The sequence below is a fragment of the Periplaneta americana genome, chromosome 5 (genome assembly GCF_040183065.1).
Source record: "Periplaneta americana isolate PAMFEO1 chromosome 5, P.americana_PAMFEO1_priV1, whole genome shotgun sequence".
NCBI classification, from domain to species: Eukaryota; Metazoa; Arthropoda; class Insecta; order Blattodea; family Blattidae; genus Periplaneta; species Periplaneta americana.
The window spans coordinates 107124570-107268748 of NC_091121.1; the positions used below are offsets into that span (position 1 = coordinate 107124570).

At 35.2% G+C, this 144179-nt stretch overlaps 1 protein-coding gene across 4 annotated transcripts; it reads right to left on the bottom strand.

Moving 5' to 3' along the window:
- Positions 1–5376: 5376 nt before the first annotated feature.
- Positions 5377–103283, bottom strand: Nedd4 (E3 ubiquitin-protein ligase Nedd4). 4 transcript variants are annotated; one of them, XM_069826379.1, is made up of 19 exons: positions 102997–103283; positions 94040–94119; positions 77984–78065; positions 73966–74004; positions 70599–70759; positions 67965–68145; positions 63818–63936; positions 61367–61502; positions 54893–54958; positions 52378–52428; positions 47116–47395; positions 39970–40028; positions 39170–39235; positions 38308–38537; positions 33998–34119; positions 30977–31217; positions 24568–24796; positions 19046–19215; positions 5377–14904 (listed from the first exon to the last, which is right to left on the bottom strand). In XM_069826379.1, the coding sequence occupies exons 1-19, from the start codon at positions 103144–103146 to the stop codon at positions 14802–14804; spliced, it is 2565 nt and encodes an 854-aa protein (XP_069682480.1). In that variant the 5' UTR covers positions 103147–103283; the 3' UTR covers positions 5377–14801. The 4 variants fall into 4 exon arrangements, with proteins under 4 accessions (XP_069682480.1, XP_069682479.1, XP_069682483.1 ...); XM_069826378.1 differs by having other exon boundaries at positions 63818–63951; positions 102997–103282; XM_069826382.1 differs by lacking the exon at positions 102997–103283 and adding an exon at positions 102306–102532 and having other exon boundaries at positions 63818–63951.
- Between the last annotated feature and the right edge of the window lie 40896 nt (positions 103284–144179).

A 144179-nucleotide genomic window follows, 5' to 3' on the forward strand; every position in this document is an offset into this window, starting at 1 on the left:
TGAGTACAGTTATTGCCAGTTATTAATGGAGAAAGCATTTCCAACGAAGTGATAATTTAAGAATAATTCGGCACGTTTTATGGTACCTCTGTGTGTGCTTGTTTAAAGAAATAGGACTCAGAAAACTTTCTGCAAAACTTTTAAGAAAACCGATTGGCAACCTCCAACACATCAAAGGAGGGAGGTGTCCGTTGTCAGACATTCCCAGCTAGCAAGAAATGGCCAGTGATTTTGGTGTCGACTGTATGTGGTTGGGGTAGGCAGGATGCGAATTAAGATTTCTAATGAGGGGGGAATAGAATTCTAGACAGAGAATACCATACATAAAATTATTATTATCCACATTTGATATGGCTCAATGCTTGGTCGCACTGAGTTGCTTGTCTTGCATCTTGATAATAATAATTATTATTATGTCCATGAGGAATCTTAAGATAGAATGTGTAATTCCTAAGTTATTGATTGTTGTCAGCTTGCCGGTGATGTTAATGCATTAATATTATTTTCTTTGCTTACTTTATACTGTACTTTGTAAAGTATACTCGTATTAAAACAATTATATTTTGTAAAGGGGGATAGAAATTCAGAGGCGGAGTTATGGGGGAGCACTGCTCCCCTAAACTTGTCTGAACTCTTTTTTTTTTTATCAATGTTAGAAAATATTGAATTCAAAAGATTTTTTTTGCTTTTGTTTATGATTAAGTTTCCGTGCTTAAATTGACGAATTAATGTCTTCAAATCATGTGTCTGGATTATAATATTTATTTTAAATTTTTGAATGTATAAGAATTTCTATACCTCATTTGAGGAATGGAAGCCTGTAATGTTTCTTTTGTAACAGCCTGTACTCATGAGTTAGAAGTCTGCAGGTGTTCAGGCTGCCACTTGGAGAAATATGAATCACATACTGCACAACAATGCAGAAAAAAGAAAAGTGATCCGAGTATAATGTGTAAACTTAAAGAAGAGATTAAATAAAATAATTGGAGTTTAAATTTCATATGATATCTTCAGGAAAGCTTAATATAAAAAAGTTTTTGTTAGAACTGTTACGTAGTTTTATTTATGTAGGCTATATGTGTTTCTGTAAGAGAGAGAGAAAAAGAGAGGGATTGTTTTAAATTATGCTCTATTATAATTTGTAGTAGATCTACAGTTCAAGCCCTATACAATTCGATCCAAAACATCACGGATATGGATGTAACACTGTAAGAAACATGCCCCCCGAAAATACCTTTATTAAATTATTATATTCCGATATACTGTACTGTACCACAGTCAAGCTGTAAGGGGTGGAGGAGAAAATGATGTCCCCCATAACCCCGTTATATGGGGATTCTATGGTTTTGCTTTGCCCCCCCCCCCTCCCAAGGAAATGGTTCTCTCTCCGCTTATGATAGAAGTTATTCCTGGTAGTGATGTTAATATGAATTTATGAGAGGGGGATAACGTTCCAACGAGGGGGGGGGGGAATTCTCCCCCGTTAATTCGTACTCTGGGTGTAGGTATGTAGAAGGTCTTGCCTGCAGCATGTAATGCATTAAAGAAGGCTTCTATTCATATTGCATTTCAATAAAGGTTTTGTTGGAAATAATCTGCAAAAGAATAAATAACAGGAGATTTGTCTAATTTTTCGATTTTCAGAAGCAGATCTACTGCAAAATCAGTAGGCATAGCAATACTGTTAAATCCCGATTGCTGAACTAAAATGCTAAAATACAAATCACCAGAGAAAAAACTTCTGGAAATTCTTATAAAAGATGATTGCCAGGCCTAACACATGCTTGGACGATGATGATGATGATGATGATGATGAACCATTAACATACTTTTTATTTACTGTATAATGCAGGGCGAGACATCCTCTCTTGTTATGTGGAGTTAGTCAAATATGTTTTAATTATCTTGAGAGCCGAAAAAACTACGTTCTGCATATTAGAACTTGTAACTATGCTATAACTGTGTTTTTTTAATGCAGTTCAACAGGTCACTGACACTACTTTTATCCACATCTTCTGTTGTACTATATATATCAGACAGCAAAGAACGAAAAGCCGCCACATGAAAATGGTTTCCATAAACCATAATTCTGAAGTAGTGAATCGAAAGCACAATGATGCATTGTTGTTTCATGAAAAGTACATAGCCATCTTCAGAAGTTTCATATACTGGTACTCAGAATTATTAAATCTTGACTTAAATTGCTCTAGCAACAAGTATCAAATAATAGAAACTAGTTTAGATGCCATTAAAAACTCTCTCGTTACACATAATTTATGTAATATTGATTATTTTTATTTAGGTTATCAAATAATCATATAAAATGATTCGATATTGACAGGTTTCATTTTCTCATAGTCATCTGGGTAGCTGAGGTCTATGAAATGAATGAGGTACTTTCTCTATTAGTTCTCCTACAATAGGAGTTTCTAATATCGTCTAATTTCGTGACACACTGAATGAATTTGGCTCCCTTGTGCGCAGTGTGAACAAAAATATATCTACATCAAAAACACATTTCTGTTTCGGTGGTGGCATGGCTTTTATGTTACAACACTATTTTTAATTTTACATAACACCATGGAAATATGCACTGTCCACTGTCTTCAATCCTTACTTTAAATAAGTATGCTACTTAACATCACCTAATACAAAGTTCAAGCAATGTAATTCCTGCAAGTTTGAAAACATGAACGATAAAGATAATAAGTAACCGACAATAATGAAGTATATTAAAGATTCTTGCCAGGTGCGACAATGAGTAACAGTGATACTGTACACACAAGAACAGAGAGAACAATAACAAAAACTATTAAAATAATAGGTTGTGAGAAAGGCAAGTGATTTCTTTTGAAGATGAGACTTGGCTACATCATATTGACCCTGCGAGCAAGCAACAAAGTTTGGTGTGGAAACCTCCATCACAAACACCAAAGAAAGCCAAAGAGATGACATCTGCAGGAAAGATCATAGTCTTCTCATTTTTTAACATTGAAGGAATGGTTTATCAGCATGTTGTACCACCACATACACAACTGTGACAGGAGACAATACTACAAAAATGTACCAAAGACCTTGAATGATCACATTAGGTAAAAACGAACACACCTCAATACAACACGGGTGGATGCTGCACAGCACACATTGCAAATGCAGTCATGGAGTATCTGACCAAAGTGGAGGTGAACTGTGACTCTGATCTCCCTACAGTTCAGACTTGGAACCATGTGATATTTTTTCAGTTTCCAAAGTTGAAGAAATACGTTCATTATTGAACTGTCCTTGTAGGTCCAGTCTTGCTTTGACACATATTGACTCTAAGAATTCCTTGTAGTATTTTAATTATGGAATCATCTGTGTGCCATTTGTGATGTCTTCCACTGCATTTTTCTAGATACATTGTCATATGTTCCTCCTAAATCTCTGAATATATCAATCCATTTTATGTTGGTATTTCTCCAGGATTTGCCCTTAGTGTAAACATATGGTCTATACATGATCTTCACGCAGTAAATCCACATTGTTCTTCAATGCCATTGAAACCAGTTTGTAATCTGTTCTTTATTAATTTTCCAAATGTTTTTATTGAATTCAAGACACAAATTCCATGGTAAATGAAGTACTACAGTCTACTTTCTTGAATATCGTAATAATGTAACCTAATTTTATTTAAACTCTTAAATCAAAGGCTAATCTTCAGTAAGCCACATTAGTACTATAAAGCAGTGAATAAAAGGAATAATATTTCCGTAAAGGATGAGTATTTTCCCTGGACCAAAAATTCAATACAAATGGAGTAAAACATTAGTATTTTACTGTAGACAAAATTTGTGCTAAAATGGTTCAAATACACATTTTCATGACTCACTGAAGCTGCTCCAAGTCATATACCTTGGGCTTGAAGTTTGGTGATCATGCTAATGGGCCAGATTCTCACTCAAAGTTGGAAATGTTAAAAATAAAAAAAAAAATAAAATAAAAAAACTGTGCCTCAGAAAAACTGGATTTGTGGAGCAAACATGCATGTACAGTCTTAGACACAAAATTACCGATCTTCTGTAGTTTGAATTTGTGGAAGTCCACTTCGGGTAGCACCTGCTTCATATGTCTAAGGAAAGGATGTTTATTTTGCATCTAACTTACCTCTTGTATATAGCTTTGGTATATATTATTATTTATAACAGTTGATCTATGAACAAACAGAAAAGCAACAAACAAACAAATAAGATGTTTGTTCACATGTAAACCTAAGCTCTCACTGAATCAACCGAACTCTTCAGAAGCAGACTTATTTTTTTTTTTTTGGTCTAAGATTATACATTTAAGATAAACCAATGCTAGACTGTAGAGGAGCATAATAAAATTATGGATCAAGCAAGTATTTATTCAAAATGAAATGTTTTTGGCGACAGAAAATGCACGTTATCCAAAATAATGAATAAGGAAATAGGCAATTCACATGGAGGAAATAAAGAAGAAACATAAAAGTACATAAAATCAAATGTGAAAAATATATCCAAGAAGATGTTAGGTATGAAAAATAATTAGCCACCAGCGTGGCTCAGTCGGTTAAGGCGCTTGCCTGCCGGTCTGAGGTTTTGCTTGGGTGCGGGTATGATACCTGCTTGGGCTGATTACCTGGTTGGGTTTTTTCCAAGGTTTCCCCAACCGTAAGGTGAATTCCAGGTAATCTATGGTGAATCCTCGGCCTCATCTCGCTATCACCAATCTCATCGATGCTAAATAATCTAGTAGTTGATACTGCATCATTAAATACTGTACCAACTAAAAAAAAAAAATTTTTTAAGTAATTATAAAACAAAAACAAAAGAATGGTGGACTAATGAAATAAAACAAGTAGTTCAAGAAAAAGCTGTATTCCAAATATGACTGAATAACTGATTTACAAGATAGAAGAAGGGAGGAGAATATAAAAAAGGAAAGAAGAAACAAGTAACAAGGAAAATAATCACACGAAATAATGGGACATGGGTAAGGATATGTATAAATGTCAGTTTCAGACGATCGACAGAAATATGGCTTGTGTTACAAGATTTTCGGCAAGAAATTTAACATGAAACTAACCTCCTGTTGATAAAATGAATAAAAATAAACGAATGGGTGAAATATTTAAAAATAATTCTAAATGATGATAGAAATAAATATATCAAAGAAGAATTGGAATAGGTATATTCATGAAAGTAAAAAATGGCAAAGAACCAAAAATAGATGGATCAATATGTAGGTTATGAAAATTAAAATTTACGACCTTCAATTAAAGGTGACAACAAAGATGGCAGTGCATGCATAATAACTATTTCTAATTTTATTGTAAGTAAAAAGGACAATAGCCAAGGTTAATAAAATAATGCTCAATTCTTATTCAAGATAAAATGTATATTTCCAATAGATATAATGGGATGTAATTATAATTACAATCCCACCAATCTGTGACAGATCGGTAAAGAATTGCACATATTTTAAATTATAAACTTTCCAACCAATATAATTGTGAGAAAATAAGTATACATAGTTTTTTCAGTATCTATTTATGACATATGCTTTATTTTAGTGGTACTTTACATTTCATGCATCCTTCTCTTGATGCAAAGCTGCAGCACACCTGTGTAATTCTGAAAAGAACTTCAATATATTTATAGGCATAAGATGGCTTCATTGGTATATAGACAAGTTCCATTTGGAAGAAAACTATGAAGTAGTTTCAAAACTGATTATTTTTCTTTAGTTGTACAAGATGAAAATACTGTAAATGCCTCTTCATGTACAAATTATTTTGGTTGTACCAAAGGAATTTTCTTAAATAAGATGCAATGAACGTTTTCAGCCTTTCATCACTTTCAAAGGATGAGATTGTAAAAAAACTGGACAAGAAACAACAATATGCTCATGACATAGATTGATATGGTTGCAACTGCACAATTAATATTCAAAACATTTTCATCAACATAATTCATTTCATTTCAAGAAACCAGTGCAATGTTAACAGTTCTCAGAAAATTATAATCATGAAATAAATAATTTTCTAGTACAATGGTATTTATCTTCTGATTGATAAACTGCTATGTTTCCAAACAATGTTTACCTTTTATCAAAGTCTATTTTCCGTTAATTTTGTGTGCAATTATTTTATATACAAATGCAAATTCTTTTGTATTATTTAGTTAATATGGGGAAATTAATAAGTTATTATCCGCAAAATTATCTTTTCTGTTACAGGTTTCAAAATGGACCGGAACAAACTAGTATGGTGTCCTGGTTCATAAATTCTTGGGATCCTTCCATTCAGTCATGTAAAAATTAATCTGAATTGTTGTTGTTGTTTTCTAATGCCAGGCGTTTGACAATAAAGTCATTTGACCTCTTGCACTCCAATATTTTTCAAAGATATTATCATGACTAGCCACTGAAGCACAGATTTTGAGGTGTTCCGAATCCATTTCTTGGTTTGAGTTGCACAATGGGCAGTTAGGGGACTGATATATTCCAATTCTATGCAGGTGTTTTGTAATTGAATAAATAAATCATGGCCTGTTGCCAATCTAAATGCAGCTACAGACGATTTTCGTGGTAAATCGGGAATTAACTGTGGATTTTGATGCAGAGAGTTCCATTTTTTCCCTTGGGATTGAGTTATCAAATTTTGTTTGTTGAAGTCTAAGTATGTAGATTTAATAAATCTCTTCACAGAGTAATACGTAGATTTAGTAACAGGTCTGTAAGTAGCAGTGCTGCCCTTCTTTGCTAAAGCATCCGCATTCTCGTTTCCCAGGATTCCACAATGGGATGGTATCCATTGGAATAAAATTCTTTTATTGAGTGATAATAATTGAGAGAGCAAAGTTAAATTGTATCTGAGTATCTGAATTGTAGATTTATTTTATTATTATATCTAAGACAGTGGCACTTACAGCTACCTATTATTTTATTACAAAAACTGCCCCCCCACTGAGGGTAAAACAAAAGTAGGGATGACATTTTGTTTCTACAAGTGTGGCAGTATTGTAAAATTTTCTCTCCAAACAAATTAGTGCTAATGTGTCCATGTTTTCAGTTGGATTATTGTATTACAGCTTTCTTAATTGTCATGTAATAAAATCAGGAAACTGTTAGCCTTTTCTTAAGCAGAATTTTAGAATGTAAATTGACGATTTAACTATTTCGACACTTTTTTTAAGTTATTTTTCAATTATTTAGGGATAGTAATGAAGTGTGAGGAACACTCTTCTTTGATCGCCTGCCTTGTGAAGACCTAAATCAATTTAGGAAGGGTGTCAGACTAAAGTATCAGTATTTTTAGTGATATCCATGAATGACATGGGTAACCTGAGATGGGAATCTCAACCTATCACCATTTTTTTTCCACTCAAACCTAAAGAAACAATAACACATACAACAGAAAACGAGAAAAAATACTAGCAGTGGTAACGTAATCTCAAATGAGAAAGTATCTTCACAATAAAAAAAAAATAAAAAAAAAAGCTTGAAAGAAGAAACAAGAAAAAGGAGAAAGGAAAATAGCATGAGAAATAAAGAAAAGAAATATGGAAAAACAAATGAATCTGCTGTGAAAAAAATTGAAGATACACGAAGACATATCAGAATCTGAGAATTCAGATGATAGTGAAGTATCTTACAAGGAAACAGATGATTCTGATGAAATGGACGTACATCATGCTAATGAAAAGGAAATCAAAGAAGGGTCTCTTGTAATTGCTGAATTTACAGGTGGAAAAAGGAATTCGACAAAATACTCTTATTTCTGTACTGTCCAACAAATTGAAGGCTCTTTGATTAAAGTAGTGGAATTAAAATGTGCTAAAGTTTAAAAGAAAGAATTTATAGCATTTATGACATCTCATACATATTTATATGAAGAGATTTTGGGGAACTTGTCACATTAAAATTACAATCAAAAGGAGAAAGAATGAGAAATGTATTTTAAAGAAAAGTAAAATACAATGCATGATTTAGTTTTTTTTTTAGCAATAGCATTTTAAATTAGTTTTTTGTGATACCAATGGCTTTTAGTTGTTGTGACTTGAAATATGTGAAAAAATATTGAAATATTGGTCTAAATAATGCTTCTTAATTTGTGTCATTAATTGTAGAATAAAACTGTATGTAGTTATTTCTAAACACTAAAGGCCAGTTCCCACAGTGCGTATTTCAGTGATGGATTGCATGCTGGGAGCACTGATAGGAGTTCTGCATGCTTCCTTAGTTTGTAAGTACACAGCAATAAAATATGGGACTTCAGCTGTTTTACACTACTGGTTTAATTACTTTATTACAACATTTACTATTGTTAATGTAGGACTTCAGTTGTTTTCCACTTATGGTTCAGTTTTTTCTTCATCATGAGTATTCGGAATAGATGAAGCAGCAGACTCTTTGAATTAAAGAGTCTGTTGTGTATGAATGGTAACCAACCTCGAAACAAACACGAGAAACAGCAGCATAGTCAGTATAGCACAAAGCTTGCTGGCCAGCAAGGAAATAAGCATCATGGGAAACGCGCTTAAAAGTGTTTTAGGTATAGATGCCAAAAAGTGTCAGCCTTAGGAATCTATAGGCGCATGTAAAGATGTTAAGATTCTGACAGATTTAGACTACTTTACGTAATCAAATTTAAATTCTAAACTGTATATGAAAAAGAAATGCAAATGTTCATATTATATGCCAGTAACTTTCAATGGACTAAGGAAAACAGATGAGATCACCATTGCAACTTCAGAAAGGAGTATTCTTAGGAGAATTTTTGGCCCAAAGAAAGACAATAATACTTGGCAAATATGAACAAACAATGAAGTCGAATAGATGTATGGAAATCCAACTATTATAGTAGAAATTAAAAGCAAAAGAATCTCATGGCTAGGACATGTGACAAGAATGGAAGATGATAGAGTTGTTACAAAATTGTTTGATGGCAAACCTGGTGGTAAAAAAAGGACAAGGAAGACCAAGACTTAGATGGGTGGACGATGTAGAAGACTACTTACGAAGAATGAATATCAGAAGATGGAGACTGAAAGGTAAGGACAGACGAGAGTGAAACAGAATTATAGGAGAGGCTAAGATCCTAAATTGGATTCATAACGCCAGAGTAGTAGCTGTAACTTTCAATGAACAATGAAGAATATTAAAAAGAATTTACATTTTTCCTTAACATGTTAGCTATAGGTGCCACTATCTTACACAGAAAGATAAAAATCAATTTTCTCAAATATTACAAATAAAAATTAAACTGAAAACTAAAAATATTTGCTAAAAGACTGCATTTAAAGTTCAACAGAATAATAAGCAGAAACCACTTCAAAGTGTGGCATAAACACGGTAACATGGTCAGTATATAAGCTGTTAACATTAAAAACAATAGTATTACATTCTATGGTATTCAGAGGATGATGAAAATCACATCAAAACTAATCAATCAGGTAAAATAACACCATAATTTAAATATTAACACAGTGAAGTTATTTAAATAACTTAATAGTTCATCACTATTACGTTATTTTGTATTTTACTACACGAAAGTGTGGATATACTAATAATTGTAAAATAAACTTTTAATAATTTTTTGATTAGATTATTAGTTACAGAACTCGCAGTGATTATTTGTAAGGTAATAAATGTGTGTTCTGGTTCGTAAAATGTTCCTTTTGGTGCCCTGCTGGTGCATAGCAGATGATTTATGATAGCTATTGAAGCAGATACACAAAGATGTGTGCGTTTGCATGTGTGCATGAGCATAGTTTCCCAAAGCATTATAAGCAGCATTACACTGTTACTGCTCAACTACAAATGAATTAAAATCATAAGTGAAATGGACATAGGAATGAAGCTGAAGTTAAAATACACACTTCTTAGTTCCCCAGTGTTGTCCCCGCACTTAGAATAAAGTAGTTAAACAGCAGTTGGTACTCATTCATGTATTACATGGGACAGATATCTTTGCCGGTATCCAATTTATGAACTGTAATCTCCACAGCGACATCATCAGTACACACTGAAGGAAATATCAGTTGCCTTTTAACCAAATCACATGTCAGTGTTTCACAGTGGGGGACAGTATTGCATATCAAATGTTGGCACAGATAGTACCCACTGTTTCTTTCCTTCTGTCACTCCCTGCTAGTACCCCTATGTGGACATAAATACAATAGCAGCACCACATTTCTCATTATTATTAATCATGATAATGATGATGATGATGATGGTGACGATTTAATTTTATGGGCTTATTTCATTGAAGGTTTCCCACCCAACAGACTATAATGTTTATACTATGGATAGAAAAATAGCATTATTATTCCTGTTATTAACTGGATCCCTATTCCAGAGATTCTGATTCAAATCCTATTGAAATTTGTGATGGATGACAGTGTTTAGGGAAATTTACTTAGAGTATATCCATTTTACAGATTTCCAGATATCACCATGATCTGGATTTTGATGAACTGTTAGATTTTAATTACACTCATTGCACTGTATTTATAGATTGTTTAGTGTTCCTATATTTTTAAAATATTTCATTTGTGTGATTTTCAAAGATGAACTTTGTGCCTCATGGTTCTCCACATAGTCCATCCTGCTTCATTCTCTATTTAATGTGTCTCGAGGTTTTTCGTATGGTCCATCTTGCCCCATTCTCTATTTAATGTGCTTAGAGGTTTTTCATATGGTTCTTTCCTTCATGTAGAAGCTATTACAGTATGTTACGTCCATTTTCGGATTTTCGTTTCAAAATTCTATTAAGTTCCTTCACTGGAATGGTGAAAAGTGGAGTGAGACAAGTGACCAACAGGGTTGGAGCTCTCATAGATTCTTCCTCACAGGCTCAAATTCCCTTCCAAGAACGTGCAATTGCGTACCTTATAATCATTTCTCCTCTCATTTCCCCCTTCATTGTATCATTACACATAGTCCGTCTCACTTCTTTATCTAATTATTATTGGATAAGGGGTACTCATCTTGCCTGCGATAGTATTTACTTAAGCCTTAAATCCATCCTTACCTAACCTAAAATTATATACGGTACCAAGAATACAGACTTTCACGCAATCCAAGGGATTTCATAAATCTCATGTCACATTTTTATTTTATGTTAACATTTTGGTCATATTCTGTATTTTATTGACATTAGCAAAGCACACAACACTATGCACTGTAGAGACAAACAGTTCATAACAGAAAAATTTTCATGTTACCAACCATAATAAAATTATTTTAAGATTTAAATTTCTCCTCTCAACACATATTCCATTGTTGGAATCCAATTTTGTATACAAAGTTGTCATCACAAACACTAAATGTTGCCAATTTAGCTTATTTTAAATTAGATTTAGCTTATTTGAATGGCTTATTGTTTAAATTTAGCTCATTTGGTCATTTCATGTTTTGTATTTATTGCTTAATTTAAGAACTCAATCCGGTATGGTCTAGTGGTTAGGATATCTAAGAACTCAGTGAGTATTTTTTAAGTTATGGGAAAATCTGCAAGTTTCTTCTATCTTCCTCTGCAGGACACTATCATTATTTAGAACTGCAGTAATGGAACAAATAGATTTGCTTCTCCTTTGAACCTTGCCGTTGCCAGGTCAGTACTAGAATCATGTCTGGAGGATTGCCAATTAATCCACTTTAAGATAGGAAATACCAAAACATGTTTTCGCCAAACAAATGTGCTCTGTTTGGCTAGTTTCTATAGAGTAATTTTTATATATATTCAGTAGTTTATATTATATTCAATTTTTAAACTTCAAGTAGTGCAGTAATATGTAATGAAAGAAATACAGCATTTTCATAATGAAAATGTGTGTGTATATCCAATGCCTACCCACTTCACTTGCGTGATTCGGGTTCTGCATATTGCGGATAGATGGCAGGGCTGTGACCCATTTTCAAGTTACACACCACTTCGGCAGGCCATGCTGTTCAATCATAATGAAAATAGATGCAGAAAAAGTGCAATAAAAATGTTGGAGGAGAGGACTGAACCTGAATTACAGCAAGAAAGTTTATTCAAGGCATCCATCTAGTCTAGCGAAATATCTGATATCAAGCTGGCAAGCCTATAAATATTTTCAGTAGAGGAAACTGCGTTTTGTACTGAATTAAATGAACAACCTTTTAATCTCATTTAATTAATTGCTCCTAAACCGACCATGTTTAAAACGAAATATTTCCTACAAATGGAGAGATTTTATTTTGCAAAATGTGTGAAACTGAAGTGGTTTAACATTGTTAAAAGGGGTAACTTTATGAACAAATTTTATGTAAACTTAAGTATCATTTTAACAGTCATTTTTAAGCACTTGTGGGTCAACAAAATCCAAGTCCTGATCATCACACATTATCAATGAACTATAAAGAAGTGTCCCACCATGCCAGCCACTACCAAGCTCAAACAGGATTTATATCTGGCCAGCCATATGAGCTGAAACAGATAAAAAGAACATGCGAAAGATACCAATTATTGTTTTAATATAGTAGCTCGGTACTAGAGTGCTGGGCTTATAGGCCAGGGGCCTGGGTTCAATCCCACTCTACCCTGAATTTATAACTTGTGTTGGACAAGCCTGTAGTCCAGGTAACACAGGGGTTTTCTCCCCGTACTCCACCTCCCCTGTGATATCACAATTCTCCATAACTGTCCATTCATTACGAGTGTAATGTGAGCCCACTGCTTGTGATGTATTCTGGATAGTCTCTGACGAACTGAGTGGTTTACACTTCTCGGCACTAGCAACATCATAAGTTGGGCAAATAATGAAAAGTTAAGGGCCCTGCCATTAAAAAAAAAAAGTTATCAGTTAATTAAAATGAGAAGTTTGTGATACAGAAGCAATCTTTAGAAAGATGCAATAAGCCAAGCATTCATAAATTTTCAGCACACTTAAGAATATGATTAATGACAATGAAATTAAATTCAGCTTCTTCTCTAACAGTCAACATCATTGTCGAGAAATGTATTCTTGTTTAGCATTTTGTTAACAAATTTCTTTTATCACTTTTGTGACAGACTTTGGGCTTGTAAAATTACGATATTACTATTGCACGATATTAGGGAACACCCATTTTTTAGCATCCCTTGTTAACTGCAATAAATGATCATGAAGATTATATTTATAAAAAAAAAACTGGCATTCAGAGTGTAAGTTCTTGTTTTATAATCCTGGGATGTCCAGAGAGATTAGCATACTTTTCAAATAAAAGGCAAAAATCGTTCAATCAGTCTTATGTAAGAAATATTCTTTAGAAATGAGATACGATGCTGCTCATAACCAGTATCAATTGAATACTATTTATTTTACAATTTCACTGCGAAAACAATAGTTTACTTTGAGTTCATGGTAAATAATATGCAGATATAATCAAACATCAGTCATTTGAGCCATGAAACAGTGCCAAACAGCACACACACCCACACTCATGCACACACACATACACACACAAACAAACAAACAAACGAACAGGAATACAAGATGCATGGCAGGTGCACTAATATTCCTGTTCTGTTCTCAAGGTAATGGAATGATTTTAGCCATACTGACTAACAACCCGACCAATATAAAATAAAACAATGATACTTAGAATAGAACCTGTTATAAATAAAGATACAGTATATAAATGCTCTTCAAAGCAGGAAAGCTTCCTGATATAAACAATTTATCACTACCCATATTATAATTCAAATATTTCGAAATTATAATAAGAATAATTTAAATATTACATGAAGAGTAAAAATTTCATTTAATTTATAGGTAATATTATAAGTTATTCACTGCATTGCTAGTCTTTATATAAATAATGAGCATCAGAGAAATCCATCTGAAATATCCCCATAGAGCATTATGTACTATACTTTTATGACTAATTACAAAGAGACTCCCCAAATATTGCATTTAAGAAATCACAAGATCTTGGAAGAAGTTAAGGAGTGATTTGTACCAATACTTTATATGTTTATGAGATAGGAGATAGCAGCTATTAAAAGTAAGAGCAAATAATTTCAATGCGAGATCACGTCATAATTCATTAAACGAATACATGAAGTATCAGAATCCTTCGAATAAGTTACGTTTTGCTTATCTGTACAATCCCTCATGTACAATAACATTTTCAACTAGTTATTTAATAAATCTTTACACTTCAATGATAACAAAAGTCACCTTTAACTTTTTTCTCATATTACGTACAAATCTACATCACTGCCCCAAATTATACATGATTATGGTACATTATCAAAATTATTTGTATCAAAATGTACAAAGGGGGAGCAAACTGCTCTGTTATCTTCACAAGTGACAAGTGTTCTATGACTATCTCTACAAATTGGAGCTACCTTATCTAGAGAAAAGAATTTTGTATCTAATGCTTATATTGGAACTATTACCTGTTTCCACAATTCGGTACATGCACTTGAAGTAAGTAGAGTTAAGTTTGTAACAGTTCTGGGAAATGACCACAGGAAGAAAACACACAAATATTTTCACATTACACATTATATACATAAAATAAAACACTCACATCCAACTTAAAAATCAGCATATTTACAACCAAAATAAGCATTAATCAAACTCATTGTTCCATATAATGGCAATTGTAAATAACAGTGAAAATTTTGTACAAATCTTTATGTATATTCTGATACACCTTAAAACAGTAAGGCATAAAAAGTGGTAAGCATATCTTTAATGAGGAATTTAAAAAAGTCTCAATATATACAATATAATACAATTAATGAAAGCGTCTGATTGTCACACAACCACACATGACAGTTAATCAACGCCGGCGAATCCCTGTGACCCTTCAATAGCTTTGATGAGTTTGTCCCGCAGCTGTTGGTAACTTTCATATGGGGGTAAATCCAACCTATTGAAACTAAAAAACAACAATAATATTAATACTTGGATTATTCTTGAAATTAATTTTATATGCTATTTTTGGAACCCTTACCAAAATTTATTTTGTACTAAGGACCTGTGAAACAAAAGACTGATACACTTATATTCTCCCAACTTTAAAAGCAACAAAAGTGAAAGCAACATGACATATTCAACTGAACAATGTTTCTTATGTTATAACAACAACAATGATTATGCATGATGAAGAACATGTCAGTTTGTACAAAATATTACATCTAGTCAAATATTTGTTTCATTTTCAGTCACATTAAATTTTATTACATATCACGGATAAGTATCAGTTGTTTTAAATTAAATGTTCAATTACTCGTAAAACAGACTTCACCCAGCTACTACATGCTCCAAATCTGAAGATGTTAGGCTTTCAGAAGCATCCTCTCTGAAATTTGCCTGTTTCTAAAAATATTGCTTCACTCAGGCATGCACTTGGTATGTTTTCCCATTACACTCAATTTACTCCAAAAATTGCTCAGAACATACAGTGTATAATGTAAGTGCATTTCCTTTGAGCTCTGAAGCAACAAGAATATTCAAAATGCTGTCGTCTCATCAATTGACAATGAAGCTACTTTTACTGTAGAGATTGATGCTTCAGATTAAGCAATTGGAGCTACTCTGTCTCAAAATAATAGACTTACTGCCTTCTTTTCGAGATCAATTTCTATATCAAAACAGCTTCATTCATTCGCTGAAGAGACATGCTGTAGTAGAGACTTTGAGAAAATGGAGACACTAGCTCCTTGGTAGACACTTTCGTCTCGTAACAGATCTGTCTCATTTATGTTCAACTTTAGTCACCCAGGAAATATAAAAAATGAGAAAGTCATACGTTGGAGATTAGAACTCCTTACTTACAAGTACGATATGATACATCAATCAGGAGGGGGAAAAAATACGGCAACAGATGCTTTATCACGAATATGCTTGGCAGTTGGAAGAAGTTCACCTGAGCTGCACGAAAATCTTTGCCACACAGGAGAGACAAGAATGTACCACTGGATATGCAGCAAGAATCTCCCCTTTTCACTTGAAGAAATTTGTAAAGTACGAGGACTATTCATAAAGTAACTTCCGTTTTCATATAGTGTGCGTAACAACAGAGACAGTGGTGCTGGTCTTGTGGTGGAGTGTGCCTTGTAGCAGTATGCGTCAAGCAGCGGTAGAGTCAAGGTCGTGTCTTTGTTCCTCTCTGAGCCATGTACTGTCAAAATGTGTGCTGCAATCGCAAGTCCCGCCAGGTGTGAGGTACGTTCTGTAATAAGATTTCTTGTGGCCAAAAACTGTAAAGCTAGTGAAATCCATCGCCAACTTTGTGAAGTTTATGGGCCAGACGTAATGAGTGAAGGTAGTGTAAGACAATGGTGCCATATGTTCAAAAATGGGCGAACCAATGTCCATGATGAAGAGAGAAGTGGTAGGCTGAGTATCATGAATGCAGATCTGATTCATTTGGTTGACGAAAGGGTTAGAGCAAACCGCAGGTTTACCAGTCGGAGCTTAGTGAGGATTTTCCACAGATTAGTCGTACTCTTCTGTACAAAATGATTATCGAAGATTTGGGCTACCGGAAACTTTCTGCCTGATGGTTGCCTAAACTCCTTTCTGAGGAACAAAAGACTCAGCGGATGGGAGCAGCACTGTCCTTTCTTGAGCGTTACGAAAGAGAAGGGATGCTTTTCTCGATCAGATTGTGACAGATGAGACGAGACTTGGGTGGAGTATGTGAATGCAGAAACAAAGCTTCAATCAATCCAGTGGGACCATACTCACTCCCCGAAAAAACCCACAAAGTGTCGTCAAACACTTTCCACGAGGAAACTCATGGTAACTTAACTGTCTTCTGCGACAGAAAAGGAATTTTGCTAGTGGAGTTCTTAGAGAGGAATGCCACAATTAACGCTGAGCATTACTGTAACACACTAACAAACTTGAAAAGGGCCATTCAAAACAAACACCATGGCATGTTGAGCTCTGGGGTGATTTTCCTGCATGACAACGCCCGGCCACATACAGCGCGTCGTACTGCGACCAAACTATATAAGAGTTCAACTGGAAAGTATTGGATCACCCTCCCTATAGCCCAGATTTGGTGCCTAGCGATTACCATCTCTTCATGCACATGAAGACGTGGCTTGGTTCAAAGCGCTTTGACGATGACAAATAGTTGAAAACCAGCGTCTTAGGTTGGCTTCGGTCGCAGGCAGCTGAATTCTACGATTCGGAATTTCAAAGCTCGTCAAACGCTACAACAAGTGTCTCAATGTGACTGGAAACTATGTGGAAAAATAAACTAGAGTGTATACTTTCAAACATAACCCAATTCTGTAATGTCATTCACAGATTTGTAAGAAATAAATGGAAGTTACTTTATGAATAGCCCTCGTACATCTTGATGCTGTGTTTGTGCTGAAGTTAAACCACATTTCCACAAACATGAAAGTCATCTTGTTAAAGGCACTCAGCCTTTCGAGAGAATCAACATGGACTTCTAAGGCCCTCTACCTTCAATTTATAAAAATCGTTACCTTCCTATTCTTGTTCATGAATTCTCTTGGTTTCCTTTCGATTTGCCCTGCCAGAACTGTTACCTTGAAGCTCAAGAAACTTTTCCCTTTAGTTGGCACTCATGCATATGTTCATTCTGATAGAGGTTCGAACTTCATGTCGCAAGAACTCAAGTCCTTTTCTATGCTATAGGTATTGCCATGAGTAGAACTAAATTTTTGTGCATTTTATGACAAATTGAGAAACAATACGCATTCCTGTTAAGTTATGAAAATTGAACTGGATATCACACAAAATTATGATAAAGATCTACGAAGTAGCTTCAAAAAGTCTCTGGAATATGGGTAGTTTATTAGAACAAAATACAATAACAAATTTTACACATTTCCTTCCAAGTAATGAACTCTTGCAACTACACACTTTTGCCAACATTTGTAAAGTTGTTGGAAACATTTCTGGAACCCATTCTTTGCAACCTCCCTCAGCTGCTTCATTACATTAGCTATGTTGTCTTCAGGACCCGTGAACCATGTTTCTTTCAATGCCATTTTCATGTGAGGAAACAGGTTAAAGTCAGCAAGTACCAACCAAGTCTAGGAAATAGGCTTATGGGGTATGTTGCAGAGTTCTCACATTGCATTAAACAAGATATCACTGATCAATACATTGTTGTATAAGAGGACTCAATTGTTTGGTGCCCACTTTTCTGGATGCTTCTGACTGCATCCCTAGACGACCAAGGATTTCAACTACAGTTTCTTATTAACTGTTTGACCATCAGGGATGCATTCATGGTCAATTATACTTTGGGAATTGAAAAACACTTCCAATGTGACTTTTCCTTTGCTCTTGTCCAAACGAAATTTCTGTTTCCTAGGAGGGGTTTTTTTGATTTCCATTCTCAAGACTGGCATTTCGTCTGTGGGTCGTATCATTAGCATCATGTTTCATTTCCTATGACAATCCTACTCAGAAAATTGCCATCTTCATCACCCACAGTGATAAGGTATCCTGCCAGTATCAATCAAATTTCTTTTTGTTCTCCAGTTAATATTTTTTAACCATGTGTTGACAAACATGATACATCCTCAATACTCTTTCTTCTGTCTCTTTGAACAATATTTCGAATGTACTCAATGTTCTCATCATTATGTGATGTGGATGGGTGTCTGCCACAAGGATCATCATTCAAACTTGTGCGACCTTCACAAAATGTTGTTCCACATGCAAAGACGAAACTAGGGGGTGGGATGCCTATTCTGGGGGGAGAGGGGGGGGAAGGCGCCAAAAACTGTCTTGCTCTGGGCACAGTGTAGTCTAGTTTCATCACTGGCCACATGTACATTTGCAATTTCATCATCGCGTCATGAGTGTTACCAACATAAAAAAAACATAATTTTCTCTTTGTAACTACTATTATAAATAATAGATGCCAAATCTGAAACATTTTTGAAAATACCTTGTATACAAGATACACTTCATCACTTATATATTTAATTGTAATTAAAATGAATTATTCCAGTGGCTTGAAACTGGGGGAAAAAAAACTACTTCAATAACACATTTATGGAGCACAAAGTAACATTACATACCATGTATGAGCACGTGGATAATTTTCCGGTAAACCCCACTTCTCTATAGTAAACAGCTGCGGACCATTGCTGCCATATAATTCTTTAAAACCATTCATGGGAACACGAGATGTTCCTGTTACAAACTGTAGTAGTCTTGCTCGCATCTCATTGTTAAATGAAAGAACAACCTATAAAAAAAATTATATATATTAATAAATGAAATTAATTAATATATTTAAGCAACATTGTAGATACTTTCTATAATGTATTAACAATAAATACATAGGTCTATATATAACAACTATGAACATTAAAAGATGGCAGGGGATTCATAGAATCCTCATAATTTCATGGGATGTGTAAATGGTTGGTGGTTGTGCGAGTTTAAATAATCGTAGGTCACCACTTGATGAGAATCATCTTAGCAAAAACATAAAACAAAGAACTTGAATTCTTAACAATATAAATTCAGCATTCCCTGCTCACGCCACAAGTAATATCTTGAATGTAATACATAAATCACAACAGCAATCAGATCTCCATAAAAATGACCATATTCCAGGAATGTGGCCTTTTCAAATGTACTGTGAAAATTGTGCAGCTTCTGTACATCTTAATAAATCCTTGGAATAATGCCATTTCCTAACAGAAAGGTGTATTCAAATATAACGAATAGCATTTTTAACTGACGTTATAAAAAAAAGGGACTAGAGCCCTTTCTAAAATGGCGATTTTTTATATATGATTATATTCGAACTTAATTTACTTTTCCAATATGTTGCGGGTACCCACTGCCACTAAGGAGCAATGATATGTTACGAGTTGCAACAGCATGCTACCGCTAAAGAGCGAGATCTGCATAAAGTATTACAGAAATGGTGAAGAACATTTTTCCCACACAGGTGTCCACTTAAATGTTCCACATTAAAAAATGCAATGGAGATATCTGTAACAATGGTCAATGAAAAAAATATTTTTGTCTGTTACCGAGATAAATTTTGTTGCCTTTTAATGAAATGGATAGGAATGGAAGGTTTCTTGTTACCAATGAGTAACAGAACACCTTTCAAGCTAGTTTTTGAAGAATCTAGTTCAGTCTTCATTCTTGTGGCTGATGAATGTAACCTATTTCTTCCATTTGGCCATTTACATCAGACCAAGAACACATAGAATTCACCTGTTTGTAAAAGGATGCCAATTTTTATGATAGTCCTGATAATATGTAATTGTAGTACCTTTAATAGGAAATTCCACTCCCTCAGTCTAGAGACTAACAACCTAAGCTTAACAACAATTGTTGGCATTGTGTAATGAGATTGAAACTCTGCCCCACTTCCTTGGTTCCTGCCCCCATGGTGAGGATCTCATAATACCAGGCATTATGTTAGGTCAAATACCACATAAGATCTACGATATTCTCGTTTTTTTTTTTCTTTTTCTTTTTTTTTTTTTTTTTTTTTTTTTTTTTTTTTTTTTTTTTTTGGTTCTAAGGAACTTCATGGTTTATCAGAGAATGGCAATTTCCATAGGATTGACATACTTGCTTTATAAGACTGACAAAAGGTTACATTATTGATCCTACGATCAGATATGAATCCTACAGGAATCAGCCTGAAGATGTCCACTTTTAAAAAAGAGCTATTTATGACTACTATTCCTTATTACAACTGAGAATACCAACTTCATTCAATTCATTTTATTGGATTAATGGTTAGTGCAAAAGAGATGATAACCAAGCAGTTTGTGAGCTTCTGTAAAGACTTCAATATTGATAAGTCAGTGATAAAGAGTATCTCCCGCCCTCCATGAAATACACCATTTACATCCTCTGGAATTATTTATACACATCTTAACCACTTATATTGATTTAATGGCCAACTGACTTGTGTTATATATATAATTTTCTTTTCGTTTTTATACTTTTCTACTGTTTCACTGTATACTTTGTTAAGACAACCCCTTATTGGGGAACTGATTAATAGATTTCAACGAGGGCTGGATATGTGATTAATTCTTGCGCTTAGGCTGTTTAAGCCCATTTTATGACCTATATGCAATAACAATCTAATGCTGGGTTGCAAGAAAGCATTTATAGATTCGTTAAAAACTATTGGTCTTATAACTGTTCACTTTGCGTCAGTAAGCATTGCAAGAACAACCTTTAAAGCTATTGGTTCGTTAAAGCACTCTGTAAACTATAGGTCGAAAATCGGAGCTATAAACTGTTAATGAATCGTTATCCACCATATTGTACATATATTGCTTGTTTTTGTATCTGACAGTATTAAGTAATTTCGGGAATATGTTATCAGAAACAGCGTAAATAAATGTAATATAAAATGTAATATACATATCACAATGAATTCGAGATTCATGTGCATATAGGAAAACTTCTGCGAATAAAACAATTTTATTACTATTATAGAATCGTCTGATGTAGAAGTTATATTGGATATGGCACATCTACCAAGACCAAGAATACTGAGAGACAGATCGAATCCTCTAGAAGAATATGATAATATTGATTTTAAGGTTAGATTCAGATTATCGAAAGACACATTCATGGCTCTCTTGCATGAAGAAGGGCATTGGAAAACAAATCTCACGCAGTAAACAGTATCAGCAAGTAACCAGCTGTTGATTGCCTTGCACTATTACGCAATAGGAGCATTTCAGAATGCGATAGTGGATCATATTCACGTTTATAAATCTACAGTTTGCAGAATAATGAGATGTGTAGGAGCATTGCAAGAATGAGAGAATACATTACTATACCTCAAGGAAATTCTGTACAAACAGTAAAACAGAATTTCTTCTCAATTTGAAATTTTCCCAGCATTATCGGTGCTATAGACTGTAGCCATATGAAAATTCATAGCCCTAGTGGACGCTTGAATGAGATGTATCGAAACAGGAAGGGTTAATTCTCTATCAATCTGTATCAAGAATCACTGCACGTTGGCCTAGGTCAGTAAATACAGTATTTGATGTCTGTCTTCTACGTGCAAAGTTTGAAAACAATGAATATCCAAAAACACAATATTACCATAGTGACACATGTATAATAAGGGAATTATTTGCACCGGCTATGATCACTCTGTCATTTTAAATATTTTCCATTTAAAGATGGAATAGCTAACAGAACGTTAAATATCACATTTGCAACGACCTATACTTTAAAGACTGGAATAGTTTAAAGGTCCATTACTTAATGAGAGAATAGCAATTCATGGAACAGGTTTCTTGCAACCCAGCATAAGTCCACTTACTTTCTATATAAATTTTAACATGAAAAAAACTAAAATTATGAAAATAAGTATTACTTATTATTGTTAAAATTTCGCAAATAAAACAAGTATTGTTGGAATTCGTTTAAAAACTTGAATTTTTTTGTGATATTATAAGAATTCGCGTTATTCCGTGATTCAAAAGTGCGTTTTTTGGGGTTATGGCAAGAAGTATGAAAAATGGTGCAAAGTATTGGCAAAATGAGAACAATTCATGTTATCGCGTCTCACAAATTTCATGAATCTCTTCTCTATCAATCTCGCAAATTTCACGGACCTCTTCTCTATCAATCTATGAATATGAGGCATACATCACTTCAACATAAGACAAACTAATACCATTACAACATGTTACACTCCACTTAAATATTCATGTAATAATGGAGTTACTGTACATATCTTAATAACAGTTGTAGCTTAGGCTTTCATAGTGATTGTGTTCCATCCATGTGTCAACTTACAATATCTTCATCAATTCAGAACTACTTACAGGTTTCATTATTAGAGTTGTAATGCTCAATATCTGAAGAAATGTCTACTTTGTTAGATTCATTATGCCTGGATAACGCAAATAACTAACATCCAGCTACCCCTTCAAATAGTAAGGCTGTCCTAAATAAGAGGTAGTCACATTCAAATAAACTCGAATGAACATATTGTGACTTTAAATTCAAAACGCCCCACCTGCTCTTGCCTAGATGCGTGCGCAACTTCCTTTGCCATGCTCAGCGACCACTGATCTTGCCCTCCTGCCGGACGCGTGTTTGACTCTCGAGGCAGCGAGAACATTCCAGCATGGTTGCCACAATATGAATGTATAATTTAAGCATGTGTAATGTATTTGAAATTGTCTAAATATCATACTAAAAAATGCCCATGATCTCAGTCCTTATATCATAGTGATAATTGATATGGGTGTACTATACAAAACTAGTTAGTTCTAGCATTTCAAAATTATAAATATTAACCAGATCTCAGTTGCTGTTTAAGTCTTATGTGAATAGTAACAATTTAGATATTTGTGCAAAAACAACACGTCAATTATTGTTATGCAATGATCTCTCCTTGCTCCTCTCTGTATTTTTTTTTAAGATCAGCTTCAACTTTAACTTTAATGAAGACGAGGCCTTGCAGGATTATATTGGAAAGCAAAAAGGATTAATGGGTTATGCCAATATCTAGCCATTGGAAAACAACACTAACTTTAATATGAAAACACTCCCCTTTTATTCAATTATAGCCATTACCATGCTTTCTGATAATGGTTTGATCGAACAATGTTCTGCTACAATTGACTTATCTGTTCAAAGTATTCTTTTTTACGGGTTTCAATATTACAACAACATGTTCGACCAATGTATATTTCCTCCCACCGACATGAAATTTGATATACCATGCCCAGAGTTTTGGGTCCTGCATTATCTTACACAGATTTTAGGAGAATGACTACATTTTTTTGGCAGTACTCATAAAGTTTTGACATGGGCATTTACCAGCCTTTACAATTTGCTAGTCTAGAAATATGAAATTATTGCAATGAAACTAGAATTTTCTTTTGCTTTTCTACCATTTATCATCTTATTAACCTCGTAACTATTATAAGTTTCCACAAAATTTCTAAATAAAGTTCAAATTTATATTGTCCTCGTCATACATTTCAGCTCTACTTACTCTAGAAGCTTATATGTGTAGGTTTCAAGTAAATATGCTTAAATTAGACATTCGAATTGTTCATTTGATTTCAGTTGTATCTAACAGTTAGTGTGGTTATATTATATAAACAAGTAGTACGATAGTACGAGAGGTCCCATGTTCAGCTGTTTGGGCTACCTAGGCATAATGAAACCGAGAGAGTAGACGATCCTTCAGGATGTTGCAACCTCCATTTGTTTTGAAATACCAGAGATAATAAGTCAAGAAAACTGGAAACCCAAAATTCTGCTTCTCAAAAGTAATTTATCTTCCTATTTTTGTATGGCAATATTTTGTAATACTACATTTTTTAAATTTAAAACATTTAAGTAACAGCAAGATATAAATGAGATATTGTATTCAAAATTTCTAAACACAAAACCTTAACTCAAAATATAACGAAAACCATGGGAAATATATTGTAAGAAAATCTGACAACTATTTGATTGAAAGAATACATGAGAACTTTAATATCTCGAACAACGAATAAAGATTCCAGAAAATGAATAAAAGACCTTCACCCTCCATTAAAATGAAAAAAGATATGAAACATGTTCGTACCCTCCAAAACCACTGTACTGTAATATGATTCGGATGATAATCTCCTTTATATAGCGTGTTTTGCTTCCAATCTTTGACATCAATATTCTGTATACCACACATTAACAATTCAAGCTCGTGTTCATCAAAGATTTTAACTAATGTGAGAGGCACCAGGCCATTAAAACCATCAAGGAATGCATTCATTTGATCTTGAACTCTTGATACAAACCGCCACTGGATCACCAAACTGTAAAAGTCAGAAAAGAAACACAACAATTTTACTGCTTTGTATTTAAGCATGTAACTTAATTTTATATATAATAATAATAATAATAATAATAATAATAATAATAATAATAATAATAATAATAATAATAATAATAATAATAATAAATGGTACCACACCACACTGCTTCATTATGTAAACAATCATCTCTCTTCTTAAACTTACAGGTTACAATTAAGTATAAATCTAATAGTTCTTAAGTATAGGCTATACTGGAGTTACCAGTCATCACACCAACACCATCACTGAGTTCCCCTATGGTTGGGTTGCCAGCAGTTCAGAGAGAAGGACAATGTTAAAGAAAATAAATATTTCTTGAAAGTAGTATATAACGACTGCAGTTGGAGCATTTTATAAATTCCTACTCCAACTCATAACTCTGTTCTTAATATTTATATTGTATTATTTTTACTTTTGATGTGACATGTGCCAAAAATCTTATTTTCACTTGCTATTACTGAACTTCTAGATGTATTTTCAGCCTTTCTTATCTGGCTGTATAAAAATAACATTTCAAAATGTAAATGTGCCATTTTAAACTTGAGATTCTATTTTATGTAATATCCCATTACACTGGTCGACAATGAATTTTCGCCAAAAGTATTATATGTACAGTATGTTAGATATTGTTGCGCTGATTTCAGATCTGGTTTTACTTTTGTCATATCACAAATAGTTTTCAATCTATTCATAATAATCTCTTAAGTCGCTCCATTTATTTCCGTGCGGCTAATAGTGCGACACTCTTTAGTGCCTTATCTTTTGCTGCGTACCCCACGCGTAAACTTCCTGTCCTAGATAAAATTTATCTTGTCCTTTTTCATCCCCATGGAATCATCTTCCTCAGTCACAGTTTGTAGATTGAATGATACACAATCGTATTACAGAGTTATAATGAATCTTGTGTGATAGTGATATATTTTGAGGTGCTGTGTATTTTACATCAATTAATAAGGTGAGTAGGCCTGTATCTTTTACTGGTGCATGTAGTTGTTTAACTAAAAATATAATACATAATCTCGCAATTCTTACCGGGGAACATTCCAAACGCCCCCTCCCTTAATTTTGGGAACTCATTAGGACCTCGGTATATTTACGCATTCTAAAAAATATAATTTATTTGGAGAAATTGTACGCAAATAGATAAAGGTACTAATAGGCTTTATTCTGTTACAGATTAAATCACCTATCATGCCCCGAAAATGTCTAAATCATCCCAACAGCTTCTGCTACATATACGGTTCCTTCACCCCGAAATCTCAACGGTGTACAATCACTCCACGGCTTCAGAAATTGTATCAATTGTACTTTGGTTGTCCTCTTGGTGATCAGGATAAAGGGTGGGCACCACATGTTGTATGTAAACCCTTTTCGACAGGCTTAGGGGACTAGGTACAAAAGAAGAAAAGGTCGATGCCATTTGCTATCCCAATGATATGGCGAGAACCGAAAAATCACACTGACGATTGTTATTTTTGTTGTGTTAACATTAAGGGTTTTTCTGCCAGAAACAAACACAAAATTTTATACCCAAATATTGAATCTGCAATGAGGCCGGTCCCACATGACGACAACTTACCCATTCCGAAACCTCCAGCAAATGAAATGGAACTGTTCCAGGAAGTGGACTGTGACTTAGGCAGTGATAGTGAAAATTTAGAATGTGCTTCTGATCGTGAATACATTCCTGAGTTTACTAGTTCCGAACCACAGCGATTTACCCAACATGAACTAAACGATCTCATTAGAGATCTTTCACTACCAAAAGATAAGGCGGAACTTCTAGCTTCTAGGCTTAGAGAGAAACATCTTGTTGAAGAAGACGTCAGGATATGCCACTATAGAAAACGGACAAAATATTTAGAAAAGTTTTTTTCTTTAGATGGTCCAATGGTCTTCTGCAATGATGTGCCTGGACTCTTTGAGGGACTAAAACAACAATATGTTGCATCAGACTGGAGGTTATTTATTGACTCTTCCCAGCAAAGTTTGAAGGCCGTTCTTCTGCACAACGGCAATTTAAAACCTTCTGTACCCATTGCCCACTCTGTCCATTTAAAAGAAACCTATGAAAATATGAACATAGTACTCAAATCAATTCAGTACGATGTACACCAGTGGCATATATGTGGAGATCTGAAAGTCATTGGCATGTTGATGGGTATGCAAGGGGGGTTTACAAAATTCTGCTGCTTCCTTTGTCTATGGGACAGCCGAAATACAAGTGAACATTACACCAAACGAGACTGGAAATCTAGAAGCACTTACAACCCAGGTGAAGAAAATGTCCAGCATATCCCTCTAGTTGACAAACAAAAAATACTGCTTCCCCCTCTCCATATAAAGCTTGGCTTAACGAAAACCTTTGTGAAGACGCTTGGAAGGAGAACTTCAAAAGGATTCCAGTATCTGAGTGAAAAATTTTGTTGTGTGTCAGCTGCTAAACTACGAGAAGGGGTCTTAGTGGGCCCACAGATCAGAGAGCTACTGCGGGATCAAAAATTCGAAGAAAATTTGGATGAGATTGAAGTAAAAGCTTGGAAAAGCTTCAAGTGGCTGTGTATAAACTTCTTAGGGAAGACAAAGTCTCCGGACTACAAAAAAGGAGTTCAGGAAATATTGGATGCATATAAAGAAATGGGTTGCCGTATGTCCCTAAAACTTCATTTCCTTCATTCTCATTTGGACTTTTTTTCCAACCAACCTTGGTGATGTCAGTGACGAGATGGGTGAAAGGTTTCACCAAGACATCAAATCGATGGAGAAACGTTACCAGGGTTTCTGGAATGAATCCATGATGTCAGATTATTGTTGGATGCTGTATCGCGATGACAGAAAAACAACATAAAAGACAATCATCTACTAAGCACTTCTAGCTTCCAGTTCTCTAGAAATCTATAATCCTGTTTTTAATTATCACTATAAGTGTCATAATAATTAATAATATACAAATCTGATCATTTTATCATTACATAAGTGTATTGTTATATTGATAACATTTAAATGTTTGTGTATTTCCATAAATTTAAAGTATTGTGTGTAATTATAAATCTATTTCCATAAATTTAAAGTATTGTGTGTAATTATAAATCTATACGTGACACGAAGAAACGGAAGGTGTATCCGTAATCTGCATGAAAAATTGGTCTAGAAAAGTATAATTTGATCTCTGGCAATTAAAAAAAGTTAAATTTTGTCGACCAGTGTATTAGCTATCTTTTTTATGAAGATTAAAATAAAATAAATCAGTTAATTGTTCAGGTACTAGTTTCCTCTGGGAAAAATAAAGATTAATCAGAGATGACATTACAATAATTTAATATTTTTTTCTTACACAGCAGAACTAAACACTGAAAATATTTTGCCTTCAAAATGGTTGAATATTTTTTTATAGAAAGAAAATAAAATGAAAGTCATTGTATTGTTCAGATGCTACAGTTTCCTTCGGGGAAAAAGTTCTTACCTTCAAAATGGCTGCAGATAATTTCATTCTGAAGAGAGAGCTTCCAATTTGGACATCACCCATCTCTATACCATTCTGAACAAAATATTCACTCTTTTCACATCATACCCTCATGGTCGATTGGGCAATATTTTATTAGTCACCACATACTAACCAACTGGCTAGTCTCCTAAATTAAGACAACTCTCATTCTGCTTGTTTTTCTGACATGCTAAGAGAGAAATGTCAAGACAAGCTATTAAAAAAAAGGGGGGGGGGGGAGGCCCATGAACCAAATCAGAGCTTTGGCTTTAACATGCCATCTTGGGAACTTGTGGACGACCTGAATTCGGCCTTCAATCACTCAGTCTAAGGGCTTGCTTCTCTTGACTACTAAATATTGCAATGCTCACATCTCTTTTCATTCCAGCCAACATATTAAGCCACCATGTCTAGTTGTTAATAAACCTGTTTCAAGTAGTGCTCTGCAACATTTTTTCTCTTTACTGTAGCACTATTAGGTTTCATCCATCTTTTGGCTTTTACCCTTTAAAACTTCCTAGTTTCCTTCAATGGAACAGTGACAAACAGAGAGAGAGACAAATGGTATACTAGCTTGGAGCTGACATACTTTCTTTTCCACAGCTCCAAATCACCTTGCAAAAAAGCACTCTCGCATACTTCTTAGTTGTTTTTCCTTTCTTTTATCCTCATCACTTCATTCGATACATATACTTCGTGACAAAACATAACAGCCTTTTCTCCTGGAAGGAAGGTCATAAACATTCATCCCTCTGTTTCCACTGTGGACAACACCAACTTCTTATAACACTCATACACTGTAAATCAAAGTAAATCGCGAGTGAAATCATCGATAAGGGTGTAATGGGATGATATGAGGAAAGGCCGTCATGTTCTATCATTGACTATCTATAACCGTAACCGTAAGCAATGTCATTAATTTCAATTGAGATATTAAAAACAAAGAAGTTTAATACCTACAATTTTGCACGTTTTTGCTGCCTTTTTGAGATAAAAATTGTTTTATATGAAATATTTCATTGCGAGTTTTGGGAAAGCCATTGATTGAATTCCCAATATGCTCAATCAATTTAAGAGAACAGTGTATTATGACCATAAATTACTGAAAGAATTTTAGTTTTGTCCTTTAAATATGCAGGAAAATGATCCGAACAAATGTAACATTTTAAAATACCTTTTCAGAATGAAAAGTTACATTTGTTCAGATCAACTTGCACATCCACACACACCTAGAGTTTACAGAAATCATTCGAATAGCCATAACAACGTGCATTACAAACAAAAACTTAAAAGATATACATAATAAATTTTGATTTTCATCCTAATGAAATAAGTTCCAATCTACAAAAATAAATTACACTGTTCACACTGTTGAACATACAAGACAATTTTGAATGAGACATTATGGCAGAAGAAATTCTAAGCAAACAGATGATGATGATGATGATGATGATGATGATGATGATGATGATAATAATGAAGATGATAATGAGCATTAAGTGATTTACTGCATTTCAATAATTAAAATTTTTGGAAAAACAAACTAATAAATTCACTTTCTGCAACAATCACATTAAAAAACAAGTAAGTATGACAATTCATCGCTAAAACTAGACTACATTCTAACTTTTTCTTCCACATTGAGATTTCTTGTTTGTTACAAGTGTAATAAGACAAATCCCGAAATTAATAACAAAAAGTTAAAACCAATTTAAAAAAAAACTTATCATACAGGAACTATTTGAACCATTTATTTAATGATGGCATCCACACCTGTGGAGTAATGGTTAGCACGAAACCAGGTGGCCCAGGTTCGAATCCCGGTCGGGGCAAGTTACCTGGTTGAGGTTTTTTCCGGGGTTTTCTCTCAACCCAATTTGAGCAAATGCTGAGTAACTTTTGGTGCTGGACCCTGGACTCATTTCACTGACATTATCACCTTCATATCATTCAGATGCTAAATAACCTAACATGTTGATACAGCATCGTAAAATAACCTACTTAAATAAAAAAAAAATTAACGATGCTGTATCAACTGGGAGTTTATCTAGTGATAACGAGATGAGATCAAGGATTTGGCACGGATTAGCTGGAATTCACCTTCAGTTGGGGAAAACCTTAGGGGTGAGGCAGAGGGGTGAAACAACCAGGTAATCAGCCCAAGCAGAATTCGAACCCATGTCCTACTGCAGTCTATAAGGAGAATAGCTGCATACCCCAGAGCTATGTAGGTGCCAAGAAGAAACTATTTCCAAAATTAATTCCTCAGAGTAAAATTATGAATGAGATAAAGAATGAAATGTATCTTCAATGTACAGGAGTACAAATATAGTTAGAAATAAAAGTATAATATAATGTGGAGACTAAGAGGAAGGCGGAAAATAGAAAAGGTTGGAGAATGCTGGGTTTGCAGAGGAAGACCTGCCCTTGGGCAGGAAACAATGAATGAATGAATGAATGAATGAATGAATGAATGAATGAAAGAAACACACTTGGGCAGGAAACAATGAATGAATGAATGAATGAATGAATGAATGAATGAATGAATGAATGAATGAATGAAACACTATGATATGAAAATAGTGTATGAATGAAAGAAAAATCCACATAACATTAATCGAAAGTACTAACCATAACCAATCTTGTATCATACTAACCTAATGTATTCATCCTTATTTTCATTTGTAAGAGGTATGTTTGCACCATCTGGTTTCAGCTCTCGTTGTGAAAAGTGACCAAAACTTTCTTCGTCTACACAGAAAGTTAATTCAAGTTCTGAAGGATCATTTTCCTTGATCCAAAGTAAAGAATTATAGTATTCAGAATCCACACTTTCCATATCTTTCAAGTCTATTGTCTTCCCCAACATCATCTTATAGAATGGACGGATAAAGAAAGCTGTAAAAAATAAAAAACTTTAAAATATAAAATATAAAAGGTGTGTAACCACCACTATCACGAAAACAGAAATGAGAATTTTGTCTGCTGTAACTGCTGAACTAAAATATCACATTTAATGTCCTCTGATATAATAACGAGTAAAGCAAGAATTCATCTATACAGATTAAAATGGAATGAGACGAAAGAGAAAGTAGAGGGAGTAGACTAGGGAAAAGTCAAAGTAAAAAACAAATTTAAAAAAAGCAGAAAGAAAAAAGGTAGGGGGAGAAAATAGATAAGGCAGATGGTGAGGAGAGAGAAACATTAAAGTTATTCAAATCACTACACTCATTAGAAGACACAGCATTACCACAGTCTAGTATATACAGCCACGAAGCTTGAGTTGTGAGGGTGCTAGGAACAATAGACTGTGCCAGTACTATTTCGCATTGTCTGTAATGAGGCAATATTAGCGATCCTAGTGGTTAGCAATTATCTATGGATGCTTATTTATTTCACTCCAGCTAGTCTCTTCAGAATCTGGAATCTTTTAGTTGCCTTAGAAGTTACTTTTTTTTATGGTTTTCCTAGTGAGTTTAGAGTCCAAAGTTATTTCTAGGTATTTTGTTTCTTAATCTTTTTCAAGGTGCTTCCATTGTATTTTAATTTAATTTTTTGTTCTTTCTTTCAGGCAATGTGGTTTTTTGGTGATGACATCATATGATTAGAATTCCATTTTTGTAGGAGGTTCAGTGTTTCGTCTGTTGATATTTTGAGATGTGGGACTTGTGTTGTTGATGCCTACATAATCATATGAGCAGCATATAGAGCTGTTTTAACGTGTGCCTTCATTACTATTTTTGGAAGGTCACTTCATACAAAGTTAAAAGTACTAATGTCACAAATGTCAACATTTGGAAGAAATGAGTATTGAGCTCAAAGATTCTTTATCATGTCAGAGAGGGTGCGTGGAAAAGGAAAAGAAGCAAAGAAAGGGGGACACGTGTTCTACTGTAGTGGCTAACCATTATAATAAGCTGCAGAGAACCAAGAAATCTTTCAAGTTCCTTTTAAGGAACAAACAAGTACGAGAAAAGTAAGCAATTCTGCAGAAATTTCGGCCATATTTTAGCAATATGCACTTAAAATACATATCTTTAAAAATGCTGAAATGCATTTAAGAAAGGTAATGTACCTTCAGTAACTAGACAGCACTGTTTCAGCATGATGTTTCACCTCGTTCACCAGCTAGTGATCTACTACCACTGCAGTAGATACATTGCTGTTCTCGTTTAGTCAACTGTCCAAAGACAGGTTTGAACCTCACAAGTAACACCAATAACACATCACTCATGAGCTAACTAAGCCAGGAGATGAGATATGGTGACCAGTTCCTTTCCCCCTCCATTGCATACATTGCTGACTATACTTTGTTCCGTAATGTCTGACAGAAGTAAACATTGCTGACAGAGGAGGAGAGAAGTATAATTGCTATTCAAACAATGGCAGAGATCTCATTCCACACTTGTCTTGAAGCTGGGTGGTCTGAAGCGTTCTACTGCTGCCCAACTTCAAGACAAGCATGAAATGAAATCTCTGCCATTGGTTGAATAGCAATTATACTTCTCTTCTCCTCTGTCAGCAATGTTTACTTCTGTCAGACATGGAACGAAGTATAGTAACATATTATTACACTAATCAGACTTCAGATGTACACAAACAATAATTGAAGGGGTGAGAATGAGATAGTCCAAAGCCACACTTTTAACAATTTCTTTTTTTTTTTTTTTTTTTTTGTGTGTGTATGCAAGTTCATTTCTTACACATATGAGGAAGCTACTATTAAAAAATATTATAAAAAATAATCACTCAACAAATGACGTAAATATACTCTAAAGAAATTATAACACTGCACTTAATAGTACTGAACTCTAAATCTTCAATACGCTTTCCTGTAAAATTTTGTATGTGTGGTTTAGAACTTATCATTCTCATCCCTTCAATTGTTCTTCCTCTGATACATATCGCCAAGCGAGATGCAGAGTAAAGTTGCCTAATGCCGTGATACCCCTAATTCCGTGATATGTCTTTTACACTGAATATCATGGGATTGGGTATCTTGCTTGGAAGTTCACCGATGTCTCAAAAGTAGGTCAAAGATGCACTCTTTCGAGAACGATATCTGGTGTTATGTTCGAACGGCAAAGCTCTGACTGACATTCAGTTTAAAAAAAGTATCACGGGATTAGGAGTATTATGGCATTAGACAACTTTACCCTACTGTCTGATAATATATGTACAGTCTTAGAAAAAATTTCGTCGCACAGATACCTTATAAGTTCCAGAAAGGAGACAGTGCGCATGATTACATACAACGAAATAAAATTAATTTTATTACCTCAACCAGCTTGTTCGTCCTCTGATCATGCGCACTACCTTTTTTCTGGGACTTATGAAGTATTTATATGACAAAACTTTTTTTTAAGACTGTACATATTAACCAGAATCAAAATCAGAGATAGTATTACCTTCTTAAAATATATTTTAACACTTTTAAAGTTTGAAGTTTTATATTTTAACAATACATAAGTTTTATAAAGTGAACTTCAAGAAGGAAAAGTATGTATTTATTTTTTTTTTACACTAGCATTATAAGTGAAGCTAGAATAGGGAAATGTCTAAACCCCGAATTGTAGAACAAGAAGAAAAGGAGGGGCTGTATATAGCACCTTTCATTGTATTTGTAAATTTATGTAATTTTGGCACATTGAAGTCTCAAATTAAAAACTAATACTTACCATCTAGTAGCTTGCCATGATAAACAGCCATTCCAGCAATCCGTCCTATGAATTTGAAGTAATTAAGATGCTCCTCATTGCACAGCCCAGAGAAAGGATTAATTTGAAGAGTGTAATTATCCCTAAAAAAGAGAAAAGAGAGCGAAATGTATTTAGTAAGGTTTCACAATACTGTACTTCAACATTATTTGTTAGAAAATTTCCATGAAACCTAGCACTATTTCACATCAATTCAAACAATAATTAAGATAGTCATTCAGAAATAAAACTTCCAACTTTAACACTAGTCAATTTATATAAATACTCGCATATCGAACTAGACTGGAAATCCACACTCGTCCCTTGTCACTGTTAACTCAATCTTTCTGATATGTGGTTTAAAATATTAATTATGAGGATTGCTTCTACAAACATTTTAATACTATTTCTTCACTGAACACTTAAAATGAAGTTTAATACTTATTTATTTTTGATCTACTGCGGACTTATTTACTTTATGACACTTTAATGAACACATTCACAAACTATGAGATTAACAGTTTGATTATACTGAACATTATTCCCATAACATTGTGTAATGACCAATGATTGGTACAGTGACATGCGGTGGCCCAACAGATTACCCAAGCAGCCGCGTAGTCAAGGTTTCTTTTCTTTCTTACTATTTATATTTGATTCAAATACTTATAACATTACTAATTATAAAAATATGTTGGTATTTGGTATCCATTTTTTTTACAAAATCTATAAGATTAGGCCTACTGCAACTACTGCCTAAAATTAAAAATACTATTATAAAAGATTACTCTAAGTATTGGTAAGTCGTGATGAGTTATTCCATCTTGTTGGGGAAACATGTGGTAATCGTCGACCCAGAAATTCATCAAGAAATTTTGTGCGCTTTGATGATTTGGAGAAAAATGCTGCAAGCCCAGAAAGAGTAGCAAAAAATTTACGGCATTCAGGAATACTTGAAGCACTGTGGAACAGTGCTAAATTTAATCAGTGTGCATAGCAGTGAACAAAGAGAGCTTGTGGAAAAGAACCCTTAATATTAGCTTGACACCATATAATGAAGAGGCCATCACTGCACTTCCATCGTAGCTCTATGCGACAAGATTCTTACTGCAGTTTGAAAAGTCTTGAATATGTCTTAAAAATAAGATCAGAAGGTGCTGCCCCTGTTTTGTCCTCACATCACGGAGGCACACGAACCACTTTACCACTATTCCTTCAATCGTATATCGATAAACGAGAGAAAATTGTGATTTATTCGAGACATCAGTTGTCTCATCAGCTAATATGGCAAAAAAATCACATTTCTATAATTGCTGTTTAATTTCCTTATTAAGTGCACTGGCAAGAGATTCAATTAAATCATTCTGAATACGATTTGATACACCTTTGAATACTGTAGATGTCTCCAAATGATTTCTTAGAAGAGGGTCGTCCAAAAGTTCTAAATAATTACCGCGGTTGTTGAACATTTTCGACTTACCATTTCCTCTAAATGAAAGTTCCAGTTTTGCAAGTAAACAAACTGCGTTTATAAGCCTTTTCAGAATGTCTCTATTGCGTGTTACCTTTTCATTATGTAGAATAATACTTTGTTGTGTTTGGTCATTTAGCTCAGTTTCGATATTTACAGTTCCAAAAGTCGCGAGTGTGTTAGAAGCACAAATATGTGCAATAGCAACATCATGATCCCGTATTGCTTTAGTTAAATTAATGTATTTAGCTTTTGTTGCTGAATTAAATTATTATTATCACCAGACATAATCAAAATGTTTTATTGCACTTATATACACGTACACAATGTAACTACAAAGTATTGGTACAAACAAACACGAGAGAAACAGTATGTTTTACACTCATTCGACTTCGCGCACACAGCCAGCCCAGGCAGGCTACTGGCTGCTTGGGGTATATGCATCTACTACAGTCTCGTGAGGCGTCCCTCATTGGTTAGAAGTTATGATGATGTCGGTTGTCATGGCAACTTCCATGCTAACCTGCATTCAGCACTGCTCGCATCGTTGATTAAGCAACGACTGGCATGCTGCTGCCAGCTCGGGACTGCAGTATGTGCATTGTATATGCCCCATTACGCAACTTACAATTAACAAAACGTATTTAGGAATGGTTCAGGACTTTAATGATTAAATAAACAGGAAGTTTAATAATAGATTTACGTAGATATCGTGATTCTTATAATCAATCAGTGCTGCCCAAGCAGTGCTTCGGTGGATTGCACGTCACTGGATTGGTACATAAATTAAGTTTGTCAACATATTATGATGAAATTCATAGATTGTTTCTTAGAATGTTACGGCAATGATAGAAGATAATGACAAAGACAGAAACATCAAAAGCAAACAATGCACACTACGTGGAGCAGTTGAGTAATACAATTTCTCCTCAGTTAAAATTCATTCAGTAAAAATGATGTCAAGTTTGTTTCAAAATAATAAAAACATTTAAAAACAATTTCCATATATTTCTAATAGCGACTTTGGAGGCTATTTGCCAGATACACACTGTTGAAACACATATGCAGTGAGGAAATATGGTGTAAATAAATATAACAAACATTATGCAGACAAAGATGGCATAATCATATCAAACAGAATCAATCAAGATAGACTACTGTGCAAAATTATGCATTGTGGTCTATCAAGTGTGAAAAATTATTGGGCAGAAGGGGATACTGAAAAGATCAATGATTTTGAATTATGAACTCGAAACAGGTCAATTGAAGGGTTGATAAAAAAAAAAAACTGGACAAGTTCAAAAATTCCAATTCTGAGCATAGTACAGTTCTCTTCACTTCATTTCAAGCGGCATCTATTGACATAAGAAGTTTCTACAAAAACCAGATTTGTGCCATTAAGGGGACACTCAACTATATTTTGGAACTTTTTTCCTATATGACCAATCTTTTTCAAATTTGGAGAAAAAGTTTAATATACACATGGAAAGTAACATGCAAAATCTAGCTCATTAGATCCAATACTTTTCAAAATAAAAAATATTTCAATTTTTAATCAATCATTAATTGAAATATCACTTTTAATTATCATTTTTTTATTTTTTGGTTTTGTGCATTTGACTGTGACTTCTCAATGAATAGGGGAAGAATTCTGCGTATTGATTTAGTTCTGTCACGTAAATTAGTGTAGAAATTTAATTTTTCATTTCTATGACACTTTTTCTGCAATTTTTAAGTTGAGTGTCCCCTTAAAATGAGTGTTTGAAAATGTAGTGTTTCTGCAAAAAGTGGTTTAGTCCAATGTCTTTCTATCAAAAGACGACAAGTCACAAACTTATCCAGTTCTTGTTAGAAAATATCATGAAGATGGAATTAATGTTGTCTTCTTTTGTTTCATCACCATATTACCTGTTATTGTTGGCATTATTGGTTAAATATTTCATTTTACAAATGAATGATCATCAAAATGAACCAGATAAAAAAAAAAAGCAAGTCATCAGAATGAGGCGAATGTTGAGTTGGCAGAAGACGACGATAGGAGTGGGTGTGATGAGTGGAAACATATTATTATAATAATATTATTGTGCTGTTAATATAATAATTTTTTTAGGTACTCGATATACTTGATGTGCCAAGAATTCAAAGACTGAAGGACACAAATTTAGAAAGAGAAAAATATAAATATAATATTGTTCAGAAAATCATTCCAACATTAAGTTTGTAATTCAATAAAACACTTACAAAGTATTTATTTGTATGTTGATACAGTTGACAATATATTTTTTCTCAATGTGTGTACATAAAAAATTTTCTGCAAAAAAATGGATATGTCCAAATGTCCCCCCCCCCCCCAAGAAACCTTATAAAAGAGAACAGTGCAACTTTTTACCAAAGTTGATAGATATATGAGATACTTATATATAATATGTCAGATTATTTTATTGTATGAGAAACGTGAGGGACAGTTTTTTTTTCTGAAAAATTAATATTTTTGACTCTTCCGGTTTTTGCTATGAGGACTATGATTATGATGATGATGATGATGATGATGATGATGATGGATTGATGAGCTTCCTACTGAAATTCTGTGCAATATGTATCTCTCTTTTGTGAAGAATGCACTTTATTAATCCCGGTTTATTTCTAATAAACATACACCATATTCTTAGTCATAAAATACCATAATTAAGCAAACACTTAGAAATAACTTATCCTTGTCATAATTTAGATTATTTTATAATAGATACAAGGTATATATTATGCAATTAAACTACTCTAAATACTGATGGTATTTTGCATAAAAAACTAATCAGCTACTTACATGGCAGAGTATTCAAATAAGCCATAATATGGATTGAACATTTCCTTGGATAACAAGAAGAACCATTCACGAGCCAAACCACCATAATCCAAACCAACTTCACCTTCAAACTCCACCCATAACTTTGTTTTGAGCAGTTCCATTCTGTTCACACTACTAATGATGCGGTATGAGTCTTCCAAAATATTCTGTCTTCTCACTTTGATTTCGAATTTATTTGGTACATTATTCTGCAAATATAAGGATAGAAAGTATAAATTAAAATATTGTAATTAGTTACAAAGTAATATGACAGATAGGGTTGCCAGGTCTCCCGTACTTTATGAATTCTCCCATATTTTGACCACTTTTTTCCAGTCTCCTGCCTCGTGTTTTTTTGCCAAGGTTGGAACAAAGGAATTAATGTGCCAAGTTTGGAAAAAATGTTATGTTTTTAATGAGCATTTCAGGATACAATGTCCATACTGAAATGTTCAATAATGAAAAACCAGATTCTCATAAAGAAATTGGACTGATGAATTTTTTCAAGACGTCTTTAGACTTCTTTGTTTCATAATAAATTATTATTATTATTTTTTGCATATTCAAGCAATGTATACCAAGAAGCAAATCTATACTAAGAGAAAACGAAAGAAGCAACACTATTCATACAGGTAAAAATTATTTTATGGAACAGTTTAGAGAACAGAATATCTGCACCATCAGGAGAAGTCTGCCCCTACATTATCATTTTGGTTTCAGATGCCAGTTCCTTTTAGATATGCAAAACAATAACAGTTTCACTTTCTATACAGATTTTATACATATTTCTCATTCTCATTAAGTAACACAGTGATTCAAGTACTGAAATGTGAATACTTACAGGTTTTCTTAATTGAGATTTTAGATATTCGTATTTCCTTTTGTAATCCCGAGAATATGGCACAGCCTGGAAGAAGTTTCAAATACAATAAAATTATATATATATATATATAATGTGTGTCATGGATAATTAAAACCACCCTTTTGTAAAGTGCTATTGGATTACTGAAGTTTCATTATATGGAGTAAGGATTGGGTAGTAATAATAGTGAGACTGTATTACAGTAACATAACTACTGTATTTAGGAACATCAAACACTAGTGATAACAAGAAATAAATTAATTTTGCTTTACAATTCTTCTTCGAATTATTTATACTCTAGAACAGCTCTAAAATTGCTACACATAATGTGTACAATATTCGTATTTCTTTCTTCTCAACAATTTTGTGCTTATTTCTACATAAATACAATCCAGCTTTATCAAAAATCCTAATGAGCAAAGAAATTACAAAAAAAACTTAGGACTTCAATTAAAAAGAAACACATAGACGTGAGATAAGAATACAAGAACATCTTTCCTTTCGATTCGTTTGTATATTATTTTTATATCCCTCATTATATTTAATCACTCTACAGCATTAAATGGAAACACATATGTTTTAATTTTTAGCCTAGAAATGTTCTTTTGCATTCTTCTCATGGGCTTGGAAAAATTTACCAAGTATGTAATACTAATTATAGACTTTCAGTAAAGTCAGATACCATTCCAATTTTGGAACACAATTTGCTTATCAAATAATCTATGAATAACATTCTCTTCATACTTTAAGAGAAAAACATATTTCAAAATATAACTTACTGGGCCAGCAATTTGAGGATTAGACAGTCTTGGATCTTCCCACTGAGTTGTTCTAGTATCTGAAATAGTAAAACATTACATTAAAAAAATCGTAGTCAAATCTTCATTCGATATTACCCTGTGTTTAATTTGGTCTTCAATCTGAGGAGTAGTGTCATATAACAATCTCAGTGGTAGTCTCACATAACAGACAGAAAATGCAATTAATGCTACATCAAATCTGTACCTCAGAGGTAATACAGCAGAACCCCTTTCTAACGAATCTCTGAGGGATTACCTTTTTTTTTTTTTTTTTTTTTTTCCTTAAATGGGGGGTTTACTTTAAAAGGAGGTTTACATAAAATGAAAAGGAAAAGCTAAAATAACTAATATTAACGTGTGTTCTGTAACAAACATTTTTTTTTTGTCATCTGTCCAAAGACAGGTCTGAACCTCACAAGTGATACCAACAAAACACCAGTTATAAGACAACTAATTATAATCATTTAATTAGGCCTACATTTATAATTTACAATAAATTTCATTATAGTATTTTCTAACTCTTCAAATGGTGAGGTACGAATGTTTTTCTATTTGGTTGAACCCAAACCACACTGACACTCAGCATAGAAAATTTCTTCTTATTCTTCTTCATTATTCCCCATAATGAAGTAGTTGCCATATGTGATAGTGTTATTTGAAGATTAGTTTCGACATCCCTTATTATTTTCACTTTCTTTCCAATAGTTAATTTCTTCCATTTAGTTGCCATTATAATGATGCATAAACAGCATAAACAAAAAAAAAAAACTTTGAAACAGGATTCACACAATTCGCGACAGCAAAGCAAGCAAAGCAACCACTCTGTGAAAGAAATGCAAAGCAAGAACATGAAGAATGATGAAGAATAATGCTGCCACATTGCTATCAATTAAGATGTGCTATCATATATGCCGGTACTATTGATTATTGAAATTCGAGTTGATATTTTGGGCTTCATTATCACAAAATCCACTTGAAAAGTATTCCTTAAAAGCGGAAAATTTCTTAAATCGGGTTTCCTTTAAAGCAGGAATTAATTACATTATTCTTATGATGAAATCTGGCTGGACTTAACAGATTATTCCTTAAAAACGGGAAAGTTAAAATGCGGTTTTACTGTGTAAGTTAGGTACAAATTTTGCGATTTTGAGATTATAGCACTACTGAATTCCTTACGGTAAGTAAGATTTGCTTAAAGATATACTCTGTTAAGTCCTGGGACAACTGATTTCAGATTCAAAGAATTTATTTCAAAAGAAGATGAAAATATATTAGGGATATACAGTAGCGCTCAAAAGTATTTTGGAGTTAAGGTTTTATGTTGTCAGTACTGTTTGCATGCAGTTACAATAACGTAAAGCACACAGCTGTGTCATTCTATGAGTAGTGTCACATTGCTGTGGTTACATATCTACGAAACAGGCAAGTTCATAAAATAACATTATAAATGTATATTCCATTAGCTCATAAATATTTTGTGGTTTGATTTGGTGACATGGTATACCGGTATACTAAATATTGGTGTTCAGGTATTTAGACAGTGCTTGTGTATTTGTACAGACCACTGCAAGCATGCCAAAACAAAAGGAATACTCTGTGGATGTGAGACAAGATGTTTTAAAAGCTTTAAGAAGGGAAAATCGCAAAATCGCAGTCTAGCATTACTAAATATTTTGGTATACCACAACAACTCGTGTGTGGAGTCGATGACAAAAACAAGAAGGGTCAGTAGACAATAAGCAAACATCTGGTTGTCCTCGAAAAATAACAGTGAGGGAGGACAGAATCATTTGTAAGCAGTCGGTTGCTGATCCACGAAAATTGGCTCGACAAATTAGGGATGATCTAGAGCAGCACCATGGACTGAACTACATGTCTCTTCTGTGAAACGTCGCCTAGTAGCTGGTGCTTTAATTGGTAGACGACCATCACGAAAACCACTTATAAATCCAAAAAGTAGGAAGACCAGGCAAGAGTTTGCAAAAATGTATCAAACATGGAACACTAGAGACTGGTATAAGGTGTTATGGAGTGATGAGAGTAAATTTAATTTATTTTCTTCTGTTAGTGTGCAGCATGTACGTCGACCAAAAAACAAAGAGATAACAAAAATACCAGGTACCGACCATTAAGCACGGTGATGGTAGCATCATGGTGTGGGGATGTTTTCTAGAAGTGGAGTTGGTCCTCTAGTCCAAATAGAAGGGAATATGGATCATTTCTTGCATAGTGACATTTTTTAAAAGAATATGGTTCCACATGGGAGGAAGAATATGTCACATAAATGAATTTTTCAGCAGGACAATGATCCAAAACACATTTCCAGCCATTTAAAAAAAATCTTTGCAGATAAAAAAAATCAAACTTTTGGATTGGCCAAGCCAGAGACCGGATCTTAATCTTACTGAACATCTCTGGGATAAATTGGATCGACGTGTTAGTCATAGAAGTTACACAAATAAGGATCAGTTCTTTGCTGTCTTATTGGAAGAATGGTCACAACTTCCACACGAGCGATTGCAAAATCTTGTGGATTCAATGCCAAACAGATGTGCTGCTGTGATCAAAGCTCGGGAGTATGCAACGAAATACTGATTCTTTTCTCACAGTTCAGAATATGTCTGTTTTATTATATACTTGAACTTAACAAATTTTCAATTATTTTTTATGTAAGATAACGCTGTTTAAGCTAAATGTATTTCCATACTAAATGGATTAGAAATACATACTTTTTAATTATCCACTGGCATTTATTTCTATTCAATTGTGACATATGCTTTCAACAAAATACTTCTCACATATTTTTGCTTACTTCTGTGTGTCTCTTATACTTGATAAGATATACTGTGATTTCACTATATAAAAAACAAAAAGGAATAGGCTTGTTACTTTACCAGGGATGAAAGAAAAAAAACGTGAAATTTGTTTTTGCCAGTATCCTGAAATTGACAAAATGGACTTATTGTACAATACCTCTCAGGTACAAAAATTAAAATTATTATTAGTACTAATGTGAAACTTTTCAACACTGGTTTGCAAATGAATTCACCATCACGAAATAAACTAGAATGCACACTGACATATCTACAAGTAACTAAATGGTTATTCTATTACTATTCAATTTCTACAGAGCAGTTAGTAGTGTTCGGGGCCAGGCCATCAGAGTACAGCTCCTTACTGTCCAAGTTCAGGCATAATTGCAGAATGAAGTAGACATTGAGAGGCACTGAATCATACCAGCCAATTTGGAGTTTGTTAGAGAGTTGGCGTGTTATTTTCTGATTAAATAATTTGTAATCTCATTACATCTGTGACAGTTATCAGTCTATACAAGTAATTTTCATCCTGTTACTGCAGTGTTGTATTGTTTCTCAGACATCATTAAATGCTATACTGATAATATACAGTAATTAAGCAGGGGGTTAATTTTTGTGTATGATAAACATAATCATGTTTTGTATCGAAGCAAAAAAAAAAAAAAAAAAAGAATACAATCAAGTCTCATTCACCTCCAGACCAGGAGAAGTCCTACTTTTTAACCCTTTGCGGTCGGATTTAAATACTGCAGTCAGTCTGCACGAGAAATGTGTCGGATGCTGCCCACCGTGGGACTGCAACGTGGATATTGCATGGTGGATGTTACCCGACATGGGACACAGATTTAAATATCCCTGGTAATCTTTTGTTATTATTACTATTGTTATTATTATTATTACTATTGTTATTGTTATTATTATTACTACTACTACTACTACTATTACTATTATTATTATTATTATTGTCAGTACTGTAGTTGGGCCAGAACGAACTGGAGTACGGTTAAAATTTTAGTTGAACTTTACCGTTCCGATTAAAAATTAATATGACTTCACTCTTCTGGTATAAATAACCTTTTAATTCACCTCTGTGGTGGCTGAATGGTCAGACCTTCAGACTATCATGCAGGCGGCCTGGGTTCGATTCCCGGTCAGGTCTGGGATTTTTTGTGACACTTGTGGCGGACAAGGTCACAGTAGGGTTTTTCCTGGGGTTCTCCAGTTTTTCCCAAAATTAGGCATTTACATCATTCTGTCACCATTTCCTTATTTCATTATCATTCCATAGCGTTCCCCAAATGCCGGCCGGCGACACATGGAGGAGGTTGGTCTAGGGACGAGTAGGGTTGGTTGCTCGAAACCTGGACCAGAGAATCTTAGTGTGGTCGGCTGGTGTGGGTTTGGGAATGCGTCAACAGAGGGCTAGCGCAATAGATCTGAACAAGGTCGCAGTGCTGGGCCATAGTGCCCCTCTCTGTTAAATTCAATTTAAAAAAACCTTTTAATTCTAGCTAAATATTTATCAGTAAAATGATTCTGTTTTTTTATCGGGTCCAGTATTCGAATGAATTTCAATTTACGTAGCCTTCCGTTGAACAGAAAAACATTATGTTAGAAAAAGATGGAGTGAGCTGTCAACAGTTCATCTTTTTTTCCTCTATGCATTCCATTACTATGCACGCATACAAAGCATACACTTTGTTGTATGAAGTTGAAGTTAGTATCAAGAAACGCCGCCAAGCTAATCAATTTCCCTTGTAACCAATTGAAGTTTTCTCTTGCTAAGTGATGAACAAATTAATTTACTTGTAAATGAACTGAATTCGGTAAATAAATTGGTCTCTCATTAGTGTTGATAAAGATGTGAGCAGAAGGATCCTTTTTTCATTAAGGTGCATTCTTCTACATAATTCATGTGAATTGTAACTGTGACCACTATTTTATATTATAACTTTACTATTGTTTATTGATTATAAAATATGTATTTTGATGCAAACTATAACCCTAATATACCTCAGGGCGAAATAGGGTTTATTAAATTGGATAATAAAAAAGAAGTGTGAGCAGACTGTGATGTTTTTCGTTTGCTAGAAAAGAGACTCTTCATAATTGCTTTCCGTGAGTTTGATTATGAAAGAAACACATGAACTGAAAATTTTGAAACAAACAATCGACACTGTGCCAATTTCAACAACAGAATGCAAAAGATCATTCAGCACAATAAATGAAGTACTAATATCAAAGAAGAATAATGCTCTCCTTGTTTCCCCAGCAAGTGGGTTGATATTCATAAACAGTGTTGGTTCTCTACTTCAAGAGTTTAAAGACGTACAGTCATGGTTGCAACATGGCAAATGAAACAGCATGCAGAAACCGACAGCCAGTGAAAGAAGTTACATATGAGGCAATCTGGGGTCTTCTGAAATAGACTGTGAGGTGAGTTCCACTTAAAATCTTTTTCCAACTACAGCACTGATTATTGTACTTTATGACTAAATGTGTCTTTCTCTGTAATTTTTCTAATTTTGTTTGTGTCCATTGTGTTGCTCCCAGTGAATACTAAAGTATGGGTGCAGGATATGACCGCCATTGCTTGAAAAAAGGCTATTGTCATTTCATCTATGAAACCAGAAAAAATTCGCGAAGTTATGAAGAGTATTAGCAAGACTTCATTGATAGGTGCCTGGAAAACAACCTCTTCTTAGCAAATCAAGCAGGAATTCAGAAGACACCACTCTACAAATGAACAAGTAATCTCATAGAGTTAGGACATAAAGGGTGAAACATATACTCATATTACACTTCTTATAGATTTTTAAATCAACATCAGGTTCTAATTTAATTAAAGAACTCAAGGTTCATAGGCTATATAAATTTTTGGAAAAATTAATTAGATATTAATGAGTAAATTAAAGTTATATAAGTAAAAGTACATGAGGAGCTGCGGATTCATGATGACACCAATCATGCAAGGTATGTCTGATGTGTGTGTTCCCAGCTGGGAGTTAATTTGAATGCTCTGTACAAATAGTCTGTGCAACAGCTGATAGCACAGCAAATTCCAAATTGAAACAATTAATGCATAGAGCTGTCTAAAGCATGATCCTATAATACTGGGCTGATTACCTGGTTGAGTTTTTTCAGAGGTTTTCCCCAACCTTAAGGAGAATGTCTGGTTATCTACTGTGAATCCTCGGCCTCATCTCACCAAATACCATCTCACTGTCATAAATTCCATTGATGCTAAATAATCCCATAATTGATAGAGCGTCATTAAATAACAAAGTTAAAAAAAAAAAAACAAACAATTATAGGACATCTTTTGAAGTGTCACTTTTCTTGGTATCTTCAACTAGGTCCAGATAATACTCTACTTCTATTGCTTGTGTGGGGTTAGTTAGTTTCATGAATCTGATTTTCTTCATTTGTTGGGAAGTTTTATTTAATTTCATGTACTTTAGAAAGAAAGTTTTCTGAGATTTAAAGTTAACTATAAGTATCTTAGCTCCCAATTGCTAAATGAAAGTTTGACACATTGTTTGTATTGAATAATTACATCCTTTTCTAGATATTCAGTAGGAGAATGAGGAACTATTAGTTGCATTGCAGGTATTGCAGTAGATTTGACAGCTTCTGTAATTAATGGGGGATTTCGATTTTCTAATCATTTTATCTTTTAAGATTTGCTGTTATTAAAATTGCACCACAGTACGTAATTATTGGTTTTATATAGACATTATCAGTAGTAGTATAATGTCTTGAACATTCCCATTTAATGTCTGACAATCATTGTATAAGTGATTCACGAATGCCATCAAGGCCACCTGTCAGACATAGTCAATCATCGCATATATATGGCAAACAATGGACCAAAGCATGCCTAAGTGTACAGACATGTCCCAGGCTCAGCCCTCATAAAGCTAAGCCAGTGTTAATACTATTCTAGATTATGTGGAAAAATGAAATTTTAATTACACTGATATTGTTGCACTTTGTAACATTCTTACTTGTATAAGAAAGAATTTAAATGAATCTCAAAAGCAAAAGAAAATTACCGATTACTTTACACCAGAAGACAGAAAATGACATTTTAAGGTCTGTGTAATTGTATTACATTTTTTCCAACAGTGAAAATTGTTAAATGTTTGACATATTGCATTTTCCATGTCTAATATACAAAAAGATTCATTCTGCAGTAAATAGCAAAAATCGTATTATCTGTGCTCATTTGTCTGGTGATTAGCCTGGATAATCGAGAGTTTGCTGTATTTTAATCTTAACAATCCTAAGAAATTAAGATAAAACTTACTATGATCAATAAAAAATATTCTTCCATCCGTATGAACCCGTTCTTCCCAACCTTCTGGCAGAGTTCCTAGTTCATCTTCAGGCCGTCTATTTGGTGGATGATTCTGATTTGGCATTGGGCTAGCTCGTCCTGTACGAGGATCTACCCACGTTGTAGACCTTTCGTTGTGATCAATGAAGAAAACCCTACCGTTGGGTGCCACTTGCATAGTCCAGCCCTGAGGCAATCCCTCTGAGTTAACACCCAATGTATTTGGTACTCGTGGCTCAGGCGGGGACGGCTGAAACAAACATAAAAGGAAGTTATGACACCCAGTTGTTAAAGCTATTTCGATCTCTTACCCAAACAAAAATGTATTAACTGAAATCATCAATGACCCATCCATTCATCTGTTTAGTTAATCATGTTAATAGATTATACCTTGAATGAATCTGAATGGATTCTAAATTGTATGTATCCATTTTATTTCACAAATTAATTTCAATCATATCTGCATACACCAATTATAATTGTAGGTTACTTTCCATTAAAAATTAAGTTCACGTTACTTACAGTTTTTTCGCATCCCAATCATGATGACGAGGAAAAGAGGAGAGACAGAAGGTGGTAGTATGGTAATAACATTGGACAAGGGAAAGTGTGTATCTAATGCTAAGATCAATATCAAAGTTGCTCTCCTTTGTGCTTCCCAATATTCAGAAATAATGTCTTCCTGAAGCTTCAGAGATTCATAAGATACCAAATATTTCATAGGTATCTATTTCTTCCTCATCAGGATGTAGTGGGCAATTAGAAGAGGTTACCAGGTCAAACCTATGAAGATGTTTGCCAAAACAATAGTAACAAAAACCTAGTCTAAATACAGCCATAGGAGACTTCTGGGGTAGACCAGGGATTAATTTGCAGCTGTTTCATAAGTGTTTTCATTTGTTAGTTTGTGTTGATAGTCGAGATATTTTTTTTCCATTTGATGATTCTTTTAATAAACTCATAAGAGAATTTTTCTGTCTTAATAAAATTCTGACTAGATTTTTCTTTGTCAATATATCAGTCTTCTCATTATCATATACCCTACAGGGAGTTGCAATCCATTGTAGTACTGAACTTTTATTTAAATTCTTAATTTTTCTAATATTACTGGGAATGTAATTTTCTCCATCCTAGACATGTAGTTGAACTTATGTTGTTGTTGTTTTCTAATGCCAGGCGTTTGACAATAAAGTCATTTGACCTCTTGCACTCCAATATTTTTCAAAGATATTATCATGGCCAGCCACTGAAGCACAGATTTTGAGGTGTTCCGAATCCATTTCTTGGTTTGAGTTGCACAATGGGCAGTTAGGGGACTGATATATTCCAATTCTATGCTGGTGTTTGGCCAAACAATCATGGCCTGTTGCCAATCTAAATGCAGCTACAGACGATTTTCGTGGTAAATCGGGAATTAACTGTGGATTTTGATGCAGAGAGTTCCATTTTTTCCCTTGAGATTGTGTTATCAAATTTTGTTTGTTGAAGCCTAAGTATGTAGAATTAATAAATCTTTTCACAGAGTAATATGTAGATTTAGTAACAGGTCTGTAAGTAGCAGTGCTGCCCTTCTATGCTAAAGCATCTGCATTCTCGTTTCCCAGGATTCCACAATGGGATAGTATCCATTGGAATACAATTCTTTTATTGAGTGATATTAATTGAGAGAGCATTTTAGTTATTTCTGCTGTTTGAGATGAAGGTGTGTGTTTAAAGACTATTGATAGAATAGCTGCTTTGGAGTCTGACAATATAACTGCATTTTTAAATTTATTGATGTGGCATAGAAGATTCCTGAGACTTTCACTTATTGCAATGATTTCTCCATCAAAACTTGTTGTTCCATACCCAAGAGATCTATAAAGTGAGAAGAGACAGCACGTAACACCTGCACCGGCACCTTCTTCTCTGGAGATCAAGGATCCGTCAGTGTATAAATGAAGCCAGTTATGTGGAGGGTACCTAATATTAATTGTCTCTAAAGACAATTGTTTTAGTATTTCAGTGTTTACTTCTGATTTTAGTATTTCTTCTGTTAAATTTAGATTACATTCTATATTTAATAGAGTTAAAGGGTTTGGTTTAATTTGTAGGTTTTCTTTTAAATTCAGGATATTGATTTTCTGTTTTAATTCTTGAACAATGGATATGAAACTTTTTTCAGTTTTAAATCTACAGAGAGGACTGTATGAATGCCAATTGTTTCATGGTAATCTAATAAGTTTTTCATACTGAATCAGTGCTTTTTCTTCTATTGTCATTTTGATGCTGTTAATATTAGTGAGGTAGTTGAACTTATGACCTGCATTGCTGCATTTCAGTCTGACAATATGACTATATTTTTATAATTGTGAAGCCATAAAAGTAAGTTTATGGCTGGAGAATGACTTAAATTTCTCCATCATTTATTTACAAAACTTTTACAAAAGCATTAAATAATTTCTCCAGCATTATTTGCTGTGTACAAAGAAAAGAACCAGCAGATTGCACCATCTCCAGCATCTTCATGATTGAAAATAGAGTCATCAGTGTAAACGTGAATCCAGTTATTTTGCAGATATCTTCTGTAGAGAGTTAACACAGTTATTGTCTTTGATTCTTCAGCACTAATATGTTTCGTGTTAAATGTTATGTTTAAAACTAAGAAATATAGGAGGGATCACGATGTTATTGATTGGATTACAAGGATCTAGCAGATTTTCTTTTCATTTGATATATCCACATTTTGTTTCAATTGTAAGATTTCTTGAAAGAATCAATTTTGAGTTTTTAGGATACCATATGTATGGAGTCATGATATTTGTTCCGTTTACTAGTATTGGAAAGCCTTATTTTTTTCGCATGTCTGAAGAGTCTGCATTCCAAGATCTAAAATGGTGGGTTTATTGGAGGTGATAATTTGCTTGGTTGCTATTGGTGTAGACTCTCGATCATTCCAGTCATTATGTATGCAGCTTGATTTTGTATAATATGTTCTAGAATTTCGTTATTTGAAGATGATACTGTGATTTATGTTTCACCGTAATATTTAGGATAGGCTTTATGTATGTACAGCATGTTGTGTGTCCTGTTTGTCTTGAGTTGTCCATTTTGTACTAGTCAGCCTATTTAACACTTTATTACATTATAGATTTTTTTATTAATTTGTCCTACAGAAGATCTGTAATATTGACAATTAATATTTTGAGGAGAAAAATTCGCTCCGGCACCGGGGACAGAACCCGGGTCCTTGGTTCTACGTACCAAGCGCTCTGACCATTGAGCTACTCCAAATTCAATCCACAGCACCGGTCGAACCTTCCTCCTTCAATGTTTCCCTTTGTGACCTGACTCCAAGTTAGGCATATATGTTGACGTGTATGTCCAATGTCAACTGCCATTATACTAGGAGCGCACTCAGCTGAGTGACTTATTTGGCCGGGATTCCGCAGTTACGTGTACAGTAATCTGTACAAATGTATGCACTGCAGCTATGAGAATATTATAGATTTTTTTATTAATTTGTCCTACAGAATAATATCTGTAATATTGACAATTAATATTTTGAGGAGAAAAATTCGCTCCGGTGCTGGGGATCGAACCTGGGTCCTTGGTTCTATGTACCAAGCGCTCTGACCACTGAGCTACGCGATGACCTCTTGCACTCCAATATTTTTCAAAGATATTGTCATGGTTAGCCACTGACGAACAGATTTTGAGATGTACTCATAGATATTTAGCACGTCCATTTTTTTGTAATTTAGTATCACCATAATTTAGGTAATTTGAACTGTCTTCTTCTTCTTCTTCTTCTTCTTCTTCTCCTCCTCCTCCTCCTCCTCCTCCTCTTCCTCTTCTTTAAAGAAAAAAAATGAATGCTGGATTTTTTTGGTGTGCATTTACATACACTAAATTACTTGAGTCCACCACTTCGGAGTAATGATTAGCATGTCTGACCATGAAACAAGCGGGCCCAGGTTCAAATACTGGAGGAGACAAGCTACCTGGATGAGGTTTTTTCCGGGGTTTTCCTGAATCCATTAAGAGCAAATGCTGAGAGTAACTTTCGATGCTGGACCCTGGACTTACTTTGCTGGCATTATCACCTTCATTTCACTCAGATGCTAGATAACCACAGAACTTGATAAAGGATCTTAAAATGAACAATTAAAAAAACATTACATGAACACCAATCTGAGTTCTGTTAAAGATGACTGAATTCAGTTGTTTTAGTAAATAATTAATGTAAACATTAAATAATATTGTACTTAACACAGCTCCTTAAGGTAGCCCTAAATGGGTTTGTTTATAACTATAAGTTGCTTATCTATAAATTGTAGCACAGGATCTTTCAGAGACAAACTCACAAACTCAGATTTCCACCACAGCATATTAGCTTTAATGCCCAATTGTTGGAGTTTCCAAACATTGTCGTAAACTGATTTAAGATCAACAAATATTGCTAGTGTCTTTTCATTTTTATTAAATCCCTCCTTAATGTCTTGGCTCAGTAGGATTACTTGTCACTTGTTCAATGGTTTATCCTACAAGTACAGGAAGTTATTTGTTTCTAGGAATTAAGACGTTGGGAATTCATAAATTACTTCTACCTATTCTTAAGTAATGATACATGTATTTAAAATTCAAGTCCATTCCCATTATCCCTGATCACATATATAACAGACTGCTCGGCCTTATAGGCTTTGACAGCAACAACTTTTATCAATTTCACTATTCTGCCATCTAGCTACTGCATAAGAAGACACGTTATAACTCTCATTTGAATTATATGGAGCAACTGTACTTCCATCTAGCGGTTGTTCCCAATTGACTGTGGCGATTCTGGTGGTGGTTGTCTTCCACATGTTACCGTTTTTAACATTGGGATGGCCAATCTGTTATACATGTGACCTGGGCCAATACTCTTACTTGCAAGACATGTTATGCTGTCTGCCTATATTAGATGCATACACCTTAACACATAATTCAATACACTTTACATTACTCAAAATAAATACAGTATATGTCTATTAGAGGATAATCTTATCACATCAGCATTAGTACTGCTAGCAGATCTCCATTTTCCGTATATCTTTATTTGATTTACATAGAATATGTGACAAAAGAGTGAGTATATGCCACACTTGAGAAGATATACCCATGTTTCTTCTGGAACATACTGAAGTTACAGACATTCAGCAGAAAGAATTTAACATTGCTAACAGAATTTTGTGTTTGAGTTTATTTACTTACAGTTTCTCCTTCATGACGTGATGCTGCAGGACTGTCGGTAACATCACTTGCCTAGAACAAGAAGTTAGTAAAATTAATACACTTGTTAATATCTGATCACAACCCCACTTCACCACACTGGTAACTGTAAAGAATATTCGTAAGAATGCAATTCTGTTGCCACAAATAATAATATAATTATATCTCTAAGAATAATAGACCAAGAAAGGAGGTGATAGGTATATTCAGATTGAAGACAGGACATGATTGCTTTGCTGTTCATCTCACACGTATGAAGATCTACCAGTCTGAAAAATGCAACATTTGCAAACAACCTGGATAGAAAATGGATGCTGAGCACCTCCTATCTTGCAAAGAATTAAATCACATCCTTGAACAAAAAAACAACATTGCAGGACTGAATTGGGACACGCAAAGCAAAATGAAATAAAACCCATCAAGCCATAGGAAACAACAACAATAATAATATTTCTATCCAATTCCATAACGACTGTTGTCATCTTCTGTTGCCCTCATTCTATTCTTGTCTGTTCATCCACTGTTCTCCGCTCTAATTTCTGGAATTCATGGCTGCTTCAACTATTTTAATTCGCTCTAATTTCTAGAATTCATGGCTGCTTCTACTATTTTTAATCACATCTCTTCTGGTGGATCTTTCTTCCTTTTTTTTTTTGGTACATTCATTAGTTTTCAATTCACTTACACATTATACATCACTTCATAAAACATATATATATGCTGCTTCTCTCCTTGTGGATTACCTTACTTAAATTGCAACAATGAGCTCTTCCACCATGACCATGACCACAACCACAACCATAACCATCACCACAGCAATATCAACAACAGCTGTTACAGTTTTTACCACTGCCATGCCACCACCACAACTACACTAACCAGAAAAAAAAATGTATCAAATACTTATTTTCCCACTGTTAACATACTTTTTTCTGTTAAGAGCAGTATTGTCTCCTCATTCTTAAGATTTTTCAAGTATCAGATACTAGTTTATGGCTCTCCTTCTCTTCAGCACTTATTTTAAACTGTTCTGTGCAATAAATATGATCTCCTTCCAGCTACAAAATTTATGATTTATGATTTCGTTACCTGGCCATATCACAGGTGGAAATAAAATTGTTTAGGCTTTCAATTTTGTGAATATAAGCACTGCCCATATTTAATTATATAAATTGTTTTGTAGCTTCTTATAGACTTAGAAGCATGATATATCACAAAATTAAATCTTAAGCTCTCTGCAAAGTCTAAACGATTTTATTGTAATTCCACCAAATGTTAAGGGTTAAGATCGAAATCCTGAACTTTATAGCTGGGAGGACAATACTTACTACACAGAACAGTCTAAAATGAGTGCTGGGAGGAAAAGTGTCATAAACCAGTCTCTGATTATGTGAAATATCTTAAAAGAAGAAAATACTCTCAATAGAAAATATGTGGCAATTGGGAAAATGTTTAAATGAAATATTACACCAGTTATATTGGTATTTCATAAAGTGTTGCCTCTCCACCCCTATCCCTATCCCGTCAGGGTATATACCTAAAGTGGGACTTTTGAACTTGTTACTTAAGTATTATTTCTGCACTTCAACTAAGACTGGAATCTTCGTCTTCAGTTTGTTTTACTTTTAGATACTACATATATTCAACATCTATAGTCTCATATTCTATCCTTTCACAACGTGGATTTTCAAAGAGAAGGTTTTAATTTTGCCCCTCATCTGAGGCAGAATTTGACCATAGAGTTGTAAAAAGCATTCTGTAATGATTTGCAACCAATAAAATGGTCATTTTTGCTATTGAAATGTAAATTAATAGACTTTTTATTGTATGACTTGAGAATTTCCCGGCGTTTGATGTAGAATAACTCTTCTCGGGTTCTCAGCCAGGTGAGTTGGAGATTAGCTTCCAAGCTTTCGACGGCTAGCTCTGCCATCTTCTTCGTCCCTGAAGAAGATGGCAGAGCTAGCCGTCGAAAGCTTGGAAGCTAATCTCCAACTCACCTGGCTGAAAACCCGAGAAGAGTTATTCTAGACTTTTTATTATTTTTTTTCTATTTTACAGAATCTTTCCTCCTGCTTTTTTACACACTACAAGTGCATATATATCCGGGCTGTACTGATGGCACAAAAAGGAATTTAACATAGCACAGATAAATTTCACTTTCTTAGCAAGTTATAATATTAACATGTGCAAAATTCATACAGAAATACAACTCTTCCCACTTCTAATGAGAATATGTACCTGTTTTGTAGTCACTTACTGTTTCAGTGATGTGTAACATGCCTTAATGTCATCTATCAGAAATCAAACATGCTATGTTTGAAGAGATACTAAAACCAAGCATTTCTAGTCTACACTCACCACAATGAGTTACCAATTTCCTTTGCCGAGAGACAATAATAGAAGACTTCTCATTAGGAAGAGAATCTAGTCTAATAAAGCTATTCATGTTTCAGAATATCTATTACTACCATGCATACAAGAGGTGTGACCATACCTCTTCATTTTCTACCCCCAGTAAATCAGAATCTTCTTCCTCATCACTTTCAGTGCTGCTGTTTTCCTGATCAGCAGTATGTGGCATGCACAAAATGGAATACATGCCACATCAAAATTATTGTAACATTCAGAATAAAGGAATAAAATATTCAATATACATAATAACTACAAGTTTTAAGGTGACAGTATAAAGTGGATCATTCCAAAGCTACAACCACTAATATAATATACTACATAGGGTAACATACACAAGCATAATGCAATATAATACTTAGAACTATTTTTCTAACATAATAATTTTCAGAACGTATTCTTTCCCTCACTTTTTAAGCACCGATAAGGGTCCTAGTCCATTGCGTTTTATGGCTGCTCTATGAGCCATACTTTATAACCGAACACCTTTCTCTATAGCAAAGTCAGTTGCTGCACTCATTCTTGACCATAGTAAGTCACTTCATTTCCAATACACCCCTCAGAAACTGTTCGACATTGTTTTCGCGATTTAGAGTACCAATTTTACTACATGATCTGCACTCATAATTTAGGGACGTTAACACATAGCAAGAGTGTAGCAATGACATTAATGCATTTTAGTTAGGAACAATATGTTATTCTTTAAGAAAAGTTTGTTTTGACCTGATACCAACAATACAGCTTGCACAAAAGAGGAAGTAGGGAGAAAGGGAGAGGGAGGAAAGAAAGGCACACAGAGAGACTGATACACTTTGACTCTACATATTTGATTACATTTTGTAAATTTCTGCGCCTTTTTAGAGAAGAATAGTTTGTTGTTCAAAAATGTTTAGCACAAGAGCACTAATAATCTCAAATTAAGTATTTACGAGTGAAATAACATCAGCCAGACATGCTTCAGAATTTTGAAAGGATATCATAAATAATTTTAGCATTAATGTACCAATACCAGTTATATTACCGGTTGTTCTGTGTGGTTGTGAATCTTGAACTCTCATTTTGAGAGAGGAACAGAGGCTAAGAGGGATGAAGTTACAGGAGAATGGAGAAAGTTACACAATGTGGAACTGCACGTATTATCTTCTTCACCTGACATAATTAGGAATATTAAATCCAGAAGTCTGACATGGACAGGGCATGTAGCATATATGGGCGAATCCAGAAATCCATATAGAGTGTTAGTTGGGAGGCCAGAGGGAAAAAGACCGTTGGGGAGGCCGAGACGTAGATGGGAGGATAATATAAAAATGGATTTGAGGTGGGATATGATGGTAGAGACTGGATTAATCTTGCTCAGGATAGGGACCGATGGTGGGCTTATGTGAGGGCGGAAATGAACCTCCGGGTTCCTTAAAAGCCATTTGTAAGCAATGTACTAATATGTTTTATATTTAGTCATCAATTAACATTGAACGAAGATAGCCATGTCTAGCAAAGCTCCGTTGTGTTCAGATACTGACACAGCAGTACAGGTTCATTCACCTTAAGTGGAACATAATAGTGGAGAATAATGTTTTAGTGCTATTAATCGAGGTCCACAGTGGGAACTAAGTAATTTGGGGGTTTATAGAACTGTTTTTGGAAAAAACAAGTTGAGTGTGGATATATGTGTGTATCGGTCAAGAATCGGGAGATTCTATGCTAGAAGGTGCGAAGTGTGTAGAAACCAGAACTCTCTCGGCTATGAACTACTAATATGAGCAACAGGATCAATATTGTCAATAGTGCTTATAATTGGTGGTACTAAGCTAAACCAGAACTGATAAAGGGAATGGAGGCAGAGCTTTTAAAATCGATCCAGAAAGAAATTAAGGTAATAATGGACAAGCTCAAACAGAATTTAAATGACAATATATGGACTAAAGCAAAAAAATGCAAAACAATATGGAGAACATAAAAAGCTAGAAGGGAACAATCAATTGCAGATAAAGCTAAAAAAATGTTGAACTTTATCAGAGGAAGAAAATTTAATTATTTTTGGCATCAAGGAAGACCAGCACAGAAACGAAATTGAACCATATAATGTAGTAAGGTATTTATGCAGCGAGATTTTCAGTCTAAATCTGAATGATGGTTATATTGAAGAAGCCGTGAGACTAGAAAGGGGAAGAAATTACCCAATATTAGGAATTTCATTTGGCCTATGCAGACGATGTCGTCATAATCGAGATCAGCATCAGCAATAAATGAAGTATGTTGTTGTTGTTTTCTAATGCCAGGCATTTGACAATAAAGTCATTTGACCTCTTGCACTCCAATATTTTTCAAAGATATTATCATGGTCAGCCACTGAAGCACAGATTTTGAGGTGTTCCGAGAGGATAATATTAAAATGGATTTGAGGGAGGTTGGATATGATGATAGAGACTGGATTAATCTTGCACAGGATAGGGACCGATGGCAGGCTTATGTGAGGGTGGCAATGAACCTACGGGTTCCTTAAAAGCCATTTGTTGTTGTTGTAATATCTATTGATATTTAATTACCTTTTTCTTCTTCTGAAAAAATTATGCTCTGTACTGTCACATGGAGATTTCATAAAAATCAACGATGATATATTTTATATTAAGTTCTAAAATGATATTGAAGTTGTTTATTATACCAGTTTAGTTTTTGTTGAGGCATGTTCAATTTTAAAAGTCACTTTTTACTTTATGTAGGCCTATACATGAACTCTTTTATATCATCTGCACTTTCTTGGTTCTTAATCACATGTTGCCAGTACAATTCATACAAATCCAAATATTATATAATTTTGGCATAGATATTTTGAACTCAGAAATAGTAATATGCCAAAAAAAAAGTAACAGTGGGAACACTGACTGCACTTCCAATCCAGAATCTTAAGTACAGATATTCAATCGGGAAGGTGATGTGTTTCATGGATGACTATCAGCAAATCTCTAACCTCATTCAGAATTCTATATATGAACTACAATGACTGTATCAGCAAATCTCTAGCCTGATTCAGAATTTTATATATGAACTACAACTACTACATTAAGAATCAGAAGAGTAAGTACAGGACACAGCAATAATAAGGCACAGTGGAATGAAATGGACGAGGAAAAATTGGTCACGTAAAATCTGTCCATCACAAAAATCTCACAGATTCTGCTTTGGATAAAACTTCTGTTCCATCTATGAGAAGTCATCAGCAAACTCTGAGAAGGAAAGACTGACAAAGATTTGTTTGGGAATTTAGTTAGTGAAACTACATCGAAAATAAGTAAACATATATATCTGGTCTCTCTCCAATAGGCCCTAGTTTGTCTGCAAAAAAAAATCAAGTCTTTTCGAATGCATTTGAGTCTGTACTGCATGTGACACCTCTGCTTTTACAGCTGTGATATCTCGTAGCAGGTTTTATTGTTTTGAGGGTAACACATGTCAGGTTCATGAACCATTCATGATGTTGAGAATTGTATTACAGCAATCGAAGGATTCAGAACTCGAGTCTGACTTTAAGAGAGTATTATGTAAATGTTTGGCATTGAAGGTTTTTATTTGTTCTTATTTATTAAAATCATGACAAATGGTAATGGTAGCATTAGCTTGCTTCCACACATTCTAGTAAGTGTGATATTCTGTCAAACCTGATATTTCTGGATCTGTGCAGTATTTTTAAGTCGAGAAGAGGGTATTGCTTTCATGTCTTAAGGGCCCTATATATGCATATATGCGTGTATGGGGCCCTTAAGACATAAACCCAAATCCACAAGCAAGTCTCCTCGTGTATGGGCGAAAAGTATCAAATTATAGCAATGTACTGAAGTACATATGATATTTCCATGCAGGAATTCTGCATTATCATATGATGAAGGATCGGTGGAGCGGAGAAAAATTCTCTCCGGCACCAGGATTCGAACCCGGTTTTCAGCTCTACGTGCTGATGCTCTACTACTAAGCCACAACGGATAGAGCGTCAGCACGTAGAGCTGAAAACTGGTTCGAATCCCGGTGCCAAAGAGAATTTTTCTCCACTCCACCGATCCTTCATCATATGAAAAGTATCAAGGCAGACCTTGAGACAAGTCTCCAAATTTCTAGGACTGCTTGAAATTTTCCGACTGTAGAGCTCTCCAAATTAAGCAGCAGAAAAAGTAAACATAGAAACAAACGATATTGCAAGCATCTGGTCGAGATTTCATTGTTATGTTTTGCAGTTCTCTGTAGCGAAATGGCAGCAAGCTATGAAAGCTAGGAGTCAAGGAACTATTATCATACATTTTTCTTAGAATATAAGGAAATGTATACATTTTTCCATACTTATCGAAAATCAAAAAAGTTATAACAACATTTCTTAATAACCAATCAAACAAGGAGCTGATTGTATGGTCATCAATATGGATGGGATCATCCTGAATGGCATCTCTGCTTTCACAAAACACTTTCATCCATCATGCCACAGTGTGATATGGCAACACTACCATCTCCACACACTTCACAAAATTCCTGAAAACAGTCTTGTGCACTGCAACTTCTATTTTTATACTACAGAGTTGTTCCAGTTTCATAAACATGTAGTTAGAGTGCTTGCACTATCCTCCTTCACTTCAAAACATTGCATAATGCAATTGAATCACAAACACATTACTATTAATTATTATTGGTATTAATTATTATTTTATTAGTATTATTATTAATTGTATTTTTTATTAATTGTGTTTATTATTAATTGTCATTATTGAGTGTAATTAGTTACCACTGCCACGGGTATTTACACATTTGCAATGTGAATAAATACATACACATAATAAACAACGAATGCACATGTTACCATTTGTTGCACTCCCTCATCTCACTGTCTTATCAGCTCCACAAAACCTATGACTGACTCATGTCTGTCATCTGTCATGCGGCAGCAGTGTTGCCACTCATTTTTATCCAACCCATGTATTACAAAGAGTTCTAGATTAAGGAAAATGCCATTCTGCACAATTAATTTTTTCTCAAAAGAATCAGGCCTATGGGAGAGGAAGCTGGCACATCCTCTTATTTTCACACACATATGACCTTTTATTTTCGATGTATTTTCACCAACATTTCCAAACAAATAGGTGAAATCGAATAGAACCTCCACACCTGAGGGGAAATGAAGCTTCATTAATTTAAATTAATGTAACAGTATCGACAAACACAAAAATGTAATATAATTTCTTGTTTATTAACTACTGTTCCGCCACCACTTCCACCTTCACCCCCATTCCATCCACCATCATTCCTTCAAGAATAAAGCCTAGTTTTCTGTCTCCTCCCAGTATTTTGGGGTTTCCCCAAAGATGATCTATACTATAATGATTGGTACTTCAGCAACTGTTGAGATGGAAATGTTTTTTAAATGTGGAAAATAAGTTATTGTTCATTAAGGTGATATTTATTAATGTAAAATGTGATTGGTTCTCTTTCTAATTCTTTCAAAATATCCGTATTTTTTTAAATATAATTTTGTATATCTAGCAATCCTCCTCTAAAATTTCATTTTGCTACTTATGATTCTATTTTTTAAGTTGATATGTTTCGAGACAAGTCTCTTAAAACGAACACACAAGTTCCTCAATAAATAATGCAAATATAATTAAAACTAAAAAAAAAAAAAAAATTCCTGGTGAGATAATAGTATATTAGAATAACTTATTGTACAAATATTTTTATTGTAATAGCTGCTCCTTTTTTTTTACCGTATATAGTATACATAGTTAATAATAATAAATTATGAATGTCATGAAAGGATACTAGTGGATGAAGTAATACTACTGCACTACTTGATATACATTCCAGGGGTGGAAATTCTGATCAATTGAAAAACATATTATGAATCCATAAATATTATACTAATGATTAACTTTAAAAAATGAGAAGAAAGCCATTTTTTCAAAATGGATAAAATAACAGCTGTTGAAATACGATATCAGAGCTTCAAATAATTGAAATAAATGTTCTTTTATCCAATGGCGGGCACTTGACTGTGTCATTCATTCGAGCATCCCCATCATCAACAGACATGATGAAGCTGTAGTTCTTTTTGCCACTGTAGGCATTGCCCTTGGTGCACCATGGGAGGCGAACTACATAGCACTGCATGACGATGATTACTGGAGCAATGGTGGAATTTTGGTAGAGGGAACAGATGAAAATCTATCATCAACCATCTTTGTCACCACAAATTCCACTTGGAATTGCCGGGATTCGAACCCAGGTTACCAGTATGGAAAGCTATTTGGCTAATGGTGCACCTAAAAATAAATGTTTTAATAACATAAAATTTGTAGTATAGCTGTTTTAACGCAATTATTATGCTATTGTTGTAGCAAAAAATCATCACTCGTAATAATATCTTCTTTAATAATTATATTTCCACCTCTAATTTTAATATTTCAAGCTTTAACATGCATACAACTTGGTTCATTAATACAAATAGAAAAGCTGTAACATGACAGAGCATTCTTATTCTGAACTTCAGTAATTTCATGCTTAAAAAATATGTATTGCTTCATACCTGATTAGTTGTAGAGTTACTTTCTCTTCTATTAGCTTCAATATCATCTACACTAATGTGAAACCGTCTCTGAAATTCTGTTACTGCAGATTCTAGACTACGTTCACGAACTTGGTCATTACACGTACCAGCATTGCTGAAATAAAACAGGATTCTATTAACACGATCAAATTGTAATTTTTTAGGTTCCCAACCTACTATTTTCCCCTTGCTGAGTTTGCTTCCTTCCACGTATATGTCTGTATACTATGTGCAGTATGGTATTACTATAAGGTACACAAATTGAAAATGAGTACAAGCTAAGAAAAGAAAATTACTAGATGTTAAGTGTTCAGCATTAGAATCCAGGTAATCATATAACATTTCCTAAATAGCTTCTGAACTGAAAGTCTAATTCTTATTCAAACATGACACCACTGACACCAATACTGAATTTCGATACTTTTCAGGGAGCCCACTCTATAGGTCCACTGCACCTATCCACCGATTAGGAAAGTTGTTGAAATGTCAATTCCGCAAAGGTGTGACAATGTGGTGGAGCATCATCCTGCATGAACCATGTTGGTCTTTCACCTAGGAGATCCAATTTCAGCATAAGCTGATTTCCCAACATCGTAAGATATGCTTCTCCAATCAGCTGACCTAAATTTACTTGACTTAATTTCTGGGGTTATCTTAAGGAAAAGGTATATGGAGTGAAGATTAGTGATTGCAACATCTACGAATGAGAATCGAGGAAAATTGTCGTGAAATCATTGCCGACATGTTACACCACACTGTAAATAACATGTTTAGAAATTGGAGTAATATTCAACATATTTTATGATTAGCCTAAGATGCGGGACTTGTCAGACACACTATATATTATGTAAAGCTAGCTTTCAAGTAAAGCTCCCTGTGAAGCAGACTTGAATAATTTCAAGGGAAAAATTTTTCCAGGGCCGGATATCAATCCCGGGACATCTGACAACGCACCAGTGCTTTACTGACTGAGCTAACCAGGAACTTCACCCGACACTGTCTCAATTTTTCCCCTTATATCCACACACCTCAAGTGGGCTGATGAGATGCCAGAAACCCACAGCAAGAGAGCACAAACTCTGTGTGACATGAAATTGTGGTTTTTGTTAACATACTACAGTTGTTGTTGTTTTCTAATGCCAGGCATTTGACAAAGTCATTTGACCTCTTGCACTCCAATATTTTTCAAAGATATTATCATGACCAGCCAATGAAGCACAGATTTTGAGGTGTTCCGAATCCATTTCTTGGTTTGAGTTGCACAATGGGCAGTTAGGGGACTGATATATTTCAATTCTATGCAGGTGTTTAGCCAAACAATCATGGCCTGTTGCCAATCTAAATGCAGCTACAGACGATTTTCGTGGTAAATCGGGAATTAACTGTGGATTTTGATGCAGAGAGTTCCATTTTTTCCCTTGGGATTGTGTTATCAAATACTACAGTAATGTATATATTATGCAAATCTACATAGCTTTCAGGTAAAGCTCCCTGTGAAGCAGACTTGAATAATTTCAAGAGAAAAATTGTTCCGGGGCCGGGTATTGATCCCGGGACCTCCGACTGAATGCACCAGCACTCTACCGACTGAGCTATCCAGGAACTTCACCCAACACTGTCTCAATTTTTCCCCTTATATCCACACACCTCAAGTGGGCTGACGAGACACCAGAAACCCACTTAATAACTTTAAGGTAAATAAACACAAAATGTGCCAAATATCTCAGAATAGACATTTTAACCATTTACATGTTTCACAGTCCATGCTAACATCCATAGTTTACATATAATGAGACGAAACATGATCCATGAATCACCCTGTATATAATACATAAAAATTATTATTATTACAGCTAGTTTATTACTGAAGAATGAGGAAAGCCTGTTAACAAGGAACTCTATGCACATCACTGACCCAACTCTTCTGTCATGCTCTATCACTGCTTCTGCCGCCATTATTATTAGTATTACTACTACTAATTATTATTATTATTATTATTATTATTATTATTATTATATTATTACTGTTTACAGTTGCTGTCCTGAATTACATTAAGACAAAATTTTTAGGTTAAGCATATACAATCATTGAATTTCAGTTTCAGTTATAAACAATGATAAAGCACAAAATTATAAACAAGTTTTGTTACTGCAGTGACTTGCAACAAACGAAAAATAGAATAATTTATTAATGTTTCTCAAAGGCTATTACATATTCATACAGGAAGGAGGACAACAAAAGGAGACAAAGAAGAACATATAATAAACAACCCTCCTTATAATCACTTCAATATAACAAAGGTACAATGACATTTATTATTATTATTATTATTATTATTATTATTATTATTATTATTATTATTATGTTGAAATTAAAAATAAAAAGATATTCGTTTCTTCAAATAATAGCAGAGAATAATAAATACTTACTTAAACGTAGGCCTTTCCCATTGAGTAGAACGAGCAATGTGATTCACATAATAGGTACGACCATTGGCATCCTGTCGTTCTTCCCATCCTTGTGGCAGTGGTGGCAACTGCTCCTGGTTCTGCACAAACACCGGCTAGACAACAATCAAATCTTCTCCTTTTATACAAAATGTACTGATATTACCACAATACAAAGCAAAATAATAAAGTTTTTTCTTATTGTTTAACAATTGGACTGAATGAAAACTGAGAAGAAATAATGAAGGGGGTTATTACATGTCATAATTAATAACATACTTATTCTTATTTACTTCGATTTTAATAAAACTGTGTATGTAACGTTTTCTTAATTGAATTAAATTTATTGGAAGGGTACACTATAAGCCATCACTACGACCTTTCAAAATCTACTCCACTAACCCTCAAGCTAGGCACATTCCCAAATTCACACAGACTGATTACACTAAGGTTCGCTGCATACCCAGGTTTTGAGCAGGAAACCTCACTTGTCCATAGACCAGTGTTCGGGGAATGCTATGGAATGATAAGAGAATGGAGAGACGCTGACGAAATGATGCAGATACCTAAGGAAGAATCCGAGAAAGACCTCAACTGCAATCTCATCTGACACAAGTGTCACTACAGATTTTTCAATGAAAAATCTCAGGCCTGACTGGGACTCGAACCAGACTGCCTGCATGATAGACGGACGATCTAACCACTCAACCACTGCAGGGGACAGAATTTATTGATACTACATACAGTAGAATCCCTCTTATCCAGCACCAAAGGGACCAGGCTAGTTCCAGATACGAAATTTTGCTGGATAATTGAATAAATACCGGTATATACAAAAAACAAGTTCGTATTTCATGGTGCCAAATGTTGAAACTGCAGCCATGTGAAGCTTATTTCTCTATCATTTGCTCATAACTGAATAAACATAAAAGCTGTGTGGATTTTTCTTATTAAAACACATCACACAACACAAATACACTAATTTTAGGTTCGAATATTCGCTGAAAATTAAAGTCCGTGTGAACTTCCTAATGTGGCAACACTGACAGCTCGAACATAATTAAACATAAAATCTATGTGGATTTTCTTTATTAAAACATATCACACAACATAAATAGTACACTAATTTTAGATTCGAATATTTACTGAAAACGAAAGTTCGTGCAAACTTCCTAATGTGGCAACACTGACGGCTCGAACATAATTAAATAAACATAAAAACTGTGTGGATTTTCTTTATTAAAACCCATAATGCAACACAAATAGTATACTAATTTTAGGTTCGAATATTCACTGGAAATGGAAGTTCGTGTGAACTTCCAAATATGGCAAAACTGATGGCCCAGATTGTGGCAATTTGACAGATTTAAACTTTTTTTTTTTTTTTTTTTTTTTTTTTTTGGCATAGCCAGAAGTGCCATTGTTGGTTATTTGGGTCCTGGTTATGAGGGATTTTACTGTAGTTAAAAAATTGTCAGTGGAAACTTAGTTCCAAATAATTTGACGTAAGTACCTTAATATTAAAATTACTTTTTAAGCACAGTGACTCTTTAACATAGATGTATTCATGTCAAAAAATTCCCAATTATGGTTTCTGATGTTTAACCATATCCACAGTTGTAGCTATGCACTTCCCAAACAAACAGTCCGAGATTCAATTCATGGCATGGGCAATGGAAGAAACTTATCTTCCATCCATGGGACTGGGTCTTTTTTCGTTGACTTGTGATTATCCTGTAATGTTTCAGAGGTGGCCTTGCGTCATGCCGACCCCATAACTAGGGAGCCCAATTAATCATGAACTGCTCTCTCCTACCCATAGCGGTGTGTAAGACGGATAAAAGTGGGGTAAGTAGAACATTTACAGAAAAAGATAATGTGTAGCAGAGCAAGGAAAACTTTAAAACATAAATTTCTTGGTTGCCCAGATCCGTGTAGAAAAACAGTACTAAATTTAGTGAATGGGTTTAAAGAAACATATCCTGTGAATGTGATGTGAATTAAATATCACACAAGATGGGCAACACTTCCAGCGGATAACGTGAGGAGGATGAGTACCAAATGTTGTTAACATAACATAGTACGTAAGTTTTAATCTGGTAAAGCGCCATGAGTTTGCAGATGCAAGCAGTGGTGGTAGAATGGGAGAACCTGCTGCTGATTGACCAACAAAAACACCAGAATGCTTGCTGGGATTCACTGTACTTTAAACAATTGTAAGTCATCGACCAGTTGAATAATACAGCTGTGAGTGACTTCATTGTAAAACAACAACATAATAATAATAATAATAATAATAATAATAATAATAATAATAATAATAATAATCTTTATTAAACACGAATGTGTACAACTGTCAGTTACATTTTATTTCTTCTGGAGGTCTGGCTTGGGACATCTCAGAGTGAGGGTGACTGTGGAATGTTGATGGAATTACGATAATGGTGAGGGGAAATGGCGGAACCTGAGGAAAATCCTTCGTGCCTACTTCGTCCAACACAAATTTCTTCATGATCCACACGAGGGTCGAACTGGGTTGCCATGGCGGAAGACAGAGAGGCTAACCATTCGGCCATGGACGAGACGTTTTTATACGTATACTCAATGCTTTCTTTTTGGTGGAATGCACCAAATGGCATTACGGCATGTTTTTATTGTACTTTTCATCACGGAACTGAGAAACGTGTTAATAACTACGTTTTTAACATAATTTTTCTTTGAACTCCACTTAGGCATTGAAAGATGGATGAAAAGGAGATTAAAAACTACAAAATTCCCGTGCACTGAACAGTAATCATCTCCCCGTATTCTACACAGAGTTCCACCACCTTTTTGTCCAGAAGAAAAGCACCGCATATAGCTAGTTGTCTGTAATTATTAATCATTTATTTTGACTACAGCTTTACTGTTGGTATAAATGGGAAACATGTCACATGTTATGTTGTGTAACAGGAAGCAGTGACATCATGTACTGAACAAAGAAATAGCGATAATAAACTAGTGAAATAATGGCTAATAATCATTAATTAAGAACAGTTTGTTTATTGTTCTAGCATAAACAACCATTTAACAACTTGGCATTCATACCAATTACTGCTTTCCACTGTTATGTTTTCTCGAATGAATGTTAACATTATACCTAATGAAGAAGACATTGTGGGTCCCTCGTTTCTATAGAACTGAAGTTTTAAAAACTACCCTAACATTCTCCTTGTTGGAACTGTCAATGGACATGAACCCAAGCACGTTTCAATTTTTATAACAATTTAGCAAAATTGTAAAGTACTATAATAAGTACAATAAAATTATTGTTGTTTGTCTAATCACAGGGCTCTAGTTGTTATACACCCACACTCTAAGAGAAAGTTCAGAGATGTCCCTTGTGTCGAGAAGCACAGACCACATTAGAGACTATGCAGAGTGCATTACAGGAGGTGGGTCTACATTGCGCTCATAATGAATGAATGATTGAATGAATGATGATGGAGATTTGTTGAGATGTCACAGGGGAACTAAAGTACCCAGAGAAAACCTCTGTATTGTCTGGACCCAACACAAGTTATACATTCAGAGTGAAGAGGGGTTTTAACCCTGGTCATCTGGCATATAAGCCCAACGTACTAGCACTGAGCCACAGTGGTGACACACATAATTTTGTTTACTAAATAAATTTCATTATATATATTACACAAATCGTTTTTATTTAAAGAAAAATAGCAAATTATGTAAAAAAAAAATGCAGACATTTTGCAACCTGCCTAACCTTTAAAGCAAGATATGAAAGGGGGAGAAAGATGGGACATGTCCCACCAAAGCAGGATGTCTACCAACCCTATATGACAACTTAGTCTTGCATCTTGTGATCTTGCTATGACCAACTTTCCTTTATTATAAAATATTACTTAATACTACAGAACAAAAACAAGAACACTTTCATCTAATGCATCCCATTTCATGAGATATTTATAAATTATAATATTTCCTGAATATGTGGTCAAGATTTCCAACAACACAAGACTAGGAACACATGTATCTGCAGTTCCTATGGAAATACTTCATCCTTATAAGAAGTTAGGATCAATACGGTCAAAAGTGCCATATTTGACATGATTAGTGATTATGATCATACCTGAGCTGGTGTTTCCACATTTGGTGGTGGTGATTCATTATCTACAATCTCCCAGTCGGGATCTGATTCCTGTTGTGTATTTGACACTTCTTCTGTAGGCCTCCTCACCTCTCCATCTGACGCTGGCTCTCGTATGAATGCATGGTATAATTCCAAGTGACCTTTCACTCTAGACCTGGCACTGCACAAAAAATTTGTGTAAAGAAAACGTAATAAAAGCGTCTTTGAAATTTTCAAATTTTCTAACCTTTGTATATTTATACTAAATCAATTTTGCATGTCACCTTCAACTTAAAGAACCAGAACAGGTCGATGATGATGATGATGATGATGATGATGATGATGATGATGATGATGATGATGATGATGATGGCGGTTTCTGACATATACCACTTCGGTTTTGAGAAATTTATGTTATTTTAAATTATCATTGAGGAATAAAATTAATTAATCAACAATAACTCTTTCATACTTTACGAAAATAATATAACTGATTTTAGTGCTTGGGCCACCTTGTTGTTACTGGTAGAGAAGAGCACTCTCATCAAGGAAACAGCAAAATCACGAGCCAAGCTTTTTAGAAAGTGATTGTGTTGTCCGATTTCAGTTTTATTATTGCTCTGGAAAATAATTTGACAATTTATGCCTACTATATTTAGTACGCTATAAAACAAAATCAGAGGCCATGTATTTTTACACAATTTAAAAACTTATCTTCTATCTTGCCCTAGGAAACCTGTACTTATCACTGTCATTTTTGCTAAATTCAACATTACTGCCTGCTTCTTGTTGAGTGTATGTACTATCATCTCATGATTCTATATTGTCTTTCTCTTCATCACTATAACAATCAATTTCAATAATAATAATCATCATCATCATCTATTTCTTCTACTAAATTATGCACAATCTTCCTATCGTTTGGATAATCAGAATCACATATTCTCTTTTTTTTCCACTTATTTTCAATCTAAATATATAAGAAAAGTAAGTTGTAGCAAGAAACCCTGCAATCTGCAACATTCTGCAATAATTACAAAGAAAATACACCGTAGTTACAAAGTAGTGAACGATTTCAGAAGGCTATATTTTCACCAATATTACATGATCTTACCACCATTTGAAAGAGGGAAGTTTGAAGTTTTATACTAACCTTAAATGCACTCGATGTGAGCCCCATGTGTAATACGGCAGACGTCCAAATGGTGATCCCATTCTTGCCTAACCCTCTGAAGTATGTCATGTATGACATTCCTGTATTGATGCACCTTCTCAATTCGGCCAATGTCACTGGAAGTGGAGGTATGTAAACATTGTCCTTGACAAAACCCCACAGAAAGAAATCACACACTGTGAAATCCGGTGAACGGAATGGCCGTGTGCAGAAAGTGCTGTCTGCATCTGTTGCACGATGAATCCATCGACCTGACAGATGTTGATTTAGGTACCTCTGGACCTCTGTATGTCAATGTGGAGAGGTTCCGTCTTTTTGGAAAATGAACCCCTGTTCCTTCTCGTCCGTGAGTTATGGTATTAGCCAATTTTCCTAAATCAACACCCACCAGGTCGATGGATTGGTCTGCAACAGACGCAGACAGTACCTTCTGCACATGATCACCTCATTCACCGAATTTCACAATGTGTAAATTTTTTCTGTGAGGTTTTGTCAAGGACAATGTTTACATAACTCCACTTCCAGCAACGTTGGCCAAATTGAAAATGTGCATTAATACAGCAATCGGGAATGTCACATAAAACATGCTTGAGAGTATTTGACAAGAATGGAATCACACCTGGATGTCTGCCGTATTACATGTAGGGCTCACATCGAGTGCATCTAAGGTCAGTATAAAACTTCAAACTTCCCTCCTTCAAATGGTGGTAAGATCATAGATTTATGTTCAATACTGGTGAAAACATAGCCTTCTGAAATTGTCCAACCACAGTGTACTTCAGAAGAGTAACTTAATTTGTAATGGTAATGGCCACGTGGCTCACCTCAGATGCCATTAACACTGAAATAGCAATTATTTAACAATACATAAGACTAAAACTGGCATGCTAATGCTTTGATACATTAATGGCAGTTCAGATCAATGGACTTACAGGCTTTCTTGCAATGACGAAAAGAATCATTCTTACTTGTAAATGGTACAAGGTTACACCAAGTTATCATGCACATCTTTTAATGTCCCTTTCAAGCTACACAGTACAGTCTAAGTTGATGAATGAGCAATTAGGAATGAAACCAAACTGAAATGTAAACTCCAGGGGAAATAAAGTATATGAAGAAAATGTATTACACAGTCACTTTGATTACTTTCACATCCACAAATTTTACAGTATATGTCAAGCCATATGAATTTTAGTTGAGCTCTGCTGTGATTACATGGTAACAGGACTGTTACAGGGAATGCATTCCAGCACAGGAATATACTGTAGATGTTACACAAAAGGATTCACTTTGTAATTAATTTTCCATTTTAAAGTATACCTACTTAGTTACCTACTTTTGAAATATAGATAAAAAATAAACCAAACAAACGGAAAAGCAATATTATTAATTGATCTTCCACTATCATTATGTAATTTTATACTTTTGTTATTTTAAACGAACATTACATTAATACCAACCTACGTGGGCGGAGAATATATTGTTTGGATGGTATAGGTCTTCCTTCTTGTTCTTTAGGTAGATTGAGCAGCGTCAACTCCACCATTCCCAAGAAATCATCACGAGTTAGCCGATTTTCATCAAATACCTGAAGCACAAGCTTATGCTCTGCTGGTTTCACCTACACATTATTAAAAGAAAAGGTGATATTTTCTACCGAGAATTTAAATGAAACTATTATTTATTAAAATTGTAACAATTATTCTCAAATACAAAACATAGAAAAGGAAATGTATAGCTCTGATAATGGCATAAATAAATAAAAGAATCAGTACTCTTATGCGATATGTCCCAAAGAAATGTATTGTAACTTTAAATTCACAACAAGAATGTAACTTTTATTGTTACGACAATAATCACTTTCTATAATTGAATGTAAACACTCCCGTCAACAATGGGATTTCCACTCCACACAGTAACACAGTATTCGTTATTGCACTCCACAGACAACAATGACAATTTACTTGGATTATTGAGAACAACAATGTATTGCTAATCTTAACTAATGTTCACAAAGCACTATTTACAAATCAGAACTGTCAGTTCTCAGTTCACAGTTCGTTTGCCTTGGCTAGTTCTTCTAGCTCAGTCACTCGAGTTCACAGTATCTCGAACCCCAGACCTTCAGAGACAGTCCACTGAACTTCGAACTCAGGTCCCCCAACTGCGGTCCACTGCATTCAAACTCAGGACTTCCGGCTCCCACAGTTACGGACACAACTCAAGTCAAACTCCAGTCTCAAAGCTGGCTTCACTGCTACACAAGACCGCCTTGCTGTCCAAAACTAGCAACGACTGTAACTAACTAACTCAAGTTCACTCACGTGTCGTATTTATAACTAAACCATAGTTTCCGGAAAGTATGATGCTGGAAATTTCTACAGATGTCCAGAAGATGGCACCTCTCGATTTCTCTGGATTTCTTCCCTCAGTCGCAGGCGCATTACTTCCCCCTCTCCCTTAGTCACGTCCGCGCCGCCACCTCGCGCCCCCTCTCCTTCCGGACGCGCACAAAGTTCCCCAAGCGCCGAGAATATTCGGCCTGCCGTCACAGTATATTTTATTACCATATATTTTAACAAGTAAAGTACACAGACATAACTGTCTTCATGTTATAAATTCTAAAATCATGACCACCACTATGGATTGTTGTCCACACCTGTGGAGTAATGGTTAGTGCGTCTGGCTGCAAAACCAAGTGGGCGCGTTCAAATTAAGGTCAGGGCAAGTTACCTGGTTGAGGTTTTTTCCGGGGTTTTTCCTCAACCCAATATGAGCAAATGCTGGTAACTTTCGGTGCTGGATTCCGGACTCATTTCACCGGCATTATCACCTTCATTTCATTCAGACGCTAAATAAACTGAGATGTTGATACAGCGTCGTAAAATAACCTACTTAAAAAAGACTATGGATGGTTGACAATGACATGCAACACATTCACTGTATTGTTTGTGATGCAAAAACAGCACAGACAATTTCGATTTCACATCTCAGGTCCTGTAGTGTTCCTGGTTTTGTAGGGTATATATTATTCCTTAGGGTCCACCACAGGTAAAAGTCTATTATGTCAAGATATGCCACACATCCTCTTTATATTTTCCACCTTCTGGTGAAAGAGAGACAAAAAAGTCTCACATCGGTGTGGTAATGTGACAGCACACCACTAACTGCACCACAGTATTATCCCTGGTAGATAAACTGCTTGTTCTTCCATTATGTGTAAATTTTTTTTGGCCCAGTACACACAGCATAAAAGTTGCTTCATCTGATGAAACAATTAAACCTCAAAAAGTTCCTCTTCTATCACGCATGTACAATAACCACTGACAAAATTGTAGTCGTCTATCTGGATTGTTATTCTCTGCATTAAACAGTCTCAGACTGAGTGACTTCCACTTCTCACACTGCAAGACGCAATGAACACTGAATCTACATACTCCAGTTTTGTGAAAACACTACATTACAAACTTCTTTAGGGATTATGTGAATGTCCATTTATATCCTCAATCTTCTCCTCTGTCCTCTATTTGCTTATTCACATATTGTCATTTGCAAGGCAAAGTATCATAAGTGCCACTTTTACCGAAGGTGCTTAGAATATATTGCCCAGCACAGTGTATTGACTGTAAAAGTTCCATGAGCCTCAACAATTTTTTCTTCCTGTGATAAGTTGCTTTAAACTTTGACTATCGTATTCACCAACATGTTAAGTATCATAATTAGCCTACCTCTCCTCTAAAGTTAGCAAAATAGTGTTTACAATACTCTGCCTTGCAGGGGATGATATTACATTGTTCCATCGGATTCAAACTTATCCCATTATCTTGCAATTGTTACCATATTTGTAGTGGTGTTCCAAATTCTGTTCTCCAACGTTTTTGCTTTTTTTTCTAATAACACTTAAGAATTCATTACATTACACTGCTTAAACGATTGTGGTTCTGCCATTTTCATTTTAATAGTTATTAGTGCCTTCTGATGGAATGTACCACTACTAATTGACAAATGTATGGTTATCACACTGCCACCCAGCATTTCAACATTTCTTTTTATCAGTCTTCATTTTTATATTTTTTCATTTCAAATCATACCGCATATACATTTTATTGGGACATTATGACCAGAAGAGAACCCAGTAAGATCAATTAAAAACTATGAAGTTATACATTACATTAAATTAAAAATATTTATTACAAACAAACACAATGTAATAGTTACTATTTTTTCATATATCAGGCAGGTACACTGATGGTATGTCAAGGCTACTGGCATTTCTTTGAAAATCTAGAAATAAATGTTTGCAGGATTATAATTCTAGAATACTAAAAACAATGAAAATATATACTTAAAACTTTTATGGCGAAAGAAGACCATAGATTTAAAATCACTACAGTGAGTCTATTTCGTCATCATTCAGGCAGAAGTCACTAAGACCAAAATTGACGAAGTCCATTCTTTTGGATATTTTAAGAAATAATGCGTATCTACATGGCAACAACTTCACATTTATGCCGATAAAATTAACTAGGAGATGTAATCAGAAGAAAAAAATAGGTTAAATTATGGCAAAACAGATTTTTAAAATTTGATTGAACTTTAAAATCATTGTAACTCAAAACAACAATTTTGGACTTAGTTATTTCTGCCAGAACGACGATTTTATTATATGTGACCCACTTCATACCAAGACATTTTAACTACAGTACTATAACCTATAACTACCGGAATACAATTACTTCTGAATTTTCAATTTCTAAAATAAAATAAAACAAACAAATATACCAGTATTTTCAAATTGTTAAATGAAAAGGAATCAATGTAACTTACTCGGAATATAAACTCTTCATTCCACTGTGGATTCAGTGTCTGAAATAAAAATCACAATATTAGAACCATAATAGTAATTTATGATACAAGTTCGAGAAGTGGGTAGTATTTTGACAGGAGTTTCTGAAATACACGATTGTGAAAATAAAACTTCACGAATGTGTACCATACAATATTTTTTTTTTGATAGCCTTAAATTATTACTTCACGCACACTTTGCTTACTTCACGCAATGGCACTGATGTTATTACTTCAGATACACTATGCTCACTTCACGCATTGGTGTTGAAAAGGCTCACTTCATACACTGCTAACAGTGTGTGAAATTGCACTTTATGCACTATCATAGAAAAATCAACTTTACATTTTCATAACATTTTAAATGAAGAATAGTATGTTAGTAAGAGGGCTATCTCTTCTAAAAAGTGCCCATGGAATTCAGAAATCCAGCCCATCATCCCGCTTCTAAATGTTATTGGACAATTTCCGTATAATTATTTTATTATATACACTATACAGAGTGTTTCCAGAGGAACAGTAAATTTTTTGGAATGTTGTAGATCTAGTATCAGTAATTCAGAGTAAAAAAGTTCACGGTATAAACATGTCTGAATATTTTCATAATCTCTGTTAGAAAAAGAAGAAATACATCTTACTATATGTTCATTTGTTTATTGTTTTCAGTAATTTTAGTTGTTAGTTGTGAGCTCCATTCAATAATATCGGATTTACGTGGAAATGCGGAATTATTGTTATTACATGCAGAGATAGAGCCTACAAATCCATTACAAATGGTATTAAACAACGGTAAATTCATTACTGTTTGCATTTCACTCATAAAACTCTAATCAATGAAAAGCTCACAGTTAGAGAGGTATTAAAAAATGATATATCATTACCTTAATCCCAAAACCTCGTAACTTCTTCAGATGTCGATGTTTATTTTTACCGCTTTTTTAAAAGTATATTCACAGACAGAGGACTTAAGTTGTATCGTAATAGCCCATATTAGCGTTAGTGTTTTAAATTAAGCTTCATTGCTTTGTCAGTAGATGGATGTGGATATACTTAAAAAAAAAACAGAAAAAGTGAAAATTGACATCTGCGCGACTTACGAGGTTTTGGAATTAAGGTAACAATAGCATCTTTGCTCGCATTTATAGACTGACAAAACATAAATAATTGGAAGTTTTTTCCCCCCCAAATACATATAAGGCAAATTCAGGTAATTTCAGGCAAATCCTCAGTCTCATCTTCCTACATACCATCAATTCTACTGAAGCTATATAACCTCGCATTTGATATATCGTCGTTAAATAACTAAATAACTGATTAAAAATCTTGTACAACAAACTATAGTCAAGTATATCTACAGAACAAGGAAAAAATCAGATGAGTCTCCCCTCGTCACTTGAGTTCCTCTGATCAATTTTTCATTCATCGTGGAATTAAAAACGAGCATTTTCCACCAACACTTGTTGATAGAATTCACAAAGATATCCTAAGGAAAACTTGTAAATTGGAAGAGGCAGTGACAACTTTCATACTCCGCACTGGCGCAGCGAAAGGGGGGGAGGGGGTTGGTGGGGTTGGGGTAACCCCCCCCCAGGGGCCCCCAGAAAAAAAAAAAACCAAATGCTGTTGAAGCTCTGCAACATTATAACAGTCACTTATTTCCAGTATTACACAACCTGTTCACAATAATGGAAACTCTCCCTATAACTGCTCATACTATCAGTGGCGCTACAACCCATGAAGGGCCAAGATCGACCAGCCAGCTGCTGGCCTCACGTCCACATACCAAAGCAAAGGTGGACGATCATCCAACCAGGATTTAGCACAATGATCCCTCCAGCCATTATAGCTGGTTTGCAAAACTGGATTTTCGCTACCTATTGTAGCTCTCCAAGTGCATCACGATGCTGGGTGGGCACCAGTCTCATACAATGGCCGAAATTTCATGAGAAAATTTCTTCCCCCATGAAGATTCGAACCAGCACGCATTCCATAACGCAAGTCCTAGGCAGGATGCCTTAGACCATGATGCCACAGCGTGGGACAACTGCTCATACTCCTCAAAGGTAATTTTCATCACTAAGAAATCATAGGTACCTTAGGAACTGTACAAGGGCTGTAGGCCTACATAAATGAGAAAATTACTGTGAATGAAAATGATGTGCTCAAGGAACTACCTAAGAAACACAGAAGATTGAAATACACTGTGTCCGGCCTTAAAGGAATAATATAATAAAAATGGGTGTCAGTCATTTCATCGCAGTTCAATTTTTTTTATTTCAGCACAAATATTTTTCATTTCGTTGTATGGCAACACTGTAATGAAAATTTTAAATCTGTGCTCACCTATTCTTGATATCTCATGCTCCTTAGGTAATGCATATAGGATATCTCATTTGAAATGTGTTGTTCATACTGATTCAAGATGAATAGTTCCTTATGTGTTTGCCCATTCCACTTTTCTTTTTTTACTGTCATTTCTATTTCTCGTATTTTTAGTACCTCACATGTAGTCTATGTTTTTATTTTAATACATCTATGATCATAAAGATTGGTGTATATGTATTATCTTACAAAATTTATGCTGCAGTCTCCTGTTGTAACATTCTGCCGCTGCCTGTAGTTCATACAGTGAGAAATTGTGGTCCTTCAGCCCATAATTCAGGGAGAAGGTTTATGTTTTAATATAGTTTTCTAGAATATCATAAGAAAATTCAACATTCACTAACAGGAGGGGCCTCTGATATTAGTTCTGCAAAGACGTCTGATACCTCTGACGCTGGTAAATAGGAAAGACCAAAAATAAAAGTTTTTAACCACTTTCGAAGTCAAATGTTTTGTTTCGGAGCTTCTGGGTTGATATACTGTTTCATTTAATTTTCCTAAGCCAACTCTGTCCTAATTGAAATTTACATTCTGTAATCTTAACACTGGAAAAATTAATTTGGCAGCATTGTGCAATGTTATTTCATAATCCAATAAAAGCTTTGAAATTATTAGCTGCTTTTAAATACTTGGAGACATATTTTCTTTAAGATGCAACACATGTTATGTCTGAGTATTAGCATTTGGCAAAAAACAAGTAACCACAGTAATACTGAAAGCATTAACATACGAATGTATGGTGTACATTTGAGAGAAATGGTTTGGAACATAATCAGAAGTACCATCAGCCAAAACAATGATGCATTCATTACTCATGAGAAGAGAGAGATTTTTTTTACAAGTTATTAAGACAACTGTACTGTTGCTCTCCACTTATGAAAACTGTTCTCCAATGTGACTAACTGCATTTTTCGGCAGAAGTATATTATAAGGTTTCATCGATGGAAGAACTAACAGGAGAAAGCATTTTAACAAAGTTTCCTATAAACTGGCAGAAAAAAATTTTAAAATCATTATTAGTTTCTTTAATTTCGGCCCTAATCACTTTAAAGGTTTTTGATATAAATCGCTTGTTGCCTTTCTTTTCAATGCCATAACGAATTTTTTGTTGTTTTTTTTTTTAATTAGATATGATGAAACGGCTTAATGTTAAAGAACAGAACAGCAGTAGGGGAAGTTATCCCCACTCTTGCCACACTGCAGTTGCTCTCTCTGACTACTGTCTATCCCCGCTCCTGTGGCTCATTCCCTAGCCAGCCACACTGAAATGTGCATTTGACACAACATACAACAAATCAAATAAAACATGCATTCGATGTATTTAGCATAATACAAAACATAACAAACCAAAATAAAATGTGCAGAAAGCCAAATGTGCATTCGACACTCACATATTTGGCATAACACAACACTCACTTGTGAACGTAACACTGCCAGAGACCCACTTCCGATTGTATTCCACACACATTAGCCACCAGAGCCTCGTTTTACTTTAATCAGGACCTGACACTACCAACTGAGCTAACCTAATAACACGTTAGTTTCATAAAAATATATATGGTAATGTAATATTCAAAAAAGCAGATAATGTTATGAAGAAAATATTTCTTGTACATACCTTTTTCTTCGTTTTCGTAAGAACTGAATCAACAGTTTCATCTCCATTAATTGTGTTGAGGTCTATTCTTACATAAGGATCACTGAAACAAATAGAGGGCCAAATATAGAGAATTGCGTTAACATTTATCATGTACTCAATAATATCACAACTTCGATCTCATCGAAGAATATTTATCTATCCTCCTGAGTCCTGAAACATTTGTTTCATTTTCAAACTTCAATATAATTCTACACTTAAAAAAAAAGTCACTGATCTGAGGAAAAATTATACAGGTTACAGTTAGGGCACAAAAGCAAGTATATTATACTATACTTGCTAAGTAATATGATCACTCCGTTTTAACTTGGAATCTATATACATTCCCTACAGATTCACAGCTTGGATTGCTCTGATAGTTTAAGAGAAAGCTTTAGTCCATTAGTAAATTAATAATAATAATAATAATAATAATAATAATAATAATAACAACAATAATAATAATAATAATAATAATAAATTTAAATCCTCTGACTGAGGTTCTGGCTGATATGTACATATATTATCAGGCAGTACATCTCACTTGACAATATGTGTCAGAGGAAGAACAAGTGTTTGTATGCATCTGAAGTTTGACTAGTGTAATATGTGGTTATATTCGCGAAGCTGTTATTCCTGGCGTGACTCCTCCTCTTTGCTTACGTCTTAGGAAGTGAAGGCTCTATAAAGTCTAGGTAGGTAGTATCATTCACCATTTCTGTTCTTTCGTTGCTGAGCTACCAGACGAGGAATCTATTTGCCACACCGTTAAACATTATCATGTCGTAGCTCCTATGATAATAAATCAAACCCACTGTAATTCAGCAAATAATTGAGCAGCAAATAACGTCCTGGTGTGCTTTCTGCAAACATCAACGAAAGAGCCAAAATGGCGGGTGATTATATTAAGTATTTATCCAGCCTTAGGAAATACGTAACGCCTTCATCAGCGAATCACAAGACTCACACGTTTAAATGTAGCTGACCTGCAACGTGATTGACTGCCGGAAATTAGAGCGACAGGACTATAGTTGGAGATGTATGCAATGGAAGGGGAAAGAAACTGGCCACCCTACCCCATTATCTCTCGGCTTAGTTGCCTCATAAGTGATGCCTTGTTGGTATCACTTATGAGGTTCACACCTGTCTTCGGACAGTTGACTAAACAACAACAACAATAAATTTAAAATGTACTAGGATAGAGCAATAAGAACTGCTAAGAAAATTCAGGAAAATTATCCAGATATTCTTTGTTCAATTAACTAAATAATGTCCCCATCACAGATGTTACAATGCCTCTAAACAACAACCTGCAGTCCACCTATACACAAGAGATCAACAAATATTTGGAGCTGGGAATGACACTAAGGACATGTAGAAAGTCAATACAATTAATATTGTAGCAATATTTTATTTAATGATGCTTTCACTTAAAGTGGTACCGTAATTTCCCATAACTATGGTGCAGGCACCCAACTATGGTCCAAAACGCATTATGTACTACTTAGTCCCCCAAGAGTTAGGTGTTTGCTATTTAAGGCGCCACTGTGATGGAATTATGTTCCCCATAGATGCTTCTATCTACCATTACACGTGGCAATGATATGGATGCTTAACAAGGTCAGTGTGCATCGTTCTATTGAATGTGTGAAAACACGAAATCATTCAGTTTGTGATTGTCTGTTTTATTAAGCTCTCCCATGTAGAACTGGTTGGTTATAGATATATGATTCTTTGTACAATTACACCTGGCTATATAGTGTTTACTTTCACGTAATAATTACACTGGCAGAGGTTAAGGACTCTGCGTGAAAAATGTTTAACCTCAAGGCTAGAAGTCAGTCCTCAACTATGTACCACAATTTTTCGTGGACCATTGTTGTATTTCATTTTGAAATATTTGTTTTAATAAAATGTGATCAATGTGATTATTTACTTCTGCAAATACGGTATCTCAGTATATTCTAAAACACCATTTAACTTTATAGTCAAATAAACAAATAAACAGGCTGTTCCAGCATCAATGGTACTAGCACGAATGATGGTCTGGTAAAACGAAAACTTCAGGGTAGAAGGAAATCAACTGTCCCTGTAAGTGACTATGAGAGCGATGAAATTGAATTTGATACAGATTATGATGTTTCCGGTGTTCTCTCCATTTTTACAGACAGTGAGTCAGGTATGGAAAAGAAGACGAAATCTGTTAAATTAATGCTAAAGGCACATAGTTATAATATGGTAGTTACTTATGAGGAGGAATTGTGGCCAGGGAAAGTTTTGGAAGTGAAGGACAATGGAGCTGTTGTTTCATGTATAGTAAGAAGTGGCAATTACTGAGGTGGCGAGAAATGGAGACCAGAAGAGCCTTCCAGAAAATAAGACAAGTTAACGTGAGTGAGAGAACTGTAGGAGGACGTCTGGATGAATGTGAGCTGATTCCAGAAGACCAGCTAAAGGCCCAGAATTGCTCCAGCAACATCATGTTGAACGATTACGTTTTGCTCACAATCATGCTAATTGGAACATGTGCCACATATGGCCAATCGTCACACAGACTGATTGATTGATTGATTGATTGATTGATTGATTTATTTATTTATTCTAATCATAGTCATTGACCAATAAGTATTTTAGGTCTAGTCAAAATTTAAAATAACAAAGAAATATTTTTTTATTTCTAATTGCAGGTTTACATGGTAGTAGTATCATTAATCTAAGCAACCTCAAAGAATAACCCCCTGAAATTATTGACATTACTTATGGTTCACTCTGTAAAAAGACAATAAATCTTGAGGTGCGCAAGAAATATAACAATATTAATCCAAAAATACACTCGAACTTCTTCCTAGAATTGCTTTTGTTTTTATTATACAGGGTTATTCACGAGGATTTACCGTCACTTATGGAGCTTATTTCCGAAGACATTCTGAGCAAAAAAATATCATATAAACATGTGTCCTAATCTCAATATTTTCAGAGTTACACTAATTTGAAGTTGTTTGTAAAATAGCTTTTTTTATTTTATTTTAAGGGTAAAAAAAAATATTACTAATAGAGAATCTTTAACTGGCTAGTGTTCTGAAGCTAAAAATGTGTTCTTAATTGCTTTGTACAGATTTTGTTTTTAAATTTTTAACTAAAAATGACATCATTCTTACGCACTTACCACAAAAATTGTTACAAATCATATGACTTTAAGAACTTGATTCTTTACAGCTTAATTATGCATCCTAATCTACAGTCTTCAAGAATTTACAAGAGTGGCGTGATTTGTAACAATTGTTGTGATAAATGCGTAAGAAAATGTAATTTTGTAGTTAAAATCGGAAAAAAGTTCCATATGAAGCATCTATGGAATTCAACAGATTTTTAGCTTCAGTAAACTAGCTAATTAAAGAAATGATACTCATGAATAGTTCATTCTTTATCTGTAATATTCTTTTACCTTTAAAATTCAACTTCAAATTAGTGTAATTCTGAAAATATTGAGATTAGGACAAATGTTTATATGACTTTTTTGCTCAGAATGTCTTCGGAAATAAGTTCTGTAAGGGACAATAAATCCTCGTGAATCACTCTGTATATTACTCGTAGTGACATAAAACAAATCAAGGTTTTACAAAATACTGGATTCCATAAAAAAAAAAAATCAGGCATCACATAAAATTTTTTAAATGCCATGAAGACCTGGCACCTGGGATTTGTCTACCCCTCTGTGTACATATATTATATTTGAAAAACTTATATTGAGTGCACTGAGCACAACAATTCAAATGAGAAAGAAGAGGATTTATACATTTTTTGTTTCAAGTGATACTTGAATGAAGCTGTGCTAAAATGGATGGGTGAAGAAAGAATGATGGATGCTAACAAGATTAGAAAATTCTGGATTTGCAGTGGACCTGCCCTTGGGCAGAAAACTATGAATGAATGAATGAATGAATGAATGAATGAATGAATGAATGAATGAATGATAATACACGCACAGAAATAAGTATACTACTTTGTTACACTGTTGATACACAGTTTTGAAACAAACTTCCATGCAATAACTTTTACTAATTCTATCAATTTATTTTAACAATTCAATCAATTCTTATACTTCCTTTGATGTAAAGGGTGTAGTCTGTCGGTACATCAGATATGATTTATTAGACTTATCTTACAAGTTTAAAGGTCAGAGATAATCAATAATCTGGGCACAGAACTTAGTAGTGAAAGAATACTTTAATCTCTCTTATTAAATGCATTAAGATTAGATAGATTATATATGAAGAAGTGGAAACTAAACCTGACATGAATGAAAATCTTAATTAATGTAGCACATATGACGAAGATACTTGAAGCATTGGTGAAATTTAAGTTATATATACTTTTATACACTGTTCTCTTTCATCATATCTCATCTTCTATTTTATCTTTGTCTTTTCCTGTCACCCACCATCTACTGTGTTACGAATATGTACTATGTGAATATATACACATAAGTTTCCAGCCTCCTGATACAAAAAATTTGTGTCAGGAAAGCTGTGTACAGATTTATCTCCTAAACTAAATTATGGATTTGTTTAGCACCTATGAGCCATTTTATTTGGAAATTATACACATGGCATAGTACTACTTTTAATCTTAAAATAATAGTTTATCTCCTTAAAATTAAGTAAAAACTATTTATTTCCTTTATAAAAAAAGTGTCAAATGTACCACTATAACATTATGTTTCCAAAAATATTTGATCCTTGATATCCACGTAACTAGGAACATTTGGTGTACAGTTACAAATCAGTATATAATAATAATAATAATAATAATAATAATAATAATAATAATAATTAGGGAATGAATTTTTATGTAAATATATATATATATATATATATATATATATATATATATATTGCTTATAGATAAAAACTGCAACTAAGACAAAAATTCAGAACCAGAACACGGTAATTTGTATATGAAATTTTATTTCACAAAAAAATACATATTTTTGTAATATTTTAATGTAAATGCATATTTTAAATAATTTAGCTATAAATACATAAATTGTTATTTTTTGTTCTAATTTTTTAATTCAATCCAAAAAAAACCGTGCATACTACATATTAGTACATTGTTTACTTATGTGCTTAGATCCTTATTCCAGGGGGATATTCAATTAATGAGGTGCATGGCACAGAGAAAAAAATTCATTCACTCAAAGGTCACAAAGTAGAACCTATTAATTAGAAATTTAAAAGTGCCAGTACATTTGAAAATAATTATGGATTTTATACTATGTGTAAAGTTGCAAGAAGACGTTGGTGAAATTGAGAATGTGTGTGTCAGTGACATTCACTTGATGAAATGTACAAGGCTGATATTATGTGACGTTGAACGTCCTTCCAGTATCATGCAATGTTCTGAGACAAGTGACATCGATCTATGATGGAAAACTTGGAGAAAGTCTCCATTGTTTACTGGAACTGCAAGTTATTTGAACCCACCACTGTCTTAATATGATTGATGAGTAATTATTTTTGTAAATCATACTTAAAATTTTGTAATATAAAAAAAACTTTTACAATTAATTTTATACATATTTCCCACTTTTAGAGTGAATATCATCGAAATGATAGCCGTCCAAATCTTGGATTTAAAATATCAGCATCCTAATCAATTCAAATGAACAAAAAAGAAAATGTAAATTAATGTTAAAAAAATACATAATGAAATTTTAAAAAAGAATATTCTGCGACAAGATATGGTAGTTATCAAAATGATAAAAATTTATTGAAAATAAATAATATACATTGAATATTATAAAGATGAATAGAGATGGTGATTGATGATGTTCAATGAAGATTTTAAAATGGTTGATGCAACTGTCTGAAGAGTCTTATCAGGAACCTTTAATTTTCTGAGTATCTCCAATGTACATTTGGAAATTGTTCCTCGCGCACCAAACATAAGTCCTATGACATTCCAATCTTGAATATTATATTTATGACTGAGATCATCACAGCATAGAAGGTAAATAGCGCGTTTCTCTTCATGTACCTGCTTTGGTTGATCTTCATTAAGAAGACTACTTAAGAAAATAAATATTTTTGAAGTTTTTTAGCACATAAAATCCGTTCCCTAATAATGATGATGATGATGATGATAATAATAATAATAGTGATGATGATGATATGAATTTAAAACATTTAGTTCAATTATTAGTTTACAATTTCTAGCATTGCTTAATGTTACTTTCTCCGAGGCGCAAATGCTTTACAGGTCATATACACATCTTGTTGAGAGTGGGGGAAGAGATCGATTAACTTGCACGAACCATTTTGTGACCTGCATAAAATACAATAGTATCTGTATAAGTAGGACTGTAACACATTATTGAAAGCTCTCACTAACTTGAAAAATCAGTTGCACATTAACCTGAAACATGAATCTTTCTCGGCTCCAGTTAATGCTTATAAAATAAGCAGCATACAGAGGGTTGTTTCCAATATCTGATAAAGAATTTGAATGATGTCATGTGTGTCAGGAATCACACCGACAGCTGAATTGCGACGAGAGATGACAGACAGGTAGTGAGTGATTTCATAATCAGAGTGCACGGTGTATCACAGTAGCAATGCCCAAGAAAATCGAGCCTTTTTGGGACGGTACATAACTCTTTCCGATGCCAGTCCGTGAAAATCATAGGAGCCTGCAAAAAACGTGGTTTCGTTATTTCCAAGAAAGGCATCTTGTGTGTACCTAATAAGACTGGCAAAGCTCGGATGGGATTAATTCCAGAGTGGAAAAAACAAGCAAATCCACCCCCCATCACAAGTCACCACACCCCACAAGATGATACAAATTAATTTCATTCAAGCATTACCAATCTCATTAAGTACACAGCAGATGCCTTTCTCGGAAATAACGAAACCTCGTTTATTGCAGGCTTCTTTTATTTTCACTTAACTGTACTTGACATTGGAAAGGGTCGTAATGTACCCCTCCCAAAAAGGCTGATTTTCTTGGGAATTTCTGGTGTGAGTCGCCCACTCACTACTGGTCTGCCATCTCTCGCCACAGTTCAGCTGTCGTGTGACTCCTGATGCACATGATGTCATTCAAATTCGTTATCAGAGATCAGAAACAACCTGTAGAATATTCTTTAGATCTGTAGATCTGCTTCAGAATGTTACAAAGGTTGACACACCACCTGAAAATTCTCTGCCTTACCATCTTGGAGACCGTATACACAAGATAGTTTCAGAATAGACGTCTACGTAATATGTACCGATGGATCCTTTTATATGACATTAGAAAGAAATTATGTTCCATTTGATGAAGAACCTGAGACCATTTACAGTGGACTAACACCAGTTTCATTCAGAATTGTCCCCTATCCAAATATCGTCATCCTATGTGATTCAAAGGGAGCAATCCAAGCCCATTGATGTAAAAGTAAGAATATGTAGGTAAGTGATAAAGCTTCTCCATGGCCTCTTTGACAGAGTGGTATTGCAGTGGATACCCTCTCACAGCGAAATTAGAGGCAACAAAGCAGCAGACGAACTAAAAATATTCCATCAATGTCTAACATACAGCTAGCACCAGCTTCAAAAGGACTGCTTAATGAAACTGAACTTTCAAGAGTCATTTGGAGAATGCTATAATTGATACCCCAAATCTCTTAACATCTCTATTTTTATCCATCTCCATTCTTTGTATGTAGTCTATGTTATGTTTATTTCCCGGGGCGGCTTTCGAAGTGGGGCTGCGGAGCTGCAGCACCCCCAGACATTTGTGGCTCTTGTCTCGTTTTATATTGTGAAACACATTTATTATACAGTCTCTATTTAGCGGCTCGAATTTTTTTTAATTTTGCTCTCATTGACATGCACGCAATCATTAGTGAAGTCACTTCCTCCCCTGGAGCTGCCAATCTCGTCTTGGATACTTTGCGTGTTAGTTTCACCCCTCTCCCTGCTGCCCCTCAACCTGAATCCAGAGTTTCCAGGCGCTGCAAAATTTGCAGCAGTTTGTCAGTAGTGCGCAGTTTTAAATACATTTTCTTTAACGTTGTGAGTATAACAAGTGCAACAATGTTCAATTCTGTACAATATTTACAGTCTATTCAGTTCAGTACCTTAACAATTCATGAGAAATGTGAAATTAAGTGCCCATCAGTTGAATCTCATAATGGAAAGAGCCGCATATTTTTTGCTAATTTATCCAGTATCCCTGCTTTCTTCTCTTGATCTCTACACAGTCTGTATTAGATTAATGTGTTTCAAAGACAATTCTATCAGATGGGGCAACAAGATGGAGTTTTAAAATAAGAACAGTAAATGTAGTTCATAAGAAGGAGCCATTGCTAGAATGTTTTCAAACCATAATGGAATCTGAAACATCTAACAACATCACAATAAATGAGGCAAGCGCCCTGGTGTGTACTCTTGAAGATCCTGAATTCAAATTTCTGGCTCAGTTTTTTTTTTTTCATTTATTGATGCATCATGTAGATATATTATACAACCAACTACAACTTAGCCAGTTAGATATTTCTAAGTTTCAAATCTGCTTATAAAAGATTAAATTATGGTTTATTTAACGACATACGCAACTGCAGGGGTTATATCAGTGTCATCAGTGTGCTGGAATTTTGTCCCGCAGGATTCTTTTAAAATACCAGTAAATCTACTGACATGAGCCTATCTCATTTAAACACACTTAAATGCCATCGACCTGGGCCGGGATCGAACCCGCAACTGACTATGCTACCGAGGCCGACTCTGCATATCAAGCTTTGTTAATGCCATACAGACAATACGCAACAGTGCACAGTTGAGCAGTGAGATCTGTGAAAATGAAAACCCTAAAAAGCGTAGTAAGATCAAAGGGATTCAGACAAGGGTTGCGGCAGCCAAGGAAGTGTGTGACCTCATTATCACACAAGCTAACACCCGATTCTAGTTCATAGATCATCTGATATTATCTTCTCTTGTGTCAAGAAAAATTTGAATGCTACAAAAGCTCATTTCCCGAAAATGACCTAAATGTATGTGTGAAGCTTTTTCTAATGTTCGATAAAGACAAACTAAAAACAGAACTCACTGTGTTGTACCAGAGACAAGAATTCAGAAATATCAGTGATGCAGTCAAGCTCTTGCAGTTTCTTCTATCTGAGAACTTGCAGATCTCATTTTCAGAAGTTGTGAAACTACTACACATAGCTTTCACCAAACCAATGACAACTTCCGAACCAGAATGTTGCTTTTCATGTTTGAAGAGAGTAAAATCCTATCTTAGAAATACGATGAGAGAAGAGAGACTGACCGCATTAGCTATGTTTTCCATTGTAAAGACTATGTTAAATGACATATCGGATTTTAATAAGATGATGATTCAAAAGTTTGCAACCTACAAGACAAGGCGCATGGAACTAATCTTTAAATAAGGTAAGTTGCATGGTTTATATTTGTATGCAGCCGCCCTGAATTCAATACCCATGAGCCGCCACTGTTTATTTCTAATTTCTTGTATTTCTTTCACTTACAGGCCAACTGAGTAAATCCAAGAGCCTCTGCATTAAATAAATAAATACGAGACACCTTCAGTACGTTTTTCCTCAAAAGATTTGCAAATGTATAAAGAGATGTACATTAATGGCCTAAGAATGTAATTCTTGGCATATATTTTTGTTTGCATATGTCAAGAAAGAATTTCAATTAGATATGAAAACATTTGTTTATCATAATGGATGGTGCTGCAGCTACACATTTAATCGAATTTTAATGCAAGAACTGATGCTTCCCTTATTTTTTGTTCCAGTGTACACTCACAGGCCTACCGAAATTTTTGCTCAATTTCTTGAAGCAAACTATGAAATGTGTCATAGATACAGTTGCTAAAATTATTTTGTATATACGACTAAATACTATGGATTATTACCAGTTTATGACCACCTGTAAGAAATAGGATATAATGAATTTAATGATATTTATCAATGCTCATTGAATGAGTTGTGGAAGTGTCTTTAGTAATTAAAGACAGAAAGTGGCATTGTGATTTACATTTTCACATCAATATCACACTTTTAGGGAATAAATTTTGAAGCTTTGTGTCTTAGCTATTCGTACACTAGAATTATTGCTGAAAATTTTTATTTTTTTTTATTTTAACAAACATGAACCACAATTTAGAAGACTTTAAAAGTAATCAACAGCATTATGTAACTAGCTGCAAAAGCTAGAAGATACATTTTGTTGGTGATGATAAAATTGGAAGGTTGCAAAAGGGTAATGAAGTACATTTTATCTTTAACCTCACCTTCACATGGTGCAACCTGTTTATGAACTGATAAGGCTCTGGGGACTGAGTCAAGGTGGTGTAACTGTTACATCTATTTTGGAGGAAAAGCCAAATCCAAGTGGGTCCAGACACTAAAGGTAGCAGCCTTACAACTGAACTTACTCTACAATGGGCTCGTAACCCATTTAGGGGACATCTTAATTACTGGAAAGTCTCGAAGTAATGAACTGAGACTGGAACAGATCAACCATTTGGTCCAAATCCATGAAAAGTGTTATGATGATGATGACGATAAAACTGAAGATGTTTTTCAAATGATTCAGTACATCTTTAAATATGTCTTGCGATACCCCTTTAAACACGTTTTTTTATAATACAGAACAGGGCAGAAAAAATTTGTAGTTACTTTCAATTCTAACAGCATACTCTAATTCAGTGGTGAACAACTCATGCTTTTTGTAAACGAACATTCTTCATTGCACACAAACAGTGTGTGAGAGCAGATCGTTCAATGTTTGCAATGCCAACATTGCTCTTTTTTGCTCGTGAGTGTACATATGGCTTCATAAGAGTAGCTGAGTTGTCAACACTGCTCTAATACAAAGGTCACTTACTAAGACATGGCAACTATTTTTTTTAGGCAAATGCGTTGTTATACAAACATTTCATTATACACATATGAAAATACATAATATACTTTACCAATCATGTCTGTTACATGAGTTTCTCAAGAAGTATTGTAGACAAGGGAGAAGAGTAAAAATTAAGAAAATGTTATCTTATATCATGATATTGAGAACAATAGTTTGCATGCACATTAACACATTAAAAAAAAGTCTGCACGCACATTAACACATTTTGAAAACATTAACCCTAGATGGACCAAGGGAGGTCAATTTATGTCCACACTTTTTTTAGAACTATTACTATTATGGTATAAAACATGTTCAGACCATGGTGTTCTCATTTTGTGTCAGAAATAGTATAAAGTTAATGATTCAATAAAGGGAATCAAATTTTTTTGGTTGAAAACATAATTATATAGACCAAATTTCGAAGTGGTCACAAAATAACCCTCCCTTGGTCCAACTTGTAACAATTTTTTTTAATCGAAATTATAAATATATGTTACAACAAAAAAAAAGTAAATCCATGGCATTACAGCCCATGAAGGACCAAGACCGACCAGCTGGCTGCTGGCCTCAGGTCCATATACCGAAGCAGAGGTGGACGATCATCCAACCAGAATGGGGGTATCGTGTGGTTAGCACGATGATCCCCTCAGCCATTAAGCTGGTTTGTGAAACCGGATTTTCGCTACCTATCGCAGCTCCCCAAGTGTGTCACAGTCCCTACACTGGCTGAAATTTCATGAGAAAATTTCTTCCCCCATAAGAACTCGAACTAGCGCGCATTTCGTAACGCAAGTCCTAGGCAGGTTGCCTTAGACCACGACGCCATGGGGTGGGACTATGTTACAACAATGAACTCATTATTCGCAACTCCAAACATATGTTGTAATAATGGACTTATTTGGAAACCAATATATTACGAGGCGCGTCCATAAAGTAACTTTCCCACTCGTCCCACAGCCAGCAAACCATATGTTGCGCGAAGCGACTGCGTGTATGTGATAGAGTAATGTCCTGGCATGGCGCATGCGCTAGCGGAACTTCCCGAGTGCTCTCAGTAGCTTCATTTCATTGGTTGAAGATGGACTCACCTATTCCAGCTCCCGCAGCTTGTGAAGTGCAGTCAGTGATAAAGTTTCTGAATGTACAGGACATAATGCCGATTGAAATTTATCGTCATTTGTACTAGGTCATGAGCAAACAGATGATGCATCGGTGCATCAGCAGGACGCCAAAATGTGCACGACGAGGAGAGCAGTGGGAGACCAACCATCATCACAGACGACCTTGTGGAGCAACGCACCATCTGCTTGCTCATGATGTTAGGCCCATAGACCTGGCACAGCTGACGATAAATTTCAATCGACGCTATGCCCTGTTCTTTCAAAAACTTTATCACTGATAGCACTTCACACGCGGTGGGAGCTGGAATAGGAACATCCATCTTCAACCAATGCAACGAAGCTACTGAGAACACTCGGGAAGTTCCACTAGCGCATGCGCCATGCCAGGACATTACTCAATCACGTACACGCAGTCGCTTCGCGCAACAAATGGTTTGCTAGCTGTGGGACGAGTGGGATAGTTACTTTATGGACGCGCCTCGTACATTGTTAGCATTGCTGCACGGATTGAATACTCATTTTATAAACAGTGTTATTCTGTCTCTGACCGTGGTATGATTCAGAAATACGAGCAGATAATTATATAATATGGAAAGTGAATCGGAAGCAGTTTTAGAACATTACGAGGAAGAAAGTTATGATATTTTTGATGAGTGTGTTAGTGAAACTGAAGATGAAGTTCATCAAATTGAAGACCTGGACTGTGATTATGATAATGGTGATAATGATGATGACGCAGAACCCAATTTTACTATATGCACTTCAAGTGACAGTGAAACTGATAGGAATATTAGTGATAACAACAATAGTGCAAGTGTAAGAATTATGAAGTATGTGACTAAAAGTGGAAGGGTTTATGTACCTAATCCGCCTCGTCCCACGCGAAGAACTGTTGCAAATATAATACGTGGAAAACCTGAACTGCCACAAACTGGTAAAGTAACCACAATACAAGAATCTTTTGGAAAGTTCTTTACTAATAAAATTGTATCTAAAATTGTGCAACTCACAAAAGAGGAAGCAGAGAGAAGGAGTGTCGAAGAAACAAGTCCATGTGAAATCTTCGCATTCATAGGTACTTTCAGTTTGATGGGTGCAAATAACTATAGCAATCTAGATTACCATGACTTATGGTCCTAAGAGCTTGGAAGGTCAGTATACATAGCCAGCATGAACCGGAACAGATTTCGTGATCTTCTGTCATCAGATTTAATGATAAGAACACAAGGCAGGTTGGAGATGTAATGACAAATTTGCTCCTTTACGAGAAATATTTTAACTTTTGAATGACATATTTCCGAAGTACTGTACAGCTGGTAAAAACATTACCATAAATGAAATGCTTACCCTGTTTCGAGACAGATGCCCATTTAAAGTCTTTTTGAAAGAAAAACAGTGTAAATATGAGATCCTCATCAGACTTCTTGCTGACTGTGACTATCGATACGTTCATAGTATGGAAGTTTATGCTGACAAAGAAGAAGGAACAACTCCTGAACCAAGAGGCCCTAGAGAAGTTGTTAAAAAGCATGTTGCTCCAATAAAGGACACAGGTCAGAATGTGACCATTGACCCGCTCTATACATTGGTCGAACTTGCTGAAGATCTGTATGAGTGTAAAATTACTTTAGTGGGTATCATGAAAAAAATTGCAAACATATTCCTGAAGAACTGAAACCATAACTGGAAGAGAATTGCACTCAAGCAAGTTCGCATTCACTGACCCTGCATCTGGAAAACCACCTGTTAAGTTAGTGTCGTATATTCCTAAACCTAAGAAGAACCTATTCACGCTGTCATCACAACATCAGGATGCCAAAGTTTCTGAAGATGAAAAAAAAATCAGATATAAATTTATTCTATAACTCAACCAAAGGCTCTGTTGACACCATTGATCAAATGGCCAGGATGTATACTACTAAGAGAGGTACCCGTCATTGGCCGCTATCAGTATTTTACACCCTAATTGATATTGCGTGCATAAATTATTATAAACTGTACATTATGACTTTCCCAGACTGGTACAAAAAGAAAAACAGGCGGCACTTTTATCTAAAGGAACTGGGGTGACAACTAATCAAACCAAATGTGGAACATCGTGCTGCACACATAATTGGACTGCAGAATAATATCATGTCAATGAAAGCCATCCTCAAGAAGAAAATCACCAAAACAACGCAGTATCAGCAGCAGCCATAAGGGAAACGGAGATGCCATACATGCACCAAATAGTTTCACACCAAGAGTGAAAAACTAAACAAATTAGCAAAAACTACCATTGTTTGTGGAAAATTCAATTTGTGTGTGTGGAAAACACAGTCAAAAGACAAACATACGCTGTGAGTGTATGAATGAGGTGGATGAACCTGAATGAAGATGTGAATGATGCATAAGAATTTGTTCAAGCATTAACTTTCAATAATTAATTTAATTTGACAATTTTCAAGATATAAAATATATTTGTTTCTTAATATACACTATTTCTTACTTAATTCACTCAATACAGAATACTTACGCAAAAATTGTAAATACAACCATAAGGGTAAAATATAATGGTGGACATTAATTAGCCCTCCCTTGGTCCAGCATGTTACCAAAAAAAGCTTGGTCCATCTAGGGTTAAGATCCTTCGAAGTAATCTCCAAGGCAATCAACTGTTCGCTGCCAACGATGAGGAAGACGACCAATACCATCAGCTGCTCCATTGTCCAATCTGGCAATCTCGCATCACACTGCGTTGGCTATGTCTTCTCGTATATGAAAGCATCTCCCATGCAATGGAGTTTTCAATTTCAGTATCAAATCGAAATCACATGGTGACAGATCAGGGGAATAGGGAGGATGCTCTAGTACTTCCCATCTCCAGCGCTGTAAAAGGGTCTGAACAATGGCTGCCATATGGGCTGTTGCATTATCGTGAAGAATGATTGCAATGTCCAACAACTCAGGATGTTTATTCCTGATAGCGCGATGTAGGTTATTCTGCAGATAAGCATCGTAGTAAGCTGCATTAACAGTTTGGTGATGGGGGACAAAATGACACAAAATAATTCCTCGAATGTCATATGCTAAAATGACCATTAACTTCACCGGAGATGGATTTTGACGGACTTTGTGTTTTGCGGCGATTCTTGATGACGCTATTCAGCAGACTGGTGTTTAAGCTCGGTTTCATAAGCCCTGGCCCAGGTTTCGTCAATGGTAATGAACCTCTTCAGCATGATGTCTCCTCCACATTTGGATATTCCAGGTTCACACGACACATTTCGTAAAGTGTCCACTTTTCTTGTTCTGTTAGTGCATGTGGCACCCATTTAGCAACAATTTACACTTAATGCAGATTGTGCCATAAAATGTGTACAGATGCCTGGTCAATACCTGTTTCTGTTGCAAACTCCTATAGAGACCATCGTCTGTCGTTCTCTAAGCAATGAAGTCCTAGGGCGTCCCATATGAGATTTGTCGGTACTTTTTACTCATCCACTTTGGAGAGCTGCTATCCATCTTGCAATAGTTCTGTATGGCAGAGCACAACCTCCAACAGCTTCTACGAGTTGTGCATGACATTCTCTCGTGTTTTGACTGTGAAGCACTGCTATTTTTACGTATGCACATTGTTCTAGCAGACTCACACCCATACTTGACAAACCACAAACATCAACAATGAACTGACTGACTTGCATGCATCCTTCTTCTTCTATCCTTGAATATCTGCACCATCTAGTGGCATCTATAAGTACTATACATCCTAATATAAACGTTGCATATCAATGCGGATTGCAGTCCGGGGTTCCATGGAAAAAAAATAGTTGCCATGACTTAGTAAGTAGCCCTCGTATTTTGATATCATATCATCGAAACAAGAATACATTTCTACTACAAATATTACTAAGTTTTCACTACGAGAAACTGCGAATAATAATATTCAATACCTACGTTAAGAAATTATTTCAATAACCAATGTCCAATATGAAGAATACTGTTTCTTTCCATACCTGGCTCCAAATATGTCTTTTTTTGCTAACTGATGACCTGCTACTACTTTCAATCTCAGTGAACTTGTTGTTTCATCCATCTGTAAAGGAAATTGAAAAGTATTAATAACAAATAATTATAACAGTGACGTCGGATTACAGAAAATCACGATATTATTGTGCTTCAAGACAATAACACAAAGCATATTAACACGACTTCCATCTCTAACTCATGCCTTTAAACGAATTTAAAGAGTAATTTTCCACTATTCTATGTACAATCTTTATGTAACATCTCTTTTAAAGTATACAACCTAAACAGATACAAAGCTATAATGCATTATTGGGACAATGGTAAAAGACCAGAAAAACTGAAGTTCTTGGAAAAATAATCTGCCCACAGCCAATTTCACACCAAAAATATTATCAAATATGTTACAAGTACAACAAAAAGTTAATGCAATAAAAATAATTATGTAATTTATGAGGCATCATCTTCTTCAGGCATTTGACATCAGTTTGCTGCGACTCCAAATTAGTCCCGCCAGCTTTTGTCAGATCAACCTATATGTTTCCGTGTCCTTCCAGTCTGTAATTTAAAGATCTTCTCTCAGGTAATCTCTCAGCTGGCATTCAATGTACATGGTTTAGTCATTTTTGTCTGTAATTGTCTATTCTTTCAATTATATTAGATATCCTTAATTCTTCCCCAATTGTTTTATTCTCAATTCTTTTTAATCTCATAACCCCCATTACGGACCTAAGAAATCTCATCTCAATTGCACGCAATCTACTTTCATCTCTCTTCCTTAGAACCCAACTTTCTTCTTCTTCGTCACTCCTCTTCAACCTATGCAGAGATTAGAACCCAATATTTGCTCCCATATAAGCATATGGTATCTAGTTTCTCAAAATAAGTATCTAATTTCTCATGCCTTCCATTCTGTTTGTGAATGTATGACATTCAACAATGCTTCCTGAATATTTCTGTCTTGTAAAAAAAAAATGTTATGTTTTATTTAACGACGCTCGCAACAGCAGAGATTATATCAGCGTCGCCGGAATTTTGTCCCACAGGAGTTCTTTTACATGCCAGTAAATCTATTGACATGAGCCTGTCGCATTTAATCTGTCTTGTATTAAGTTAGTATTGATACTAAACCTTTGTGTTGTACCCATAGACTATATTGTAAAACTATTCTACATATATTTCAACTAAACTGTGACTATAATTAAGATTTTTTTTTTTTTTTTTTTTTTTTTTTTTTACATATTCTTGCCGTGAAGTGATGTACGAATACAACTGATGTAAGTAAATACAATACAATTGATGTGGCCATTCCTTTGTAAAACTTTCTCGTCTCTTTTCTTGCTTTATTTTTCAACATTCTTTTTATTGTCCCACACATCTGGTTGAAACGTTCACTCTTATGTTGGAAATCAATTTCTCCTAAGTTATCTAAGTAGCAAGTCTTACAACACAGGAAATTGTAATCGATAACTTGTTCAGATATTTGTTCTTCTATATAAATGTTTGTTCTCACTGGTGTGGATCAGCAATATATAATAAATAAGATTTGTAATACTGTCTTATTTATGAATTGCATTCCATATGTTACAGACTGTTCCAACCCCTTTATAATACACAGTGTCACAAAAATAAACTGACAATATTTTCTGAATGGTTTTTTAATAAAAAAACACAAAAGTAAAAGTTTTCATTCAATCTTCTAACTCATATATCAAACATTAATTATGATAGGAGTGCATTGGTGTATGTCATATGTATTTGACATTTGTTTACTGCCTGGCATCGAAATGTTCATCTTGTAACTTGCAGTTTGCATAATTAAGTGGAACTAATTTGAGCAAAAAGAAACAGAAATGTCTTTTCCACAAATACAGATGTATTATATCTCTGCTCCTGGGGCTGGGGGTTCCCTGGTGAAATATTAATTATCCATAAATCCCTAAAGCCCAACCTTGAGTGAGTACAAGACGCGTCGGCAGGTGGTGGATAGCCGAGGACCTGTACTAGGGATAGTGCGAAATCACTAGACCCAGGTCAGGCCTGTCTCTGAATATCAAATAAGAGACTGTAAACCAACTCCCCAACCCTAAGGTGTTATGCGTTTCCATGCCGATGGGGTGCATGGGAGATGTGTCACTAACGGAGCCTCCAAGAAACTGGGCGACCTCTTGGAGTAATTAGCCTTGCAATGGCAAAGGGAGCTCTGCCAGTGTGGACTATTTAATTCCCCCGCACTCGTGGGATCTAAATGAACACAAGTAGGCTACAGAAATCAAATTAACTGAAACTGACCAAGGAGCCACTTTGGCAGACTTGGCAGTACAAACTTCCTCAGAGCAGGCTGTTGAGTCCTTGGCTGCAGGCGTTGAGAAAACGAGACTGCAGTCCAGGAAGCTCTCAGGAACTCAAAGGAAAAAACTCCTGAAAGAGAAAAAAATGAGAGAGGGTACTTGAACGGTTAAAAAAAACCACACAAGACCTCTCCAAAAGGAAAAGAAGTAGAGAGACCCAGTGGAAATTTAAAAGGCCCCACTAGGATTCTAGCACCCCTACTTCCATCAGACAATATCCCAAAAAACACAGGAGCTCCACTGCGGAGCAGACTGTGTCTTATAAGTATGTTGTTGCAGGTATCAAGATGGCAGTTGTTTGTCAACGTCATCCTAATACCAAGCTGAATCAGGAGCAAGCTGACCTGGTTCAGACTGAACTAAATGCAGCGGTGGAAGCCACTATTGGAGAAGGAACACTGCCGCAATTCTTTAACTCCAAATTTGTACAGGGAATCCTATGGATAACCTGTGTAAATAAGGGTAGTAAAGACTGGCTTATCCAGGAAATGGGCAGACTTGGGAACGTCTGGGAGGGGGCGGAACTGAAAGTTGTCAGTTCCAAGGTCCTTCGTAAATGACCCAAGGTGTTCATCTGGATACCAGAAACTGTTGAACTATCAACAGTTAAAAACAGACTCAGGATACAAAATCCTGAGTTCAAAACTGATGATTGGCTCCTAATGAGTTGGAAGGTGGCAGAGAAGGGGCATACGTTGGCCTTCTCAGTTGACTTCCACTTGTACAACGAACTCGAAAAAAGAGATTTCAAGGCCTTTTGGGGCCTTGGGAGGATCATCTTTAAAAAATTAAAGGACTGGGAGGTCGGTGATGAGGGTATTGAAGGTAAATCTACATCACAGTAGGGCAGAATCATCTGCCCTATGTGTAAAGATGAAGTTCTGTGATATAGCACTCATCCAGGAACCCTGGCACTACAAAGGTATAATCAGAGGTCTCAAGGAGGCTGGTGGGGAATTGATATAGGCCTACAATAGAACGACCAAGACTCCAAGAACCTGCATTGTAATTAAAAATAATACGAAAATACCGGTACTGCTGTTAATGAACCTTTGTTCTAGGGACCTTACGGTAGTAAAAATAAAATCATCAAGTGAAGAGGGACCGAGGAAGATAGTTCTTGGATTGGCTTACCTCCCGTATGATATCAATCCACCCCCCACCAGAGATGTGGAGTAGCTGGTGGCCAGCTGTCAGGAAGAGAGCTTACATCTAGTCTAGTCATTGGCTGTGATGCAAACTCCCATCACACTGCGTGGGGGAGTTCAAACACCAACAACAGAGATGAGTCTCTGTACAATTTTATTGTATCTAATAACCTGGATATAGCCAATATTGGTAACAGACCTACCTTTGTTACCTCTAGAAGGCAGGAAGTTATCGATATAACTCTGGTCACCAATTATATGGGTACATTTACCAAAAACTGGTATGTATCTGAGGATGTAAGTTGTTCGAACAACAGATAAGTTACATCAAATTTGAAGTATTATGTAATTTTAAACAGGAAGAATCTTATCGGGATCCAAAAAAGACAGACTGGGGTTCATATAAGGAAGATATGACCAGGTATCTAATGAAGATGGACAATAAGATTAATGACTTTTCTGACTTAGAAACTGCTGCAGGGCAATTGCAAGATGCAATTATCTCTGCAGACAATGACAACTGTCCTCTTAAAACAAGGAAGGCCACCAGGAATGGGCCCTGGTGGAACCAAGACCTTGCTAATAAGAGGAAAAGAAGGCTATTTAATGTAACAAAGATAACAGGACAATGGACTGAATATAAACGGTCTTTAACTGAATATAATAAAGCCCTGAGAGAAGCTAAAAGAGCCTCCTGGAGAAGACACTGTGAGGAGATAGAACAGGCTCCAGATGTGCCAGACTCCAGAAGTGTCTTAGTAGAGACTCTCGGTGTGCTATTGGCAATCTCCAATTAGAAAACGGAAAATTTACTAAAACAGAGAAGGAAACATTGGAGAAACTCCTCCATGTCCACTTTCCTGGTTCACAAATCATACAAGAGCCTCTTGGTGGCTGGGACGGTTTTGGACTTGAATTTCCAAATTACCAAGCTTTAAGAGGAAACTGGGCAACTGACAAAAGTGTTATTAGTTACGAGAAGTTGAAATGGGCCGCGTTCGCATTCCAACCATACAAATCCCCAGGATATGATGGAATTATGTCCATCATGCTCTAGCAAGGATTTGAACCAATATCCAAACAACTGATCCTTATTTTAAGGGCTAGTTTGGCTTTAGGACATATACCTATGAACAGGAGGCATAGAAGAGTGGTATTTACACCAAAACCAGGGAAACGTTTGACCCTGGCAAAGTCCCTAAGACCTATCAGTTTAATGTAATTTAAATACTCAAACTTCTTGAGAAATTGGTAGACAGGCATGCAAGGGATGGTGCTTTGAATACTTTTTCTTTGCACAAGAACCAACATGCCTATCGTGAAGGCAGATCAACAGAGATCACTTTTTCGGATTTCACGAAACCTGGAAAGACAATTAAAGCAAAAGAGGTGGCACTAGGTGCCTTCATTGATATTGAAGGCACTTTTGACAATACCTCATTTAAAGCAAGCTATTACTACAGCTGAAAGAAACATGGTATAGATGAAACCTGTAACAGGTGGATTGAGTCCATGCTGGAAGATAGAGTGGTACATACAACCCTCATGGGCAGCAATTTAGCTGCAAAGATCATGAGAGGATGTCCACAGGGAGGTGTTTTATCACCCATTCTGTGGAACTTAGTTGTAAATGGATTGCTGGATGAAGTCAGTAATCTAGGATTTGATATTATGGGCTATGCTGATGATATGTCCATCATAATTCGGGGAAAATTCACGAATACCATTAGGGAACTTATGCAAGTGGCCCTAAATAAGGTGACAACATGGGTTGAGAGAGAAGATCTTAAGATTAGTCCTCATAAAACAGTCTTAGTACCTTACACCAGATACAGAAATTTGAAGGGATTAGGTCCATTATTTCTTAAAGGTGAAAAACTAGAAATGGTTGAGGTGGTCAAGTACTTAAGGGTGATTTTTGACTCTAAGGTAGGCTGGAATCAACATTTAAAAAGAATAACACAATGAGCAAATACAGTTTTTGAAACTGTTAGACGCATGTATGGAAAAAAAATGGGGACTAAGGCCTAGTATGATTCACTGGATCTACACTAGGATAATCAGATTATCAATAACCTATGGAGCTCTCATTTGGTGGAAAAAAAGTTCTTCAAAACAACTCCAAAATCAAGCTTTGCAGAATTCAAAGAACAGCCTGTATGGCTATAACGGGAGCCATGGAAACAACCCCCATTGCAACTATGGAAGCACTCTTAAACTTGACTCCATTAGACATAGTAGTAATGGAGGAAGCAAGAATGGCTCTCTATAGACTGCAACATTCTAAGTAACTGATATTCTCAGATGTAGAATCAGGTTTGCTGGAATTGAAGAGATTTATGGCAGGTGACATACTGTGCATGGAATCAGACCATATTAATCCTGTTCGACATTATACAAAGAATTTCAGAGTCATCATTGACTCTGAACTTTGGAAAAACAAAACTCCAAAATTTCCTGAGAAGTCTTTGATGTGGTACACAGACGGATGGATCAAAGACAGACTCAGGAACTGGATCAGGAGTCTATGGCATCAGACCAATGGTTAGCTTAAGCTTCCCCTTGGGTAAAAAATTAAATTATGGTTTATTTAACGATGCTCACAGCTGCAGAGGTTATATCAGCATCGCCGGTGTGCTGGAATTTAGTCCCGCAGGAGTTCCTTTACATGCCAGTAAATCTACTGACATGAGCTTGTCTCATTTAAACACACTTAAATGCCATCAACCTAGGCCGGGATTGAACCCTCAACCTCGAGTACAGAAGGCCAGCGCTATACCAACTACGCTACCTAGGCCGACCCCTTGGGTAAATATGCCACTGTTTTTCAAACAGAGATATAAGCCATTATCCAATGCGTTCTTGAAAATATAAGAAGAGCTTATATAGGAAAGCAGATTCTTATATTCTCGGATAGCCAGACTGCCCTTACGGCTTTACATAGCCATATTGTTACTTCAGGACTGGTTCTTAATTGCCTCAATATAATTTCAACCCTGGCAGAACAGAATGAGGTTAAACTCATCTGGGTACCATAGCATTGTGGTATTGAGGAAAACGAAAAAACTGACGAACTAGCAAAACAAGGAGTGGCTTCAAATTATATTGGACCACAGCCGGCTCTTGGAATACCTAGGTGTTCTGTCAGAGAAGCAATTAAAAAATAGCTCAAGGTTCAACACTATAAAACCTGGATTAAGACACCAGGTATCAACCATGGGAAACAATTTATTGTTAGACCAAGTAACAAAAGAGCTGAAATATTACTACACTGCAACAGATTTCTGCTTAGAGCAGTCACAGCTTTTCTCATGGGTCATGCACCTGTGAAAAAGCAACTTAATTTAATGGGCATACTTCAAGGTAACCTAGACTGTAGATTCTGCGGGAAGCCCAGCACATTATTTGCTCTTGCGACACATTGGCTCGCAGAAGATAGGCCTACCTTATCTTCGGGAAAGTCTAGAACCAAAAGATTTTGAACCGAGTTCTATATCTGGTCTGTATATCTTAATCAAGGTAACAGGGCTGATGAATCGGTATTAAATTATAAAACATAGGTAGCATAATAAGCCTAAGGCTGCAGTGCGTCTGGAGCAATGACGAGCCTGAATGTTGGGGTGGGGGGGGGGGGGGAAGATGAAGATCAAAAGGATAATAGGCCTACTTTTTTTAAATTTCTGTACGAGAGTAAATATTTAAACAAAGTGACAAGCATGAAGGAAAACTCAGAAGGGAAAAACGAGAAGCAAAACAGATCATACCTGGTAACCTAGACAGAGAATAAGATCTAATCAGATATTCTATGAAGAAGTGAAACTGAAGAACGAGAAAGGTATCATGAAAGAAAACAAGCAGAGAAAATTCAGACCATATCTGATTTAAGTGATTGATCAAAAAGACTCAAAAGGAAGAAGTGAGTAGACAAGACTGGAAGGTACCTGGTAAAAGAAAGCTGAGCTAAAGTAAAAATTATTTCCGATAGCTCTGTCCCAGCTAGTGCTAGTGAAACACTAAAGAAGCAGGACCCAACAGGAGTGGAATCAAGTAGGGCGAATGCGAATGAATAAAGATAGGATTAAGGCTTACAAAAAAAATTAAGGGACTAGAGTAAACGCTCAAGAAGCTAACAAAGCAAGGTATTGTGCATCAATTAAAGAAACCTCCCAAAAAAAACATACCATGTTCAAAATTTAAACAATTTTTAGGGCGTGGAAAGGTATCCCCGAAAGTAGTCTGACAGTTTTAGTTTAGGAAAGTGCTTCCCCCTCAAGTAACTCTCAACTACAAGGAAAATAATCTAATACTATGACTAGATTTTGATTTGAGTCTATGTAGTTAAATGCCTTGTGATGTGACAGGCGTAACATGAACAGAGTACTGTAAAGTTTGTATCTTGTCTAACCCTCCAGACAATTTCAGTAAAATTCTAAATATCTCCTATAAGTGGAGCATTCTCTTACATACTACTTTCCATGGCACACAAAAGTTGTAGAAAGACTTTATTTTTGTTGTAAATATGCTATCTAGGCACTAGCATATATTTCACTCCACATACACCTCCGAAATTTCTGTACCTAGGTTAATTTTGAAACAGTACAAAAAGTAGCCCACGGATAGGTCTAATGTGAAAACAAGTAGTTCTCAATTTGTTTGAATTCTCAATTATATCGTGTACGCGAGGTCACAACACAAAAATTTACAATCTTTCGCAAGACCTATTATGGCCACTTGTCAAAAGCAGACGTAATACTTACATGTTCATCAATTCCAACTGATGGCATGTACCCATATTCATTTCTGCCAGCCATCAAATTATTCCTAATTTCTTCAAACGGCATTTATATGACTCTAAAATTACCAAATTTCCATTCCCATTTACTGGAGAAAAGAAATAAGCTACTTATTGAAAGGAACTATCCACAAACCGACCACCATTTCGTAACGTAAATAGTCAAGTCAGTGTTTTAAGCAACATTTAAAATGCATACTGTTTCTTAATTTTCAAACTATATCTATTAAAATGCGATAATTTATTCTTAAAATAAAGTTACTTTCAAAAAGACTATATATTTCAAACACTCCCAATGTTCATATCTGTCGTCATAACTGACTTGTCAAATTACCCTTCACATGACGTCATATCCCTCATGTCTATAGATAACTTGGCTGATAACTGCTCGGAACTCTGGTGTAAGCAAGTACTTCCTTAAAGCATTTTCATACCCTCGCGTCCAGCATTTGAGATCCTTGTTAACGAAAGTGTGTGAGCACATTTTCTAGTTCTAACTTTAACAGTGTAGGCTGCTACACGACTTCATAGGCTGTTTCAAAAAAATTATGAACATTCTAAATCCAATTTGGCGTTTTTACCGTTACATTACAAAAACAACAGTGCAGTTCAAAAGACATAAGACAAATTGTTCTTAAATTCTGTTCATTTATTACCATTTCTAGTGGTCCATGAAGCGATCTTCTTTGAGCTTGAGGTATTGTAACAATACTCGATCGTCGTCTGCTTGACCAAGAATTTCTTCTTCGGGGAGGTGGCTCTGGAGGTCCCCCAGCCCGTGTACTTATTTGCATTATACTTGACATTTTCCGAATTTATCGCTATTGTCCCATGTTGTATTAGTTGCCAAAACAGAGATCACAATACATCTCACGAGTGTCCGGTCTGCACTGCACAGTGTACTCGTCGCTGTATTGTACTGTTAACTTTAACCATGTGACATCAATCCAAGGTCGCGTTCCCCTCTTTTGTCGTCACGATCGTTGAAGAGAGAGATAGAAAACTGTTGCTTACAGCACGGGAGTGTTAGGCCAAACTATGAATTCAAAAAGAACTTTTACTGATTAAATCATAGCTTCCATTATAATAATAATTTCTACATGCTGAGACCACAAATTAAAATAATATGCTCATCAGGCCACCAAATAGGTGGGGAAAAGAAGGAATCTATCGGAAAATCAAACCAGGTGCCGCTGTTATCGCGCATAAATATGCATGTACCGATACCTGTAACATGATTGATTTCAGCTACGGTCAATAAAAAGCGATACAGTAATGTGTTATTGTTCCAAGAAAAGTTTACATTTATCTGTCACACCTTGCTGCAAACTACATTCCGTAATAAACATTGTAAAAGAACTCTTTGAAAAAAGTCATAAATAAGCATTAATTACCCTGTTGTTAGGTACTTAATTTTGCTAATTTCTGGTCAAAATCATGGTGCTACTGATACTAATTCAAAATTTGATACTAAAAATTACAAACGTCACTACCTTCCATGCGATATCGCGTCTTTAAATAATGTACCATAAACCGGTTTTATTACGAAACGCCTGATATCGGTACCTTACCTTCTATCCCTCAGGGCTTATATTTAAGAAGACGTCATACATCTTGGTAAAATAAAAAGAACAAGTCTATTGTCAGCAGGTATCTGATGTGTTGAAATAGGGATTTGATTATTGCAGTGGCGTGTGACGAATTTTTTGCAGGGTAAGCAGTGCTGAAATATACTGACTTACTTTCTATCTCCATATAATATTATATACAGGGTCGAAGGGAAGCTATTATATTAATTCCCAGCGATAATAGAGCAAGTCGATGAGAATAAAATTTGTCAAATAAGCTTTTTGATATGTCCAATAGTTTTGAGAATACGAAATGTAACGTGTTGCAATCGTTACGAGATTATGCAAGCTGGCGCATACAATACGGGTCTGAAGTGGTTCCCGCATACCGCCAATTCCGCCGCTCGGAGCGCTGTTCGGTTCTAGATATTCGTAGCATAACACTTAAATGACATTGACATTTTGGGACATTTAAAGGGCTCACTGTTGCTTATTAAATGCTTCGTACAATATTTTATGGTCAATAGACGTAATTTCAAAACTTCTACGTCTCAATTATATTAAAATAAATGGCTGTCATTCTTGATATTAAAAGATATTTCATGTTATAAATTAAGGCACTACCTTCCTGTTGTTCAATTCATGCACCATACCTTTTCGGAAATGAAAGAAACTTAATACATTTTACATGAACACTGTAGTCTACGATTTTCACGTGTTTTATTATAACTATTAATGAATTTAAACGAAATAGGGGAAGAAGGCACATTTTACCATTTTCCGGGAAACAAAATGCGATATGTAATTCTGCGAAATTTAACATCTGAAATGAACATGGAAGAAAGAAATTGTGTGAGAAAAGTTCTTTACTTCTTGAAAGAGTGAAAATATGCCGAAGATGACCATCAAATTACTAAAATATGCTCTATCACGTAGAAATGGTCAAATATGCATAAATATGACTTAATAAAGTACTTTAAATCAATTAGTTTTTTTCCTAACAAGCATTTATATATATATATATATATATATATATATATATATATATATATATATATATTTAAGGAACATATCAGTCTTACCAAAAAATATATGCTACATCATAAAATACCTAGCCCTACTAATTACCAAAAAGTGCCCTAAAAATAAGGCATTAATGTCGATTGTTGTCTCTTGTGGCATTGCTTGCTTCAGTTGTGTTCTGTCATTACCGGTATTGTGTTGCTTCATAATGAACCCCAATAAATGTCGGAAAATTTAAAGCTAAATGTTATTAAATTTAAAGAAGTTCACGGAAATAGGACCACCAGTCGAGAGTTTACAGTTACTGAATGCAATATGCGTAACTGGCGAAAACGGAAACAGCAGGGGCGTATTTTGCGGACTACCGGGGCTACCGGTGGTAGCCCAAGGAAATTACAAAAGAAAAAGTTTATAATATAACATAATGTAATAATTTTGTATTATTAGTTTTACCTCAGTAATTAAAATTAAAGTAATTGTTAGATTTATATGCGCTCTCTGCTCTCGAAAAGAAACAAGTTGTCAAGGCAGCATCGCTGGAGAAACCGCTGCTACGAGGGGTAGCCTGTGACCGTTCCGCTCAAGCTGTCCTGTCGCACAACTGCCCGTCCCCCACTCCCTTCTCTTTCTATTGTGCAGTGTAGGCCGGGTGAGTTGCCGCTCTCGTGATCGGTTTCTTCGAAGGCGCGAAGCAACAATACGCTTAGTACGCCAGCTCATGAATGTGACTGTGTTCTTGCAGTTCAGTATTTTAAATTTGTGATTTGTTCGAGTGTCTAAGAGTTATATTAATTGTGAATTATTAAGTTTTTAATGTCCCAATTAAGTGATATTGTGAAAAATATGGCAGGACAAGTTTCTGGAGAGGTTTGTGTTGAAAATGACTGTGTAATAGAAGGTTTATTAAAAGTGCCTTTTAACCGTCGTACATACAACGAGGAAGTTGAAATTGTGAAAATGGAAAGACCAACTCCTGAGTTAAATTTGTCCATGAACGTAAAAGAAAAACAGCGTGAGTACACACGCCATTTCACTTCAACATCATATGGTAAGTGGAATTGGTTGTGTGGTAGTTCTAAACTGTCTAAACTATTCTGCTGGCCATATTTGTTATTTAGCCGCGAAACTAATGTGTGGTCAAAAGAGAGGTTTACTAATAATATGAACTCCCTTCGAACGACAATCTCCTAAAACACGACAAATCAAAGGCTCATATTTGTAGTAGCATGAACTTTGCAAACTTTGGGAAGACAAGAATTGATTTACAGCTAGATAAGCAAAAAGCTCTACACATCAACCAACACAATGCTCTTGTGAAAAAAAATCGGGAGATTTTACTGCGTCTTATTAACGCAGTCTGCTTTCTAGGAAAACAAGAATTGGCTTTTCGGGATCATAATGAGAGTGTGGAATCAGACAATAGAGGAAATTATATTGAATATTTAAGTTCCTTAAGTGAATTTGACCATTTACTGGCCAATCATCTTGAGAGTTCAACAGTATTTCGTGGTACTTCTCCCGCAATTCAGAATGACTTAATATTTGCTATAAGTGGGGTTATGATAAAGAACATAAAATCTGAAATAGAAGAAGCACCTTTTGTGGCCATTGTTGTTGATGACAAGTGATCAGAGTCAATTGTCCACTGTTTTAAGATACGTCGACAGTACTGCCAATGTTCAAGAACTGTTTATAGGATTCACAAATGTCAGTTCGGACAAAACTGCTGCTGCTTTGTTTCAGCATGTGGAAGGTGTTATAGCAGAATACAATGTCGGCAATAAGTTAATTGCACAGACATACGATGGTGCTTCAGTTATGGCGGGAAATATTAATGGCTTAAAAACAAAGTTCAAGAAAAGTATCCTCAAGCACTATTTGTCCATTGTTACAGCCATGTTCTCAATTTAGTTTTGCAACAAACTACTTCATCCATTCCAGAATGCCGCATTTTTTTCAAAACACTGTCGGGTTTAGCTGCATTTTTCTCATCATCTCCTAAAAGACCAGAAAAACTCAAGGAATTTATGAAAAAGAAACTCCCAAAAATAGCACCAACTAGATGGAATTTTACATCTCGGCTTGTAAATACAGTAAAGGAATACAGAGAACAACTGACTGCTTTCTTTGAAAATATCATTTGTAATGACTCTGAAGAAAACTGGGATGATGATGTAATTGTGCAGGCTCAAGGATATTTGTATTTTTTCACACAGTTTCAGAATATATTTCTTCTTGAAGTCTATGCTAGAGTGTTCGCACATACAGATGTGCTCTACAATATTCTTCAGACAAAAAGTCTAGACATAGCATACTGCTTGCAAGAGGTATCAAAGTTAAAAAATACTATATCCGAGTTCAGACGTAGTGGGTTTCCGTCCATATGGAGTAATATGGAAAATGAAAATTCTTCAGCCAATACAATGGAACCACCATTAACGCAAAGAAAAGGAGATGATGAATTGAAATACAGGCAGCTGTACTACAGCATACTAGATCGTATGCACATGGAAATTATTGACAGATTTTCTGATTATGGAAAGCTTCAGTTCACACATCTTCTAGATTCTCAAAAATTTTTTGCTTATAGAGAAAACTTCCCGAATGAGGCACTAAACAAATTATTTCAGTCCTATAACAGTCACTTTGATCAAGTACGTTTGAAAAATGAATTAAGTGTAATATATTCAGCAGAGGTCTTTGATTTTTCGAACAAACCTATCCATGAAATATTATCTGCCATATATGAAAACCAGCTGAACCAAGTTATTCCTGAAGTCCTTAAATTGGCAACATTAATTGTGACAATACCAGCTACGTCAGCATCAGTAGAAAGAATATTTTCTGCGTTGAAGCGAATAAAATCCTACTGTAGATCAACTCATACACAAGAACGTTTATCCGGCTTGGCACTGATGTCCATTGAAAAGTCATTTCTACAGAAACTTCGCAAGCAGCCCAACTGTAATTTCAATGACGAAGTCATCAAAGTATTTTCGTCCCAATCAAGACGTCTGGAATTCACATATAAATAGGTAAGGAATTTTATTATAGGGATTTTAAAATATATTTTGTGTAATAATAGGGTCAGTGGTAGCCCAGACCCTTAAACCAGTATACGCCACTGGGAAACAGGCACTTTTGGAAATGCCAAACAAATCAAGAAAAGCATTTCTAGGTCCGAAAAGTGGCAAGCATCCAGGTATTGAAATGAACTATATACAGAATGTTTCAAAAGTGATGGTAAAAAATTTAGGGGTGAGAAGTAAAAACGAAGAGAAGAAAAAAGTTCCAGTAAATATGGGTCCACAAATTAACATTTACGAGATAATGCCATTTTGTGCTCGTTGGGTTCCGCTGAATACTAAGTACTAATTCCAACAAAAGCAGCGACAATTTTATTTAATTTATCAATCATGAGACAGTAAAATTCATAATTTTGTCTTCAACATCACAGAAATATGATTGAACATACACAAAAGAAACTTTTTTTGTTTGAACAACAGTAAAATTTGTGGATAAACAAGGTACAGTACAATATAAACATGTTAACTGAAGAATTTTACAGCAGGTGTTCAAAATGCTGACCATGCACTTGAATGCATCTGTCTAGTCTTCTCTGCAAAGCCCCAAGAATGTGCTCGAGCAATCCTGGGTCATTAATTTGCTGGAAGGTATCTATAATGATATAATCCGATGCTGCAATTTTTCACGTGTTGTGATGTCTATTGTGTAAACTAGGCTTTTTTTATAACCCCATACACAAAAATTCAAAGGATTTAAATCCAGTGATCCAGGTACGGGTCCTCCTCTACCTATCCACTGATCACCATATCATCTGTTTAGACATCGTATCACACTTAGAAATGGGATGGGGAGAGTGTGACATACATACAAAGCATGTTTCCTATTATCCCTACTACCAGAATTTAAGGTCATTCACAAACATTAAAAATAGGATGCTACATTTGAAATTATGAATGTGTTAAAAAAATACAAAAGACAACTACCTATCTTATAATCACGAATATTCTATTATGGATAACCAGCTGTAGTAATATACAGTAGGCCACATCCTTCACCTCCTTTGAATCACACTGTGTTCTATCTATGTCTATGAATTTTCAGCGCTCTCAAAGCAATCGTTTGAAAGAATGTGGACTGAACAGGATTCTGAAAGATCTTAAACGCTCGTTGCTATTTCATCACCACTGTCAGTAATGTCTCAGGAATTAAATTCATCCTTGTTTCTTTATTTAAGGGAGTAGATTGTCTATTCATTCATTTCATAACTTTATGTTATAAATTTGAAATACAATAAAACCCTATTAAACCAGATACCACTTAATCTGGACAGGTGTTCTAAAAAACAAACTTTGATAGAAAAACTCGAAAACAAATTACAGAATTCTCGTATGACTCAGCATAAATTTTCACGAACTATATATAGTTCGTATTTCTGAAGATCTAATAGTATCTGGTGAACCTGTCCTTGGGCACAAAACAATATTGCCACTATTAACCCCAGGAAAGTACAGTACATAGGTTAACCCTTTTCTGTACTATTAAACTTAGTAAGGGACAGGATCAGGATTTTTAATTTAACACTAGTCTTTCTTCTGTACAGTGCTGAGTTGACAAAATTTAAGGTGCACAATGTACTAGCAAACCGGCAACATCATCAGGAAAGCGAAAACATAAAGCTCTCTCTTTGCATAAGAAATTAAGAATCACTGACCTTCTCGAAAATGGTGCCACTGCTGCCAGTATATGTGCGGAATTTATAATAGCTACACAAAAGTGTCCATTACAGCAGTGTTGAACTCGAGAGCAAAGAAATTCAAATAAAAGATTACAATGAAGCCCTGATTAGGGGTGGTAAGAGATCCATCACAGTTGAAGAGGTTGAGAACTGGCTTGACAATGATGAAAGTGGTCCAGGCTATCATATAATGAATGAAGAAAGGATTGTGGGCTCTGATATTGTCTGAAGATGAGGATATTGATTGTATTGTATTGTATTTATTTACATTTGTACATCACTTCACAGCTAGAATAGGGAACATGTCAAATGGGGGGGGGGAATTTAATAGTACTATAAAGTCTTAATTATAGTCACAGTCTATTTAAAATATATACAGAAGAGTTTTACAATATTAGTCTACTTAGTACAACACAAAGTTTTAATATCAATACAACCTCCAAAAATGAAGTTAAGTTAGGTTAAAGAACTTTTGAATTGTGTGATGGATTTTATTCAACAAAGTAACAATAAGGAAATTTCTGCATATTACTGCCACAAGAGGCATCTCCACGAAGTTGTAGTGAAAGAAAAGTGCGAAAAACTGCAAACGAAAATTGTCAGCTTTCTTAAGACAAAGTAATGAAATTATGTATGTATAACTTGCAATATCAACACAGGTATGTTTTGGATGCATAGGAGGTAAGCTGTACACAACCACATAATTTCAAAGTCAGTGTAAACGGTCTTCCCATCCACCCTGTACATTATGTTATACTGTAATAATTGTTCTTATGACAAAAATTGCCTTTGTTTTCTTTCAATTCTGTTAATTCCCTTTTTTTTCTAACACAGACAACTCTCAATCCCCAATGTTCGGAATAACGAGGTTTCACTGCACCTACCTTTTTTTGTTATAAAATAAATACTTCTTAAAGGTACTTAGTAGCATTACTGACCTTAGAATTCTTACAATCCTTTCCACGTAGAATGTGTGTATGTCTTGTGTTGTGGATTCCAAGAATATTTAACAGTTCATTAAAACATGGCATGGACATCCTAAAGTAATTTAAAAAAAATTGCATAATTTTGTCCATGCAGAGAATATGAAACTGGTCACTTAGTATATGAATGTATATCATCTGATATTCCCAATATTTATGTTTACGTCGTGAAAATCTTCTAATTAGAAAGCTAGTGCAATAACTTCCTCCCCCAAATCCAATTTGTAAGTGGCTGAGAGGAAATGAGAAGCATTGGAGTGGTCCTGTAATATGTTTTCTCTTTGAAACCGAACCTGTAAAATATGTGCCAACACATTTGCAACTTGAACTTACAGACATGACATGACTTGAAGACAACTAAAACAAGTCTATGATAAAGTATTATTCTATAAGATGTTACGTCCATGAAAATACACTGCTCTCCAATTTAGTGGAATGCGTTTTTGAGTCTAAAGCACAAAAACAGTACAACGTGGTCTGTTGTTGTGACAAGAATCCATACTGGTAAGGCATCATGTCACAAATATGTTCACATCTGAGTATTTCTCACAAAGTACATATTATTCAACGCCTTAAAAACGGCGCAAATATTAAGAATACTGCTGGAGAGTTTAAGGTAATATTTATTCATTCATTCACTTATTCATTTACTTATTTATTTATTATTGTATTATATAGATTGATAGTGATTCCTCCATCAGATGGGGACTTTAAGCCTGGCGGCTCCTTGGTGCTATTCGACAGGAATAGGCTATGTGCCAGCACCAAATTTCCCCTTCTCCCTTCTTCACAATCATCATCCTCACCCATTTCCTACAGGAACACTTACATATACACTCATCCTAGTACAGGACAGACACACATCATGCATAATGTGGCCCGTCGAAGTGGTGTGCAACTTGAAAATGGGTCACCGTCCTGCCATCAATCCGCAATATGCGGAACTCGAATCACACAAGTGAAGTGGGAAGGCATATATAAGGTTATTCAAAAGTAAATTCTAAAATTTTTAGATTCCACAGAAATAAAAACACCAATTTGTTCATAAAGAAATGGAATTTTATTAAACCACGAAAAAACTAAATATGACCACCACCACCGTGTTGTTCAATAATAAATAGTCTTTCTTCTATGCTATAAACAGCATTAGTAAGCACATTCCTAAGGATGTTTTCAGTGACATCCGATATAGACTGTTTCAGTTCCTTACATGTAGTAGGTCTTCTAAGATATATCTCTTCTTTTAGATAACCTAAAAACCAGTAGTAAGCTGGATCTATGTCTGATCACCCAGAAGGCCAACTGTTCGGAAAATGCCTACTAATTACACGGTCACCAAATGTCTTGCGCAATAGTGTTTTTACATTATTGTGTATGTGAGGTGGAGTGACATCTTGCATGAAAACAAAATTTTCGATTTCATGATTCTGTAACACTGGTATTGCAAAGTCTTGCAACATATAAAAATATTGCTATCTGGTTACTATCACTATTTTTGTTTTTCCATTTTCAATTTCTTCATAGAAATACAGTCCTATTATGAAATGTGTAAAACCACACCAGACAGTAACCTTGATATCATGTAAAGGTAAAACCACTGTAAAAATTATTAAAATTATTCTCCTACTGCTGTCTGTATTCTGAACAACAATTCTTATTTACACAAGCGTGACACAGTTACAACAGCAACGAAACATGCATTGATAAAAAAACCCAAAACCTTTTAAACAGTAATGGTATCTACATGAAACCAAACTGCTGTTTCAAAATGGGAACTTTCCCTGTCGGAAATAAAATTAATTTGTATGAACGCTGTCTCAGATTCATTTTTTTTAAATGATTCAACAGATCTTAAATACCCATTCCGTATGATCGATTTCTTACTGTCCATACCGGTATTATTTTTTGACTTGCTCTACCTAAACATAATGCTTGCTGTTTGGAGGGGACTTGCTTCGCGTGTTATATCTAAGTAGGTAAACATTGGCTTTCTCCTATATCATTGGGGCAGTGTATCTACATTTAATTAAGTTCATTTCAGAAACAGCTTCAAAGTTTGGCAGCATGTACAAGTGCAAACAGTTTTTTTCACTGATGCAAAAAAAAAAAAAAACAATCTGAGGAACCGACTATCAGTTGGCAATATGACTTCAATTTTGAGACTTGTAACTAAACTGCAATAATTCCAAATACTGAAAAATTGTTTCAAAAGAAACCAGACAAAATTCTGGCATGGTTCTTCAATAGCATAATTTAGGCCTAATGCAATATTCTTCCACGTACATATAGTCAGATGAAAATAACCTCAGGTCACTCATACTGAAACAGTCGTCATGATACTTCGTTACCAAGTCATCCACAGCACTTCGTAAGTACATTAACACAATCGTCATAGATTATTAAATAATATTCCTATTTGTAATATACTACATATTTCATTGCAGGAAGACTTATTTTATTTTAAATTGATTCCTGGATACACAACTCAACCCCAAAAACATAAGGTCTGTGCAACTCATAGTTTTACATATAACATCAGTAGTTTGAATGTGACTATTCATAACAAATTATTCAACAATATTTACCATATTTTCAATATTTTATATCAGTTACTTACGATACACATATATTACAGAACGAAATGCATCATGAATGACTCAACTTTCTGTTTTGAAATTTATACCTACATTTTACATTTCAACCATCTGAAATTATTTCGACGTCTGCTCAATATGAAGTTTAATACTGGAATCAATAAGAACTATAAGATTTTATAATTTTAATACATTTATAATTGTATCAATAATAACCACACAAACCAGTAATTAGTAAAAATATATGATCAAAGGTATACATTAATAAGACATCAAGTTTTATTACAAGGTAATATTTTATATAATTTGAATCCATTTTAATGTCTACAATTTAACCTTTGTTCTATAGTTGTTTTAATTATTGTCGTAAATTGAAGTTGAGATGAGGATTAATTGATTCAACTATCACACATATTAAAACAATAATTAACTCAACTATACAGTGAAACCTCGATTCATCGTTTTGTTCTGGACTTCTGAAAAAAAACTGTGGAAACGGGAAAACGATTGATACGGGAACCTGTCTAAAATGAATATAAGCAGTCAAATTTACTTATAGTACACACATGTATTCATATACTAAAGAATGTGTGGCACATGAATGATTTTTTGATTAACTTACTTCATTTCTTGTTGAAAAAGTCACTAATTTTAATTTGCTTACTTGCACCTTTACTTTTTAAGCTAAATAGTAGCTTCTCAATATTAATAATGTTCACTTGGTCTCTGTCGGCGATCTCGTGAGCATATATGAATGCTCTCATGGTCTCGAACGCACTTAGTGCTTCTTGAAAACTCGGCACTGGTTTGGGATCAACTTCATCATTATCGTCACTGTCGACTTGTCCCTCCTCCATGGAACTTCCACTCGCCACTTCCTCACACATTTCTTCCACAGACAGCACACCACATGTCGCGAGTTCTAGGTCCACAGACACATAAGCGTCGAAATCAACGCCAGCGGTTCCTGTCCCCAGCTGAGTCCAGTCTTCGTCTTCATCATTTGTGTTGACTTCCGACATGTCTGACTCTTCATTTCTCTCCCCATAACCACATTTTACGAAACAGTTCTGAATTGTGAACTGAGTCACTTGTTGCCATGCCGAAACAATAAAGTGAATGGCCTGTAGTATGTTTATCTTCATTTTGACCTCTTTCCTTTCATCCATCAAACATAAAGCCCTCTGTACTAGCTGTTTCCTATACGCCTGCTTGAAGTTCTTTATAACTCCTAAATCAAGTGGCTGTACAACACTGGTGCAGTTTGGGGGATAAAATATCACCTTCACATTCTTCAACGAGGATGTGTCTGGAGAATGTGCAGCACAATTATCAATAAAAAGGAGGATTTTCCTACCTTTTGCACCAGAGAATTTATCAAGAGCGTGAAGAATGTCTCTGAAAATCTCCGATGTCATCCATGCTTTGGAATTAGCATAGTATTTCACAGGTAGTTTCTTCACGTTTTTGAAACACCGTGGTTTTGCAGACTTGCCAATAACGACGGGAACTTGTTTGTCTGAGCCATCGGAGTTTGTGCACAGCAGTACAGTCAGTCGCTCCTTCGCACTTTTGCCTTCGTGGCAGGATTCTCCTTTAAGTGCCAGCGTACGGTCTGGAAGACAGTTGAAGAAGAGGCCTGTTTCATCTGCATTATAGATGTCCCGAGGCTCGTACTCTTCCAGCAGCTCCGGGAGTCTTTGGAACCAGAGATCCGTGGCGTTGTTTGAAACGAGAGATCCAGCCGTTCGATGCGGAAAAGTTCTCAATCCCCATTGTTTAAGCTATTTTCCGACATTTCTCCTTCAAGATGGTTCCATCAATGGGAATGCCTGATGCTCGTGCCTGTTGATACCAGGAAAAGAGGACATTTTCTAGCTCGCTGTAAGTAGACTCCTTGCCTGTCTTCCTCTTTTTGGCTGCTGTACCATACCTGATTTCTATTTTCTTTGCCATTATGCAATTTAGAGTTGAAGGTGGCAGGCCAAGACGCTTAGCTATGTCAATCCTCTTCTCCGTTGGATTTTTCTCCACCTCTTCTATAATACGAAGTCGTTCTTCTAAAGTCCGAACTTTTTTACATGGAAATGCCATATCTGAGAAAATCAGATTAGAAACTGCCAAGTTAAAAATACGAACTGTCGAGAATCGAACACGTGTGATAGACTGCGTACACAACTTGGTGGAAGCGCGGACTGGAATGTTTTACAATAGAAAACGATCGATAGGACATATGGACCCTTCTACATTGTCTTGCCAGGCAAGCTGTGAGGAAGGTCGGTGCGTAAGCAGGCCAATAACCATAAAACTTCACAATTGGAGCTTGCAGCACAACATTCTGAAGATATCAACTGCTACAAGCATTTGTAAGCTTGTTACTATTTCTTAAAACTGATCAATCCGGGATTTACACACTTCAGGACTAAAAAATCTGGCCAATAGATGCAGGAAAACGATAAATCGAGGAACGATAGATGCGGGCTTTATAGTCATAGTTTAAATAGAATATGTTCAGGGACCAACGAATTTGAATGATGGATCCGGGAAAATGATACATCCGGGAACAATAAATCGAGGTTCCACTGCAGTTTATTATTTAATTTGTATACATGATTTTAATATGTTAGTTTTAAGAATGATTAATGTATATGTTCAACAATTGTTTCATTTACAGTAAACTAATGTATCACATGATATTGTTTGAAAAGTGTCTGAAGATGCCAAACAGGCAGAAACGTTAGCATTATTTTAACCTTAACTTCAATGAATATTTATATTTATAAATTTTATTGATGTTTTTTAAAATACTGATAAGTCATTTAGACTGAATAACAAAATAAATATTCATTTTATATCATATTGTACACTGACTTGTCTGAAATTATTATTACAATGCTTACTAAGATAATAGCATAGATGTTAACACATTGTAAAAGTAAATTTAAGCAAAGTAGAATAGGCTCCGTGCGTTGCAGGGAGAAATGCACCGCCGCGCTCTGAGTGACGAAAATTGTAAGTTCTTGCGTGTTACCGCGCTAGCATCAGGCGTCATGTCACCGCGTATTGTCATGGCTGATTTAATAATAACAGTGGTATTTCAAAGTATTTTATATGACAGTAATCAGCCAAATTCTGCTAATAAAGGTCGTTTACTTGCATAAAGCAGTCATGTACTGAATTTACAATAAAAACAGTTAACTTATACGGAAACAGTGCCAGCACACAACCATGTATATCAACTTTTCACACATTATTATGCTAAACCTAAGTATGCTAGTAAACTGTCTGGGCCTAACTCCCCATATGAAGAAAGAGGATTTTGTGGTTATAGTTCAATTTCTAATGAATTACAATTAAATCTCCTGGCTGGTATTAACATAGACATTTTAAATTTATTTTTGAACTTACTGTTAGACACTACTCAACGCAAAATTAGTAAATAAAATAGACTTTTATGTTAGCCTTGCCATTTGCTGCCCTTTCTGTAATTTTCGATGTTCACCGAGTACTATTTCTATAATGTTCCAATCTGTTTTACCTCTACTTGCACAAGCGACTAAAAAGTTTGTTTTCTGGCCCAGCAAGGATAATATCAATGCAACATTGCCTACTGTTTTTAAGAATAATTATCCGAACTGTAGAACTATTATTGACTGCACTGAAGTTAAAACAGAACAACCTCCTGAAATCAGTCAGCGTATATATAGATACTCTTTATTATAAGTCTGCATATACTGCAAAAGTTCTTAATGGACTTGCACTTTGTGGTATGGTAAGATTAATGTTCAAATGTTATGGAGGTAGAGCCAGTGATAGTTTTCTCACAAATGACTGTGAAATTTTGAAACTGATAGAACTAGGAGATCAAATTATAGAAGATAAAGGTTTCCCCGGAATAAAACCTGTATTGGAGGAGAGCAATGCAATTTTGGTAATGCCACTTTTCATGAATGAAGGTCATTAACACACGATGAAATTGATGACTCTTATAATATTGCTAGCGTGCGGATCCACGTTGAACTCTGCATTCAAGGAGTGAAAGCGTAAGCTTATAACACATTTTTATAGCTTCCTCCCCACTAGATATAATTACCAACATAACAATCGAGAAGTCCAGGACGAATAACTAGGGAAATGGTCAGTTTCCCTAGTACTGCGTTCAGGGGCCTGTTTCATAAAAGTTACAAAGCTACAAGCAACAAGTCAATAGTGTAATGCGGCAGTTATCAACCTATGATACGCGCACCACTGGTAGTGCATGAGCCCTATCAGTGGTGCCTAAGCGAAGTATGAAATAAAAATATGTATTGCAAATATAAAAATACATATGTAATTGTTTTCAAACTTCAAACAATGAAAAAGTAAATAAAATAATTTCAATAATATGTGTTTGAATATAAAATGATTTCATTAATATGTGTTTTGATATTTCTAATTGTTGGGCAATTTCACCAAACCTCGTTAATATTGATTCAATAATATCCAGTAAAACTAGACAAGATAACAAGTCAGACACTTGTATTAAAAGACTATTAGCTTTTATGAAACAAGGCTCTAGACCTCTCAAGTGTTACGTATATTTGTAACAAGTAGGGAGGGGGGCTACAACACATCATCAGTCTACATAGATAATTACTCAAGTAAGTACTTTATACGTTGAGGAGTGCACCAAGATCGAAGGGCTACGTTCCATTCTTCAGTTAAAAAAGAGGAACAGCGCGTATTATTAATTGCGAAACATACATCGTATAAGTTACAGAATAAGAACATTTCCTGGTGTAAATGTACCAGTCAATAATAGATTACCGGTACTGCGTTGGTGTTGCACAAGGAAGCATACAGGAGAAGGACTATTTTAAGAAGTGAAATTGGACAAAATTAGATCATTATTAGAAAGGAGTGAAAAGAAATCTATCGATCGTCTAGCAGCACAGTGTGCAGTTTCACATGGATCCGCACATACAACAATGGTTCAAGGTTGACCTTCATTCATAAAGGGTGGCATTACCAAAATTTCATTGCTCTGCTCCAATACAATTTTTATTCTAGGGAACCTTTATCTTCCAAATAGGAATTAGGGAACCTGTAGACGAACAACGAATGTTGTATTTAAATGTTAATCCTCTCTTTGAATTTTGTACACAGGTAGTCTTTACTGTAGAACACTTGCAGTGTTGTAGAATACAATTATCCTGTTGTATTTTTCTTTAAACTGATAAAATATCTTATGGAAGTTCATTATATCAATCATTCATAATGTTGTACACCGGAATATTTTCATCTTGTGTTTGGAATGGGGGAAATCATGTAGCAATGTTGATGTTGACTGCAATAATAGTAGGTACTCGTACATAATAAAACGGACGTAAACAAACTTGGAGGTTGCGTTAATTACCTATCTTGGTGCATTCTATTTCTTTTCCAGTTTTCTCTTTGTCTCTGTTGCTTTATGGATCTATCCGGTAGAACAAGAGAAGCATGTGTGCTAAATTCGCTCATTTTTACTGTGATTTGCAACAAAAAAAACATAACTACGTTTCACAACAGAATCGTATTTAAGCTACAACAGAATGCATGACCGCCATAATGGCACGTGACCTCATCATCATCATCATCATTACCACCATCATCATAATTATCATCACCGATTGGTTCTTTTGTTGATAGAGGGTTTTGATTCTAACAACTTTGTAAGTTTTACATTCTATAGGTAATTTTGAAACTAAAGTCAGTTTTCGTCGCTCTATCTCAGCCCAATTGAGCGGGCTTTCAACCTCAATATTTATAACGGTATTAGAATTCATTATACAGATTCAAATGGTATAAAAACATGAAAATGCATAAAAATTGCGTTTAGGGGGATTTGAATCTAGGCGACTCATGTAATAGTTACCATTAGTTAAAATACTTAAATCCCAAATACTTAATTTAAATTTACTCCTTCTGATTTACTGCTAATATGCACCATCTTTTCAAATCCATTTCGTGGATTCGTGATGGAAAACGATAAAACTTCACAGTTTGCTCTGTATTACAATATTTATTATTGTAGCCAAAAACACAGCACACAATTTTGCTGGACCGCTTTGACATTTTCAAAATACTAATCTGAAGGCAACACTGTATGAAAGATTGAATAAATGCGTATAAAATTACTCTTATTCGAATCTTCCAGCAGTCGGCTGTTAACACAGAGCACACACAGCTGTTGATGACAAGCCTACAAGTAGTTCTCGTAGTATCCGCCTGTAGCAGCACATTGCTATACGCACGGAGCCTATAGGCTGTCAAATAGTGTTATACATTGTAGTCAAAAGATTTAACAATAGCACAGATGTCGACATGATGTAAACAGTAAATTTAAGCAAAATAGAAAGCCACTGGTGTAGCTCAGTCAGCTAAGGCGCTTGCCTGCCGATCCAGAGTTGCACTTGGGCTGATTATCTGGTTGGATTTTTTCCGAGGTTTTTCCTAACCATAAGGCAAATGTCAGGTAATATAAGGCGAATCCTCGGCCTCATCTCACCAAATACCATCTCGCTATCATCAATTTCATCGATGCTAAATAACCTTGCAGTTGATAAAAAAAAAAGTATTGCATTTTTGTAATAGAACATGCTTGTAAAGAAAGATTTTGAAAAAAAAATCAAGACAAAGGAATGCTGGGTAGGCAAGCATTTCGAACCACATGGTAATAGATTCCTTCATTTACCTCCTTACAACTGCGACCTCATTTCGATTGAGTTGCCCTGGGATAAGATAAAACACTATATTAGAGCACATAATACATTAGGAGACATTACTTTGTCTAACTTAGAAATCTTGACAATGAAAGGACTTTCTGCTGTGATAGCAGAGGATTGGCATGGGTACTGCTAGAGTGCTTTATTATACAAGTAGAATAATCCGTCATTTTGATTCCCACATTCAAAGCGACATAACAATATTGACATGTCTACCACAGATCTGGAGCAAGCAGAAGCAATGCCAAGGGAGTATGAAGGATCAGATGGAGAAAACTGCAGAAGATTGACAAGTATTGCCCAGCTCGCATTAAAGTGGCGACAAATAAGAAATAAACCCATGTGTAGTTCACTAGTAGTCATGCAGACCACTTCATTTCAGTGAAATATTACTTTCGAAAGAAGAGAGAAAGAAGCATGCTCGCTAGAATAGAAAATGGACTGACTTTTGATCATATACTAAATAATATCTGCAATGATATGGCTACAAAACATGAAGTTCTTGAAAATCCTTTGATAGATAAGCAATATTTGTGAAGCATTATGAGAGACTTCGATATGGACACTGATAAAGTACATAGCAATGATGCCTTAAGTGTTCATATATGGATTGAGGATCAGAAAACTTCGGAAGCTGACAATTCCGTCCTGTGCTACAAACCACAGAAAGTCGAGAGTTCTGAGATCATCCTTAAAAGAGATGATTTTAGGTATGATAATCAACAACAATAATAATGGAATTCAAGAGATAAAAAATAATTGTCTAAAGAAAACAAAGCATACTTTGTATTATCCATATTTAAGACTAAAGATATACACAGACAAACAAAGATAAGATGTTTTTTGGTCCAGTGAATGAACATGGGCTGTGGAGACTCAGATATAATAATGAGATAGCCAGACATAACGAAAGTAGTTACATTAAGAAGCTGCAGTGGGCAGGTCATGTGCTAAGGATGAGCGAACAAAGTATCCTTTAAAATTTTTAAAGGGAAAAATGTATGGAAATAGACCAATAGGTAGACCAAGAGATAGATGGTTTGATGAAGTCAGAGAAGATGGAAGAAGGATTTTGGAGAGTAGAAACATGGAAAGGGATGCAACAAATAGGGAAGAGAGGAAGTAACGTCTGAAAGAAGCCAAAGCCTGATTTGTGCTGTAGAGCTACAGAAGAAGAAGTAGTACCCATAGCCGAGCACAGGCTATCTGTTAACCACCTACTATTGTCTGTAGCTATAGCTGCTTTTGGGGAAAATAGAATAGAAACTGTGCTTGATCACCGGCTTAAAAATGAAATATCTCTACACAATCAAAAGGTAAGGCAAAACAAGGACATCCTTAATGCAATGTGTTTTCTGGGAAAACAAGAATTGGCCTTTCGAGCCCATGATAAAACAGATAATTCTATTAATCGGGACAATTATGTGGAATTGTTGAAGTACCCTGCAGAATATGATCCTCCTTTAACGGAGCATTTAGAAACCTCTATTGTGTTTAAAGGAATTTCTAATCGAATTCAAAATGACCTAATCCAAGCTGTAGGTTCAATTGTTTTATCAGCTACGAAGCAGAAATTACTGATGTTTCTTTTGTAGCCATCATAGTTGATGAAACTTCACATGTGGCAAATAAAGCACAGTTTTCTATTGTCCTGTATTATGTACATGAAGGAGATATAATGGAAAGATTCTTGGGGTTCTGTAATATAAGTAGTGACAAACATGCCCAAACTATTGTAGAACTTATCCGAATCGAATGTAATGAAAAATTGATTGCACAAACTTATGATGGTGCAGTGCCTATGGCGGGAAATCTGAATGGAGTACAAGCATTAAATTAAAGTCACATATCCAGAAGCCCATGTACTAAACCTTGTTTGTCTCTAAACACCAGCCAAATACCTGAGTGTAAAATATCTTTTAGTATGCTTAATGGACTTGCATTTTTTTTCAAAATTGGCAAAACGTGCTAAATTATTGGATCAATTTTTGCAATGTCGTCTTCCACACACCTGTCCAACTCATCAAGATTGGTAAACACTGTGTGCAAGAACAGAACTCAACTTTATAATGTGTTTTGTACTATACTAAAACATCCTCAAGAGATAGTCAGATGTTTTAGCACCAATTAATGGCTTTTTGACACTTTTGGAAGCTTTCAAATTTGTTTTTCTCTTAAACACACTAGACAAAATATTTACCTTCACAAATGTGTTGTACAACATCCTACAGAATCAAGCAAGTGATATTTTGTACTGTCAACAGAAAATACAAGAAACTCGCCTCTCTATAGCCACATTATGATTATGAAGGGGTTTTCCAAGAAACCGTGTGTCAAGTAGGAAAGCCTTAGAAGAAAAATATAAACTATAAACGCATCTGTTGCGAAGTGTTTGATAACATTGATAACCACTTGGATTTAAGATTATTCTAAACTGAAATTTTTTAATTTGTCACCTCAAAACTATGGACAATATACTAATCAGTTCCCCGAAAGTTGTTTTCAAAGTCTCTTAGATACATATGGAAAATTCTTCAACATTATTCGATTGAAAAATGAGCTGTTTGTAGTGTACAATAGTGAAGAGTTTCGAAATAAAACTATGAGTAAACTTGCAAAACTGTTGAGCACTAATTCAATGCTAAAAAAAGTTTTCAGCAATTTAATATGTTAGTGTCATTACTATGTACAATTCTGTGAGAACATCTTCAGTAGAAAGGTCGTTTTCAGCGCTGAAGAGAATCAAAAGTTATTCTCGAAATTCTAATAGAGAAGAGATACTATCTCATCTTAGAATTATTTCAATTGAAGTGCACCTACTAGGAGAACTCAGAAAGAAGAAACAGTTCTTTCAGGAGGTGGTTACAAAATTTGCTTCCCAGGAGAGAATTTAATTTTAGTTCCGTTGATATTGCTGAGAGAAGTGTCAAGGGTGAGTTTAAAGCCAGAAGCTTGTTTTATATAAAATGTTGCTTATTGGTAGCTTTTATAAGTACAAATTTATATTACATCTAATTATTTTAATATAATATATTCTTTTGAACTATTATCAGTTGTAATTTTTATCAAGGCAAGCCTACCCCTTGATTTACTATTGCTTACTTTAAAATTATAGTATTCGGCGCTTCAGCTATTTGAATGGTCACCGCATGCCACTGCTATGACAGAATGGATAAGCAACAAAATTGAATCATTATCGATGTGCATAATTTTTTACTTCGATAAGAAATGTGACAGGCGAAATACACAGCAAAGTGTTCATATCTGACGATTCTCCCACTTATATACATGCGTGGACAGAGGTAATGGGTCAGCCGGATCAGCATTGTTATACATATGGCATATTGACGAAAATTGGAGGCATTGAATAAGATTAAGAACCCAATGAGACGTCTGAACTTTATAAATCATACAGGACATTGCGAATATTTTCGTAGTACTTACACAAATCGATCTCAGCAGTGGACTTTCTGCTATTATCTCCAAATGAGTCTCAACACGAACGGTACTTAGAGACTTTACATAAGAAGCTGCTACATGTATGAACAAAGAATTGGTAAGATCATTTCGTTACATCTTCGACTGACTAGAGACATTATGTTTGACAGGATGATATTAATGGTGAAGAACAAATTTACTTTCAGAATGCAGAAAGTTGCTCAAATACACGAAGTGAAGAAATAGCAAATTTCATGGTTTGACAAATTCAAGCCCACAAGTGGAGCACTGACTTAAAACACGCATCAAAGTACAATACACAGTGTGCTTTGATACTGATAAATGCAAAGGATCCTGGCTAGCACATCTAGAATGCAAAGTCTGTGTACACCAATTCACTGATCAGTTCTTGCTCTTGAGGATGAGATCAAAATCTCAGGAGCACATCATTCCACCAATATTATCAAAATCTGATCAGATTGTTACAGTGTAGCTGTACATATTAGAAGCTATGAGTGAATGGCAAAGCTACAAAAACTTTTTTTAGACACGATTTCTGGCATTACCAGTAATGCTTCAGACGAAATTATTTCTCAGTTCTGTCAGAAGATTGAGCGATTCCTTCTCAAAACATAGAAGTTATGTTATTAAATTAAAGAATAAATTGAATCCAGTGATATGCTTCACTTCAGTATACCCTCCTCAGTTCAACCAACATACGTCTCTATACTGAATGGCAGAGGTTTTATTTTTTTTTCTTCGACAAAGAGAAACTCTGTTGTCTCCAAAAGAATAATTTCAAAACCTACAAAGATGTAAAAAGTTACGTTAAAAGAAACATTCAAAGGAAACCTAGTGACAAATGTGCACACAGATTACGATCATATAGACGAGAGTAGAATTCTTCTCAAAAAGAGACTATGAAATTATACCTAAAAGTTGTAGACTAATGTTAATTCCTAACTTCTCTTCCCTTAAAAGCACAAGATAGTTTACTTAACATAGACTGAGAATTTATGTGTGTTTTGTTTACTATTAACTTATGAGTGATTTTTATGAATTATAATGAGCAAGGATATCCACCTTGAGCAGACATCCCCATCACAGTTCAGTTTGATGTGTAAGGTTAATCATACAGTTTATTTGTCAATAACTTTAAGTTTCTGTAAAAAGCTCTTTGTTTTTTGGAAATACATCATGCTTACAGAAGCTAATGTGCTGTAAAATACTAATTTTCTAGTTATGCCTTTCACCAAAGAATATGAGCTAATTTCAGATGCTTACAAAGTCCATGTCTTTCCGAAGCAACGTTAGTCACACTAAAAAAAAAAAAAAAAAAAAAAAACGTGTATTGTATGATTTGGCAGAAGGTCGTAATTCCTTTCATAACATGCCCCGTTTGTGGGCATCACTTCCTCCAAACACCATTGTATAAATCAGATAAAGTATGGTAGATGTTTATATTTATTTAAGTGTAGTTGCTCTCAACATGTAACATTAGTCACATGGAATTGGACCTCAGATATTTCCCGTCATGCATGCATTGCAAATAAACTTGGGGTGACTATGGGAAATGTGTACCCAAACTGTCACAGGAGCTGATTACTGAGAGATGTGTGGCCACATGTGCAGGCTGGCTGATTATACATGACTGAATTGTTCCTGTCACTTGCTGAACACCATTTTACAATATATCTTTAAGCCACAGTTCCTATTTGAGAATTGCCCTCAGCTTAATGAACTCATGACAGAATCAAAAGATTTAGTTACCTTGCCAAGTAATGTGGTCTAATTAATTACAGTATCTAGAAAAAAACATTAGAACAGTCAAATGAAACTTGATGGAATATCCAGTTGATGATGTTATCCATACAATGTCAATACCATACAATGTGTGACAAGCTCGTCAAGAAGAATGAGTTTCATCATATTAGTGGAATCGATATCATGCTGATGAATGAGTTAATTAATCTACTTACGATATGTAATTCATTTTATTATGTAATTAATGTATAAATGTTATGATCTTAATGCAGCTTTTGGATATGTGATAAAATGTATTACATTTTAATAGTTTTACAATATATTTGTCAGTATCTTAATTAAATCTAACATATTTTACAGCTCTTCATGGAGGATCGAAAGAATATGAGAATAAAACAATGCCCAGTGTCCACATTGTGTTATTGTGGAAAGTAAAACTTCCGGACCACTTGAGTCAAGAGTCACCTAGACAAAGCATAGAAATCAGACTAGTGCATAATTGCCTCAAGCAATACATGCAAGAAAAGTTCTGGCTTCATTATATACCATAAGCTGGCGACTTTTCTATGGGCTCCATTTCGCCACTTAAGAATGTTGTCTCAAAATGAGAGACAAGTAGTTACGGAATAGGTATAAAATATAGTCATTTTTAATCAGAAATGCAGGTACAATAATAATGTAATCAGTGTATTTTCCCGGTATTGTTCAAATTTCGCACTTCAGTTGGGTGGCAATAGAAATGTGATATGCTTTTGAAGCAATTTATATAACTGTGTCTTATAAATGCAAGCTTATATATAGTGTAATGTGAAATTTTGCCATAAAATCTTAGAATCATTTTTTTAGACAAATATCTGTTGGAGTAATAGTTGGAGAAAAAGTTCACTTCAAACCAAAGCTTTCTCCATCCCTAGGTATGCTGTGGCTACATTTAGCAACAAAGGAAGTAGACCGGACTACTCCCGAGTCCGATAACCAGCATCAGCCAGCAAGCAAACAACTGTTAAGAATGTACATTGTCTGTGTGAAATATATTATTTACATATCTTGAAGTTTTATTTTACTTGTGATTTAAATGGTTTAATACACTGAATACTCTGTTTACTTCTCTGTCATCATTTTAGGTGTGTGGTATTTCCTAGGCGAGAAATACATACAAGGTAGGTCAATAACCTTTCCAGTTTGTAGAATAAAATATTAACCTCAAAGTTTTAAAAAAGTTTCAGTGAATTTAGTGAGTCTGTTAAGCAGGGGTGTGTTTAGCCCAAGGAAACTGCAAAAAGAAAAAAAAAGAAATTATGTAACGTAATGTAACAATTTTGCATTATTAGTTTTACCACAGTGAATTAAATTGAAGTAATTATTAGATTAATATGCATTCTCTTCTCTCGAAAAGAGACGATTTGTCAAGGCAACAACACTGTAGAAACCGCTACTATGAGTGGTAGCCTCTGACCATTCCCCGCATACTCTCCTATTGCACAACTGCCTGCCCCCAGTCCCTCGCTGTTTCCATCATGCAGCGTTAGACTGGCCCAGTTGCCGCTCTCATGATCGGTTTCTTTGCAAGAGCGAAGTGACAATACGCTTAGTATGCAAGTGATTGTGTTCTTAAAGTGCAGTATTTTAAATATGTGATTTGTTCAAGTCTTTAGAGTTATATTAATTGTAAATTATTATTCTTATAAAGTGATATTGTGAAAAATATAGCAGAACAAGTTTCTGGAGGCATTTTTTTTTTAAATGACTGTGTAGTAGAAGGTTCATAAAAGTGCCTTTTAACTGTAGTACATACAACAAGAAAGTTGAAATTGTGAAAATGGAAAAATCAACCCGAGTTAAATTTGTCCATGGACGTAAAAGGAAAACAGTGTGAGTACACACGTCATTTCACTTCAACATCATATTGTAAATGGAATTGGTAATTCTAAACTGTCTAAACTATTTTGCTGGCCATGTTTGTTATTTAGCCATGAAACTAATGTGTGGTCAAGAGAGAGGTTTTCTAATATGAACTTCCTTTGAACGACAATCTCCTAAAACACGACAAATCAAAGGCCCATATTTGCAGTAGCATGAACTCTGCAAACTTTGGGAAGACAAGAATTGATTTACAGCTAGATAAGCAAAAAGCTCTACATATCAGCCAACAGAATGCTCTTGTGAAAAAAATCGGGAGATTTTACTGTGTCTTATTAACACAGTCTGCTTTCTCAGAAAACAAGAATTGGCTTTTCGTGGTCATAGCGAGAGTGTAGAATCAGACAACAGAGGAAATTATATTGAATATTTAAGTTCCTTAAGTGAATATGACCATTTACTGGCCAATCATCTTGAGAGTTCAACAGTATTTCGTGGTACTTCTCCTGCAATTCAGAATGACTTAATATTTGCTATAAGTAGGGTTATGGTAAAGAACATAAAATCTGAAATAGAAGTAGCACCTTTTGTGGCCATTGTTGTTGATGAAACAAGTGACTGCTCTAATCAGAGTTAATTGTCCACTGTTTCAAGATAAGTCGAAAGTACTGCCAATATTCAAAAATGTTAGTTTGGACAAAACTGCTGATGCTTTGTTTCAGCATATGGAAGGCATTATAGCAGAATACAATATCAGCAGTAAATTAACTGCACAGACATACAAATGGCTAAAAATATTGACGGCTTAAAAACAAAAGTTCAAGAAAAATATCCCCAAGCATTATTTGTTCATTGTTACAGCCATGTTCTCAATTTAGTTTTACACAAACTATTCCATCCATTTCAGAATCTCACATTTTTTTCAAAACACTGTCGGGTTTAGCTGCATTTTTCTCATAATTTCCTAAAAAATCAGAAAAACTCAAAGAATTTATGAACAATAAACTCCTAAAAGTAGCACCAGTTAGATGAAGTTTTACATCCCAGCTTGTAAATACAGTAAAAGAATATCGAGAACTGATTGCTTTCTTTAAAAATATCGTTTGTAATGACTGAAGAAAACTGAGATGATAATGTAGGCTCAAGGATATTTGTATTTTTTCACAGTTTCATAATATGTTTTTCCTGGAGTCTACGCTAGAGTGCTTGCACATACAGATGTGCTCTACAATACTCTTCAAACAGTGGTGGTTCGTGCCTAAAATAACAAGGGGTTCACTACTTTTATGAAATTACATAGTTTTCCAACAATTTAAACAATATCTCATTTATGAAAAATTAAAAAAAATACTACAGTTCTTTATTTAAATCGAGTTGAGGTAACAGCCTTCCAAGCTTCTTTATTTTACATTTATCTTTCAAGATTAAAACTGAAAATTTTATTTGTAAAAGATATTGAACACTATTCATTTTCTTTGGAAACGAACACTAGTCACACTCACAGATGAATATATTAAGACTAAAACACTGCCATAGCGTGTCAGCTGTCCCACTATTACATCACTGAACAGCTGCACTTGCTGGTCTTTTCATCAGCGCAAGCACATGTTTCCCCTGCAGCATTCCCCCCTTACCTTTCGCCCCGCACACAATTCCAGAAGATGGCTTGGCGAGGTTCAGAGGAGAAATTGAACCTCATAAGTATGTATTTGATCTCTCCGATTCATAGGTTTTCATATGACAAAAATACATCAGAGCCACAAGTAAACTTATTAAAGATGAGCAAGAAGCAAAAAATGCTAGTGTAAATTATAAATAAATTTATTTAAATAATTAAATTGTTTTTTCTGGGGGTTCTCTGAACCACTGAATGCATAGGATGCACTGCCACTGTCTTCAAACAAAAAGTCTGGTCATAACACAGAGGTATTGAAGTTAAAAAACACTATGTCCGAGTTCAGACGTAGTGGATTTCCGTCCATCTGGAGTAATATGAAACATTAAAATTCTTCAGCCAATACAATGGAACCACCATTAAAATGAAGAAAAGGAGATGATGAATTGAAATATAGGCAGCTGTACTTCAGCATAGTAGATCGTTTGCACATGGAAATTACCGACAGATTTTGTGATTATGGAAAACTTCAATTCACATACCTCCTAGATTCTCAGAAATTTCCTGCTTATAGAGAGAACTTCCCGAATAAGACACTGAACAAATTATTTCAGTCCTATAACAGTCACTTTGATCAAGATGTTTGAAAAATTAATTAAGCGTAATATATTCAGCGGAAGTCTTTGATTTCTCAAAAAACCGATCCATGAAATATTATCTGTCATATATGAAAATCAGCTAAACCAAGTAATTCTTGAAGTCCTTAACCTCCTCAGTCCCGGCGTCTCCTGTAGGAGAAGAAATGTTGATATTGTTTCCGAAATTGTACAAGCTTTTGCCAAAAGATGACTCCATTTTTTTAAATTATGTTTGCTATCCTGGAGCGAATTAGAGTTTGGTGACATTGTAATGAAAATGCCGGGTTCAAGAGTGAAAGTCAAAGGAACACATTCGTGCAGGTAAGCTAAGATATTTCTGTCACTTAGTTTATGAATATAATTAAATATATCAATTAGTTATCTCAAAACATTGGCTTTTGTGTATGTAATATGATTTTTATTGCATCATTATTTACTTAGCCAATTATTAAGTAATCATTGTAATGTCTCCTCAGGGAGACGACAGGTTCTGAGCTAATAAATAATTATTTCCCAGAAATATGATGATTTCCAGTTTTATAGATATTTCCTTATGAAATTACAGAAGAATTAGGTTGAAGTTAGTAATAATAGTAGTAGTAGTAGTAGTAATAATAATAATAAAAAATTATAATTATACATTAAAAAATCCGAATTTCATAATTCATACACCAAATATTAATTTCCTTGCAAATATCATTTGAAGACTGAAACATATATAACAGAAATCGAAAAAATTATAATAATAAACATTAACAATATAAAAATCCTGATTCTGATACCAACAATTTAGACACTGGTGGGAAAGTGGTCCTGAGACTAACAAAGAATCTTTCTCCAGGCTGTACTATGTATATGGACCGATACTTAACTTCAATTGCGTTATTGGATATTGTGGCAACTGTTCTGGAAAGTTCTCACTGCCTCGGGAGTCGAGCTCGCGTCCAGCAGAAGGGAGGGCGCATGGAAAGGAAGGAGACGCGAAAGACGAGGCGAGCTCTGCGGGTGCTAGGGCGCGGCACAGGGAAAGGAAACGTGGGCTTCGGCAAGCGCTTGGGCCATTGCAGAGAGAGAGAGAGAGAGGGAAGGAAAAGCAACTGCGTCTGAACAGCGGAGAAGTCTCCAGAAGCACCATCCTCTCGGGATCCGTAGAAATTTCGGGAACAGTATAATCCAGAATGTGTGACCTAATAAATAGAAGAGCAAGTGAGCGGAACAGTCAGTCGGTTTGTAAAGCAGCCATGAGCGAGCAAGGAAGCCAGCCTTCGAGACCGGAGTTCGACGTGAGGAGGACAGCAACTGTGGCAGCGACCAGGTGAGTGCAGCGTATCCGGAAGTCTTGGGTTCGACTTGAGTGGGTCTGCAACTGGGGCAGCGTCCAGGCGAGTGCGGCACATCCGGAAGTCTTGGGTTCGAAGTTCAGTGCACTGTCCCTGGAAGTCTTGAGTTCGAAGTTCAGTGGACTGTCTCTGGAAGTCTTGGGTTCGATATACTGTGAACTTGAGTGAATGAGCTAGAAGAACTAGCCAAGACAAACGAACTGTGAACTGAGAACTGACAGTTTTGTTTTGTAAATAGTGCTTTGTGAACATTAGTTGAGATTAGGCGTACATTGTTGTTCTCTATAATCCACGTGAATTGTCATTGTCGTCTGTGGATTGCAATAACGAATACTGTGTTGCTGTGTTAAGTGGAATACCCATTGTTGACGGGAGTGTTTAAATTCAGTTATAGAAAGTCATTATTTTTGTGAATAAAAGTAACATTATTGTTGAATTTAAAAGTCACATTTGGTGTCAGAAGTGGGATATTGTCGGCATAATGGAGAACCTACAGGAGATCCTGCAAGCCAACACAGAAATGAAAGCAGAAATGAACAAACACATTAGTGAGGTGAAGAACGACATAAGTGAAGTAAATGCAGACATGAAAAATGACATCAGTGGAGTGAAAGACGACATCAGTGAAGTAAACGAATACTGTGTTGCTGTGTTAAGTGGAATACCCATTGTTGACGGGAGTGTTTAAATTCAGTTATAGAAAGTCATTATTTTTGTGAATAAAAGTAACATTATTGTTGAATTTAAAAGTCACATTTGGTGTCAGAAGTGTGATATTGTCGACATAATGGAGAACCTACAAGAGATCCTGCAAGCCAACACAGAAATGAAAGCAGAAATGAACCAACACATTAGTGAGTTGCTTTTACTTCACTGATGTCGTCTTTCACTCCACTTATGTCGTTTTTCATGTCTGCTTTTACTTCACTTATGTCGTTCTTCACCTCACTAATGTGTTTGTTCATTTCTGCTTTCATTTCTGTGTTGGCTTGCAGGATCTCCTGTAGGTTCTCCATTATGTCGACAATATCCCACTTCTGACACCAAATGTGACTTTTAAATTCAACAATAATGTTACTTTTATTCACAAAAATAATGACTTTCTGTAACTGAATTTAAACACTCCCGTCAACAATGGGTATTCCACTTAACACAGCAATACAATATTCGTTATGGTATGTATATACCCTAGGAAATGGCATTTTCCAATCAAAATTTCAAAATTTTGTTTTTTGCATAATATAATAGCCTGATCTTTCTAGTTTCATAAAATATATAGTTTATATGTGTAATCTAATGTTTTACGCCTGTTGAGCGGGTTTAAAGAGCCTAACGTGCGCACGTGGTGCTGTTACTGGGGCGTGGTTGCAGTGGCACAAGTGTATTTTCACTCTGATTTTCGTAATGTTCGATATTTAAATTCCGCGCTTTTCCTGCTCTTAGTTCAGTCACTCATCCATAGATGGCACAACACTGCGTATATTAGTGTAATTACAAAGCCAATATGGTAGCGTCCTGTGTGTTTACATGCTTTGAAGTTTGTAGTGCGTTGTGACCAGAAGTATATTTTATTTTGTGATTATTGTGTGAAAATGGGGTCCAGTAGCCGTTCTGAAAGGAAAAGGAAGAAGAAGTTTCAGGGGAATAGGTACACCAAGAAGAGTAAAAGTGACGAAGTTGTTGAAAATGTACCGGTAAATGAAAATAATGTGGAGCCTACAGAGGAGGTTATAAGTGCTTCTCATTCCAACCTTTCATCTGTAAATAGTGTTAGGTTTAGATATAAGTGATTCTAATGATAGTAATAGTGATAGTGATAGGTTTAATATTATTTTTGACTCATTCTGTCTCCAGAACTTTGTATCCATGTTGGCATGCCCCTCATGTCATTCTTGTGGAACTGTAAATGTCAAAAACTTGGAAAATGAAAGATATGGATGGGCAGTCTCTCTTGTTCTTTTATGTTCTAATTGTGATTTTGAATCAAATAAAATATTCTCAACTAATAAACAGGGACAGGTACCAGAGGTCAATAGAAGGCTGGTTTATGCCATGAGAGTGATAGGTTGTAGACAGAGTGATGCTAAAAAATTCTCATCCATTATGAATTTGCCTCCACCCCCTAATGCTGGTCCCTATCTTGAACATGTAAAAGCTCTGCTAAATGTGTCAACTGGACTAGCAGAAGACAGCATGAAAGCTACTGCTGAAGATGTCAAGAAAAAAAGGGGGGAAGAATGTGAGGTTTCTGTAGATGGCACTTGGCAGAAACGTGGCTTTTCTTCCCTGTCAGGAGTTGTTAGTGCCATATCTGTAGACTCAGGGGAAGTCATTGATGTTGAGGTGTTGTCTAGAAGTTGTGTTGGATGCAAAAAACATTCACATGACAATAAGTCTACACCAGCACACAATTCTTCGAAAGCTGACCATGCAGCAGTGTGTGCAAAGAATTATAAGGGATCAGCACCAAATATGGAGCCTGAAGGTGCAAAGCGCATATTCAAGAGATTGAAGAAGGGTAGAGGCCTTGAATATGTGGACTTCTACGGCGATGGGGACTCCAAGAGTTACAAGGCAGTTGTAGATTCAAAGCCATACAACAAAAAAAATTAGAAAATTGGAATGAGTAGGACATTATCAGAAAAGGGTAGGAACAGCTCTTCGCAAACTGGCACAGGAAAAAAAATTGGGTGGAAAAGGTAAATTAACAGGGGCCCTAATAGATAAATTTCAGAATTATTTTGGCATAGCTCTGCGTTCCAATACTACTAGTGTTCAAGCTATGTCAAAAGCTATATGGGCCACATTTTTCATCTATCTGCGAACAAAGATCTACCATTCCATGGTAAATGCCCTGAAGGCAGTGAAAGTTGGTGCTCGTATCAAAGAGCAAAGGCAAATAATGAACTGAGTACGTATAAACACAAACCAGGCCTTCCTTTGGAAATTATACTGTTAATAAAACCAGTGTCTGAGAGAATGACTAGCCCTGAAATGCTTTCGAAGTGTCTGCATGGATTGACTCAAAACAATAATGAGTCTTTCAATGCCATGATTTGGAGGCAATGTCCTAAAGAGACATATGTGGGGCTCACAAAATTGAAATTAGGTGTGATGGATGCAGTGTGCCACTTTAACTGTGGAAACAGAGTTCAAGTGGAAATGCTAAGAAGAATGTGCATCACTCCTGGGAAGTACACTGCAGTCGGAGCGTCCTCTGCTGATGTGGTTCGACTCAAGAAGAGCAAAATTCAGAGTACGCTACAGCAGAAACAGCAAAGGAGATATCTGAGGAGCAGGAAGAAAATTAAGGAAGACAAGACAACAGAAAAGGAGGGTCCCACATATGCATCAGGAGACTTCTGAGCCCACTAAGTAAGCCAGTTATGTTAAAATTGCAATCCTAACTTTGATCCTGTTTTTCTCAAAACCTGTTTTTTCATAGTTTTCCGATATTCAAAACATAAATAAATACAGCAAATATTGAGCTACAGACTTCATTCATATACCAAATTAAAGCTTAAGAAACAGACAATGTCATATACTAAAATAATAGACAAAATGTAAAATCCAAAAATGTTACAATTTTTAGAAATAAATATGGCACATTAAAAAATATACTTTTCAATATAAAATTTATATTTTTATGGTAAATAATGTTACCTCGATCATTCTAGTACATGACATTCATTGAATTTCAGTGGACATGTCTGTGAAAGAAGTTTTCAATTTCCATTGTTTTTGTCCATTTTATGATTGTTCAAATCTTTTTTTTTGTTTTTGATATTAAAAAATTAATTTGGCCCCCCAAAATTTAATTTTGAAACAATTAATATTGCATTTTGTTATTCTGATATGTGATGACCTGCTGTAAAAATTTGAGAAAATTTGGTTGAAAAATGTGGATTTTTTATGAAAGGGTATATACATACCTTAAGTGGAATACCCATTGTTGACGGGAGTGTTTAAATTCAGTTATAGAAAGTCATTATTTTTGTGAATAAAAGTAACATTATTGTTGAATTTAAAAGTCACATTTGGTGTCAGAAGTGGGATATTGTCGACATAATGGAGAACCTACAGGAGATCCTGCAAGCCAACACAGAAATGAAAGCAGAAATGAACAAACACATTAGTGAGGTGAAGAACGGCATAAGTGAAGTAAAAGCAGACATGAAAAACGACATCAGTGGAGTGAAAGACGACATCAGTGAAGTAAAAGCAAACATTAAAAATGACGTCGCTATGCAAATTGGTAGTGTTTTGGCCCACATAGATGGAATTGTTTCCATCATGAAAGACAAACTTAAAGCCGATTTTGACAAACTAAACGATTATTTTGCAACTCATTGTCCGGGTACAGAAACTCTTAGGAAGGTCAACATTCCATCTAATGCAAATTTCAAATCTGATGTCCAAATGAAAGCTGAGGGACGAGGTTCCATCGATGAAAAAGTGCTCAATGATGGGCAAATTTGTCTAATAAAATGGTTTGACAACAAACCAGTCGTTTTGGCGTCATCATCGGAAGGAAAAGATCCTTAGGACAAATGCCGCCATTGGTCTAAGAAGGATAAGGAATACTCATAGTGAATCGTCCTGCTGCTGTCAAAAGCTGCAATGCCTTCATAGGAGACGTTGGTTTCTTAGACAGGCTGATCAGTTACTACAGGATTATTGCAAGAACGAAGAAATGGACTATTAAGATAATACTCCATTTCATCAACTTCGCAATTGCAAGTAGTTGGATTGAATACAGGAGACATCAACTGGCCTTGGAAACTCCAAAGAAAGATGTATTGGACTCCGAATGGAGCTAGAAGACTATCTTCTACACACATCACTTGAACAGGAGGATACCTCTGAATAGGAGCCCAGTGAGCCTTCACCAAAGAAAGTAAGATACAATGCGAAAATTTCAATATCATCAGCTCATCTAAGAACAAAAGGGATTTTGCACCTTCCACAGATACAAACACCATCCACCAAGAATACCGGGCTGCAATGCCAACTCTGCCAGAATAAGGTGTACTGCTTGCAAAATATTTATTGCAGTCAGGACGACTGTTTTAAATTGTATAAAGTATAAAGTTTTCATTTGAGAAACTGGATTATGATTACTCATAAACATGATAAGTTATCAATTAATAATTTGTTGTTCTTATATCTAACAATTAACATTAATTAATGTTCAATTAAATTTATTTTGCCTTAGAAATAACAGATTTACTACAAAAATAACATGTTTCAAAAATAAATGTCGGTTGTCATTTAAACCTGATGTCTCGTGCAGGATACACTAAAGTTTTGTTACAAGAGAGGATCAAAAAATTTTTTTTACATTTTATCTGTGTTTAACTATGTATTCTGGCTAATAAAATGAATAAATGTCAAAAAAATAAAATTCAAACTTATTCTCGGGACTGAGGAGGTTATATTGGCAATGTTAATTGTGACAATACCAGCTACATCAGCATCGGTAGAAAGAACATTTTCTGTGCTGAAAGAGAATAAAATCTTACTGTAGATCAATTCACATACAAGAAAGTTCATCCGGCTTGGCACTGATGTTCATTGAAAAGTCATTTCTACACAAACTTCGCAAATGGCCCTACTGTAGTTTCAATGGCGAAGTCATCAATGCATTTTCGTCCCAATCAAGGCATCTGGAATTGAAGGGCTTAGTGGAAAAAAGGGGGGTATCCCACATTTTGGTAAAAAATGAACTAGCTCCATATTATGAAAGCCGATTTCATCTACTGTTAAGTTTAATGTGCTATTTGAGTTCGGGGAGCCCCATTTTAAAATAAATATGAACATATAAAAAAAAAAAAAAGATATCGGCCTGGGCTAAAAACAACAAAGCCAGATTTAACGAGCAAAAGTCTAAAGTAATGCTAATTACATGGAGGAAACGCAGAGAGAACAAAAACATACACCTCTACTTCAACTGGAGAAAGCTGAAACAAGTCGACAAAATCAAATATCTGGGTATTGTCATAGACAAAAGATTCACCTTCAATGAGCACATTACATACATTTCACAAAAGTGCATAAGCTTGGTGAACACTCTCTCCAGAACTGCCAAAATAAATTGGGGACTAAATGATAAAGCCTTGAGAATTATATATAAAGGAGCAGTTCTGCCATTGCTGTTGTATGGAGCTCCAGTTTGGTCAAAAGCTTTGGAGAAGAAATACAACCTCCAGAAACTTAAGCGGGTGCAGAGGCTAATCAACATAAGAATAGCGAGATCCTTCCGCACTACTCTATATGAAGCACTGTGTGTTGTGACAGGGCATACACCTATTGCCTTTAAGATCCAAGAGGTTGTAGACTTGCACTATGCAAAAACAACAAATAGGTACGGGGATCTCAACATCGACCACTATACACCATACAATAATTGGACACACCCAGCAGAACTTGTGGAAATCACGCAAACACGGGAAAACCAACAATATGCATACAAAATCTATACGGATGGAAGCAAGAGTGAACAAGGGGTTGGGGCAGGAGTAGTAGTTTTTTGCAACGATGAAATAAGACAGAGACTACAATTCAAACTATCTCCCAGATGCTCAAATAACCAAGCTGAGCAACTATATGGCTGGACTCAATGACGTTACAAAAACTGACGAAAGAAGAGTAGCTATATACACCAACAGCAAAACCACCCTCGATTCCCTCAGGAATGGATGCAATCACTACAGCCTCATTGACGACATCAGGAGGAACCTGCGACTGTTGGAGAAGGACGGATGGCAGGTGGACTTCTGCTGGGTGAAAGCTCACGTTGGGAATTATGGCAACGAGATGGCAGATTGTCTAGCAAAGCAGGCAGCGAGCGACGGCAACCTACAGATCTGCTACACCAACATCCCAATAAGTGCAGTCAAACATCAGCTAGCAGCCATCTCCGAGGAAAGCTGGAAAGAGGAATGGGAATCCACTAACAAAGGCCTCCTTACTAAATCGTTCTTCCCTAGTATTCAAGAGAGACTCAAATTAAAAATACGCATGTCACCAAACCTGACTACACCGCTGACCAGGCACGGAAGAATCAATAGTTATCTCCACCGATTCAGAATTAAAGATAGTCCAATGTGCGTGTGTGAAGGTGGGGAACAATCAGTCGACCACATAATATATGTATGTGAGAAACTAAAAACACAAAGGGAAACATTAAAAGCTTGTGTAATTATGAGTGGAGGGAAGTGGCCTGTTGAAAAGAACGAATTGGGAGTAACCTATGTAAAACATTTAGAAAAATTTGCCAATAGTATAGACTTAGACTCTCTACAATAAGGATTTAACTTTAGAATAATTTTGAATAATTTAAATTAATCAAAGGTACTAAGTAAGTAACTTTAGGATACGAAACTAAATAAGTAGCCATATTAGCACAAACAATAGCAGGGTAAGGATAATTATTTTGTGACAAAGGTCAACTTATGCATGTAGTATTACTTATAGTAGTAATGGAACATGCAGTTCAAAAAAAAAAAATGAACATATAAAAGGTCTTTGTGAAGTGCTATCAAAATTCTGAATGGAATAAGGAGGTATCCCACAATTCTTTGAAAGCCTGGTTCTTATTGGCCAGCTGTTTACCTAAGTGACTGATGGGAGAACAGCTTTGATACAGTAAGTTTCCGAGCAACATGGCAGATCATAACAATGGTAATGGTCTTGTAAATGAAGGAAATTGTGAAAATAAAACAAATGATAGCAAAAAGAGGAAAATAAACCTAGAAAAATGGAAAGACAATAGAAGAATGAAGGTACGAAACAGTGGACAAGAATATATTACACACACAGGCAAAGTAATGGCTGCTAAAGTATTCACTAACATCCATTGTTGTAAGACTGATTGGTGTGGTTACAAACGTATTCCACAAGATAAGAAGAAAGAACTCTTTGACGAATTTTATAAATTAGATGATTGTAATATTCAAAATGCCTACCTTTTTGGTCTGATAAAAACCGTTCCTTGCAAGAGACAATACCGTAAAGATAGGATAAATGCTGACGAAACAAGGAGGCATAACAGCAGTGAATATTATATAAAATCCAAAGAAAACATAGACATCAGAGTGTGCAAGATTGCAATTTTATCTGTACATGGAATCTCAAAGCAGCGACTGGATTATTCTAAAGGTATTCATACTGTATATTTCTAAATATACCAGTATATACGTACCAGTATTTTATGTTTCTAGATATAAGTTGAGATTGAGGTCAGCTTTATGTGAAGAAGATTATTTCTCTAATAATTCAAAGTAATAATAATGTTAGATATTATATTATGTGGAACTTTAAATGTACTTATTGTATACATTACAGTTACTAACAGAACATATTCTTCACTTTAAGTATTAACTTTGGTTTTACTTTGTTTCAGTTGTTCCTCAAAATATCTATGATGATACATCATCTTTATGGTCTCCGAAATTAGACAGACGAGGGAAACATCACAACAGTCCTCATGCATGCAAAGAACAAGATGTGGAACTTGTTAAGAAACATATCAGATTATTTTCTAGATACAAGTCACATTATTCTCTTTCCCAAAATCCCAACAGACAGTACATTCTCAGTGCTAGCTCAGTTGAGGAAATGCATTGGTTGTATATCATATACTGCAATGAAAATGAAACTGTTCCCTTAAAGCTACATAAATACAGATACATTTTTAATAATGACTTCAATATTGGGTTTAAACTTCCACGAAGTGGCACATGTAAGATATGCGATAAAGCTGTGAATGTCCCGCTAGAAGACACACCACTAAGTCATCGCATACATCTACAAAAAGCTCAAATGGCATACAGAAGACTTTCTGAAGCGAAGAAAATGGCTCTTGTTGATACATGTGACACACTAGTTATATCAATGGATTTGGAACAGGCATTACCAACACCTATGCTTTCAACGGAAGTTGTGTTTTATTTGAGACAACTTTGGACATGTAACTTTGGCATACATATTTGTAATACAAACGGTGCCTTTATGTGTGTTTGGCCAGAGTCGAATGCTGGACGAGGAGCAGATGAAATAGGTAGTTGTTTGCTCCAGGTTATCCCCAAGATAAAAGGTAACATGAAAAAACTTATTGCTTACAGTGATTCTTGTGTGGGACAAAATAAGAACTTCCCTATAATGTGTGTGTGGATTTATATGATTGAAATGGGCTGGTTTGAGAGCATAGAACACAGATTCTTGGTTCCAGGTCATATATATTTGCCCTGTGATGCAGACTTTGGTATAATTGAAAAGTTAAAGCGATGAACGCAGTATGTGTACACACCTCAAGAGTGGGCAAGTCTTATCTGTAATGCAAGAAAACAAAACCCATTCACTGTAATGGAGATGCAAAAAGATGACTTTGTTAGTTTATCTCCATTAACAAGCAAACTAACAAAAAGAAACAAAACCCGTTCTGACATAAACGTGGACTTCTGAAAAGCATCTGTTCTGAGATTCCAGGGTGGGCATATAGTGGATGTGGGGTTCGCATACAGTGATATAACACCTATACAACTATCAGCTTTGAGAAAGGCAAAGGAAAACCATCAAATATAACAGGCACAGTTATGAAACCAAGGTACCCCAATGGAAGGCCCATCAAAGCTGCTAAACTTCGAGACATACTGTCAATATTTAAGTTCATACTTCCAGTTCATCACAACTTGTATTTAAATTTGAAATCAGATAATGGATGTGAAGTAGAGAACAATGATGAACATGACCTTATTTGAGTGTCTTCTGATTACTGACTTTGAAAGTTACATTGTTGTAAAATATTGTACACCAGAAGTGAATTTTTCCTACATTAATAATAAACATATTATGCTCTATATTTGCAGAAAGTTAGTGAAATACCTACCTAACACATTACATAAATGACTTTGTGATTCATATTCGTTTTGTTAAGTTACAGAGAATCTAACAAAATGCTAAATATCTCAAAAACATACTTTTGAGGGATACCCCCTTATTCCACTAAGCCCTTCAATTCACATATAAATAGGTTAGCCCGACCCTTAAACCAGTATATGCCACTGCTGTTAAGTGCCCTTAGTTTTAATGGTATTTTAATAGAAACTATATACTGTACAACATTTTCTCATGTTTCAGATGCCCAGGAGTGCTGCATTCTGGACAGCTCTTTACGAACAGAAAGTCCTGCAACAACTTTTGGATTCTTCCGAGACGAATTGAGAAAACAGGCATGGATTCAAGCAATCCCTCGCAAAGATTGGCACCATACTTCATCATCAGTTGTTTGTGCAAAACATTTCGAAGAAAGCGACTTCATACTTTATGATGACTACAGACAAAGTATGAAGACTACAGACAAACAGATGGTACTATGCAAAAATTACTTCTTGCTTACTCAAAACTTAAATCAAATGAAGTGTCTCGCATTTTTCAAAATTTGCCTTCTTATCTGAGCACACAGAAACCATGCCCAAGATCCGACTCAGAGTTAAGAAGGGAAGTATCAAGGAAAAGGGAAGAAGAGAAAGCAGAAGCAGCTACAAAAGAGGATATTGCTCAATTTTTTCAAGACTTCGTAGACAGGTTACTTTCAAAATTTGGTTCTTTCAATTGGCAGTTTAGAGTTCGTGCTGAATGTGTATAGCTATATAAATTGAACACTGACATTAATGAAGATATTGATATTAACTGGTTAGTAGTGTTGCAATTTCCAAGAATTTAAATTGTAAGGTGTTTCTTAAAGATGAAATTTCAACGAGTGATGTGTTTGAATATAGTGATATATTAAAAAGATGATCACAGCTGATTTGTTTGTTATCTCAATATGATAACATTACTGGATACTATGAAGGTATCGACAAGCCACGTTTAGTAGCTAGTTCTGAGAGCAGAGAAGTGGGGCTAGGGGAAAGTAACCTCGTGACTTATGCATGCAATATGCCGACCTGAGATAACATTCAGTATCATCCATTCAAAAACAATACCGCTCCATAGTATGTACGGATCTTTTATTAAATATCTGCCTCTATGCAACATCACAGTTTGCGTTTAGTGGAAGGAGAGATAGCAAAAGGTTGTAATGCTTTTTAATACTATGCTAAAAAGCATGGATTTCTGCGGAAGAGATTACAGGATCAAAGACTCATTCCAGAACGACCGAACATTATTGATTGGTGTTGCAGGAATATCACAAAAGTTAAACGCTTTAGAGCAGAGTAAAGACAAATATTTTATCTATATGAGTCTTGAATAGACACTGATTTGACTTTCCAAAAATGGTGGCAGAAAGGAAAGGATGTTAGAAGGAAACAAGTCCAAAAGGCTTGTAATAGTAAATATAGGTTCCGAAACTGGATTTCTTGATGGTGGGCTTCTCATTTATAAAGGTGGCTCAACTACTGGTGACTACCACCGAGAAATGAACTCCACCATCTTTGAGAAATGGTTGAGGGAGTGAGTAACTCCAAACTTTCCACCTGCCTCTATAACAGTGCGAGTTTACTATGGACGAAATAATTAGATTGAGTGACATGATGGAAGTAGTAGTGATGATGGCAGTGGTGGTGGTAGTGGAAAGAAAGTGCTAGTGCTAACGATAACTCTGTCTTAGCTATGCCTTTGGAGTGAAAAACACACTGTGAGAATATTTAAATATAAGTTATACTGTTGTATATACATATATAAATACTTGGGCTGTACTATAAGTGGTAATATGAGCTGGTGTCAGGAAATCAAAAGGAGATGAAAATGGCAAAAGAAGCTTTAAAAAAAAAAAAAAAAAAAAGAGCATCTCCTGCAGACCTCTGGAGAAAGAACTATGAGTGAAGTGATTTGTGTAGCATTGTGTAGGCAGAAACATGGATGTTACGACGAAGTGAAGAGAGGAGACTAGAAGCATTTGAAATGTGGATATGGAGAATAGTGTGTGAAATGGACATACAGAATAATAGTAGTTTTCCAAATGAATTATTGGAAGCCATTATCGAGCAAAATCCTACCTTAAAGCAGTGCCAGGCTGATTCTAATTAACACGTGATCCTGCGTTTCATGAAACGTTCACGCAACGGTCAGTCTCAGTTTGCGGTTTTAGAGGTTACACCTAAGTTCTACATTGCCATGATGTCACTAGGAGAGCTACACATCAGTGGCGTATACTGGTTTAAGGGCCTGGGCTACCACTGACCCTATTATTACACAAAATATATTTTAAAGTCCCTATAATAAAATTCCTTACCTATTTATATATGAATTTCAGACGTCTTGATTGGGACGAAAATACTTTGATGACTTCGTCATTGAAATTACAGTTGGGCCGCTTGCGAAGTTTCTGTAGAAATGACTTTTCAATGGACATCAGTGCCAAGCCGGATAAACGTTCTTGTGTATGAGTTGATCTACAGTAGGATTTTATTCTCTTCAACGCAGAAAATGTTCTTTCTACTGATGCTGACGTAGCTGGTATTGTTACAATTAATGTTGCCAATTTAAGGACTTCAGGAATAACTTGGTTCAGCTGGTTTTCATATATGGCAGATATTTCATGGATAGGTTTGTTCGAAAAATCTAAGACCTCTGCTGAATATATTACACTTAATTCATTTTTCAAACGTACTTGATCAAAGTGACTGTTATAGGACTGAAATAATTTGTTTAGTGCCTCATTCGGGAAGTTTTCTCTATAAGCAGAAAATTTTTGAGAATCTAGAAGATATGTGAACTGAAGCTTTCCATAATCAGAAAATCTGTCAGTAATTTCCATGTGCATACGATCTAGTATGCTGTAGTACAGCTGCCTGTATTTCAATTCATCATCTCCTTTTCTTCGCTTTAATGGTGGTTCCATTGTATTGGCTGAAGAATTTTCATTTTCCATATTACTCCATATGGACGGAAACCCACTACGTCTGAACTCGAATATAGTATTTTTTAACTTTGATACCTCTTGCAAGCAGTATGCTATGTTTAGACTTTTTGTCTGAAGAATATTGTAGAGCACATCTATATGTGCGAGCACTCTAGCATAGACTTCAAGAAGAAATATATTCTGAAACTGTGTGAAAAAATACAAATATCCTTGAGCCTGCACAATTACATCATCAACCCAGTTTTCTTCAGAGTCATTACAAATGATATTTTCAAAGAAAGCAGTCAGTTGTTCTCTGTATTCCTTTACTGTATTTACAGGCCGAGATGTAAAATTGCATCTAGTTGGTGCTACTTTTGGGAGTTTCTTTTTCATAAATTCTTGAGTTTTTCTGGTCTTTTAGGAGATGATGAGAAAAATGCAGCTAAACCCGACAGTGTTTTGCAAAAAAAATGCGGCATTCTGGAATGGATAGTTTGTCGCAAAACTAAATTGAGAACATGGCTGTAACAATGGACAAATAGTGCTTGAGGATACTTTCCTTGAACTTTTGTTTTTAAGCCATTAATATTTCCCGCCATAACTGAAGCACCATCATATGTCTGTGCAATTAACTTATTGCTGACATTGTATTCTGCTATAA

Excerpts from the sequence above, each read along its gene's own strand:
- Nedd4 (XM_069826378.1), bottom strand. The coding sequence starts at position 103,146 with ATGTCAAGTATAATGCAAATAAGTACACGGGCTGGGGGACCTCCAGAG. Across the intron at positions 94,120-102,996 it reads TTCATGGACCACTAGAAATG|ATGGATGAAACAACAAGTTC; the intron begins GTAATAAATGAA and ends TTTCCTTTACAG. Across the intron at positions 39,236-39,969 it reads ATCCTCAAATTGCTGGCCCA|GCTGTGCCATATTCTCGGGA; the intron begins GTAAGTTATATT and ends AACTTCTTCCAG.